The 123,300-nt window shown below is 47.5% G+C and overlaps 3 protein-coding genes across 5 annotated transcripts; all 3 read left to right on the top strand.

The window, feature by feature from the left end:
• Nucleotides 1-58,824: 58,824 nt before the first annotated feature.
• GPR157 (G protein-coupled receptor 157) lies at nt 58,825-71,915 on the top strand. Of its 2 annotated transcripts, XM_028740740.2 has the most exons (5): nt 58,865-59,893; nt 66,206-66,419; nt 68,391-68,585; nt 69,589-69,872; nt 71,037-71,915. In XM_028740740.2, the coding sequence occupies exons 1-4, from the start codon at nt 59,517-59,519 to the stop codon at nt 69,808-69,810; spliced, it is 1,008 nt and encodes a 335-aa protein (XP_028596573.2). In that variant the 5' UTR covers nt 58,865-59,516; the 3' UTR covers nt 69,811-69,872; nt 71,037-71,915. The 2 variants fall into 2 exon arrangements, with proteins under 2 accessions (XP_028596574.2, XP_028596573.2); XM_028740741.2 differs by lacking the exon at nt 68,391-68,585 and having other exon boundaries at nt 58,825-59,893.
• Nucleotides 71,916-71,940: 25 nt separating this feature from the next.
• On the top strand, nt 71,941-90,230 carry LOC114602480 (solute carrier family 2, facilitated glucose transporter member 5-like). The gene is made up of 13 exons (XM_028740742.2): nt 71,941-72,199; nt 74,135-74,211; nt 75,893-75,988; nt 77,231-77,391; nt 79,055-79,179; nt 81,414-81,566; nt 82,157-82,282; nt 83,402-83,589; nt 84,477-84,587; nt 85,816-85,917; nt 87,793-87,868; nt 88,472-88,599; nt 90,053-90,230. Exons 2-13 carry the CDS (start codon nt 74,170-74,172, stop codon nt 90,227-90,229), a joined length of 1,485 nt encoding a protein of 494 aa, XP_028596575.2. The 5' UTR covers nt 71,941-72,199; nt 74,135-74,169; the 3' UTR covers nt 90,230.
• A 479-nt stretch (nt 90,231-90,709) lies between these two features.
• On the top strand, nt 90,710-116,432 carry LOC114602481 (solute carrier family 2, facilitated glucose transporter member 5-like). 2 transcript variants are annotated; one of them, XM_077931382.1, is made up of 13 exons: nt 90,710-90,804; nt 95,406-95,476; nt 97,284-97,382; nt 100,138-100,298; nt 101,557-101,681; nt 103,980-104,132; nt 106,079-106,204; nt 108,469-108,656; nt 108,999-109,109; nt 110,329-110,430; nt 112,495-112,570; nt 114,258-114,385; nt 115,603-116,432. In XM_077931382.1, exons 2-13 carry the CDS (start codon nt 95,441-95,443, stop codon nt 115,774-115,776), a joined length of 1,479 nt encoding a protein of 492 aa, XP_077787508.1. In that variant the 5' UTR covers nt 90,710-90,804; nt 95,406-95,440; the 3' UTR covers nt 115,777-116,432. The 2 variants fall into 2 exon arrangements, with proteins under 2 accessions (XP_077787508.1, XP_028596577.1); XM_028740744.2 differs by lacking the exon at nt 90,710-90,804 and adding an exon at nt 93,935-94,322.
• The last annotated feature ends 6,868 nt before the right edge of the window (nt 116,433-123,300 follow it).

The raw sequence follows: 123,300 nt of genomic DNA, 5'->3' as shown, positions 1-123,300 counted from the left end.
AAGTTAAGAAACATGCCTAACTTAGGCTCATTCATTCTTTTATTTCATTTTCTTTTTTGGGGTGGTGGTGGTAGTGAAGGCTTTTCTTTTTTAAAAAAATCATACAAACAGAGAGAACAGTTTTAACAGCAGATGAAAATTAAAAGGCAAAAACCAAAACCAAAAAACAGGCATGCAGAATAAGCACAGTTGCATGTGGGTTAAAATAACGAAGTCCATGTAAAGAACATTAGTGTTAACTGATGATCAAAAGCTTCTTCTTCTTCTTCTTCTTCTTCTTCTTCTTCTTCTTCTTATCATCATCATCATTATCATTTCATTTATTAAATTTGTATACCACCCTTCATCCGAAGATCACAGGGCAGTTCGCAACACCATTCATTTCAATGGGTCTACTCTGAGTAAAATAATGGCTGGCTGCAACCCTGGATGCCACGAAGCATCCACTCTCCATATTGATCTGTGCAGGGTTTAAATCCCTTGCAGCTTTCACAGCTTAATGAGATGGACTCCTTTCCATCCCAACCTTTCTTCTCTGTCTCTCTCTCTTTGGAAAAGACAAGGACATTGCACCTGCAATGTCTACCCTGTCTAGTGGAGTGGAGGAGCCAGCCGGCCTGGAACACTCTGCAGCCGGCCGCCAGTTGCTGCAGTGGAGCTGCAATGCTCACACGCACAGCATGTCCGGAGGACACATACCCGATGAGTTAGGAACTGCTGCAGTTACAGAAAGCTTGGGGAACTGCAGAGGTAGGTAGGAAGGAGGGGGTGTGGGCAGAGCTCCCCTGGCGCTCTCGATTCCTGATCCTAAGTGAGGGGGGTTTAAATGCTGCTATAATCTCCCCTGCCCCATCTGGCTTCATTCTGCCTACCCTCACCCCAGCAAGAAGGCCTTAGATATACAAATCATTGCTACCAGCGGGACTGCAAATCAAACTTAGTGCATGCCGCCAAATAATTAAGCTGAAAGTCGTCACACTCCATGCACGAATCTGTTTTGGGTTGCGGCAGAGCTTGGAGAGGTTGGTTTGGAAGGTGAATTTTCCTGCATCTCCTAAATATTTCTAAATAATAATAAAACTGCTTAGAATAATTATAATGAAATAATGCATCGTAACCACAAACCTCCCTCTGCAACCCCCCTGCATTTGTGGCAGGCCTTAAAATTAGTCATAGGAATCAGAATCGAGCACGGCTGGATCAGGCCAATGGCCCATCTAGTCCAGCATCCCATTCCTACAGTGGCCAGCCAGAGGCCCGTGGGAAATTCGCAAGCAGGGTTTGACCATGAGAACACTCTCCTGTCCCGTGGCTTCCAGCAGCTGGTATGCAGAATCATTGCTTCCTTCAATCATCAAGGCAGGTCATAGCTATCATGTCTAGTACAGTGGTACCTCGGGTTACAGACACTTCAGGTTACAGACTTTGCTAACCCAGAAATAGTACCTCGGGTACTATTTGCTTTGCTTCAGGATGAGAACAGAAATCGTGCTCTGGCAGCGTGGCAGCAGCAGGAGGCCCCATTAGCTAAAGTGGTACCTCAGGTTAAGAACAGTTTCAGGTTAAGAACGGACCTCTGGAACAAATTAAGTTTTTAACCCGAGGTACCACTGTAGTAGCCATAGGTGGGGAATGGCCTGGCTTGCTCCCATGTTTTTAAGGGCCTGGTCCGCAAACAGCAGGTGAAGAGTGTGGGTTTAGCTGGCTCTCCCTCACCCCAAACTCTTTTTATTTTTTACGAACAAAATAATTGGAGGTTTTTTAACCAGTAGAGACTCATTTGAATGGGCGAAAGTGCTAGGTAGCCAAAGAGGAGGAGGAAGGAAGGAAAGAAATGTCCATGGGGCATAGGGAGCTGCTGAATACTGAGTGAGACCATTGGTCTATATAGCTCAGCATTGTCCTGGCACAAACTGCCAGCAGCTCTCCAGGATTTCAGGTTGAGGGCAATTCCCAGCCACACCTGGAGGTGCTGGAGATTGGATTTGGGGCAGTGGGGCTTTCTGCATGCTAGGCAGCTGCTCTGCCCCATGGCTGTTGGCACTCCTACCGTATCTCTGTTTTACGGCCCCATTTCATCATTTGAATGTTGCATTTTTGTAGAATACCATTCTGAGATTTTTAAAATATTAAGTGGCTTAGAAATGCTTTTAAGTAGATCAATGTGTATATGAACTACTGCTGACACTTAATTTTATTCTACTCTGTTGACTTTTGGGGCACTGCTTTTAAATACACATTATGTATTTGGGATGTTGCCGTGGGCAAAGCCCTGTGAAAGCAGGAAAGATGGGTTATAAATGTTCCAAATTATTATTTGCTTCTCTGCACGCACAAAAGGTGTCCGTCAGGCGTAAAGGGTGGCTGGGTAGTAATCCTAACTTGCAGTCAAACTGTGATTAATTTGGAGGTGTAGCTAATGTTGATCCTACTCCAAGGAGGCCCACTAAAATTGATAGGCTGAAGTTACCCATGAACCCATTCTGAGCAGGACTAACTTAGTAGAACTGCTGCATTAATTGACATGGGCAACTCAGCTCCATGAGTTCCAGTGGGCCTCCTCTGAGTAGGACTTAGTTGGAGACAATTGTTTGTGTTTTAGATGGGGACCACTAATGTACAGGACTGGGGTTGGTCTAGATGACCACTGAGGTCCCTTCCAACTCTAAAATGATAGGATTCTAAGTTTTGCAGAGTAACACAAGCAGACAGGAGTGTGTGCGAGCACACACAACGTTCCCATGCCCCAAGAACCTTCCTGCGACAACTATCCATCAAAAAGATGTTCAGAATAGCTATGATGCATTCATTGACTAACAACACTCTCTGGCTTCCACATTTGCAGAAAACTGATGGAGGCAGAATGCTGCCTCTGACGTGGGGGTGGCTTTTGCCTTTCCATAGGAAGATGCAATCTTGCAAAGTAAGTGATTTAATATATTTAATGTCCTCCCCATTGACACCCCCCCCCTTTTCTTGTCTCCTGTCCCTGCTTAAACAGCTTCTCTGAGCTTCCCTGGATGTTATCCGTGCAAGGACTCCTTCCCAGGTCCTGCCTCCTGAGCAGAAGCTTGTAACTTTTTAACAAGCATCATTCCACCGAGAGGAAGGCAGAGCTGCAGATCACAGGTCCGGGAGAAGGCAGGTAATGTGTGTGTGTGTGAAGCAAGAGTGTTTGATAACCTGACTCTGATGCAGCATCAATTTATTTGAATCTATTTTTATTTTAAAATTATATTTCTGTAATATGCCCATGGTCTCCAGCCCAGGTATGAAAACAGTTCCGTTGATTTGCAGAAATGACTCGGTTTCGGGGACCCGCCTTCCTACCCGACTCCCATGGAGAAGATTCCCAGCTGTTCCTTCAACTTTTGATTTGGAGCCGGTTGGAATTATCCTAGGGGATCCATAGAAAGAACAGCTGAATTATATCCCCGTTTCCCTAAAATCACCCTCCGGGTTTCAATATTATTTCTGATTTAAGTTGCTGTGGGTGTGGGGTGGGGATTGCATGTGTCTGCATGAGGTTAGGGGTGATTTGATGCTTATAATTTTTTTAATTTTAATTTTTTTTTTGCATGTGAAAGAAACCCAGGTCTTCCCTGGGAAGTTGCTTGCGGCATATCCATTGCATTTTTCCCTCCCCCTCCCCCTTCTTTATTCTGATGCAGTCTCGCTGCAGTGGGAACTCTGGGGGGAGGAAGGAAAAAACTGCAGAGCTTTTCTCTCTCCCCCTTCCCTTCCCTGCTGCAGAAAGAGTATGCATCAGAGGGCATCCTCTTGCAGCAGAAAGCATTTAGCAAGAGAAGCAGCAGCAGCAGCAGCAGCAGCAGGAGGAGGGATGGTCTTCCAAGAATAATCTCTGCCTTGAATTTCATTGCTTCGCCCTTCCTCCTGCATTAGCGTGTCTCTGCTGAAATGCTTGAGAGCAGCCTATAACATTGCAGGTTGTGGGTTAGTGGAAAAAGGCCCCAACACTCCTTCAAATTATCTGTAGTTGGGTGGTTTAGGGCATCTTTCACTCTCTCTCTCTCTCTCTCACACACACACACACACATGCCTTCTGTTCAACTCTCTAAACTTGGGAATGGATCCATTACAGAATGGGGCACAGCTCTGCTCAGCTGTCTGGTCTCAGATATTAAACAGGGTTATCTTTCGGGGTTAATTTAGCAGGAAAAGCTACAGTGTTTGGGACTTTATTATGAGCGGGGTAGGAGAACCAAGGGGAAAGTAATTCTGGTTTATAAAATTATTGATAGTGTGGCATCACTTGGGAATGTATCTATTATTATTATTATTATTGATAATAGTAATAATTGCATTTTTATCTCACCTTTACCTCCAAGGAGCTCAAAGTGGCATTCATTGTTTCCCCCTCCTCATTTAATTACCGCAACAACCCTGCGAGGTAGGCAAGGCTGAGAGGCAGTGACTGACCCAAGGTCACCCAGTGAGCTTCATGTCTGTGGGGATTCGAACTCGTGTCTCCCAGGTGCTTGTCGGACACTCTAACCACTACACCATGCCGGCTCTCATTGTAATGGCTCTCATTACAGATTCCTGAGTTTAATTCTGCTCAGCTGTTGAATCACATAAATTAGCCAGGATTATCCCCCAGGGTTATTTTAACTGGAAAGGCTGCTGTGTTTTGTTTTGTTGTTTTTAGTTGGGGGGCAGATAACTTAGCAGGGGTTGATTGAGGTTTATAAAACCCTGCCTTTGGACTTCCTGGAACCATCTGATTGGCCACAGTCAGGATTCTCATAGAATCCTAGAATTGTGGAGTTGGAAGGGATTGTGAGGGTCATCTAGTCCAACCCCCTGCAATGCAGGAATCTTTTGCCCAACATGGGGCTTGAACCCACGACCCTGATGTTAAGAGTCTCATGCTCTATCAAGTAGGGAGCAGCAGGCTGGGTGAGATGGACCCATGGCTTGATGCAGCTGGACTCTTTCTTATGTTTAGCCACAACAGGTTCTGGGTGGCAGGCCATTGCTGAGAAATTCAAAGTTTCGTGCCTGCTCTAACTTCTCTTCCTCTTTCCTTGTGCCCCTTCTGCACAGATTAATGCATGCTTGGAAACTAATTCATTTTAGTTTTTGTTAATTCAGTTATATTTGAGGGAGGGGAGACAGTCTCCAGTGACCCTTGAAGGTCCAGCCACTTTCCATTTTCCAATTTCCACTTTCCACTGACCCGACTGCAGCGCTGGGTTTAGGGTAGTGTGGGTGGTTCCCCTCCACAGGGCGCTGAGCTGAGGGGGCAAATAGCAATAATAATAATAATAATAATAATAATAATAATAATAATAATAATAATAATACCACCTATATTTATGTCGATGCATTGCTCTGGGTGCCATATTACCAAAGCCCACCCCGCCTGATTGCTTTCAGAACAAGGAACCTGTAATTAAGAAGGCAGCAGATTCAGGCACCAGAGGAAATTGTTGTCAAAGTGAAGCTGGAGTGATTTCTCCCAAAATACAGAGAATACTAAAGAAGGATTGTGTGCTGATGGCAGAGCAGAAAGTCCTAGATTCAACCCCCAGCATCTCCAGGTAGGGCTGGGATAAATACCACTGCCTAAAACTCCAGAGAACAGCTGCCGGTCAGTGTAGACAATACTGGCATACACGGACCAATGGTCTGACTTGGTATAAGACAGGTTTCCTGTGTCCTTGTGGCACTGGCATAGGTGATGTAAACTTTCTCTTCCAAATTCTTGCAGGTGTGTTTTTATCCCTTGATCAATGCAGAGGCTGCACCCCTGCTTGCTGCACTTACCAACCTCCATCATGCCATTCTCCCTGCGTTCACCCACTCCCATGCCATGTTGTGGAACCTGCCCTCTCTTTTGCTCCCTTGTCCCACCCAGTCCAGGATTGTGATGACAAATCCTCCACTGGGGCCTGCTTTCTGACTTCATACAAATCCTTCAGTTGGGGGCTGTGCGATGAAAGCCTTACGTTTTTTATGTACATAGGAGCACATGTGTGTGTGTGTACTTTGGCCATTTTGTGTTAGGAGCTGCTTTAGACCAGGTCAGACTGCTCGTCCATCGAGCCCAGTAATGTCTGCTCTGACTGGCAGCAGCTCTCTAGAGTCCTAGGGTATGTTCGCATTTGCGGCTTAAAACACAGCAAGGTCATTTTGCACAGTGTTCTTCACATCACACAGGGGATGGGGATGGCTTAACCCAACGCGCATGAACTTTTTGGTTCCCCACCCCCGGCCACCTTTCTCTGGGAATTCCTATTCCTGAAGCTGTCATCTGAGCAGGCCTACTCATTTGCGCATGCGCAACAGCTGTTGGAATATGTTCACATTACCACTTACTCCACATCCAGCTTTCTAGTCAACTTTTAATTTATTTTTTTAAATTGCATTTATATCCCACCTTTTTCTCCAGGTGAGCTCAAGGTGAAGTAAATGGCTCTCCCTTTCCTCGTTTAATTCCCACAACAACCCTGTGAGGCAGGTTAGGCTGAGAGGCAGTGACTGGCCCAAAGTCACCCAGTGAGTTTCATGGCTGAGTGGGGATTCGGACCCTGGTCTCCCAGGTTCTAATCCAACACTCTAACCGTTACACCACACTAGCTCTGTTTTTTTAAAAAATTAAAAAATGCACAACGCCTTACCACATATGCATCCCCTCAACTGCTTCTACAGTGGTACCTCAGGTTACATACACTTCAGGTTACAGACTCCGCTAACCCAGATATAGTACCTCGGGTTAAGAACTTTGCTTCAGGATGAGAACAGAAATCGCGCAGTAGCGGTGCGGCGGCAGCGGGAGGCCCCATTAGATAAAGTGGTGCTTCAGGTTAAGAACAGTTTCAGGCTTTTTTTTACAGTCTAGTGGTGTATAATAAACAAGTAAACAAACAAACAAACAAACAAACAAACAAACAAACAAACAAACAAACAGGATTGATATGGATTGATACAAATTGAGTCAATGGGTCCCTTGGATGGTGCTGGACTCTCCTTCACTGAAGGTTTTTAAGCAGAGGTTGGATGGCCATCTGTCATGGATGCTTGAGTTGAGATTCTTGCATTGCAGGGGGTTGGACTGGATGACCTTCAGGTCCCTCGTGGTCTATGATTCTATGATATGGATTGCCTTGAGTACATGCAGCTTCCAAAAGTAGCAGCAGTGGGAGCGCACTGGATGCAGAGCAAGCAGAAATGCGAACAGATACTCAAAGAATCTTCCCCATTACCTGCGCTGTAACCTTTTTAATTAGAGATGCTGAAGGATTGATCCTGGGGCCTTCTGTATGCAGAGCAGGTGTTCTCCCACTGAGCCACAGTCCGTTCCCTGTTCCTTTGGCTTTCTAGGAATACAAATGCATGGAGGAAGGTTGTACAGGGATGTGCTTCAGCAACTGTGACTTTCATTCCAGTGCAATAGAAACCAAATTACCTGTGCTGCGTACAGTTACAGAGAATATATGTATGACTAGCTAACGCAGCCTGGGCAGCAATTTTATTTTTTAAAAAAATAGAAATGGTGGCAAGCTCATTTGCCTGCATCGTCCCACTCTCCTATTGCTGGCAAATGGAATCATTTCCCTGCCGTTTTCCAAATCATTGCCTCTCTTTTCTGGCCTGATCACATGCATTGAAAGCTGCCTTTCAGGATTGTCTACCTCAGAGGTGGAGCTTTTCTAGCCTCTGGGCAATCCTTTGAGGGCCATGTGTCAGTGGTGGGCAGGGCCAGAGGGAAAAGTGGGTGGAGCAAGGTGTGTGAAACACCTGAGATGAGGGCAAAAACATCTGAGATGTGAATAAGGGCCTGGGGAGAGCTATGAGGGGCAGATAGAGAAGCCAGGAGGGCCACATTTAAACCCTGGCCTGGGCCTGAGATTCTGCCCTCCATGTCTCCAGGATTTCAGACAGTCTTTTCCCAGCCTGCCCTGGAGATGCCAGGGATTGAACTTGGGGCCTTCTGCATGCAGAGCAGATGCTCTGCCACTGAGCTACAGCCATTCGCTTAAGATTCAGGAACAGAGGAAGCTGCCTTATACAGAGTCAGAATTTCAGATGGGGAGTTTTCCCCATGAGGTTCCTGTCTCCCTACATTCCCCTCCCAGAGCTGGTTTAGCAGTCAGTCCCTCCTTCCCAGGAAACTCTGGGAACTGCAGCTCTGTCAAGGGAATAGGGGTTCCCCTACAACTCTCGGCAATCTTAACAAACTATAACTCCCAGGATTCCTTGGGGGAAGCAGTGACTGCGTAAAGCAGCACCCCAGTGCTTTCAATGGACATGGCCTCAGTCGCATTCAGAGCAGGCCTCTTGAAATGGATGGACCTCTGCCGGCCATGCCCATTCATCTCAATGGGTTTTTGCACTGAGCAGTGCTGACGCTGGAGACCTCCTGAGGAATCCGCTGCTCCCTTAATCCTGGAGAGAGCAGAACTCCCTTCATTTTTTTGCTGCGGTTCCACGGCATCCCCTGCAATAAACGTCTCGGCTCGTGAATCAATCCCGCCCCTGCCCTCCCCCCCGCCCACTTAGAGAGGGATTGCCCGTCACGCCACCATTGCCTTGCTCGGCCACTTCATTTATTTCTGAGTTTATTGATTCTCTCCCCTTCATAACTCAACGTGTGGCACGTTCCCCTGGCTCCGCTACCCAGCACTGCAGCAAACGTGCATTTTTGTAAATCATTCGCTCTCCCCCTCCCAGCCCATCTCTGCAAGGCGTGGGCACCTGGTCGGCAAAGGAGGGCAGTAGGTGCAACAAAGAGGGAGCCTTCTTGACTAATTGTGAGCCGTTTGGCTTGGGAAGCTTAGCTTTAGAGCATATTCCTTGCATGCAGAAGCCCCAGGTTCAATCCAGTGTCTCCAGGCAAGGTTAGGAAAGACTGTATCCGTGGAGAGCTGCTGCCAGTAGGGCTGGGCGATATAGCGTCCAAAACCAGTTTGAAGTTCACATTGCGAATCACAGTGTGTGTAATGGCTAGGCGATATCTGGTTTTCAACATCATGATAACCCACCAGCTAAACACTGCAATGTTATCGCCAGCTAAATCTCACAATATCACCAGCTAAACATTGCAATCTACCACAATGTCTGAAATAAGGATGGAACTATACAGAGGTGAACAGGACAACTGCTACTATTTAGGGGTCTAAAACAAATAAATGACAATACAGTGGTGCCTCGCAAGACGAAAATAATCCGTTCCGCGAGTCTCTTCGTCTAGCGGTTTTTTCGTCTTGCGAAGCAACCCTATTAGCGGCTTAGCGGATTAGCGGCTATTAAAGGCTTAGCGGCTTAGCGGCTAAAAGGCATTTAGCAGTTTAGCGGCTTAGAAAAAGGGGGGGGGGAGCGGAAAAAAATCGCAACACTCGCAAGACGTTTTTGTCTTGCGAAGCAAGCCCATAGGGAAATTCGTCTTGCGAAGCAGCTCAAAAACGGAAAACCCTTTCGTCTAGCGGGTTTTCCGTCTTGCGAGGCATTCGTCTTGCGGAGCACCACTGTATTATCAATAATCAAACACTCAGTTTCATCACCAGGCAAGGCAAAATGCATCCCAACAGAACTTTTGGGTTTGGGTTTGGCTACCAAATGGTGGTATTCAGGACAATCTAAAGTACGTCAATGAGTGATAGTGAATACAAATAATCTGAGACTGCCAGCAGACCTCCTAGGAGGTAGAAGCAGCAGTGGCAGAAACAGCTTGCCATGACTGTCATATGTGTCAGCAGTAGCGGCGACAACCTGCAAGGCCTTGTGGTGGCGGCACAATCAGTGGTAGCCTGCGAGTCATTGTGACGGTGATGGGAGGAGGCAGCAGTAACAGCAGCAGCCTGCAAGTCCTTGTGGCGGCGGAACAAGCAGTGGCGGCCCTCGAGGCCTTGCGGTGGTGATAGAGAGATGGGAATACCAGTAGCAGTGGCGGCCTGCAATAGGAGGCAGCGGCAGTAACAGTGGCAGCCTGCGAGTACTTGCAACAGTCACCGGAGATGGTGGCTATTGAATAGTGGAAATGATGGACGAAGGACACAGCTCTGTTGGATTCACAGCTCTTTATTACAGCAGTTAGAACTGCTCCTGGAATCAGACTGACTGCAGCCTAGCTGGCTGCTTTATATAAATACTAAGTAACTTGTAACAGTAACAACTCACAACTAGCTAACCAATCAGTGAGCGACTGTTTTCAATCCTTCATTGGCATACTGGTGGCCCTGAGTGAGAACTGCAACTAATCTTAATACATAACACTCCTCCCCACCTAGAAGAGGTATTAGGCTCCCCCAATCCTTAATTGTTGCAACCATATACCATATACGCTAGCCACGGATTTGATTAGAATTACAAGTACTTCATACTGCGTAATCTTTCAGGTAGGCTGGACGTATACGGGTTCGGGTAGAACGCCGAGGTATCACTGGAGGGGAAGCCAAGCTGTTTGGGCCCGATGACACGCTCCCCCCCGGGATGCAAGTGTATGGCTCTGTTCGGAGGCTTCTATGTCGGCTTCTGCGGTGGAGGCTCCAGACTGCAGCTGTACCATAGGCTCCGGTAAGGTTTCAGGTACAGATGGGCTGTACGCTGGAGTTTCGTCCCCAGCCTCGCTTGGTTGAACTTCAGCGGTACTTGGCAGCTAGTTTGCCTCTGCCTGGGCTGCCGGAGGCACTGTCCCCGCATCCCAATCCCCAGCCCGGCAGTGCAGTTGGTCAATGATCCAGTGTCATATCTGTCCACAGACCAAAGCCACCTGATATGACTTTGGCCCTGTAACCCCAATCACCACAGTTGGCACCCAGGGAACCTCCCCCGCATAGTTCTGGGCAAATACTTTCTCTCCTGGAATGAAGACACGTGGCACGCTAGCACAGCCTGAGGAATCTTTCACTGCGAAATCTGGGTGCAGTTGGTCAAGAGTAGATCGTGGGTGGCGGCCCATCAAAAGTTCGGCCAGGCTCCGGCCAGTTGTTGTGCACTGTGTGATGTGTTGTACGAACAGGTACTCGGCTACCCGTTCGTGCCAGTCCCCCTGTCCCATATGTGCCAATGCTTCTTTAGCCAAGCAAACCATTCACTCTGCCTGACCGTTGCTGGCTGGATGAAATGGGGCTGTCAGAGCGTGGCGGATGCCCCGGCCAAGGAGGTAGCGCTCAAATGTGCCCGGCGTGAATTGGGCTCCATTGTCCGATACGAGAATGTATGGCAACCCATGTGTGGCCAAAAGCCTCGGCAGCACTCGGATAACGGCTTCTGAGGTGGTTGAGGACATTAAAACCACCTCCAACCATTTAGAATATGCGTCCACTACCACCATAAAAGTGTGTCCGTGGAAAGGCCCCGCTAAATCGATATGCAGCCTTGACCAGGGTGCCTTGGGGGTCTCCCATGAGTTCCCACGATGCACAGGTGGATCAGGTCTTGACTCCTGGCATGCCTGGCACAATTTGACCCAGGCTGCAATGGCCTTGTCCATGTCCGGCCACCAAACAAAACTGTGTGCCAATGCCTTCATGCGCACAATTCCCGGGTGCCCTACATGGAGCGCATGAAGGACGCGCTGACAACGCTTGGTTGGAATGATGACCTGGTCTCCCCATAGGAGACACCCCCGGTGAGCTGAGAGCTCGTGCTGCTGTTGAGTGAAAGGCTGGAACTCCGGATCAGTTGGCAGCCCCCTCCACACCCAGTTAAGAACGCGGGTGATGGTGTGATCCTTGAAAAATGGTGAGCGACATCAGCTGCTGACAGAGGAAATGCAGGCAGTTCCTAAATCAGTAGTACTGCTGACGAAGGCGCCGGATCTTCGACCAGCGTCGACAAAGGCCAGCGGTTAAGTGCATCGGCATGCCCTGACAACTTGCCTGGTCAGTATAGGAGCCGATAGTTATAAGCCGTGAGGAAAACAGTCCAGCGTAGCATTCGTAGCAATAAAATCGGAGGGATCGGGCGGTCACCAGCCAGGATACCCAGAAGAGGTTTGTGGTCTGTGACGAGGTTGAAAACTCTGCCATAGAGGTATTCGTGAAAACGCTTAACTCCTGCCACGAGTGCCTGCGCCTCCTTGTCAAGTTGACTATAGTTCCTTTCTGTTGACAACAAGGTTCTCGAAAAGTACGCGATGGGAGCCTCTCTGACATCAGGGAAAACATGGCTGAGAATGGCCCCGACACTGAAAGCTGAAGCGTCGCAGACTAGGACAAGAGGACGCTCCTTGTTGTACTAGACGAGGACAGAGTCTGACGTTAATAGTGTCTTTACAGCCACAAAGGCGGCGACTTCCTGGGGGCCCCATGACCACAACTCCTTTTTGTCCAGCAGTCGATGGAGGGGCTCAGCGACGGTCGCTTTGTGTGGCAGGAACATGTTATAGAAGTCCAATAGACTTAAAAAGGCCTGCAAGTCCTTCTTGTTTTGTGGTTTGGGAGCCTGTTGTATAGCTTTGATCTTTGCTTCTGTGGGTTGAATACCGGAGCTGTCAACCAGGTATCGCAGGAACTCGACTTGTGGTAGAGCGATCTGGCATTTTCTCCTCTTTACTTTGAGACCTGCTTCTTGGAACCTTGTCAGGACAGCCTGCAGCCGATCAAAAAGCTGTTGTGTTGTTCCTGCTGAGACGAGCACGTCATCGAAGTAAGGTACGATGCCAGGCAGACCCTGTAGGAGCCGCCCCATTAAGCTATGGAAAATTCCCGGTGCCACGCTGACTCCAAACTGCAGCCGACAACAACGGAAAGCCCCATGGTACGTGATGATCATCTGTGCCTTGGCAGTGGTGTCATCTACCGGCAGCTGCTGGTATGCCTGAGCAAGGTTGAGTTTCGCAAAAACCTTGCCCTCTCCTAGTGAGTGTAGTAAGTGTCGGACGACAGGGACAGGGTACGCGTGCTGTTGGAGCTCCTTGTCTATCGTGCACTTATAGTCAGCACAGATGCGCACTGACCCGTCAGGCTTGATGGACGTCATGATGGGAGTCTCCCACTGAGTTTTGTCTATGGGTTCCAGGACCCCCTGTGCGAACAGCTTGTCTAGTTGTTCATCCACCTTAGGCTTGAGCGCAAATGGTACGCGTCGAGGCTTGACTCTGATGTGTGTGATTAGCGGATCGAGGTTAAAGGATATGGGCGACCCCACATACTGTCCCAAGGTTCCATCAAACACTTCCAAAAACTCTGTGATGATGGTGGCCATTTCTGACTAGGAAACGCTGTGGATGCCTGTAACTTCCAACCCTAGGGATGCAAACCAGTCCAGTCCCAGCAGGCTGGGCCGATTTCCATCGACCACGACTAACTTCAGCGGTCCCAAAAAGTCCTTGAAGAACGTCACTTTGAACTTGCCCACACCTACAACCGGAATGTTATTTCCCTGATAATCCCTCAAATGCAGGTAGGTGGAGTCCAGTTGTTTCTCAGATAATTTGGGAACCAACCTTTTGATGGTACTCCAAGAGACGATGGACATGGCAGAGCCTGTGACAACTTCCATGTCGCATGGTTTGCCCTCAATAGTCACAGTGACATAAATTTTCCGGTGTTCAGACCCGTTAGCCCGGCCAACTGTCAGCTTGGCCGAGCAATGACAGTTGGTGAGGGCGTGGCAGTCCTTGTTAGCATACTTTGCCAACTCCTTCTTTTTCCCTCTTGCTGGTAGCGTAACTGCTGGAGTAGACGAGCGTCAAACCCTCGCAATATGACCCTTACGCGAACAACGCCGACAGATGGCGTCCTTGAAACCGCATTTGGACCGAGGGTGATTGCCACTGCAACCCACAGTCTGATTGGTCCATCGTTCGCCGTTTGACCTTTCCACGTTCCTGCTTGATGCGGCAAACATCATCCTCTTCATCTGAGCAGCCCTCAGATTTGCTGATCTCTCCATGGTGGAGAGGTTGGTATGCAGGTTTCCTGAGGGCCGATAAGAATTCACTGGTTGTCTCCCCCTCAGTTTGGATTCGATGATGGAACACGTGACGGGCAGCAATTCTGGACACCTTGGGTGCATAGTGTCCCTTGAGTTTCTCAGTCAGTGTATCCCAAGGTGCAGCCTACACCGCAAGAGCCCTAGCCATCTTGAAAACTTCTCTCCGATTGTCCGTCAAATCGGTGAAAGCATTTGCCTCAAGGTAGCATTCGAACCGAGCGATATAAGACTGCCAGGACTCAGTTTCTGGCGAATACAGGGGTAGAGGCAGTAGTGATGCCATGTTTTCCCGGTGCTGGTTGAATGGTGAGGGATGGACGCTAGCCTCGGCAATATCTCAGCTCTTGAGTGTTCAGCTCAGCAGTTCAGCTCTGGCTGTGTCTTGTTTCATCCAATCCCATCTTCGTTGCCAGTGTTGAATAGTGGAAATGATGGACGAAGGACACAGCTCTGTTGGATTCACAGCTCTTTATTACAGCAGTTAGAACTGCTCCTCGAATCAGACTGCAGCCTAGCTGGCTACTTTATATAATACTAAGTAACTTGTAACAGTAACAACTCACAACTAGCTAACCAATCAGTGAGCGACAGTTTTCAATCCTTCATTTGCATACTGGTGGCCCTGAGTGAGAATTGCAACTAATCTTAATACATAACAGTGGCAGTTGTAACGGCGACAGAAAGTGGTGACGGTAGTGGCGGCAGCCTGCAAGGCCTCGAGGCAGTGACAGGCAGTGGTGGCGGCCTGCGAGGCATCGTGGCGGTGGCAGGAGATGGCGGCAGTAGCTGTGGCAGCCTGTGGGGCCTCCCAGAGGTGACACAGAGTGATGGCAGCAATGGCACTCTGCAAGCCTTTGCGGTGGCGACGGGATGTGGCGGCAGTAATGGCAGACTATGAAGCCTCGTGGCGGTGATAGAGAGTGAAAACAGTAGTGGCAGTGGCTTGCAAGGACTCGCGGCAGTGCTGGGAGGTGGTGGCATTAGCGACAGCAGCCTGCGAGGCCTCTCAGCAGAGGCCTGCAGCGACTTGCAGCAATGACAGGAGGTGACAGCAGTAGCCGGATCCTGCGAGGCCTTTTGGCGGCGACAGGAAATGGCAGCAATAGCAGTGGTAGCCTGCAAGGCCTCGTGGCAACACAAGCAATGGGGTTTGCAAGGCCTCATCATGGTGGCAATAAGTGGCAGCGGCCAGCAAGTCCTCCTGATGGTAGTTGGTAGTGGTGACAGAAGTTGCGGCAGCCTCCCTCAGCAAAGCCTTCAGGCCACCTCTGCTTCTGTCACCATCTCCTGCCGCCACTGCAAGACCTTGCTAGGCCACCAGTACTGCTGCCACCATGACAAGGCCTCGCAGGCTGCCTTTGCTTCTGCCGCCTAGCAGGCCTGCTGGTAGTCTGGCAGTCCCAGATTATTTGAATTCACTATGACTCATCGCTGTACTTTGGATTGGCCTGAATACCACCATTTGGTAGCCAAGCTCCAAACCAAAAGTCTCATTTGGATACATTTTGGCTTGCCTGCAGCTTAAAGTGACCATGAGGTGATTGATGATATCATTTATCAGTTCAAACATGATGTCGATTTCCCCCCCTTGTATCTCTAATATTTCCTCTGACGTAACAATTGGCACATATGCCCTTCTGGGCATTCTTTCTAGTCTTGGAGGTGCTGGTGGAGCCTGTGGAGAACAGGCCGGTTTTGAAGGGGGATTGGGTCTGTGTAGACATTTTTTCTAGATCCGCCTTGCTCCCGATTCTGCTCCCCATTACATAAATGTTTGGCAGTTGGGGGAACCTTGAAGGAGATATTTGATGTCTTGATTGTTGTTCCTTTTAATTTTTTCCCTGTCTTTTCATCTTCATGCAGGGGAGACTGGGGCAAAGGGGAGGCCTGCCGGCCTGCCAAGCACCCAGGGTGACGCTGAGCTGCTCCTTGTGTCATGCGCGGGTAAAACGGGGTTGCAGCGCTGCCATTGTCCCGCTCGCTCCACTTTTGGGGGCAGCAGAGGCTTTTCAGAGGGGGATTGGGTCCCGAAGGGGGTGCACAGGACAGGCAGCGGCCTTGGCAGGCCTCCTTGGCAGCCCGGAAAGTCGGCCTATGTGAAGAAAATTCATTTATCAGTTTTAGACCCTTAAGTAGTAGCAGTTGCCAGGACATTGTCCTGTTTGCCTCTCTGTAGTTCCTTATTTCAGATATGTGATATATTGATGTATTGTGATTTTTAGCTGGTGATATATCATGATATTGAAAACCAGTTATCGCCCAGCCCTAATATAGAGTTGGAAGGAAACTGGAGGGTCATCTAGTCCACCCCCTGTAATGTTGTTGTTGTTGTTGTTGTTGTAGATCGGAGGCTGACAACTTCTAGCCTGTGGGCTTAATCAGGCAACTGTCAAACCTGGGCTGCAGGTAGAAGGGGGCATAATAGGGCTCTGGATCCAGTTCCCCACCTCTGTTGTGCAACTTCATTATTATTATTTCAAAAAGGTTTGTCACATGAGTCGTGCAGGATGTTTATGTTAGCCAGATTTAATATGTTTCCCTCGATTATAGTGAGAGGAAGATATTTAGCTCTCCCAGAATCAGAGCGTCTCTGCAAATGTAGTAAATAGGAACCTGATACTTTGGAGCATATTTTCTTTTCTTGTGATTTTGGCATTTATGCCAGAAGACAATTATTAGAGGCCTTACAACTAAATAGGCTGCCTTCTACGTTACCAACGGTTCAGAAGCTGCTTTCGGACAGTAATGATCAAATTCCTTTAATAGTGGCCGAATTTTTGAGTGCTGGCCATGTAGAAAGGCTGGGCCGTTATAAAGAGATTTAGTGGTTGTATTGTATTATTTATGCAAATTGATTTTCTCTGGAGTTAAAGATCTGACTGGGACAAACCTTGTTATGTTGAGCTTGTATTTTGCATAATTTTTATACTGTGTCTGTTTGATAATGTGTGGTTTGCTATGCCTAATAAAGGATATTTGATTTGATTATTATTATTTTAAAAAATAAGTTGCTCCAAGCATTGCTCTTGCAACTGGAGGAAGTGTTTCCAAACTATATCAGAAAAGAAAGGGACAAGAAGTGGATTACTGAGCAATCTCAAAGGAGTTTACAAAAACAAAACAAAACTGTCAGTAATAAAAGAGTTAAAAAGTACTGTTTAAAACATTTAAAAAATAAGATTCCGATGGCACAAAAAAGAATACAGTGAAGGTGTCTGTCTACCTGATTTCATAGGCAGGGAGTGCTGTGAGTGCTGCCACACTAAAAGACCAATTTCTTACAAATGCAGAATGGGTATTATGGTAAGGTAATCTTGCAGGTAAACTGGTCCATGCCAAGTCTGTTGCAGCAAACAACTAATTTAAAGAAATTCAGAGGCACAAGCATTTTCATGAGTAAGCTGTCTTTTTACGAAACAGAATACGTCGGGCTGAGGTGGGGAGAAAATCACATTATTTAAGTGCTGGTGTTGCAGTCCAGGTGTTTAAACACCTGGAATTCTACCCCCCCACGCTGCTGTCAACACCCCCAGATAACAGCAACCCAAAACCTCTTTCTGTTGGAGGTTGCCCATTACCGCTGCTCCAAAGCTTTCTCCTGTTCGTGCTGCAGCCGTTGGTGCGGTGCTTTAAAGTGCTTTTAAATCCTGTTTCTTTCCCCCCCAGTTTCTTCCAGCTGACTGCATCTCTGCAGAATCCAGAGTAACTATAGGAGTGGGGTGATTGGGAGATGATGTATACAAGGGGGAGATGCTGACTATTTAAGATTTGGGGAGTGGGGGCCGCCATGTGAATTTTTTTGGAGGTAGGAATACAGCCCAGAGTCTGTGCATAGATGGTGTTCATTTTCACAGTTATTTCACTTTCTTTTACCAAAATATTTTGGTAAATATTTTTTTATTTCATTTTATAATGCAGAGAGAACGGTCACAATGAAAGATAAAAAATAAAATATGAGAAGCAAAACACTGAAACAGGCACGTAGAATAAGTACAGTTGCACGCGGGTTAAAACAGCAAATTCCAAGTAAAGAATATTAGCATCATCTGATTATCAAGTATAGTTGCAGACTTTGGCTATTTCATTTCTAGAACGATGTCTGTGCTAATTGTTTGGAAGGGGAGAAACCCTGCCAAAGAGTCTTGTGACACCTTAAAAAGACTAACAATTAAAAAACAAAAAAGACTAGCTAAAAAAGGCTGACTATTTAGCTGGCCCTGCCTGTGGCGTTTCACCAGCCAACCCACCTCTGCAAAGAGCTTAATGGTTTTTAGCTCTATTCCCAGGTGCCCTGGCAAATTCTGCCTCCACCCACCCACTTTGCGAAACTGCATGAGGCTGCGTGATGGAGCAATAGCATTCCGGTGCCAACGGCTGCACAGTTGCGAGGGCTGATGATTTGGCATGTTGTATGGAGTGGGAAAAGCAAGCAGGACGTTCTGCAATAACTGAATGGAATTTCCATGTGCCCATGACCCCTCTCTCGTCATGCAAGACGATCGGCTTCATTCAGTGGGTGGCAGGTTCAGGTGGCGCTTCCTCGCACTTGTGGAACTCCCTGCTACGAGATTGTGGCAGCTTGCTTGAGCAACCTTGAAGGTGAAAAGAGGCTGAAATAAATTTATGAGGGACTAACAACTTGTACCTTGACTGGCCTGAGCTTCGTGGCCAAGTGGGGATTTGAACCCTGGTCCTCCTTGGTCTGGTTCTGGCACTCTACCTACTGCACCAGTAATGTGGAGGAGAGAAGGTTCTGGAATGCCCTTAATGGGGATCCAACCTCTTTCTCCTTCCCCCTGCCCCACCTAGTGATAACCCTGACTTACCAGCCTCTGATGTGGGCTTTGGACATGAGAGTCTCCTGTTGGCGTCTAAACGCACCTTGGGTTTGCCAAGGAGGATGCTCAAGCGTCCTCTCCTGAGACTATTCTGATGTGCCAAGTCTGCGCTGTAACGTTTGGCAGTACAGCCTGCTAGAAGAAGAGGAAACCACCTGGTGCACATGTGTGTGTGTATATATTGATAAAGGTGATAGAGGATAGAAAACATGGTGAGATCATTCGAGGCTTGAAAGCAGCAGTGGGTTGGTAGGGTGCAAGGCAGGGAGCCTAACAGTAGGTGGCGCCAGAGGCAATGACAGGCTGAGCCAGCTGATTCTAGTTTTGCCTCCATGATGAGTTCTACAAGGGGCAACACTGAAACTGAGGAGGAGGAAGTGGACAGCTAGGGCCTGGGCCACCCCCTAGACTGCTTGTAAATAAGAAGTCACACATAGATTAGTGGGGCAGTGTCTCCATCCGCCCAGGCAGCCTCTGCAGCCCGAATGACTATAGCAGGGGTCAGCAACCTTTCTCAGCCATGGGCTGGTCCACTGTCCCTCAGACCATGTGGTGGACCGGACTATATTTTTTTGGGGGGGGGAAATGAACGAATTCCTATGCCCCACAAATAACCCAGAGATGCATTTTAAACAAAAGCACACATTCTACTCATGTAAAAACTCCAGGCAGGCCCCACAAATAACCCAGAGGTGCATTTTAAATAAAAGGGCACATTCTACTCATGTAAAAACACACTGATTCCCAGACTGTCCACGGGTCGGATTGAGAAGGCGATTGGGCCACATCTGGCCCCCGGGCCTTAGGTTGCCTGCTCCTGGACTATAGGCTAAAATTGGTCCAGAGCAGTGAGAGGAGGCTTTTACCAGCACTATGTGTGTGTGTGTGGACATTGAGATTCAAAGTGTGAGCTGGAACTCTGTCTCCTGAGCCGAAACCTCAGCTCCATCACAAGGAGGCCACTGGGCAGCTCTAGGCAAGTCCACAAGCCTCAACTTTCTCTGTTTTGCAAGGGGCAAGCAAAAGAAAGTGCATTGTTAAACTGTGGAACTCCCTTGTGCAGGAGACAGCGATGGCCACCAACTTGCACCATCTCCCATGGGACAGCCCTTTACTACAGACAATGTACACATCATACAATTAAAGCCCATGAGCTTCCTCCAATGAATTCTGGGGGTTGTAGTTAACCCCCTGCAGATCAACAACGCCTAGCACTCTTAAACTACAGTTCCCAGAATTCCTTGGGTGGGTGCATACTGTGTAAATGCATGTTGTGGGTGCACAGCCAATGTCATTCCCCAGCCTCAGTTGCCCCGCTTTGTAAAATGGGCATAAAGAGAGAGCTGCTTCACAGGCTATTTGTAAAGAGGAGAAAATGTTGCAGTTGCCAATCGCTGCTATGTTGACAGCACCTTTCATCTGCATCCTGAAACATAACTATTTTGAGTGGATGCTTTTTATTTATTTTTTAAAAAGAGCAAAATCCAATATGTGTCAACTGCAACCATTTTTCATGCCTGGGGGCCTGCTGGCTTCTCAACTCTGTGCGAAAGGGAAAGGGGTAACTGTATTCAAGGTCGGCTGATGGTGTATGAATATCCGAAAGACTCCTGTGGTGTTTGTACAGTTTTACAATTACTGGCAAGCTAATCTCCCCTTGCTTCTCCCTTTTTTCTATTTCGAGGGCTTGGCTGGGAGCCCAGTGTGATCAGAGTTTTTGCGGAAATCAAGGGCCGGAATAAAATGATGCAACCGTGGAGGTTTCCATGGGCAGCGAGCTGGCTTTGGTTTGCAAAACACACATCCTCGTGCAGCACAGGATGTGGGAGACCAGGAAGTTCGCTGAGCAAATAATTTGTCCTTAACCCCACTGGTTTACAGACTGAGTGCCGGGGACTCCTGTGGTTCCTCCGAATAGGGCTGGCGGCAGGGGTCAGAATCATTGGGCATCCGCCAGTGCCCACGCCCTTGGAGGGGGCGGCCTTGGCTGAACCTCAGAACATCCTGGCTCTGCTGCTGCTTAACCTTGCTATCACTGCCTGTTTACCTGGCCTTTCGTTGGAGTCACTGTTGCAGCACAATGGTTAAAACACTGATCTATGAACTGGGAAGTTCCAGGTTTGATTGTTTTCTGTCTCTTTAGCCAAGCCATTCTCTGCACCACCATTGGCTCTCACTACTTGCTCCCCAACACAATCTGTAGTATGGAGAATAACAATATTGAATTCCCTGATGGGCTAATTTCATTAGTCTGTTTATGGCTGGCCCACCATGTACTTGAGGGTTCTGTTCTGGGGCTCCGTACGCAAAGGCAAAATTTTGCAAAGTCAGGAACCGCTATCCTGAGAGGTGGAGGTTTGCATACTGGCCTCCAAGAAGGACACACAAGGACTTTGTAAGTTCCCAAGACCCTCTTGCAACTTTCCCAGAGCTGGGTGCACAGGTAAGGAAAAAATACAGTGGTACCTCGGGGTTACATACGCTTCAGGTTACAGATTCTGCTACCCTAGAAATAGTACCTTGGGTTAAGAATTTTGCTTCAGGTTGAGAACAGAAATCGTGCTCCGGCGGCGCGGCAGCAGCAAGAGGCCCCATTAACTAAAGTGGTGCTTCAGGTTAAGAACAGTTTCAGGTTAAGAATGGACCTCTGGAATGAATTAAGTACAGTGGTACCTCAGGTCAAGTATTTAGCTGGCTTCGAAAGAAGATTGGGCAAATTTGTGGAAGGCAATGCTTGCTAGCTGCAACGGTTGCATTCTGCCTCCATTTGCCATAGACAGCAATGCTTCTGAATACCAGTTGATGGAAGCTGCAGGAGAGGAGAGGGCTCTTGTGCTCAGATCCTGCTAGCGGGCCTCGTATTGAAGCATCTGGGTGGCCATTACGAGAACAGGATGCTGAGTTAGATGGGCCTTTGGCCTGATAAAACGGGGGAGAAGCTTGTAGGGATGGCATCATGGTGGAGACTTCCATTCCGCTCACATTTGAATGCGTACCTTTCCTGAGCCAATTTCCCAAACTGAGGTGCCGCTCTTCTTCGAAATGCATGCTTCTCTGAAGTTTGCAATGAAATTCTCTGGCCAAAATAAAATAAGTGTGGATCCAGAGGAAAATGTACACAAAGTGTGTATATTAGCAGGGGGGAAGTAGCATACAATACACATTGCATTAGGGGTACTTGCTTGCAAAAGAACGTGTGTATTTGTGTGCAGATTGTGTGCAGGCTTTTAATTTTTTTTCAAAGGGATGCAGAAATGAGGCAAACTGGATTTGAGATGGGAAAAAGGGGGAACTGAGAGAAAATGTCAGATTTGTTCATCTTTAGTAAGTCAGAAGAGCCATGAAGCAGGGTCAGTCCAGTGGCCCATCTAGTCTAGCACCCTGTTCTCACAGTGGCCACCCAGCTGCCCCAATGAAAAACCTACAAGCAATGATATCAGGTTTTTGGATGCATGCCTAGACCTGCAATTCAACTCATTGAAGGTGTCTTGGCAAGGATTCTGTAATCCAATGTCTACACTTCTTTAAGACTTCACTGTGGCTTGGGGTGCATGCTACCCCAGGTATGGTGTGTGACTTTAAGCCACTCCTTTAACAGATGGGATGTGTATGGTTATTTCAACCAAACTGTGTGCTTTTTCAAGGATGTGCTTTGGACATTGTCCAGGAGGGGGAGCTGTCTGCTCACCAGGTGTGGAAAACACCTTTCTGTGCAGATTGGAGAGGGTCCTCTATCCTTAAGAACTTCATCACCTGCAGGGAAGCTTTCATTCCCCCTAAGCATGGTGGAGAAATGCAGGAGCCCATGTTTGTTCTGCTCAGAGGAGACCCCCTTGAAATTCATGGACACAACAAACTTAGATCCATTTATTTCAAGGGGGTCTACTCTGAATGCAACTTAGTTGGATAAAACTCTTTTTTATGTGTACCGAAACGCTAAGCAAACCAAAACACAGCTATGCACTTCTTGTTGCAGTTCTCCAACTCCAAAAATATGTGCAAAAATGCATATATTAGAGGAAAGCATGCCTTAAAATGCATATAATCATGCAGATTAATACAGAAATATGCATTATGTTAGGGGAATTCTGGACTTCTGCATGCAATGCCTATGGAACTCACTGCCACAGGAGACAGTGATGAACACCAACTTGGATGGCTTTAAAAGGGGACTGGACAAATTCATAGAGGAGAAGGCTAGCAACTGCTACTAGCTATGATGACTGTGCTCTGCCTTCAAGGCTTCTGAATACCAGTTATTGGAAACCACAGTGGGTGGGAGTGCTTGGGTTCTGCTTACTTATGGAATTCCCACTGGGGTATCAGGTTAGCCCTGTGAGAACCGGATGCTGGACTAGATGGGGCATTGGTCTGATCCAGCCAGCTCTTTTTATGTTCTTATCCTCAGATGTATTCTGACCTCTCTATTTAATACAGATTTACTCTTTCTGGAGAATATTCTGTAAGTTGTTTTTTTTTAAAAAAAAAAAACTGCTACCAAAGACCAGTTTACAATATCAAGCCCCCACCTCAGCTGGAGTTAGACCTGGCCTCCTTTAGTTACTTCCGGGCTGAATATCTGCACTGACCTCTATGTGGGGTTGCTGCCGCCTTTGAAAACAGCCTGCAAAAAAAGCACCAACTAGTTCAAAACCAGGCAGCCAGACTTTTATCAGGTGCTGAAGAACTGGAGCACATAATTGCTCCAGCCTCGTTCCAGCTGCATCGGTTATCCTTATCCGTTTGTTTGTGGGTTCAATTTAAAGTGCTGGCCATTGATTGATTGATTGATTGATTGATCCTATCTTCTTTCCCCACCCTCCGCCACCCAAGGAGCTGAAGGTGCTTCTTCCCTTCCTCATTTGATGCCCACAACAAGTACATCCATTGGCTTGGATTTAATGTAGTGCTAATTAACTTGTTTTAAAAGGCAATTAGACGAATTCATGGAGAAGGCTATCAACCCAAGTGGGAGAGCTCACTTGGTGGAGCATGAGACTCTTAATCTCAGGGTTGTGTTTGTGAGCCCCACTTTGGGCAAAAGATTCCTGCATTTCTTGTGTTCCCTTCCAACTCTAGAATTCTGTGATGGGCTAACAGCCACAGTGACTATTTTGCACTTCTGCTGTTAGAGGCATTATCCTTCCGACTAGGGCCAGTGTGGTGCAGTGGTTAGAGTGTTGGACTAGGACCTGGGAGACCAGGGTCTGAATCCCCATTCAGCCATGAAGCTCACTGGGTGTGAACATGGGCCAGTCACTGCCTCTCAGCTTAACCGACCTCGCAGGGTTGTTGTGGATATTAAATGAGGATGAGGGAGAGCCTTGTACACCACCCCTGAGATCCTAGGGGTGAGAAAGGTGGAAGAAAAATGCAAAAAAATAACCAGTAAAATAATAAAAGCCAGTAGGTGGGAATTTCAAGTGGGCAGAATGTTATTGGGCTCCTTTCCAGCTTGCAGACTTCCTACAGGCAACTGGGTGGCCACTCTGAGAATAGGATGCTGGTTGGAGTGTGCTGCTGATAATGCCAAGGTTGCAGGTTCGATCCCCGTATGGGACAGCTGCATAGTTCTGCATTGCAGGGGGTTGGACTAGATGATCCTGAGATTCCCTTCCAATACTATAATTCTATGACAAGGTGAGCTGTTGGCCTGATCCAGCAGGGCTCTTCTTCTGTTTGTACAAGGATTAACACTTAAGCAATGGAACATCCCCCCTCTTCCTGCACCACACAACCAGTAAGTGTGTTCTGGGGGGGGGTTCTCCCATCTCTCTAGAGCAGATTTGGGGAGGATTGCGGAGTGGGTGGGCAGGCGGGCAGAAAGAGTTCTGTTGCACAGAACAGACAAAAGAAAGGACTTCTTCATTCAGTGCATAGTTAAACTACGGAACTCACTTCCACAGGAGGCAGTTATGGCCACCAACCTAGATGACTTTAAAGGAGGACTAAACAAATGAATGGGGGAGAGGACTGTCAAGGGCTACTAGTCATAATGGCTATGCTCTGCCTACATCGTTGGAGGAGGCACTGCTTCTGAATACCGGTTGCTTGAAACCACAGGAGGGGAGAATGCACTGAGGCTCAAATCCTGCTTGCGTGCTTCCCTTTGGGGCATCTGGTCAGCCACTGTGAGAACAGGATGTTGGACTAGATGGGCCATTGGCCGGATCCAGCAGGACTCTTCCTACACTCTTAATCAGGTCATGACCATTAACTTCAGCGGGTCTGCTCTGAGTAGGACTAGCAGCGGATACAACCGAGTTACGACAATCAGGTTCTCCCAGAGGAAATTTGGACCCGAGTTCATATTGTTTTGGTTTGCAAGGGGTTAGGTGGGGTGGGCTTAGCAGCCGAGTGAAAAACAAGGCTCAGTCATGGACAGCTCATCTCGTCGCGGCTTCCCCTTCCTAACCACAACCACCTTCCTTCCTCGCTCTCCCGTGGCCTGAGTAGCCTCTGAGTAACCAGTGAGCACACTCTTGAACGCTGATCAAGGCCGTATGGTTCCGGTGACTCACAGAGGATGGGAAACGGGGCTTCGGAAACCCTTTTGTTACACGGACCTCTTCCGCCCAAAGTGGGGCCGTCAACATCCATCTACAGATGGCAAGTCCCAGATGCCTCTCTTCACCCCCCTCCCCTTCCCCTTCTCTCGGCGGCGTTGCCACAACACTGCTCAAAATGGCAGCATATCAGAGCGTGATGCGGCTCTTAATTACTTGATAGAAATGGCAAAGAATGTGAAAGGGTGTCATTGCATATTCACACCTTCTTTGCAAGCAAAATGTCCCCCATTCAACCCCTGGCATCTCCAGGTAGGGCTGGAAGAGACATTCCCTCCCCCCAAAAAACCTCCCTGACTGAGCCCACAGAGAGCTGCTGCCAGTCAGTGTAGACAGCACCCAGCTTGACAGAGCAGCTGTTTGGCTCAGTGTAAAGTAGATTCCTATGTTCTTAGAACACAAGCCCTAATGCCTCTCCTGGCTGGTAGGTGTTTTTGCTGGCTAGTAGCCACATGCCTGTAAATGCTGGTCATGCTGACACAAGCATTTGCTAGCCGACAAGACCCATTTAGGACAAGGGCCGTAGCTCAGTGGTAGAGCATCTGCTTTGCATGCAGAAGGTCCCAGTTTCAATCCTGGCACCTGCCAGTCAGTGTAAGCAGTGCTGAGCTGGATGGACCAATAGTCTGATTTCCTATGTTCCTGTTTCAGGGACTGGCACCATTGTGGGACAGATATCCCAGGGTTTCTGCACTGTATGTCTCTTTTGTAAGGATTCCTGCTATGTGACTAGCATATGCATCCCATAAAATTGAGGCCCTGGACCAGCTAAAATTAGTCATGTCCAAGTCCCATTGAAAGAAGAAGTAGCTTGAGTTGCTTTAGGGGCACATGAATCCCACCTAACATTAGTTGGAATGCAGCCTTAACAATCTACTTCATATTTATTGTTTTGATTCATACAGAGTTTTATGCAGATTTTACTCAGTTTACTGAGCAAATCTATGCGTGTGTCTGTTCATATGCAAGACCCACTGAGTTCAATAGGAGTAGGGATGGTGGGCAATTGAATTAAGTTTGAACCCTACCTAATTCAGACTTTTCACCGCAATACACGAACTGAAACCCAGCCGCCCTTTGAAATTTGCCCTTCTCCAAACTTTGCAATGCAGTTCTGTAGCCAAGCAATTTGTACAAAAATGCAGATACTGAGATATAAGTGTACATAAGGGATATAGTATTCATATGTGAAAAATAGCATGCAGAAATTAAGGAAATCTGCTGGGGGGGGAGAATATATTAGGCAAAATTGCATATAGGAAATGTATGCATTAGGAGGAAATTTATGGCAGAATGCTGAAATATGGCAGACAATTTAAGAGTGGAAAAATGAGAAACTGAAATGGACAGATTTCATAGAGTCATAGAATTGTAGAGTTCTAAAGGGACCCCAAGGGCCATCTAGTCCAACCACCTGCAATGCAGGAATTTGCCCATCCCTACTCCCAAGTAAGCACATATAGGATTGCAACTGCAAAGAGCCAATTGAAACCCATGCAATGAACCAAATGCTGTTTGTTCAATGGTATGACTGGCCTTGTTCCCACCCTATTGCGATGCAATCTTTCCCTGGAGAATTCTGCAGTCAGGAACCCTTTTTCTAATGGTTATTATTATTATTATTACTTTAAAAGTTGCCCTATGGAGACTCTGTCCTTAATGTCTAGCCTAAACTATTCCTTCCCTTTTGCCACTGAGGCTCTTGGCTGTTTATCGTCCTGCCTCCTTCTGAGGCTGTGGATAAATCCCTTCCTTCATTTAGCCTTTTACCTCTGTGTTATTTATAGAACTTCTGATCATCTCTGTCTGCTCCCTCACTCGCTCCCACAGTCTTTGCATTGCCAGAATGCATCTCAGTGTCCCTGGCTGTGTTTCCCAGGTCTTATGACTGCAGTTACCTGGAGCGTGTCTCTACGTGTGTCTGTCTTAAAAGTCTTTCTAGGCCTTTTCAGCTTCTTGTTTTGTGCATTTGGCTGTTGATCTGTGTCGGCTGTATGCAGAACCTCAGGCACGCAGGCTGAATGTGGCCCTCAGGACCTTTCCACCTGGCCCCTGGCACTTCTAGTCATGGCACACTGCTCATTGGCTTTTAGAACTACTTTGTGACTTGTGCTAAATCAACAGGACTTCACTTAGTCATGACTGGTTTTCATTTCAACGAAAGATGAGCACAACTACCGTAGCTTAGTTGGATTCATAGAATAATAGAATTGTAGAGTTGGAAGGGACTCCGAGGAGAAGTATGCAGCTGTCACATACGGGTATCGAACCTGCAGCCTCAACATTATCAGCACCATGCTCTAACCAACTGAGCTATCCAGGTTAACAATATGCCATGAGTATTGACTGACAATTGCACAATCTATTTAGGGCTGCAATGCTTGGTTAATCCTCCAAATTCATCGAGGATAAGGCTATCAGTGGCTACTAGTCATAATGGCTATTCAAGCTAGGAATGATGGGAATTGTAGTTCAAAAGCAGCTGGAGACCCAGGTTTGGGAAATCCTAGGTTTGATTAACCCATTAAATAGCTTTTGATTTAAAATGATGCCCTTGATTAAACATATAGCAGGTTGGTTGTTGCTCTGCAAACTTATGGATAGTGGAGACCATCTTAAAAGATGCATTTCCACTGTACCCCCAACAAAGACAGAATGCCTTTTTCAACACATCTTCGAAGAGGCTTTTCCCTACTCAGATGGTAACGCCTCGTCAAAGCTGATGCCTATTGCAATGTGGGTAACCACCTCTGGGAAGAAAGACATGATGTTTTTGTGCTCTTCAGAATGATTGTTTTGTTCATCGGCTGAGATATGCAGTTGCGTTCAATTAATTAACCAAATTAAAGCCCACCCAATTAAGATTTCTTCAATTGGGTTGCAGCCCTGATTCCAATATTGCGTTGGTTTTGGGAACACCTTCTGTTTTAATAAATTTAAAATGTGGTTCTTACGTGTAAATCATGATCTGCCTCTTTAGAATGCAGATGACATCAGTGTCGTTTTAAATTGCTTCAATGTGTTTTCAGAAAACGCACTTTGGTTCCAGGCTCACTCCTCAAATCATTATAAACATCCTGTATAAACATCAAGTTTCTAGTCCTTAGTCTTTATTCAAAGCTCTTCCCTTTTCTGCACTTAACGCTGACTGACCCCTCTTTCTGAGAGAGCCACTTCCGGCCTGCCCAGGAGGTGGGGTTGCGGGCTTCACGCCCACCCCCGTGTGAGCGGGGGCTGGTTTCAGCCCCCACGAGAACAGGGGAATCCCGGCCGCGTCTGCCCCCCAGCCAGCCAATCGGCTAGCTGGGGGGCATGGCCTGCCCTATTTAGGGCCGGCGCAGAGGGGGCTCGCCCTCTTTTTGCCGGCTAGCCCCCACCCTCCCTCCCTTTAGGTAGGCTTTAGGTAGGTCTCTGACTTTGCTATGGACTTCGGTCTGTCGCTGCAAGGGGCATGGTAGGAATTTTTCCCAATTGGCAATTTACAGCCTTTTGTTTTTTCGCCTACCTCGTAGCAACTCATCACAACTCTTCGGCATTGGCGGTAGGCATTGGTAAGAAGGGGTTTAGAGGATGTGTGTGGGGGAGGAACGCCATCACCTCCCCCCAGTGAGCGAAGGGTGGTCCGTTAAAGGACTCCGGGGGGCGTGGCCCTGTCCGAAGCCTATGGAGGTGTGGGCCAAAGGCACGCCCCCGAGTGGTGACCCGGGAGAGCTCCTAGTCAACGTGCCTCGGCAGGAGACTCCCCTGATATAGTGTTAACCCTTCCCCGTGTCTCCAGCAAATGGGCTGGAGCCGGATAGTCGATAGGACCAGTGCCTAAGCCAATGCCTCTCATTCCTGAATTCAATAAAGTTGTGGCCTAATTCGCCCATTTAACCTTAAATTATGGTGTCTCGTGTCTTTATTTATCCTGGTGGGGGGCGGGAACTCGCCACGCAATGTTCCCTCTAAGAGTAATAGTCCTGATTCTGGGTAAGCTTTCTGTTTATATGGAATGCATGTAGCCTTGCAATGTAGCGCAGATGCATTTTGCTTGTGACACCCTCGCCCCCATCAGAGATTACTCAGATTGCTTATCAGAGCTATTTGTGTGGGTTTCATTAATCCCTCTGTTATTTTACTTTTGTGGCATCTCTCTGTCTCTGGAGACAAAAGAGGAGTTCGCCTTTGGGGGTGAAGTCAAAGTGCTGGAAGTTTGCAGCGCTTGCTATGGCAGTAGAGACTGATAGTGGAGAGACATTTTGTTTCAGCTGGGGCAGCTGAAGGCATTGGGTTGAATGCAGCACGTATAGGAACATAGGAAGCTGCCTTATACTGACTCCATCTAGCTCAATATAGTTAACACTGACTGGCAGAGGCTCTCCAGGATGGGCTTGGAGATGCCATTGCGGGGGTTGAAGCTGGGACCACTCGCATGCAAAGCAGTTTGCTATGGCCAGTCACTTCTGCTCTTGCTGATTTCAGTAACCAGAATGAAATGGGTTTAGTCTTAAAGTCTATTATTATTATTATTATTATTATTATTATTATTATTATTAGTTGCCCACCCTTCATCATAAGGCCCCAGGGCGGGTAACAGCAACTTTAAGTTCAATATTAAAACAGTTTAAAACAAGTTACAGTTCTAGGCTTAGGGTGTGTACTGAAAATGTTATCTCAGGTGTCAAGGGCCTGAGGTGGTGTCTTTAGCATGTGATGGAAATGATCCAATGAAGGTGCTGGATGCACTCCTGTGGGGAGGAAATTTCACAGCTTCTGGTTTGCCAATAACAGTGCCCACTCCTGGACTCCCCCCCCCAAACTTCTGGGGTGGTGGAACTACCACGAGAGCCCCTTCTGCCAATAGGAAAACCCGAGAGGGTCTGTAAGGAATGAGGCGGTCTTTCAGATATTGGGGACCCAAGTTGTTTAGGGCTTTAAACACTAACATGATAACCTTCCATCAAACTGGCATCCCCTGCATCTGTTTTAAAACAGGGGTTCTATTAGTTTTAAACTGAACCCCGGGCAGTAATCTGGTTGCTGCGTTTTGGGGATTAGGATTGCTTGGCTCTGGAAATAGGTGATCTGGAGACAGATGTTCCAGGTAGATCACTCTACTTCTAAACAGCATGGGTTGTCTCCAATGTTAGAGTCGACCCGTTGAAATGAATGCACAGGGCGAAACTTAGGTCTGTGAATTTCAGTGGGTCTATTATGAGCAAAACCTAGTTGGCTGCAACTAGGAATAGAGGAAGAATTAGATTTTGTTGGCATTTGAAGGAGAAATCCCCCAGTTTGCACGTCTCAAATCGAAACAGCTATCTGTTGAAATTCGTCCTCCTGTGAATTTTGTGATGATTCCATTCTCCAACCTAGCAGTATGTACAAAAATGCATCTGTGGGCGGTTGTTGGGCATGTAAATGCCTACATTACTGAAAATGACACAGACATCCTTTGAAAGTCACACTTCTCTGAATTTTGCAATGCGGTTCTTGAGGCAAGTAATGTGTACAAAAATGCATTATATTAGGGTAAGTGGCTTGCAAAAATGTGTATATTATCAAAACTGCATACAAAGATATGCATCAGCCCTAAAATGCTGATGAATTTTCATGCAGATTTTTTTATATAAAACCCCCCCAATAATTCACAGTTTGCTGTGGAAATGCGGGGACCTGAATTTAAGACTGGAAGAATGAGATGCTTAGAGGACAGATTCTTCCATTCCCTAGGCCTAGATCAAGCCCCAACGCCTCTTTTTCCTCCTCCTCCTTGAAGAAATAGAGAAGCAGTCTGGGGAAAAATTCAATCCATTGGCCCGAACTTAGTAGTATTAAGCATGGGCGTTATTGTCATGAGGTGGCTGAGACCCTGGAGTCACTGGCCCCTTCCTTCCTTTTCGAAACTTAATTTTATATATTAAGGCGGGGGGACGGGACACCTTTGCATATAGTTTATTATATGCACAATGCAAACTGCAGTCGTGGTGAAACCCTGGTCACCCACATCTTAATTTCCCCGAGGCATCTACACAAAGAAATTAGCATATGAAATGTCTTGGGTCCTGAGTCTTAGCAAAACCTCCAGCATTGTCTGTGTGTGTGTCTTTAAAGTCCTAAAGGCTCTTTTGGGAGAAAGGGTGAGATTTTAATGATAATAAATAACAATGGTGATAATGAATAATAATGGTGGTGATGAAATTGGCTGGTTTAGCATCATTTTTTGCAATCACTTTTGCTGTTGATTCAATGCATTAAAACATTCCTAAATAGTAGCGTGTAACTGATTGACAAATACACGATCTCAAACAGACGGTTTTGCATTTACACATCATTAAGACGAATGACTTTGCACCTCTAATTGTTTCAAAAGGAATTTGTTCAATTGATAGTTATTTGCACACACCTGCCTGTTACTAAATATCCCCCAATAAAGAGGATGGGTCTCATGAATCCTGTGTTCTACTTATTCCAGTGGGTGATGGATCTCTGGCCCAGGGTCCAGGTGTGACTCTTTGGGCTCCTCTGTCTGTCCCTCAGAAGCCCCCCCAGGCAACAGCCCTAACTGATTTTGCTTTGCGTCTTCCTTGAGTGCTTTTGCCTCACTGGAAATGTGTCCTTGAATTCTGCCGTTTGCTTCCTTGGGTGGAGGATAGAGAGGAGTGTGTGAGTGTGTGCAGAAACTAGCCTGCGGTACAAAGGTAAAATTTATATCCATTGCTCCACCCACTTTTGGCTCCACCCCCACTGGCATGTGGCCCCTGGGAGGTTGCCCAGAAAGGAACATGGCCCCCCCAGCTGAAAAAGGTTTCCTCATCTCCGACTTATTCCAAGGTAGAACAAACAAGCTCTGCTTTTCAAGGAACCTGCCGCCTTTCGCAATGACTTCTCCCTCAAACCTGGGGCCAGGCGGTTACCAGCTCTGAATGGGGTGGTTTCCTGGTGGCCAAACTGATGCCCCTAAAGGGTAGCCCACAAGCAGGACCTGAGCGTGGGGTGTAACTCTCCCCACTCGTGATTTCCAGCAACTGACAGCTTAATGCAGTGCATAAGCTTGCCCTCCCATATGTTCTCTCCTCACAACAACCCTTGGAGGTAGACCACAGCTGGCCCAAGGTCACTGGATGTTCTTCGTGGCCTAAGGAGGATTTGAACCCAGGCCTTCCCTGTCTCAGTGTGACACTTTAACCATTACATCGCAACTCACTTACATTCAGGCTGCTCTCCGTGGTGGTCTTTTTCCCAGATCTCGGTCCAGAAGCTACATAGGAGCTTTCTGGGCACCAGGTGTGCAAAAGCACAAGAACCAAAGTCTAACAAAATCAGTGCTGGTGGCCCAGTCCTCGTTTTGTAAGACTGGGTGAAAAAACCTTTGCATTTATAGGCCCCAATTTTCCTTTGCTTGCTCTCTCTGAATGGGGACCCTTAAAAAAAACCACAGGGTGCACATTTAACTAGCAATGCAGTCTGCAGGTAGCCAGGTATTCTGGAATTCAAGATCCCACCTCTCAACGGGACTCTGTTGTAGACGTTTCCTTTTTTTAACCGTGGTGATACTTCTCAGGCTGTGGACATACCATTCATTTAAAGCACATTTCCCCCGACTTCCCAAAGAATCCCAGGAATAGACATTTACCCCTCACAGATCTACAGTTCCCAGCACGCTTAACAAATGACAGCTCCCAGGGTTCTTTGAGAGGAGGAAGAGATGTGCTTTAAATGTATGGTGTAAAAAATGGGGCTAACGCTGGCCAGCTTTGCAGGGCCGTTGTGCGGCTGCATGGGACTAACAGAAGCCTTCCTTAAGCCACCACAGTACAGTAGTTCTTTACAGGACAGAGTTGAATAAAGCAGCTTTCATGCGCAGTTTGAGGCCACTAAAAAGGTGTGCAATCAGCTGGGAATGTCTCCTTTGCGTGGCCTGCTTGGGATATGCTCACGGTGTGTGTGTGTGTGTGATTGCACTGGAGCACTGCAGTGTTCTTTCCTTTGCACGTCCTCCTCCGTCCCGGCGCGAGGCCATGCCATGCGCAGGTGATGCGCGTGCAACCGAGACAGCCGTTCAAACTGTGGTCCCAGGGAGCATCCCCGCACACTTAACAAATATCTCTCCTCTGCTAGAATGAGAGAGAAGAAGAACAAGGAAAGGAGGGGGGGTTGTCCAGATGACCTTGCTGATGCTCTCATGCGCCCTTGAGCCTGCGACCGCCAATCACACTCCTTTTAATTAATTAATTTCCCCCACCTCACCTCCCCCACTGCCTTTATTCCCATGCCTGCCTTTGGGGCTTCTCGGAGAGGGTGCCTTCCCCTTTAAGAGTCTCCTGAACATGCTGATATGCAGAACTCCTGCAGCTCTGTGTTGCGGCACTGTGGGGGGAAGTCTGCTGAGCTGAGCAGTTTGCTCTGCCAGAGATCCCGAACAATGTCATTGTGTGCGAGAGGGAGAAGAAGAAGACACTGCAGTCAACTTTCAAGCCAGCTAAGCTGGCTAGCTGACTTCTCTCCATCCATCCATCTATCCATCCAAGGCTCGCCTCTCCTTTGGACGCTTGGACAGCAAGGTAAGTGACCTTTCTCTCCCTTTCTCTCTTTTAAATTCTACCTTTCTCCAGGTGTTAAGAAATAAAAATGAGGTAGCAAAGGTGATCTGTATCACCCTCTCTTTCTCTAAAAGAGGAGGAAATGCAAATCTTTGTGTCTCCTTTGACTTCGGGTTCCATCCTCAGTCTCTGAAAGCTGGGGGAGTCTCATCTTGCCCCTCTGCATGGAACTCTTTTGGACCCACTTTGAAAAGCCGAAATCCTTTGGGATTTTAAAGTCGGTCCTTACAGCTCAGCACCTGGATTTCTGCAAGTGCTGTAGCTTAAGTGGCTTGTGGATTGAACTAATTATATTTTACTTCTCTTCCCCATCTCTGTCCTGCCCCATTTGAGTTTTGAATTTAAATTTCATTAGGCAGGCTAATGAATATATATTTACAGATTCAGTATGTGTGTGTGTGTGTGTGTGTGTGTGTGTGTGTATTTAGTGAGCTTGGGATGGACTGGAATTAGCTGAAGGCTGCAAAGCCCTATTGCATACTTACATGGGAGTAACTTGCATCAAAGTGTGTGGGACTTACTCCTGGGTAAAATTTATGATCTAGAAGAGAGTCGATATTGTCATCCTCACTACTTCTGGAAAATAGTCACTGGAACATATCTGACTAAGTCCTACTCAGAGTAGCCCAATTGAAACTTAATGTCCATAAGTTCATCATGCGTCCAGTCATTTCGTTGAGCTTGCTCTTGAGTAGAATTAATGTGGGAGATGACCCACTAGGTGTAAATGGAATTTCCATTTTCTAAATTATTTTTGAGTTACGGTTTAGAAGGGGCTATCTTGTTTCAAAGTGCTACCTGGATTCTGCATTTAAATTTTGTGGGTTTTACACACACACACACACACACACACACACACACACACACACTCCCCTCTGGCAAGCGATGTCGGCTCATCTTCTGGAGTTTGATTACTGCAGGGAAAAATTAGTGTCAGGATAAGTTACGATGACACTCAGGACTCCATTAGCTTTTGAGATTTATGGCTGGTTAAAAGCTCATTGGGTGACACTGCTTTTCGTTTTTGTTTTCAAGACTTCCAGGAAAATAATTTTCGGTCCTCTCTCCACAGAGCCAGATGGGAGGCTCGTTCCTACAGCTCTCAAAAAATACCTCAGACAGGACCAGTCTCTTTATTGCATCACTCCATGTTTTAGTCTCAAATTCTCTGTTGCCGTGCACATAGTCAGGAGGGTACAAATTTATGGTTGCCTGCAGTAGAGGCCTTTTTAGGACACAAGTCTACAGCTGGAGGTCCCTGTGACCAAGAGGGCTAGAAACTTGAATAGGCTTTCATTTCTTTCTTTCTTTCTTTCTTTCTTTCTTTCTTTCTTTCTTTCTTTCTTTCTTTCTTTCTTTCTTTCTTGGGAGCCTCATGGCTTTCCATGCAGAGGAAAAAAATTATCAGTGAGTTGAGAGAATTGGCAGGTGTTCCGGTTTCAAGAGTTTGGCTCTACGGGAGAGGTCTGCTCAAAGCTGTGCTTTCAGGCCATACTACTAGGAAGCAAAACCCACTGAACTCAATGGCCCCTTATTTCTGGGTTCAACATTTTTCCGTGCAGAAACCTAGTTAATATTGATGGGCTATCAGCGCACTTAACGTGCGTGCACCGATTGCAATTTTGCCGCAGTTCTAAAAAGTATTGAGTTGTCTCCAGCGCTGGCCCTACTCAGAGTAGACCCATTGAAATTACACCACACACCAACTTGGATCCATTAATTTTAGTGGGCTCGCTCTAAGTAGGACTTAGTTGGATACCATCCTTGGATAGGGATCCCAATTACTTAAGCAGACCTTGGTCAGGGACTTTGTGTGTGTGTGTATATAAAAATCTGGAATAATGGGCTTTCATTAACAATGCTTCTGAATCTGAGCATCACCCAGAGACCGAAACTGAAGGAAATAGGTAGCAGAAAGAAGGCAGGCAGGCATATCTTGAATCTTTTATTCATGTGCATTGCAGTGGGTCCCCCCCCCCTTCTTCTTTAGGTTTAGCAAGAGTGATGGGCACCAGCTTGAAAGCATGATTTTTGTATTGCCGTTTGGAGCAAGTTTTAGGGAGAGGAGAAGAGGCAGGAGGGAGATGGTAGTGTTTGTAGTAAAGTTGGGGGGGGGGGTATCAGTAACAGAAGCAGATGGACTAGCTAGCTTACATGAGTTGAACGTGGCCGTCTAGGCTCGTGGTTTGTGATGTCATCGCTGCAGTATTCTGTCTTTGCATGCCGATTTGGCTTTTCCAAATCACTCAAGTGTCTATGCCATGGGTGACTGCGAAAATGCGAAAATGCTTATGTGGCTGTGAGGAAGGCCTCTTCTACTCATCGTCAAACACTCTTCAAGCCACGTGTGGCGGGGCAGACAGAATGGACGAGGAGCATGGCTGGATCAGGCCAAAGTTTTTCCAACTGTGGAGCAGCCTCTAAGAAGTAGGCCATGAAGAGAACGGATTTCTTCTTCAAAGGTACACTGCCATGGGAGATGGAGGTTCTATCTAAAAGCCATGGAGCTGTTGCCCACAAAAGCATCCTGCAGCAGAGTTCCACAGACTGTTTTCCAAAAGAACATCTGCTGTGAATTGTCGACCAATCAGCTTAACTGGATGAGCCCCTAGTAGTATTATTGAAAAAATTCTCTCTATTCAGAATTGTATTAACTTCTATCATGTTCTCTGTTTAGGACGCCACCCAGCCAAAAAAAGTATATTGTTTAGGTGCAATCTCAGCGCACTTCTCTATTCATGCGCTTCAGCCACAGTCAAAAGTGCGCATTTGCCCAGGATAAGTGTAATCACCCCGTTTTCTGAATCTCACGCCTTCATGCTCAAAGGATCCCACAGATGAGTGCAGCACTGCTCAAGGGCCTGTGTAACTCCAAACTTGCACAGTTAGGTGGCTAACAACTATTTTACTGTATTCGTTCTCGAGAAGCTGCGCTGCACAAACGTATTTTTTTAAAAATGATCAAATGCTTCCAAAGAAAGTGCTTCCCCTTTGGGAATCGACAGTGCTTGAAATGCACATCCTATTCCAAGTTAACTGTCTATATGCGTTAGGATTTTTGCTTTTTATTTACTACCCTTAAAACCGCAACAAGTTTTTGAAAGTCATCGTCAGCATCATTATTTATGGCTTGCATCCATTTCCGTTATATACTCAGAGTAAGCTCACTGAAATCAATGAGCTTACTCATTAAAGCCATATCCATTAAAGGCAACAAGCCTACTTTTGAGTAGGGCCAGCACTGGATGCAACATGTTATGGTTAGACTATATTGTGCTTTCAAAGCATCTTCCATACATTCCATCAACAGGCATCCATGCACACAGTTGGTCTTCTACGTGTGCCGCCAATGCAGACATCAATGTGCATTGACAGCTCATTCCCACATGTACCAAAATACTTGGCCAAGCTCGGATGAACCAATTGAAGAGTTTTCTGATGGGCATTGCCATGTACTTATCCCTCCCTGCCTCCAGAGCAACCGGTAGCCGTGTGCTACTAATTTGCCCAGGGCTAGATCTGCCCTCGGACCATTTTATCAGCAATCCTTACAACAACCCTGCAAGGTAGTATTTTTCACTTATCTTCAATCTTCAAAAGGTGTGTGTATTTCAGAAGGTCACTGAGAATGAGAGAAGGTCGCTGTCCTGAAAAGTTTCTAGATTCAGGTAGGTAGCCGTGTTGGTCTGACGTAGTCAAAATAAATTAATAAATTGTCCAGTGGCGCCTTAAAGGTAAAGGGACCCCTGACCACTAGGTCCAGTCATGGACGACTCTGGGGTTGCGGCGCTCATCTCGCTTTATTGGCCGAGGGAGCCAGCGTACAGCTTCCTGGTTATGTGGCCAGCATGACTAAGCCACTTCTGGCGAACCAGAGCAGCGCATGGAAACGCCGTTTACCTTCCCTCATCTAATCCCCACAACAGCCCTGTGAGGTAGGCTAGGCTGAGAGACAGTGACTGGCCAAAGTGAGCTTCATGGCTAATAGGAAGATTTGAGCCCCGGTTTCCCAGGTCCTCGTCTGACACTCTAACCTGAAGATCAAGACTTGTATCCTCTGCCTCCTTTCCCCTCTGATGAAGAATGCTGTGTGAACTCAAAGCTTGCATGCTCCCACACTGCTGGTAGAAAGATAAGCTGAGTGAAAGTTTCACTGCTATGACGGCTGCTTGCTTCCTTGCAAACTGTCTGGGGAGGGAAGTCTTAGAAAATGATTCTGCCTGGGCTTGCCTGGACTTGTTCAGCCACTTCACACTTCAAGATACCCAGTTGCAGATACCAACCTCAGAAGCCCCATCCTGGTGCACCAACGTTTTGAAAACTCTCCAGAGTTTCCCTTTCACTTCCAAGTATGCTAACTTTCCGAGTCTGTGCAGGTAGGATGTATATATTTTGCAAAATTCATGATCTGCAATGCACATTTGTTGTGTGTGTGTGTACTAACTCAGTACAGGAATATAGTGGAATAAGTACAATGCATTCATCAAATAATGTTTGGCTTCTGGAATGGGGGGTGGGGGTGGGAGCAGTTAGAGAAAAGGCTAGGAAGCTCTCTGCACATGTACATAGGATATTATAAATTATCCTATGTATATTATACCTGGTGTATATTATACCTGGTGCGAGAGGTCAGCCAGGCTGCAAAAATGCCAGGGCGCAGAGGAGTTGACTAAACTACAGGAGCTGCTGTCGTGGGGAGGGGGCAGTGCCGTGAAGCCCTCCTCCCAACAGTGTGGCACTATTTAACACGTGACACCCTTGTGAAAACATCTGCAGTGGCTGCCCATCTGCTACCAAGCCAGTTTCAAGGTCTCTGCATTGATTGAAAAAGCAGCTTAGGTCCAGGGTACTGCGAGGGTCACCTGAACCCTTATATCCCAGCTCAATCATTCAGATCATCTGCAGCGGGGCTTGTTGGTGAGGTTCATTTGGCGGCGGCATCAAACTGAGCCTTTGATGTCATCTTCCCAGCCCCGTGGAATGCTCTGCCTTCTGTCCCAGCTCTGAAAAGTTTTCTGTTCCTTCAGGCTTATGCAGGGAAGGAAGAATGCATCTTTCCACAACAGGTGATTTCAACTTTTAAAATATGGTTTTTTTAATTGTTATAAGCCGTACAGTGGTACCTCGGGTTAAGTACTTAATTCGTTCCGGAGGTCTGTACTTAACCTGAAACTGTTCTTAACCTGAAGCACCACTTTAGCTAATGTGGCCTTCCTGCTGCTGCCACGCCGCCGGAGCACGATTTCTGTTCTCAACCTGAAGCAAAGTTCTTAACCTGAAGCACTATTTCTGGGTTAGCGGGTCTGTAACCTGAAGCATATGTAACCTAAAGCGTATGTAATCCAAAGTACCACTGTATTTTGTTTCTGTTTATGAATGGCAGAATATATTCTTGCCATTTGCTCTAATTTTATTTTGTTTACAAATAACGTTCAATGTTACTGTTTTAAATGGAGAATCCTGGGACCTGTAGTTTGTTCAGGGTGCTGGGAACTGTAGCTCTTGTGAGGTCAGCACTCTTTACGCCCGGCTGTTCCCAGCATTCTCCATGACTGTTAATGTGGTATAATAGCTCGCTAAATGTACGGTGCGGATGTGGCCTAAGTTTTCCTCATAGTTAACTAGTTGAAATTGAGGGACTTAAGTTAGTTATGCCCATCAACTTCAGTGGGACTACTCTGAGCAGGACTGGTATTGGCTACAACCCTACATGTGCTGCCTCTGAGCTGTAGTCCCCACCCCCCAATTTAGCTGGCCCTGAGGATTTATTGAAATGCATAAAAAAGCCAAAACACTGGTTTTCAGACAGTATCATTAAAGGAGGGAGGGGGCGTTTCAGGAAATCATCTTATCACAGTGGTGGCAGAAGTTTTGAAATAATCTTTGGCAACTGGGTAATTATGTGCCCTTTACTGATGGTCTTACATTTATGGATGGGTTTTCTATAGATTGGGATGGGCGAGCCTCTCAGTATCAGTTTCTCATTATTCCAAATGTAAGTTAAAGGATGCATTTTTGCATCAGCTATTCCTCCCCCTTAAGTCCTCGTGAAAATTTGCCACCGTTCCCTTTACATACATATTTTGTGTGTGCGATTTTGCCTAAAAGATGCATTCCTCCCGAATGATTCCCCCAATATATGCATTTGTTGTTGTTGGAGAACCACACTGCAAAAATCAACAAAACGTGAATGGGGAAGGGTGGCTTCATTGCAATTCACACATTGTTTAGGTCAGGTAAAGGTAAAGGGACCCCTGACCATTAGGTCCAGTCGTGACCGACTCTGGGGTTGTGGCGCTCATCTCGCTTTGTTGGCCGAGGGAGCCAGCGTACAGCTTCCGGGTCATGTGGCCAGCATGACTAAGCTGCTTCTGGCGAACCAGAGCAGTGCACGGAAACGCCGTTTACCTTCCCTATTTATCTACTTGCACTTTGACGTGCTTTCGAACTGCTAGGTTGGCAGGAGCAGGGACTGAGCAACAGGAGCTCACCCCGTCGCGGGGATTCGAACCACCGACCTTCTGATCGGCAAGTCCTAGGCTCTGTGGTTTAACCCACAGCGCCACCCGCGTCCCTATTGTTTAGGTCATTTTGCATTAAAATTGTGAACTGCACTGAATTGCTCCTGTGTCTCTATATATAGAAGGGAGATTTGATAAATAAAACCTGACTATTTTTTTTAAGCCACACAGATTGAGATCAACGTTTGTCCTGAATTCAAAGGAACTACGTAAAGTGAAGCAATGTCTTGATATATATATATATATGTGTGTGTGTGTATATATATAGACAGTGTATTCCTACACAAAGTCCCATTGAGCTCAGTGAGACTTGCTCCTAGGTAAGTGTCTATGGGATTGCAACCCAAAGCCCCATCTGCACTATGCATTTAAAGCAGTATTATACCACTTTTTAAACCCCCAAAGAATCCTGGGAGTTGTGGTTTGTTAAGGGTGCTACGAATTGTTAGGAGGACCCAATTCCTCTTAACAGACCTACAATTCCCAGAGCTTTGATTGGCTGAAAAAAACCCCCCTGATTAATTAGGTGGCAGACACATTTTTTCAAAAACGCATATGTGAAATTTAATACAGGTATGTACAAACGCTGCAGATGACAAGCATCGTTTTAGAAGAGGTATTCCCTTCTGTGTGGAATAGAATTGGCGACAGGGAGATGAGAATGCCTCTTCTGACATGGTCCTGGCGACAACACTTTGCTGCAGCGTTCTGAAATAACCTTGGAAGTGGTCAGGTCATCTGAATACTGATGATGATGAGATGTGGCAAAATCACCTGCTTTCTCTGGGTGACTAGAAGGAGAGCCAGAGCAGGCACTCGCACAGAGAGGCAACGGGAAGCCCCTTTAGTTGGGTGGCCTCACACAGAAGCCTGAAATGTTAGTTCATGTCTCACAACGTACTCATGCAAACTTGCCCTAGCACAAGGTTTAAGAATGACTAAGCTAGTTAGGTAGCCCTTACCTTTTTGAGAGAGTTGCATAATTACTGTGGCTTTTATAGGCCCTTGTCAAACTGGGTCGTTCAGCCTGCTGTTTGTTCCCGGGGCCTGTGACTCAGAACTGAAGCTGTGTGTGTTTTAAGGGTGTGTGAGTTGCCCTTTGCTCGATCCCGTCTCTTAGCCTCTGTCCTCCTTCCCCACACCCTGCCCTTCGCTGTGAATACAAGTCAACCCACATGGTTAAGCCAGTGCAAGGATTACAGCTCTTAAAAAAACAGGGGCAGGGCCTGAGTGACAGATGGGTGGCTATTACAGCCAAGAAGTTTTGATCTCTTTCAGATGCCTTTCTTTCCTTCCCCCTTGTCTTTCGTTGAGGGAGTGTATATTTGCCCACTGGTTAGTTTTGGGTTAGTATTTTTCCCTTGTTTCAACAAAAGGCTCACAAAAAGTGAGCAGAGGTTGGATGGCCATCTATCTTGGATGCTTTAGTTGAGATTCCTGCATTGCAGGGGGTTGGACTAGATGACCCTTGGGGTCCCTTCCAGATCTACCATTCTGTGATTCTGTCATTCTAAGGTGATTTATAGAATTAAAGGGTTGTGTCTGAATAGGTTGCGCTCAGGGTAGACCCAACTTGCACCAAAGCCAGAATGGGGACTCGCGCAGAGATGCAGTGGGCAGCCTCACCTAGAGTGATTTATTCAGAGTAGACCCATTGAAATTAATGGACCTAAGTTGGTCATGGTCATTAACCTCACATTGTCTACTCTGAGTAGGTCTAGCACTGGAGACAACCCAATGATCGTGAATAAACTGGGCCTGTTCATTTCAGTGGGTCTTCTCTGAGAAAAACTTAGTTGGATACAACCCCCTAAGGTAGGCATGTTCAATAACTTCAGTGGGTCTTCTCTTCTCTGAATTGGACCAGCTTTGGATACAACCAACTAATGAACTCAAGTTAGTAATGTGCATTCACTTCAGTGGCCCTACACAGAGTTGGACATTAGACACACACCTTTTTAAAAACATAACACAGCAGGTGCTGTAACCTTCCAACTGTTTGATTTCACCCCCAAAGGTTCATTCCTCCATTGTCTCCTGTGATAGACGGATGCCAACCAATAATAATCTTAAAATAATAATTAACCAATAATAATCTTAAAATAAAATAATAATTTTAGGGAGCCAGTGTAGTGTAATGGTTACAGTATCGGTCTAAGAGCTGGGAGACCAGCAGGTTCTGGTGGGTGATGTTGGGCCAGCCACTGCCTCTCAGCCTAACCTACCTCCCAGGGCTGTTGTGAGGATAAAATGGAATGGGGGAAGAACTCTATACGCCACCTTGAGCTCCTTGGGGGAAAGGTGGGGTGTAAACATTTAAAAACAAACCAGAAACTAAATGATATAAAAATAGCACTTGGAAGAGAGTCATAAGGACTAGCAACTTGGGTTTGTTTTTGTTTTTTAAAACTGAGATTCCCCGGAAGTGAGATTCAACACTTGGTTGCACTTATCAGGCTCTTGCTCTGAGCCCTGGACTGGGTATCTCAGTTCTTGGAATGTCCCAAGATAGGCAGGTCCAAGGGGGAGAGAGAGAGATCATAAGAATGGGCTGGAAGGGCAACCATGGAGGGCAAAGGGGTGAAGCGTCACTCTGTTTTGCTGCAAAACTTTCTGCATTCAGCCTTATGGATGACTCATTCAGAAACTCTTTCTCTTTCTCTCCGTTTCCTTTTCCCCCTCTGGTTTTGCTTTTCAGAACGCCAAAGCCTGGCCAAGACATCTCACGTTTCCTCCTTCGACTCTCCCTCGTCCATCCAGGTGCAGGGATGGCAATGGGCAGGTGAGGTCAGTGGGTCAATGAAACTTGGGAGTTCCCTGTCCTCGCACAAGGAAGCGTGGCTTTTTGGAACAATGTGTGAGTGTGTCTCTGTGTATTTCAACACTAGGTTAAAGTGCTGACTGTGGGGCGGGGGGGCTCCACCCTTCGGCGGGGAGGAGACTGGCTCCTTCTGCTGCCCAGCTGATATCCTCAGCAGTCGTCCTGTTGACGACCGAACAGGATGCTAGTCCTGAAGACCTTCGTGGAACAGGTAAATTGACTACTTTTCTGTTTCTTTCAACCTTACGTCTTCTTACACCACATCTGGGCAGCTTTAATTCTATGGTGGGGGGAAAACTGTGTCCTATTCCAACACTGGAAGCTGCCTTCTAGCTTGGCTTTACCTACACTGACTGGCAGCAGCTCTCCAGGAGCCTCTTCCAGCCCTACATGGAGATGCCAGGGATTGAACCCAAGACTTTCTGCTGCTCTGCCTTCACTTAAGACGCAGGAGCATTGGAATCTGTCTTATACTGAGCCAGACACATTGGTCCATCAAGCTCAGTATTGTCTACACTGGCTGGAAGCAGTTCTCCAGGGTTTCAGGCAGGAGCCTCTCCCAGCCCTACCGGGAGATACCAGGATTTGAACTTGGGACTTCCTGCATGCAAAGCAGATGCTCGGCCACTGAGCTATGGTATTTCCTGTAAACGTAACGTAAGATTCTGGTCCTCATGATTCAAAATTAAAGGCTGATTTAAATAAGAACAAAGGAAGCTGCCTTGTGCCGAGTCAAGACCATTGGTCCAGATATCTCAGTACTGTCTGCACTGACTGGCAACAGCTTCCCTGAGGTTTCAGGCAGGGCCTATATTCTCAGCCTTACTGGGAGATGCTGGGGCTTGAACCTGGGAACTTCTGCGTGCAAGGCAGATGCTCTGTAAAAATATTCTAGTCCTCCTGTTTCTAAATAGAGAGCTGAGTTTCCATTATGGGATGGCATGATGGTTTTGCCCTAGGGCAAGGTGGGATCAGATGTTGGCAGGGGCATTTTCCCCCTTTCCTATGCTCAGCAGCCTTGCCCCCAAACCCTGCCCCAGAGAGCCCTTGCATGTTTCTTTTCAAAGCCCCAGATTGGCGTTTTCCTGCCAGCCTTCTGCACCAGCCGAGTTCCCCCTTTTCCTGCTGGCGTGGTTGCTCGCCTGCATCAAGACGAATCCTGTGAGTCTCCAATGATTCATGGGTGCACCCTCTGTAACCCCACTGTGCTTTCTTCCAGAGCGCTCTGTTTGGGGAGAAACAGGGTGGAGCTGGGAAATGCAACCCTATGACAGTCTAATGAGTGAGGGCAGGAGCGTGAACGTGGCTTGGTGGCATCATGGAATCATAGAACTGCAGAGTTAGGAGGGATCCCAAAAGGTCATCTAGTCCAACCACCTGCAATAGAGGGCACTTCCTAGAGCAGCCTTCGCCAGCCTCGTGACCTCCAGACATTTTGGACTACAGCTCCCATGAGCCTCTGCCAGCACAGCCGACGGGAGCTGGAGGGCACCAGGTTGGCGAAGGGCTGCTCTGCAATCACGCCTAAGTGCGGACGTCTCCCACTGTCTTGTAGATCTGTGCTTTCCCATGCAAAATGCAAGTTTCTAGGCCTTAATATCAAAATGGCTGTCCTTTACAGCGGCAGAGCATCCGCATTTTGTGCAAAAGCTTGGCACGCGGGTAAGGTACAGGGACATGGGTGGTGCTGTGGGTTAAACTACAGAGCCTAGGACCTGCCGATCAGAAGGTCAGCGGTTCAAATCCCCGCGACGGGGTGAGCTCCCATTGCTCGGTCCCAGCTCCTGCCAACCTAGCAGTTCGAAAGCACGTCAAAGTGCAAGTAGATAAATAGGTACCGCTCCGGCGGGAAGGTAAACGGCGTTTCCGTGCGCTGCTCTGGTTCGCCAGAAGCGGCTTAGTCCTGCTGGCCACATGACCTGGAAGCTGTACGCCAGCTCCCTTGGCCAGTAAAGCGAGATGAGCGCCACAACCCCAGAGTCGGCCACGACTGGACTTAATGGTCAAGGGTCCCTTTACCTTTACCTTTAAGGTTGGCAGCAGGCCCAGGTAGGATTGGAAATGACCCCTGCCTGAAAATCCTGGAGGGCTGCTGCTAGTCAGAGTAGGCAATGCTTACTAGGTGGACTGATGGTTTGACTCGGAAGAAGGCAACTTCCTGTGCTCCTTGACATTAGGGCAGACTGCACTAACCTGGCGCCCTTCAGATGTTTTGGACTACAACTCCCAGCTGAAGAACACCAGGTTGGTAAAGTCTTACATCTTTTTTTGCTTCGCTTTGAAGGTCAAAATATTGGCTGGGGCAGAGGGAGAAATCTAGGTATAGTAAGCATTTTGACATGAGCCCTACCTAATTTGCACATCTTGAAAACATTTTCAAACTGAAATGCAGCTGTCCTTCGAAACTTATGCCTTCCCAAATTTTGGGATGCGGTTTTCTGAACAAACCGTACAAAAATGCATATATTGGTGCGTGGAAACATGCAGAGTAGTGAAAATAATGTACAAAAATGCATTATAATAGAGGAAATTGCTGGCAGAAATTTGTATATTTGGAGAAACGTGCTTTAAAATGGGGATGGATTTTTAGCCGTTTCTAATTATTTAATACTGTATTTTATTTGGTTTAGACTCAATGAAGTAAACCAAAATTTCCATATACTTACACTATTACAACAGGTTGAAAGCAGCATAAAGTTGAACAATATAATTAAACTTATTCCAAAAATCCCACCCATTTTTCCAAAAACCTACTAGGTTGATTTATGTGTGTTCTTTTCTAATAGGTTAACTTGACTTAATCTTTGTTGCTATAGATCTGACTTTTCCAAGCAATTTGCATACAGTGGGAGATATACTTTAGTTTTACATTTTGTTAACCGAAGTGTGACGAACTGAACGCAAGATTGGAAAAATGAGAAACTGAGATGAATGGAAATTGACTGACTGGTCTACACCTAAGCTTGACCCAGAATCCTTTTTGTTGGTGCAAGGGATTCTGGGATGTACATAGCTCAGGTGGGACCAGCCATGACCCATTGAAGATCAATGGACTCATGGGTCAGCTCTGAGAATGACTAATGTGGAATACCATCCAAACTAAAGAATTGACAACCGACTTCCCTTTTAATAGGATTCTATTGATTAGTTTCCGTAAAATATTTATAACTTGCCCTTCATCAGTGCAGATGCAGAACACAGAATAGCCAGCCAAATAATAAAAATGACAATAATCTGTATTATAAAACAAACCACGAAACTGAAAGCAAAACAGGAGGGATAAAAACAATATCAAAACAGCTTATCGAGAGAGCGTACCTGAGCTTAACTTTTTATTTATTTACTTAGGTGACTTAGAGCCCGCCCTTCAGTCAAATCAATATAAGATTGGAAAGCAACATAAGAATATATACAATACATAATAACATGAAACAATCTGGGGTGGGGAATCAAACCAAAGTAGGAGGCGTTTGGCTACCTTAAGAGAGGAAATATGGGGAGATTAGGGGATTCCCTCCTGAAAAGGGCCATGTGGGTTGGGACTGATGGGAGTTGGAGTCCCACAAGATCTTGATGGCCACAGGTTCCCCAACCCTAATGGTAGAGCCGGCCTGGCTGGAGAGAGAAGGAATATCCTAAGGACAGTAGAAGAGCAGAACAAACTACAGTTCCCAGGATTCTTTGTGGGGTGTGAGCTTTAAACGTATGGTGTGTATACAGCCTGTATCAAGCCGTATTAAGCCTGTAACATAGCTAAGTCAAAAGGATGCCCTTGGCCGAGGCCCTGCCAAAATCTAGGTGCTGGTTGTGGGATCAAGCTTATAGTCCTCTTTGAGCAAACCTTTCCCCCCCTCTTCTTCTTTTCTTCCCAGGGCTTTTAATCTCAAGAAAGAAGGTGAGGTGGAGAGGCTGGTATCCTTCTCTGTGTCTGCCTCACCGGCCAGCTCTCTGTGAGTGCTTCTCTGGCAGTGTCTTAGCTGGTTGTTGTGTGCAATGATGGAGGAAGCAATCAGCAAGAATACTGCTGCAGAAGTGCTACACACTTTCATGCCTGCTGAGCGTTTCCTCCTGCAGAGCCAAAGCGAAAGGACTCGGAAACGGGATGGGCCTCTGTTCATCCCACACCTACTCTGGACGGCTTCTAGGAAACAGACGGACTTCAGAAACTACAGAAAGCACCCAGGTTCAGGGAGAGGAGGGTAAGGTAGGGTTGTCAGAAGCAGCCCCAGACACTGAGGTTTTAGGACCCAAACCTGAGACCTAGGGGCTTCCCTCCTGGCAGTCATGGGAGGTGGGGGTTAATTGGGAGAGGGAAACAGAGGAGGGCAGACCCCACCCCGAGTTTCTGTGCTATAATTCGAGGCCAACTCCTGCCGAGCTGAAGCTTGCAAGCTGCATGTGCACTCTTCTGAATAATTTTGTTAGTGCAATTTTGTCGTTTTAATTTTCTAATTAAAGGCACTCTTGCCCACCTGGAGATTCAAGCCCTCTGACTGCCACCTGGAGGGGGCCAGGCAAGCCTAGACACTTCACATCTGGAGGTCTGACAACCCTAGCAGAGGGGGATCATAGAATCATAGAATTTTGCCCAACGTGGGGCTTGGACACACGACCTTGAGATTTAGAGTCCCATGCTCTGCCAACTGAGCTGTGTTGAGACTGGCTGGTTTCTCTGCCATTAGACTTTATTGCCATGCTTCAGCTGCTCATTCGGAAGTAGCACAGGAGCCCTGCTTGGAAAAAAGTTGGCAGCCTTCTACAGGATCTAAGGACAGGAGAGGCTTTGGGCATGTAGGTGGGGTTAACATTCAACATAGGGACTTCGGAAGCTGCCTTATACCAAGTCAGACCATTGATCTATCTAGCTCAGTACTGCCAACACTGACTGGCAGCAGCTCTCCAGAATTTCCAGCAGTGGGCCTTTGCTCATCGCTCCCTAGAAGTGTCCTGGATAAAACCTGGGATCTTCTGCATGCAAGGCAGGTGCCCTGCCACTGAGTTATGATCCCTCCTCAATAGGGTGGCCACCTTTTCTTTTGTCCCACCTCCTGTGCCTTTTAACAGCAACCTGAACACAAAGAAATTAAGCTAGGGGAACCCTTGCCCACCACTTCTGTTTGTGTCAGTAAAAAAAAAAAGTTACCAAGCTTCAGCATATCAATCAAGCTGATACTAAATGCACAAGAGCAGAGCTGGGGGGTGGGGTGGAGTTGGCAACCAAAGCCATGCTTCTAGGTGAGAGGAAACTAGTTCTACTCAGAGCAAACCCATTAAAATTAATGGAGATAACTAACTTAGGGCCATTAATTTCAGAAGGTGATTAGCACTTAATTGGATACAACACTACAATTTTGACAGGTTAAGCTTTTGCAGTTTTGTGGTGTGTGTGTTATATATTTACTGTTTGGGGTGTAACTCGCTAGAAAGCAGCAATAGCCTAATCAAGCGGCGAAACTGATTGACTGAACTAATTAAAAGCTTCATAGTAGCAGTGGGTCAATACCAGCAATATCTTGAGCATATTTAAAGAAGATAAGAGAGAGTCTCTCTCGACTAAACTTCGGAAGCGAATCATGGGGAGCTGCAACGAGAAATGGTATAACCAGTAAGAACTCAAAATGGGGCCATCCGATATCTCTCTCCCCCCTCCACAAAGGCCAGTTAATGGTGTGTTCTCCATTGATACCAAGTTGCAGCATTATGGACTTTTTGGTTTGGAGAAAAGGTGACATGATAGAAGTTTATAAAAATTATGCCTGGCATGGAGAAAGTGAATACAGAAAAGTTCCTCTCCTTCTTTCATAACACCAGAACTCACAGACATCCAGTGAACGTTGAAATATTCAGGACAGATAAAAGAAAGGACTTCTTCATGCAGTGCAAAGTTAATCTGTGGAACTCACTCCCACAGGAGCCAGTGAAGGCCATCCAACTAAAAGAGGGCTGGACAACTTCACCCTGGAGGCTACATCGCTTCTGACAAACAGTGACATGTTCTCTGTTGAGGCCAAGAATTTGTGGGAGAGCTCACCTGGTACAGCATGAGACTTTTAATCATAGGGTTGTGGGTTCAAGCCCCACATTTGGCAAAAGATTCCTGCATTGCAGGGGGTTGGACTAGATGACCTCTGAGGTCCCTTCCAACTCTACAATTCTATGAAATTGATTACCCTCCTGGGAAATCACAGCATACAAGGACTTATAAAGGAACCCTAACCATAAGAACATAGGAAGAGTGTGTTGGATCAGGCCAATGGCCCACCTAGCCCAGTATCCTGTTCTCACATTGGCCAACCAGGTGCCTGTGGGAAACACGCGAGCAGGATTCAAGCACAAGAGCGCTCTCTCTCCTCTCCAGTGGTTTCCAGCAAGTGGTATTCAGAAGCCTTGCTGCCTCTTAACTGCAGAGACAGAGCACAGCCATCCTGGTTAGAAGCCAGCTATTGATAGCTCTCTCCTCCAGGAATTTGTCCAGTACAATAATCCTGCAAAGCTGAGCCCATGCATCAAAAATTGCCCTCAGGGCTTAGTCATCTGCAAAAGGCAGCTCCGGTGAGTGCTTGACTAGGGTTTTTCCAGGAATCTTAAGTGTCTAGCCAAAATTGCAATGTGTGGTTGCAGCAGAGTTGGTGCACAAGAATATGTTGACAAGTGTGTCCTCAGTACAAGAATGTTTTCAGGGAGCAAAGGATTGGCTGTGTCTAATGGGCAAGGAGAGGGGGGAGGGAAATACCCAAATCCCTGAGAGTTCAGCAGCCACCCCCCACAGACTTTCAACAAGTATAATGAGGTCTAGAAACTTGCTTTGTTGTTGATGATGTTTTAAAAAAGGAAACAGAATTACAGGGAGCTGTAAGGTAAAGGGACCCCTGACCATTAGGTCAAGTCACGGACAACTCTGGGGTTGCGGCGCTCATCTCGCTTTATTGGCCAAGGGAGCTGGCGTATAGCTTCCAGGTCATGTGGCCAGCATGACTAAGCCGCTTCTGGTGAACCAGAGCAGCGCACAGAAACACTGTTTACTTTCCCACCACAGTGGTACCTATTTATCTACTTGCACTTCGTGCTTTCGAACTGCTAGGTTGGCAGGAGCAGGGACCGAGCAACGGGAGCTCACCCCGTAACGGGGATTCGAACCGCTGACCTTCTGATCGGCAAGGCCTAGGCTCTGTGGTTTAACCCACAGCGCCACCCGCGTTCCTGCAGGCAGCTGTACCCTGTGCCAAATACCACATTTTGCAGGTTTTCTGATATACCTATGAATAGGAGCAAGCCATGCCTAACACAGGTGGAGGCAAAAGACAGCAGAGGTCACATCCGCACCATACATTGAAAGCACATGGGCGTCCCCCAAGGAATCCTGGGAATGGTCATTTACCCCTCACTGAGCAACAATTCCCAGCACCCATCACAAACTACTGCTCCCACAATTCTTTGTGGGAGGCCATGTACATTAAATGTGTGGCTGTGACCAAAGTCTTGGCTTAATAAGACTGATCTCTGCTGCTGTATTGCTGTTCCACTTTCTTTTTATAAGTCAGAAGAGTTATACTTTGGGGAGGGAGTGTAGCAATATTTTCAACAGATGCAGAAACCCATCTGTGGTAAAAGAAGTGTTGGGAACCTCAAGCCTGTGGATTATACCCCTCCAGCTCTCTCTATCAGGCTTTCAGGACTCATCCTAAATCAGGGGTCAGCAGCCTAAGGCCCATGGGCCACAAGCGGCCCATGGGGGTCATTTAACTTGCCCATGGACCCCCGCCGCCCGCTCGGACGGCTCCCGTGCGCAGAGCAGAGTGGGGACCGCCTTCTGTGATGCTGGCCAGATTCCCATTGGCTGCAGGAAGCTCTTGCAGCCAATAGGAAGCTGTGCACGCCTCCTCCGCGCTGGAAATAGTGTTTGCGCATGTGCGCATGCACTCCAGCCCACTGCAGCGTCTGCAGTACCATGAACTGGCCCAAGCCACAAAAACTTTGCTGGCCCCTGTCCTAAATCATGCCCCCCCCCCCACGCCTCTACAGGCCACACCTGATCTGCACCTGATCTCCTTTGCCTGGATGTTTTAAACCTCTGTTGCACAGATGGGCCATATGGCTCCTGTACAAATCTAAGTCTCATGTATTGCCCTACGCACAGCTTGACTTGGACCACACCCACTCCTGAAATGTGGCCCCTTGAAGCTTACCCATGAAAGAATGTGGTCCACTGAAAAAGGCCCCCTACCCCTGCACTAAAAGTTGGGCTTTAGAAGTTGCTTATGTATGATCCCAAAGTGAAATTTTATTTAATAAAATACAATAAAAACAAAGTACATGCTTCTCTTCTTGCCTTTGCTACCTTGGATGCTTAAGCTGAAAGACCTAGGGACGGGTGGGTGAGAAATATGATCCAGTCCACATTTAAAAGGCGAACCCACCTAATTTGCCGTTTCCAAAGCAACCTGCGACCTGAGAAACAGCCCTCCTTCAAAATTCACACTTTTTCGTGTCTATAAAAACTCAGGGTGCATAAAAATGCATATGTTTGAAAAACGTACAAAGATGCGTTATTATTTCATTAAGATTCCAGGGCAGGTTATAACATTAAAACACAATATTAACAATGGTTTAAAACAACTTCTGGTTGCAGATATTGGGGAAAATGTGCATACTGGGCAAATTTACATCTTAAGAATGCGTATCTTGGGAGAAATTTGCTTTGAAGAGTTTTCATGAGGACTTAAAAAAACACACACAACACAGACTGATATAGAAATGTGGAGAATTGAAGACTGAGGAAATGAGACGCCTAGAGGAACCAAAACAGACAGATCTGCCAGTCTCTAGACACACGGGTGACACTTGTTTGTCACCCTTGTGTGCTCTTTCTCGAAGTCATTTCACTCCTGCACTTCCCAACACTTGGGCTCGAAGCCTGAGAGATCTTGACTAGCCAAGATTAAAAAGCAAGAATGCTTCACATATCTCCACGACAAGAGAGTCCTTCTACATTCCACCGAGAGTAAATCCACCGGACTGAAAGTAATGCTGGCGCCAGCCTGAGGGTGAGACTGGTTTTATTTTCTTTTTTTTAGGGGCTCATTCTAAACCTGTAAACTCTGTTTCTGCCTGTCCACTCTACAATCCCAGTGCTGTGTTTCCAACAGAGGACAGTCGGGTGCTGATGCCGAACTCATGAGCTAAACACATGAATGTACTCGTTTTAACCCATTGTTTTCCCTCACCCCATGTCTGGTTTTCACTGTTATACTGGTCCTGTGCATGGAGGTTCACTTCTACTTATCTATCTATCTATCTATCTAGACGATTTCTCTTCCACTTGATTGTCTAAAGACTTTCTCAAAGCAGTTAACAAAATTTGCTGTATCATTCAAAAACATTATCATTCAAAATTATATATTCCTTTTCAACGCATCTGGGTCTTGAAGCTGCTTAAAACAATTGCGCCAAACAACATTTTATAGCCTAAATTAAAACATCAAAGAATAAAATGCCGGAACAGCATTCGTGGTGCAAAGAAGCCTCCTGAAATAAATAACCTGGCAGCTGAAACTCAGCAAAGTTAGTGCCTTCCTGAGTTCTAGTGGGAGGGAGTTCCACAGAGATGGGCCCCCTACATTGAAGACACGTCTCCTCATTGACATGAGGTGTGCTTCTCAACTAGTGGACCACTAGTGCTCCCCGAGATGATCACAGTGATCAGTCTGGGATGTCTGAGGCAAGGTATACATGAAGGCAGTATGGAGCTGGTCCAAAAGGACAAATGGGGCAGGGCCCCACCAAGGCAGTAAGCCCACAGCAAGCCCTGCCTTCTTACAACCAGCCCAGGGGGCGGCAATGCCTGCTGCCTCCCTCCTCACTCGCAGGGAGGAGGACAGACACAATGCTCAATGCACAATCAGCTCTGCCTCTCATGGGCTCTGCCGCCACCTACTGTTGGGCTCCCTGACTTCCATCCCACCAGACCCAATAGGCCCCAGTTCATATGGCAGCCTTATGGTCTAAGGCAGTGTTTCCCAACCTTTTTTGGGCAAAGGCACACTTGTTTCATGAAAAAAATCTTGAGGCACACCACCATTACAGCCCCGTGACGTCAGCGCGCAGCGTCACGCCGGGAGGGACGCACGAAAGTGTAAGTTTCAATTTTTTCCCCTCCCCCTTGCCTTCCTTCTGTGCCAACCGCCAAAAAGCCAAGAAAAAAGCCAAGACTTTAGGGCAGCAGGTCGACACGGAAGAAGCTCCTACCTAAGGACAGGTGCGACGGCCGTGTCCTCTTCTGCCACACTTGGCAGCCCTGCCTCACGGTCGTGACTCCCATCGCCGCCCCCTCATGCGAGTGGACCTGCCCAGAGTGGTGGGCCGGGGGAGGCTCGCTCTCTGTGGGGATGTGGCCCGCACGCGCGGCCCCGCTTCCTCCTGCCCAGGGCTGAGCTCCTTACCCGCGATCTCGGTCTCGCGCACGCGGATCCCACTTATTCTGAAGCTCGCACCACTAGCCGGGGCTCTCACACCGTGCCAGGGCGAGGCGGCGCGGCCCACTGACGTCATCGCGGCTCGCCGCCGCCCTCGACTTCCCTGTTCCCTCCCCTCCCTCGGGTCGCCGTGGTTACCGAGGACTGCAAGCTGCTCGGGCGAGCGTGGGGCATTAAGTGGGAGAAGGAAAATTAAAATTAAAACTCGCCTGAAGGCCGCCTCTCCGGATACAGTGGTGCCTCGCAAGACGAAATTAATTCGTTCCGCAAGTCTCTTCGTCTTGCGAGTTTTTCGTCTTGCGATGCACGGTTTCCCATAGGAATGCATTGAAAATCAATTAATGCGTTCCTAGGGAAACCGCCTTCAGACCAGGTCCGGGGACAGTCTGTCCCCCGACCTCTTCTGAAGGCTGGGGGGGGGCAAGGGCTTTTCTTCCCACCCCCAGCATTTTAAAAAACCCTGGGACAGCGGAGTACTTCTCCGCTGTCCGGGGCAATCTTAAAATGCTGGCGGGCGGCATTTTAAAATCGCCCGGGACAGCGGAGGACTTCTTCGCTGTCCGGCGCGATTTAAAAGCCCCTGGGAAGGCAGGCAGGGGGGACAAAGATTTTCGCCCCCCGCCCGCCTTCAGAAGAGGTCCTGGACCTCTTCTGAAGGTGGGCGGGGGCGAAAGTCTTTGCTCCCCCCTGCCTGCCTTCCCGGGAGAGCGGAGAAAGGCAGCGCATTTATCCGCTGTCCTGTATGGCTTTTGAAGGTCCTTGACCTCTTCTGAAGGCGGGCGGGGGCGAAAGTCTTTGCTCCCCCCTGCCTCCCTTCCCGGGAGAGCAGAGAAAGGCAGCGCGTTTCTCAGCTGTCCCGGACGGCTTTTGAAGGCAGGCTTTTGAAAGCCGTCCGGGACAGCGGAGAAACGCAGCGCGCCATTCCCGTTGTCCCCCGACTTGGCTAGAAGGCTGGCGGGGGGAAGAAGCCTGCTCCTCCCGCCAGCCCCGCAAACTCAGGGGACAGCGGGAGAGGCGCAGCGCGCCATCCCGCTGTCCCCCGACTTGGCTGGAAGGCTGGCGGAGGGGGAAGACTGCCCCTCCCCGTCGCCAGCCCCGCAAACTCGGGGGACAGCGGGAGAGGCGCAGCGCGCCATCCCGCTGTCCCCCGACTTGGCTGGAAGGCTGGCGGGGGGAGAAGCCTGCTCCTCCCTGTCGCCAGCCCCGCAAACTCGGGGGACAGCGGGAGAGGCGCAGCACGCCCTTGCCGCTGTCCCCCGACTTGGCTAGAAGGCTGGCGGGGGGAGAAGCCTGCTCCTCCCCATCGCCAGCCCTGCAAACTCGGGGGACAGCGGGAGAGGCGCAGCGCACCATCCCGCTGTCTCCCGACATGGTTTGGAGGCTGGCGGAGGGCTTCCTCCTCCCCCAGCCCTGCAAGCTCCCAGAGCGATGCCAAAGCTGCGCGCAGCTTCGGCATGGCTCTGGGTCCCGTTCTGGGGGAGGGGGAAGCTCGGGCTTCCCCCGCCCCAGCCCCACGCCTGGCGGTGGGGGAATAATTTTTTCCCCTTTATTTCCCCCCCCCCCCCGCCAATTTTTCCCGCGGCACACCAGGCAACGTCTGGCGGCACACTAGTGTGCCGCGGAACACCGGTTGGGAAACACTGGTCTAAGGCAGAGGTTTTCAACCTTTTCGAGTCCATGGCTCCCTTGACCAACTACATTCTTTCTGTGGCACCCCTGTGGGGCTCAGGAGCCCAGTTATGTCACCCCTTGCCTGCGGAGCTGGCAGCCTCTCACCCTTTTTTGGACACCCTCCCTTGTGGAGTGTTCCCTCAGCCTCCTATCCTCTCCCCTCTCCTTGGGAGTCCTCTGGGCAGCTGCTGCTGCCATCTGAGTAAAGTCCCTGCCCTGCCCCAAAGAGAGGTGCCTCCCAGAGTTATCATTCACCTGCGGAGCTTATAGCCAGGGCTGCTGCATCGAACAGCTGTGCAAGCCTTGGGGAAGCAGAAATGTGAGAGGGCATCAGAGGAGGGAGGGAACAAAAGAGGTTCAGAAGCCAGTGTTGCCCATGTTGCACACTGGTTGAAAACCACTGGTCTAAGGATTACAGTGGTACCTCGGGTTACATACGCTTCAGGTTACAGACCCCGCTAACCCAGAAATAGTACCTCGGGTTAAGAACTTTGCTTCAGGATGAGAACAGAAATCGTGCTCTGGCAGCGCAGCGGCAGCAGGAGGCCCCATTAACTAAAGTGGTGCTTCAGGTTAAGAACAGTTTCAGGTTAAGAACGGACCTCTGGAACGAATTAAGTACTTAACCCAAGGTACCATTGTATTCAGGTCTGCCCTCATTCTTGATCTTCCCTGGTGCTGCTCTTTTGTCTTTTGTGCTGTTTTGAAAGGAAAAAAACCCCTGTATTTAAATTGCATTCCTCTTGTACAAACCCTTTGAAAATAGAAAATATGCATTTTCAGTTCATTCATTGGTAAAAAATGCATTGCACACATTTTTTACGTGAGATGCATATTTTTGTAATGCACCGAAACTGACTTCCAAAAATCCTGAGGGGTGAGTAATCTCCATGGGAATTGCATTCTGACCTACAGGCAATGTAGACACTGATTCTGGCCCCCTGCAAAAAAAAAATTCCTACAAATAGTGGACTGAAGAAATTACTCCCCATTCGTAATTTATAGTAACCTGTTCTGTAAAAACCCAGCAGGTAAGCTGTCTAAAGGTATAAAATTAAGCATATACAGTGATACCTCGGGTTAAGTACTTAATTCGTTCCGGAGGTCCGTTCTTAACCTGAAACTGTTCTTAACCTGAAGCACCACTTTAGCTAATGGGGCCTCCTGCCGCCGGAGCACGATTTCTGTTCTCATCCTGAAGCAAAGTTCTTAACCCGAGGTAATATTTCTGGGTTAGCGGAGTCTATAACCTGAAGCGTATGTAACCTGAAGTGTATGTAACCTGAGGTACCACTGTATCTGCAGATCAAGCTGCTGTTAAAGGTAGAGCAACAGAGGTTGATTGAAAAGTTGGCAACCGTACTCCCAAAGATAACTCTCTCACTTTAAAAAAAAAAAAGATTGAGGAAAATAATTCTCCTACTGCTTGATATCTGACTTACCTAAGTGTTCTGACTGTCTGGAAAGAAATGTGTCTTGGAGCCAATGGGACTGATCAGATTAAATGTCAGGGACAGGATAGCAGGCAAGGCAAACATTTCTCATTGTGGAAGGGTGTCAAAGGACGCACCAGCCAGGAAGTTAGATGATAACTTTGTTATCTCTTAAGCAATGGTAGAAACTCCTGATTCCACCCAATTACGACTAAATTCAGTGCCACCAAGCAACTAGATCAGCAGTGGGGAATGTCAGACTCAAAGTGCAGCCCTTCAGACCTTTCTGACCATAGGACTCACTTCCCTGGGCCCTTTTTTGCACCCCCCCTTTTTTTTGCATCTTTTTTGCACCTGTTTGCCCTTTTTTGCACCTTCCTCAACTGCCTTTTCAACACTGGCTCCGGCCTGGTGGAACACTCTGCCTTATGAGACCAGGGCCCTGCAGGATCTGATTTCTTTCCGCAGGGCCTATAAGACAGAGTTGTTCCGCCTGGCCTTTGGCTTGGAGCCAATTTGATTCCCACCCCCTCTTTCTTTTTCCTTTCTCCTCCTGTGATGAGGCTGCATTTTAATGTTTCAATATTTTAATGTTGTATTTTAATCTTGTTTTTAAGTTGTATTCATTCAACTTGTTTTCATTATTGCTTGTTAGCCGCCCTGAGCCCGGCCTTGGCTGGGGAGGGCAGGGTATAAATAAAAATTATTATTATTATTATTACAAACCCCCAAATCTGAAACCTGTGCCAAAGTTTTGTAGGATTTGGTAGCAACCCCCCCCCCCCGTGCGTTTTGTATGTCCCCCCAAACTGAGTAACTGATATTCAAATTGGGGTCCTAGGTATCCCCCCCAAAAAAACCAAAATTTGGGAGTTCATAGTTAATGAAGCTCTCCCACTATCCCTCTTTCTGGCCTGAGGGGAGGACAGAGAGTGGTGTGTAAATGTGTGTGGAGACAGACTATTTTGCAAAGGTATTTTTGCCTCTAGCCAAAAAGTCTGCCCTCCCCCATCATCATTGCCTTGTGGCCCCCAGAAGCTCACACAGAATAGAATGCGGCCCTAGGGAGGGAAAGGTTCCCCACAATGGGACTGCAGCATAAAAACTATCCACACATCTCACTCCCCCTTTTGTTTGAAGAAACTAAAACAAATCAATACTGATTAGATTTTAGTTCGGGTAATCTGTCAACTTATCTCTAAATGAGGGGTGGGGAACAACCAACATGCAGTCCGGATGCATCTTGCCGATAACATCTTACCTCCTCCACGCCTTGCTCCTCCCGATGAAAAGAATTCATCTGCTAAAAGGCTACTTTCGATCCGAATTGTGACACAGAGGTGGCAGTTTTTCAGGGGAGGGCGTCGCAGCTGGGGAGGGAAGAGTTAAGTTCTTGCAATGTCCAGGGAAGTTATTAGGATTCCACTGTAAGTATCTGTCCTGGTTGGGATCTCAATTATCCCAGGAACTCACTAAATTGCCTTAAATAGACTACTCTCTATCTGCTCCCCGCCACTCCATACTACAATCTGGAGAGAAATTAAATGCACAAAAAAGCCCTGCTGGCTCAGGCGAATGGCCCATATTTTCCAGAATTCTGTTTTCACACTGGAGAATCAAATGCTTGTAAGAAGCATGCAGGCAGGAACCTTTGCACAACAGTAACACTGGCCTTCCTTACAGGTTTGTTGTAAGGTTCAGCATACTATAATGACGATCACTCTGGCACATGTTTGCATCCTGAGAGCTTGATCTGGGACAATGCTGACATCTAGAGGTCGAAGTGGAGAATGCATGCTCTGAAATACAGCCGAGACAATGCGCGAGTCAGTACCCTTGATTTCCACTGAGGCTTACTCCGGCGGAAGCAGGTACAATAGGATTGCAGCCTGGGATAACCCGTAGATATTATTAGAACAACGAAATAATAAATAATTAATCCAACGAATAATAAAACAGACAGTGAAATTAAGTAAATAATGACTGTATTTATACAAACAAATTAAGAAAACATATAACATAGTCCACATGGTAAAGATAAGACGGTGCTGGTGCTGCAGTCTTAGAGGAGGGCGCTCTGTGCATGCTCAGAAACTCAGCTTCTGGGGGGGGGGGGAAGGGGCTGGGCCACTTCAAGAGGGAGGCATCTGCCGGCACAGCCGACTCCATCCAGTCCGCTGACTACGGCGCTCCGAAGCAAGGCAGGGACGCGAAAGGAGGAGCCAGCCAGCAGCCCCCGGCCTGGGTGGGAGGGGACGCGGCGTCGAGGCCTCCGCCCGGGGCTTGAAGAGCGGCAGGGCGGGACGTAGCCGAGACCCGGAGCCGGAGCCTGCTCTGCCTCCTGCCTCTGGGCGCCTCAGCCGGAGTCCGCAGCCGGCTCCTCCCTCCGCGCTTTGTTTCCCTTTCCTTTGAACTCCCGAGGCGCTCCCGGGCTCTCCCCCGCGTTCTTCTCCTTTCACTTTCCCGGGTCCCTCTCACTCGCTCTCGCTCTCTTTCCGCCTTCCCTGCAAAGACAGCCCTCCCCTCCTCACTTTCCTTAACTTTCTCCCTCCGTTGCGCCCCTTCCTTCCTCGCCTCCCACTGCGCGTCCTTCCTTTCTCTTAACTCCTTCCCTTTCCTGCCCTGATTTGCCCTGCTGAGATCCCCCCCCACCGCCCCACTGCGACCCCTTGCCTCTGCGGCCAGGCCAGCCTCTCCTTCCGCCATGCCCCACGGCGCTCTGCAGACGGAGCTGTACCCCTTCGAGAGGGTGACGGTGCTGGTCTCGTGCGCCCTCTCCTTCCTCGGGTCTAGCCTCTTGGTGGGCACCCACGCGCTGTGGCCCGAGCTGCGGACGCGGCCCCGGCAGCTCCTGCTCTACCTCTCCTTGGCCGACCTCCTCTCGGCCGCCTCTTACTTCTACGGGGCCCTGAAGGACTTCGGCTCGTCCACGTGGGAATGCGTGGCCCAGGGCGCCGTGTCCACCTTCTCCAACACCAGCTCCTTCTTCTGGACGATGGCCATTGCCTTGTACCTCTACATCAGCATCGTGCAGGGATCGCCGACGGGGACCAGCCTCCTCTGCTTCTTCCACGTGGTGAGGTTCGTGGTCTTCCCCGTCTCTCCATCTTCCATGTCCTCGGGGACTCCCCTTACGGGCCACTGCAAAACAAAACAAAAAAAGGAAGGAAAACATGGGTTTTCCTGGAAGTTTTGAATTGAGGAAACTTCCTGGGGAATTTCCCCAGGAAACTTTCTGGTGCGAATTAAGGAAGCTTGTTTTAGGGGACCTTCCCCCGGGGTGAAGCAAATAAATTTGGGAGCCAAATGCATGATCTAATCTGGCATAGTTTATCTTCCGTGTATTTAGTAAACTACTCCCCTTGCCTAATAATTGTAATTGCAAACCAATTCATTGATAGGAACAACATTTTTGCAGAAAAATACAGCACAGGGGACTTTCCCACCCCAACACATCGCTGCCCAGTCCTGGTGTCCAAAGGAGAAATATGCAAGCTTCTCTGGGCAGAAACTCGCCTCTTTATGTAGCTCCTGGGGTGTCCCTCCACAGTGTGGTGTAGTGGTTAGAGTGACAGACTTGGACTTTGGGGGAATCATAGAATTGTAGAGTTGGAAGGGGCCCCTTGGATCATCTCATCCAACCCCCTTCAATGCAGGAATTTTTGTAAGGGGATCAAACCTACAAACTTAGCATTGTCAGCACCATGCTCTAACCAGATGAGACCAGGGTTCAAATCCTTGCTCAGCCATGAAGCTCACTGGGCCAGTCGCTCGCTCTCAGGCTGCTTGGCTTCAGCTGGTAGACCTTAAGGTTCTTGCTAAAATAAGAAAAAAGCAGTTTCCACAACCACAAGCCTGTAGTCTGCTCCCCTCTAGCACTCTCCATCGCCCTTCACATACTGAGATGGACCAATGGTTCATTCAGCTCAGTGTTGTTTACACTGACTGGCAGCAGCTCTCCAGGGTTCCAGGCAGAGATTCTCAGCCTTACCTGGAGATGCTGTGGATTGAACCTGGGACCTTACGCTGAGCTAGGATCCATCCCTTCCCCCTACTCTCTTATCTTACCTGCTGATGGAACTTAGATTGTCAGTTCCTTGAAACAGGGTGGGGTGAGAATGCGATCAATAGGTGACCTAACAAGAGAGCTTGGGAGGGATCAGCGAAAGAAACAGCAGCTTTAATTCACTTGCTGGGGCTTCCCTGCCTCCCTCTGTGAGCCGATTTGCCAAGTCGAAGAAAAGCCTTTATTATGCCATGTGAGATGGGCAGTGGTCACATGCCAGCCTCCAAGCTGCGAGGAGTGACCACAGTGACCCTTTGACGCTTAGGCCTGCCAGCTGTTCAGCCTGAAGTCATCTAGTTCAGCAAGGGGGTATTTGTTTAATAGGTTACTTATCTTCTTTTTATTCGCCGCCACCCCCCCGTACGTTTTCAATTAATTTAATGCCAACTTTGTTAACCTGGTACCCTCCAGATGTTTTGGATTATGACGGCCCTGATGGGAGCTGCAGTCTTAAACATCTGGAGGGCGGCAGATTGGTGAAGGCTGGTTTCATCCATTTCAGCAGCCGCCCGCTCACCATAGGCGATGGGATTCCACAGAGGCACAAAAATACAGCAGACAGAGAGCGCTTCCCTGCTCTCTGAGCCCCCAGCGAGCTAGTAAAACATTTTGCGGGCTAGTAATTTTTGTGGGCTTATTTACAAGGCTGCTTTTTTTTGTATAGATCCAGCTTCCCCTTTATTGGGGCGGTGGAGCTGGGACTTCTCAAGGCAGCTTACAATGCAAAACCTTAAAATGAAATAATAAGCAATTAATCGAATAAACAGTGCTGCACTAAAACTGAGCTTAAAACCGCAGCACAGGATATTATCCGAGGAGAGATGCACAAACCATTTCTGTTAGATGAAGAATCACGGAAGCAAGGTGGACTTAGCCTGGTTGCTAGAGCTGCAGTCTCATGCCCATTTACTTGGAGAGAGGATGTAGCTCTGGTGGAGCACCTGCTTTGCATGCAGAAGGTTCCAGGTTCAATCCCCGGCATCTTCAAGTAAGGAGTCAAAAAGGGGACCTTTTTTCAGCCCAAGGGTTGCGCTGCCTTATGCGTGATCTTCTAGGGGGCCCATACAAGTGGTAGGTGGGGTCAGCGGCAAAAGTGGGTGAAGTCACGACTGCGGCTCCTCCCGTTGCACAATACAGTGGTACCTCGGGCTACATACGCTTCAGGTTACACACTCCACTAACCCAGAAATAGTGCTTCAGGTTAAGAACTTTGCTTCAGGATAAGAACAGAAATCGGGCTCCTGCAGCACGGCAGCAGCAGGAGGCCCCATTAGCTAAAGTGGTGCTTCAGGTTAAGAACGGACCTCTGGAACGAATTAAGTACTTAACCTGAGGTACCACTGTACAGGTTTCTTCGCATAGCCCTCTCTCTACTCCTCCTAGCAAGCAAGATGGATTTTCATGATTCTTAGGCTGGATGGATCAAAGGTCTGGCTATGGAAGCATTGTGTGCTCAGTCGTTCTCCCGGATCTCAGGAGGAAAACCTGTTCTGCGCTTGTCCTGGCAAAGATTTGAACTCTGCCCATCCTAGTGCTGACATGCCGTTTGGCATGTTTGTCTCCTCTCTCTCTGTCTCCTTGAGAACTTGGCCATCATGAGCACAGAGCTTGGGTGTGGCTTGAGATTACCTTTGCTTGTCTCCCAGGATAGCTTCTGTTCTCCTAGGTAGGTGAGGCCTGTCAATTGGAGTAAGAAGCTTCTCTTTCCTGTCCAAACCACACGCTTTCACCTGACCTATATCTGGAGGTAGCAGTACACTGGCAGTAAGTTTTTGCAAAGTTCGATAGCATTCTGGGTGGCTCAGATTTTGTCTTTGGGACCGCAGTTCAAAATAGCAAGCTCCACACTCAAGTTTGCCCTCTGCACATGCTTTTTGCGCTTTACGGTCGAGATCCATCAGTAGGAACCTATAACAAGCTTAACAGGTTGTTACACTGGCGTTTGGCCCAGCCAGACTCCATACATACCAATCATTTGAAGCACAATTCCCCACCCAAAGACTTCTGGGAATATGATAGCCTGTGTGGTGTGGTGGTTAGAGTGTCGGATTAGAGCCCAGGAGATGAGGGTTAGAATCCCTACTCCGCCATGAATTAAACTCAGGAATCTGTCATGAGAGCCATTACAATGAGAGCCAGCATGGTGTAGTGATTAGTGTCAGACAAGTACCTGGGAGACACGGGTTCGAATCCCCACTGACATGAAGCTCACTGGGTGATTTTGAGCCAGTCATTGCCTCTCAGCCTTGCCTACCTCGCCAGGTTGTTGTTGGGATTAAAGGAGGGGGTGGAGAACCATGTCCACCACCTTGAGCGCCTTGGAGGAAAAGGTGGGCTATAAAGTCTGGTGTGTCTCTGGGAGGTGCATTGCTCCTGTTGTGGCCGCTGGGTGCTGAGCAGAACAGCAGTCCCAGAACAGTGACTCATGCAGAAACACAACAGGTAGACTCCTTGGAGATGAGGTTTCCTTAATATGGAACATTTGGGGAGGAGGCGAAAGGTGAAAACAGGGTTTTTGGCATGACAAGCTCTTTGGAGGAAAAAAAAAAGGGGGGGGGAATATGAGCCAATGCAATGTAGTGTTGCTGCCCCACTCTTGTATCTGGGGCAGGGGTTGCCTTTGTCTGTTGGAAACTCTCAAAGTGCTTGGGTGCACTTGGGTGTCAGTATTGGAGCTCCTTGCCCATCGATGATGTTTCTCAAGTGCGTAAGAGGCTTTTTTGTTTTGAAACTCTTTAGGACTGGCAGTGAGATTTGGAATGAAAGACTAGACAGGCTGGTCACCTGTAAAGGGACATCAACAAGCAGTCAGCCTCTTAGCTTGTGACTAGGGCATATTTATAGATCACTGGATGGAGAAAGGGGAGGCCTTTCAGAAAGCCAGCTGATTCTTAGGCAGCCAGGCACAACTTATATTCATTATTTATTTGCATAGTCATGACCCACACTTTCATAACATATGCCAAAGGTGGCTTATGTGACTGAAATGCTTTTATCTGTGTATTAATTCGTGTAAGCGACTTTGAGTCCCAAGTCGGGGGGGGGGGAGGCAGGATATAATAAATACACTGCTTGCTTGTAAAAATACAAAAAAATAGAATCATCACCAAGAAAAATTAAGAACAATAGTTTAAGACTTTTGAAAAGTTAACTCGCATCAACTTTCTAAACATCTAGGTAGGCTTTAGCAGGTGCTGAAAACAGTACATTGATGGTGCCTGCCTGATACCAATAATATAATAAAATCAGTCAGTATCTGTAAAATGTAAATTTAAAAACATGGATAAGACTGCAATTGGTCAAAGAGAAAAACTCATACTGTAAACACCTGTCTAAAAAGTAGAGTTTTACAAAGTCATCCCAAGAGAAGGCAGGGGTGGTTGCTGCCAAACCTCAAGCAGCAGGGAGTTCCACAGGGCAGGGCCTGCCACATGAAAGACTCAGTCCCTGGAGAAGTTCAACCTAATCTCACAGGTGTGTAAGGAACCACCAGAAATGCCCCTTCAGAGGACATACCAGTGATCAAGGTGGAGTATAAGGGATCAGGGGGTCCTTAAGTTACTTTGGAGGCAAGGCATTTAAGGCTTTCTGAATTGACGCAACAGCCTTAATCTTGATAGCAAATCAGGAGTGTTTGAGCATCTTGGGAACATTGAGTGGAAAGTGATAGTATTATCCACCTAGGTTGTTTGTCTGGGAATTGGCCACCTCACAGTCACTTGATTTGGCTGCTGGGACGTGGGTGGTGCTGTGGGTTAAACCACAGAGCCTAGGACTTGCCGATCAGAAGATCGGCGGTTCGAATCCCTGCGACGGGGTGAGCTCCCGTTGCTCAGTCCCTGCTCCTGCCAACCTAGCAGTTCAAAAGCACGTCAAAGTGCAAGTAGATAAATAGGTACCACTCCGGCGGGAAGGTAAACGGCGTTTCCGTGCGCTGCTCTGGTTCGCCAGAAGCGGCTTAGTCATGCTGGCCACATGACCCGGAAGCTGTACGCCGGCTCCCTCGGCCAATAAAGAGAGATGAGCGCCGCAACCCCAGAGTCGGCCACGACTGGACCTAATGGTCAGGGGTCCCTTTACCTTTACCTAGCATGCATTACAGATGTAAACCAGTCTTGCAATCTGTTTAACAGTTTTGATGTCAGACCAAGGTGTGGTAGGAACTGCAGGTTACAAACAAAGGAAGCTGAAACCCCAGAGAGCTGTTGCCAGTCAGTATCAACAATACTGAGCTAACTTAGTGGCTGGGGCAACCCATTCAGATGGGCAGAGTTGTTATGGCTATGGTTAGTCTAGTATACGGCAGATTCTATGTCTTAAGAAAAAGGCTGCAGCTTGGTGTTAGAGCATCTGCTTTGCATGCAGAAGGTCCCAGGTTCCATTGCCAGCATCTCCAATGAAACCCTGGAGTGTTGCTGCCAGTCAGTGCAGACAATGCTGAGCCAGATAGACCAGTGGTACAACTTAGTATAAGGCAGCTTCCTCCGACTTAAGGGAAGGGCTTTAGCTCAGTGGTAGAGCAGCTGCCTTGCATGCAGAAGGTTCTGGGTTTGGTTCCAGGCAGGGCTGGGAGATACCCCTGTGCTGCTGCTAGTCAGTGTAGACACTACTGAGCTAGATGGAACCTAAACGTGCAGCGTTAGCCAACAGATTTAGAATAGACCACACACACACTTCTTTCCCATGCTTTGGGATCAAATGCCTTCTCATCAGTTGGTCAGTCACATCTTGGGTCGTCTTGCTGAAGTCAATGTTTGCGTCTCGCTAAGGTTGCAGCATAACGCCTTTGCACAATTGAGCAAACAGGCTTGTCCTCTCATAAACTCTGTTCTAGTTCTGGGATGGGAGGGCAGAATATCCGGATGATAAGGAAAGGGGAGGCAGGAAATTAAGAGGCGATTTCCTTAACCCTTGAGAGTGATTTCTGGAGGTGCAGGCGCTAAGGATTGTGTCTGCTTAGAGCACCACCTGGAATGGGTATCTCCACCGCCCAGACTGGTTCCCTGAGATCTTCTGCAGGCAGCTCAGGTTGTGGCTTGTCATCTCTAAAGATTTGGAGGGTGAAGGCCGTGGCACCTGGTGCTCCCTGAGAGTGGTAGGGCAGAGGACAAGGGTGCCTGTTGGACAGGGGAGTCTTCCCACTTGCTTTCTTTGCAATGAGGAGAAATTGATTTGAATATGAACCTTCCTAATTCGGGCTCCATGGATTGCTGTGCAAATGGACACGTGGCTATCCTTCAAAATCGAGTCACTATCCATGAATTTTTCGACACAGTTCCTGAACTGGAACCAAAACATGCCTAACTATTCCCCCTCTCTGCCTGCAGCTGGGGAGTGCCGCTCGTCATCACCGTGTTGGCCGTGATTCTGAAGAAGATCGGTTACGACGCCTCCGATGTCTCTGTGGGCTGGTGCTGGATCGACATTGAGGCGGAGGATCGGATCCTGTGGATGCTCCTCGCAGGGAAGCTGTGGGAGATCCTGGCCTACGTGACTCTTCCGGTCTTCTATATCCTCATAAAGAAGCACATCAACCGAGCGGTAGGTATTTCTTTTTTTTCCAGGTAGGGGAAGACTAATTGTCTAGGGTGAGCATGAATTTCCTCTTGGATTCAGGGATGCAAGTGGCCATTTGGGGCCCAAGGGCTGTGCTTTCTTGTCATCATCATTGCCACATCCAGCAGGGATGTTGACACAAAATTGGAGACCTCAGGGGCACCGTGTGGGGAGTCAGGGATGGGTCAGGGCTTGGAACTGATTGCAGGAGGAGCTTTGCGCCTGGGACTGGACTAGAACTCCCAGAGCAACATCCCAGACCAACAGGGCCTATAGGTCCAGAATCTGGACCCCTCACATTCTCCTGAAAAGCCAGGTGCCTCCCAACATTCATTTCATTTCGTTTATTAGGCTTATAGGGGAGCAGAACTGAAGCACATGACTTCACCTGTAGATGCAGTCTTTTCCGCTGCGTGGTGTCATCACAGTCCCCAAACCTATGAAAATAGTTTTGCAGTTAGAATGCCCATGTTGTTATGCTCAGTTTGCAATAAGTGTCTGTCCCCTGTTGGTGGGTGTGTTTTGTTTCTTTCTTTCTGGCTTTTCCTGGTGGTGGAGAGTAATTTTCTGGCAACAGAAATAACTCCAGATTCTTATGCCATTCCATCTTCCTCTGCAGGGGGCCGGACAGCTGCCCTAGTCGTCTGGCTAAAAACAAGTCACGATTTGTGTGTTGGAACAGGTGTTGGCAGCAGGACGGTCCTGTAACCGGATCTGACCCAGGCTGCCGCATTCCACGCTGGACGTTCCAAGCCAGCATCTTTCCCTTTGCTTATCTGTATTTGAGCACGAATGACGCCACCTTAGATATTCCTGAGCCACCTCCAAAGCTGCTGGGGGTGTGTGTTCCCCACTAAGTCCTACTCAGATCTGACCCATTGACATTAAGGGACCTAAGAGAGCCAGGGGGGTGTAGTGGTTAGAGAGTTTGGCTAGGACCTGGGAGAGCAGGGTTTGAATCCCCATTCGGCCACAAAGCTCACTGGGTGACCCTGGGCCAGTCACTGCCTCTCAGCCGAACCTATCTTGCTGGGTTGTTGTGAGAATGAAATGGGGAGAACCATGTATGCTGCTTGAGCTCCTTGGACGAAAGGAGGGAGACAGCACAAGGAAGGAAGGAAGGAAGGAAGGAAGGAAGGAAGGAAGGAAGGAAGGAAGGAAGGAGACGTTTGGTGGGTCAGTAAGCAGGTCTCTAGCTGGCGCTATACATAGGTGCAAGAGTGTCCCTCGTTCAGAGTTTTACCTCTTCCACTAACTCCAGTCAAGCAATCAGTCAATCAGTTATAGCAACCCTTAAGCAGGCCACAGTTTCTCTTTTTTTTTTATAGAATATTTATTAAAGTTTTCCATTTTATACAAACAAAAAGAAAAAATGTAAAAATAAAAAAAAATAAAAAACACATACATTTCACAACTTATTTTCAATAACATATTTCCCTGACTTCCTCATACCTCCCCTTCTTGTTTTCTAGTTCAAATTATTTGTCCAGCAAATCCTTATCTCCTAGCATTACAGCTAACTAACACCTTATTTTCTATTCAACATAAAGCGAGATGAGCGCTGCTCTGGTTTGCCAGAAGCGGTTTAGTCATGCTGGCCACATGACCCGGAAGCTGTACGCCGGCTCCCTTGGCCAATAAAGTGAGATGAGCGCCGCAACCCCAGAGTCGGCCACGACTGGACCTAACGGTCGGGGGTCCCTTTACCTTTACTTACGCGCTCTTCTTGCACGCCCCTCTCTCTATCCAAGCGAACAAGAGGCACGACCAGAGTTCAACAGCACATCCCTGAATCGGGGTTGGTGAGGTGTGGTGAGGGCTTGGCAGGGAGACTCGGGGGGCCGCAGTAAGCCTCTGGACTTTGAGGTTCCCCACCCTTGAGACAGATGCTAAGTTGATCCTGCCCCCACCCACGCTTTCCCCTCGCTCCTCATGGTGGTCTTCCCTTTCCCAAAGCATGCTGCGCTGTCAGAGTATCGCCCTATCCTGTCGAGGACTCCGGCTTTACAACTGAGGACTTCCGTAGCGGATAAGAAGCTGATCCTGATCCCAGTGATATTCATTTTTCTCCGAATCTGGAGCACCATCCGATTCGTCTTGACACTATGCAGCTCCCCTGCAGTTCAGAACCCGCTGCTGGTGGTACTTCACGTGAGTAACTTAGCTCTAAGGCAGGTGGGAGGTCCTGGAATCTGGTCACTTCATCCTAGAGGTTCCCAAAAGGTCTATCAGGCAGACTTTCACTTATTTATTTTTATTGTGACATTAAAACTTTTCTTCCAAGGACCTCAAGGCAATGTTTGCGGTTCTTCCCCTGCAGTGCCTAATTCTATCCTCACAACAACCCTGTGAGGTGGGTCGGGCTGAGAGGTTATTTAGTAGCCAAAGGGCTCCTGTTCAGTTTCAGGGCTGAGTGAGAATCATCATCATCATCATCATATTTATACCTCACCCATTTGGCTGGGTTTCCCTAGCCGCTCTGGGCAGCTCCCCACAGAATATTAAAAATATTAAAAATGTGATAAAACATCAAACATTAAAAACTTCCCTAAACAGGTCTGCCTTCAGGTGTCTTCTAAAATTCAGATAGTTGTTTATTTCCTTGACATCTGAAGGGAGGGCGTTCTACAGGGTAGGTGCCACCACCGAGAAGGTCCTTTGCCTGGTTCCCTGTAGCTTCACTTCTCGCAGTGAGGGAACTGCTAGAAGGCCCTCGGCGCTTCACCATCTACCTGTTGGCCACGCCTGGTGTAAACCATTTTGAGGTTGTATTTTTACAGTCAAGCTTTAACAAGGTTTTAATAACAAAAACTCATTTTACACTAAATATATCAACAAGCATGACCCAACCCATCTCCCAGGGTTACTGAGAGAGCTAGGTGCTGCTCATTATATACTATACCCAATTGCTGACACAGCTTAATTAACGCAACTTAGCAGCACCTGCTATGCTGTTTCATAGCTGTAAAACTGGGTCTTGATATTTGCTCTGGCCCTTAAAGACATACACATCTTGTGAAACAATAATGATCCTTCACATTTAAAGAGACCATTCAACATTTTGAGGTTGTATTTTTACAGGCAAGCGGTGTATACAATTTATGAAATGAAGGCTGAGCTTTTTCATGAGCCGCCCGCTTCTCTCCTTCCCCAGGGCATCGGTAACACATTCCAAGGTGGCGCCAACTGCATTATGTTCGTCCTTTGCACACGGGTCGTCCGGAACAAGCTTCTTTCCTCCCTGTGCTGCTGGAGATCTAGTAGCCCAGAGCATTCCCTGGCGAGCCCAGAGAGCCGCTCCCAGGGCCCTGATTCGGCCACCAAGGACTGGGGGGATGCGCAAGAAGGCGACCGAGCGAGAGCAGAATTCTCCTGAGCCTCAAAGGAACGCCCCTGTTTCAATGGAAGACGGGGCCTTGCTCGGTCAGGATTTTATCTGTGAGTGTTTTCAGCTTTTGAGGGCTTCTGGCAAAGATTTGGGGCTGCCCCCAACTCGAAGCGGACCCACTGAAATGAATGTACCTCAGTTAGCCGTGCTCATTTGTGGCAATGAGTCTACTCTTGAGTCAAACCTACAACCCTTGGCCAGGTATTTCACAGCCAAAATAAGGAATCAAGGCTGCCTCCACGCTGGGAGTTTACTGTGGACTAGCCGCGCTTCGTTCACTCACATTTTGTGCAGCGTCTGCACAGTGTCGTGAACAAAACGTATCCTGTTTCCCTTGTTCACCCCCCCCCCCAACCTGCAACAGAAACCCGACTTTTAAAAAATGCAGCGGAATTTCCCCTGATGCAGAATGCAGATGGCTCTGCTATTCTGGCCAATTACATTGCTGGAGCCGTTTTCGAGGTTGTGCCCTCTAGCCACTTCCTTCTCTATGGTCTGCCGCTCCTCCTTAGGAATTGATCCCTAGCATCTCCAGGGTGGCTGAGAATGTCCCCTGCCTGAAGGCTCTGTAGAAGGTGTCTTCCTTCCTATGCCCCTCAGGGGAGGTGGAAATGGAAGGGATGTTTCTGAGCCATAGCTGTCAACCGTCCCTTATTTGGCGGGAAACTCCCTTATCCCAGCGCTGTGTCCCGCTACTGTCCCGTATTGATGATGTCCCTTAAATTTCCCGGGTTTCAAAGGAAGCAACTCCTCTCCCTCCCTTCCTACCGGCCAGGGAGGAGGGAGGCTCCAACTGTGTTGCTTGGCTATGTTGCTCACCCAATAAGGAGTCTAAGAACGACTGGGGGGTGGAGCTTGTATGCCTTGTGCCGATCAAATTGGCCGTGCTGCCTGGGGACTCGCCTTTGCTCAGCGCTTCCCAGCGGAAAGGTGACGGTGGTTTTCCTTGTTGCATCCCCTTTGCCGGGTTGCTGCGCCGTGGGAACCACCGCTTGAGGCTTCGTTTGGCTGCTGGCTGGGCATTCTGCCTTTGGCTCGGAGGGGCTCAGAAGTTGAACATACCTGTGCTTGGAAAATCCCTTATTTGGGCTGCTGATCCCTTATTTTCGAGGCTGCTGGTCCCTTATTTTCAAATCTGTAAGTTGACAGCTATGTTCTGAGCACAACTAGCTGCTCTCTCACTGACTCTTTCGTTTGTTTTGCTTTCTGGGCAGGTAACAGAAATGCCTCCAAGTGCCTACAGAGGGAGCTACTTGCCTGAGAAAAAAGTAGCCAAAGTTTTCACGGGTCTGCGGTGAGGGGGCTCTCATGATGAACGTGCCCCTTTCTGGAATCCAGTTCCTCAGCTGACTTTTCACTTCTCTCCCTCTCTTTTTTTATTGTGAGGGTGTTGCAAAGATACTTCCCAGCTTCCACTTTTAATTCTCCTCCTCTAAGGCTTGTTTTAGTGCTGTAGTTTTCTTTTAAGAGACTTGGGGAATTCTCAAAGCTTTAGCAAGGGCTTCTTTTCAGGATCAGGCAGGGAGGAAGGCGAGGGAGAAAGCCTTGTAAGGGATTTGACTGTTGCGAATTCACCCCAAAGAGGGGAAGTGCTCCAGATTTTAGGTTTTGCATGATTGGTTGACTTACAGCGGCTGGTGCGTCCCAAGCACCCTCCAGGTGTTTCCGACTGACTACAACTCTCATCGGCCCAAACCAGCATGCCAGAACATTGGGTCTCCACGCGGAGAGGTGGGTTTTTCTTTCAGAGTGTGCTCGCTTCAGAAATTTCCTACAGGACGAAAGAAGAGAGGAAGAGTCTGCGATTCGCTGTGGAGCTTTCCTGTGCAAATAGATATAACCTATGAGACTCCCTGGACTTGTATCTTTCCAGAGGACTGTGGACTGAACACTGTTTAAAAAGATCATGTTTCCTGTTGGAATTGTCATAATTATGCACTGGAGTTTTGTGTGTGGTTTTTTTTAATTATTATTATTTTTTATAAAACAAGTAGACAAAGACTAACTTTGAGCTGCTACCTTAAGTTTTCTGGTTTTTCTTTCTTTTTTAAAGAAATGAATAAATAAAGTAGATTCCATTTTGGTGAACAACCTTTAAGAACTACGAATCCTTTATTTTTTATTTTATGATGGGTCATTGGCCTCATGCTGCAGGTTATAGCAGTTCTGTTTTGCTGGCAACAATTCTGATATGCTCCTACATTGGCCACCTTTATTGGGCCTTCCAACTGTCAACAGCTGCTTTCCCCGGAATCTTCCAGCTTCCTTCCTCTGATTGGCTCTTGCCATACCGTCTGCCTTTTGATGTCCTCCTTTCAGGGGAAAACAGAGCTTGGCTGATTTCCCCCTGCTCTCCTTGCCAGGGCAAAAAGCTGCGGTAAGTTTCTGTGCCTCTGCAGGAATGCACCGGGTGTGTGGGATGGCTCCCTATGGAGGGGCTTCACCTCTGGTTAAGAGCGGTGGACTCGTAATCTGGTGAACCAGCTTCGCTTCCCCGCTCCTCCACATGCAGCTGCTGGGTGACCTTGGGCTAGTCACACTTCTCTGAAGTCTCTCAGCCCCACTCACCTCACAGAGTGTTTGTTGTGGGGGAGGAAGGGAAAGGAGAATGTTAGCCACTTTGAGACTCCTTCGGTTAGTGATAAAGCGGGATATCAAATCCAAACTCTTCTTCTACCCACTTCTGGGACTCTTGATCCAATCGACCGCCCTGGGAGAAAACAGCCAAAGTTCCAGCTTTCGACTTTGCTTCAATCTGGGAGTGGGGGAATCCAGGTGTTGTGGGACTACAACAACTACCGTCTCTGCCAGCGGCTGGGATGGATGGGAATTGGGAGCCCAACAATGTTTGGAGGTTCCCTCGTCACCATTTAATCTGTCTTACTAACAGCCAGAGCAGCCACTCATGCAGAGACATGTCAGGGAGTCTCCTTTTCGAATAGTGCTCCTGTGGGCTTTTCAGATATTGCTGGACTACAAATCCCACCATCCCTGATCCCCAATCAGTCTTAATAAAAGTGTTTGGGGGATTGTAGATCTGGGAGGTCTCCTAACAACTCTCAGCACCCTTACCACACTGCAGCACACAGGACAACAAATTATTTTTTGGAATTGTTGATTTCAGAAAACTTTTTTAAAATGGTTTTTATTAAAGACTTTCTTGTGTCACAAAACAAATAAACAGGGAAAAGCATGTCTGTGCCCCCACTACCAATTCATAGAGTCCTTTTCACAGTTCTTTTATATGTAGTGGGAGACACTTTTGTTGTAGACATCTTGCAGTTGGGGGGGGGGGGAAAGAGAAGGGGGGGGAGAGATGGGGTTTTTGTTCTAATAATAATAATAATAATAATAATAATAATAATAATAATAATATAATTTATTATTTATACCCCAGCCACTCTGGGCGGCTCCCAACAGAATATAATAATAAAAAAGCGACAAAACATCAAACATTAAAAACTTCCCTAAACAGGGCTGCCTAAAAGTCAGATAGTTGTTTGTTTCCTTGACATCTGATGGGAGGGTGTTTCACAGGGCACCACTACCGAGAAGGCCCTGTGCCTGGTTCCCTGTAATCTCGCAGTGAGGGAACTGCCAGAAGGCCCTTGGAGCTGGACCTCAGTGTCCGAGCTGAATGATGGGGATGGAGATGCTCCTTCAGGTATACTGGGCCGAGATTGTTTTGTTCTTTTGTTGTGTTGCATAGTGTGTAGGGATTTGTGTCAGCATCACACAGGTATATGCTTTGTTACAAAGAAGCTGCACTGCAATCATGAACGCAAAGCAACCAAGCTCTGGAGCCCTTAATCTCTTGCAATGTCAATAAAAACAAACAAACAACAAACAGTGTAAAGAAACCATTGCGAAAATACACGGTTGCATGTAAAAATGTTACATTAATACAAAGTTACCAATATATAGAAATCAATTTCTGTTCATTTTGCTTCCAACACACCCTCCCTCTCAGACTCTGGGTTTTCACCCCAGGGTCCAAACAAACTCTGCTCACCCACAAAAGCCTCACAACCAAAAGAGTTCCTGGAAACAGCAACTGTCACCTTAGTCTCTCATTGAGCAGGCCCAAGGTGGATGTTACCTCCCTAGGCTGCTACAGCTGTGTCCCATTCAGCTGCCCTCTCCACACTCAGTTCCAGGTACAACAGGTTTGTTGATTTCCCCAGGGGGTCCAGAGGATGGGGAAAGTGCCCCCTTCCACTCACAGCTCTTTCTTCACCCTCTGTCCTCTCCTCCTCTGACTCCTCTAGTTGATACCATCTCAGAACGCCCAAATTCTTCTTTCTCCCTACAGCTCCCTGCCTATTTTTCACCCATACCCAAGGAACTATGGAAACTTCGAATACCTCAATTCCCAAATGCAAGAAAAAGGTGAGTCAGATGCATCCTGGCTCCCCCTGGTGAGATTCAAATCAAAATCAGCCACAATGGTTTGAAGTTCTAAAGCTGGGCAAAGCAAATGGGTACTACAACTCCCCACTGTCCCTCCTCATTGGCCATGCTGGCTGGGACTGATGCGAGGTCGAGTCCAGCAACAATTGAAGGCCGCCATCTTAGCCAGTGTGGTACAGTGGTGAGGGTGTCCAATGAAGACCTGGGAGACTAAGGTTCAAATCTCCACTTGGCCATGAAGTGAAGAAGAAGGAAGAAGAAGGAAGAAGAAGAAGCCACCTGAGCAGCCACTCATGCAGAGATACAGCAGGCAGCCTCCTACCTTGATGGTGTCCCAGCTCCCAGGCACATTTAGTCCAGGGATGGGCAGCCTGTGGATTTCCATATGTTGTTGGACTACAATTCCCCTCCTCCCTGACCATTGGCCAGGCTGTTTTGGGGCAGATGGAAGTTGAATCCAACCAAATCTGGAGAGCTGGGGGCAAAGTTTGTTTCTGCCTTTGCTGTTGCCTCTGCTTCCTTGCAGTTTGATTTATCCGTAGTAGTAGTAGTAGTAGTAGTAGTACAGTGGTACCTCTGGTTATGAACTTAATTCATTCTGGAGGTCCATTCTTAACCTGAAACCATTCTTAACCTGAGGTACCACTTTAGCTAATGGGGCCTCCTGCTGCCACCGCGCCGCCAGCACGCGATTTCTGTTCTCATCCTGAGGTAAAGTTCTTAACCTGAGGTACTATTTCTGGGTTAGCGGAGTCTGTAACCAGAAGTGTTTGTAACCTGAGGTGTTTGTAAGGTACCACTGTAATTAATTAGTTACTGCCCATCTAACTTGACGGCCACTCTGGGTGGCTTCAAACAAATTAAAAAGTGAGACATCAAACATTCAAAACTTTTCTATAAAGGACAGCCTTCAGAAGTCTTCTAAAAGTCAGATAGTTGTTTGTTTCCTTGACATCTGATGGGAGGCATGACTACCTAGAAGGCCCTCTGTCCGGTTCCATTGTAACTTCACTTTTCTCAGTGAGTGAACGGCCAGAAGGCCCTCGGAGCTGGACCTCAGTGTTCAGGCTGAATGATGGGGGTGGAGACTCTCCTTCAGGTATGCAGGGCCAAAGGCATTCAGGGCTTTAAAGGTCAGCACCAACCCTTTGAATTGCGCTCAGAAACGTTTCCCAAGAAGGAGAGGGTTCTTCACCGATAGAGGAGGTGCTGGAGTCACCCCAATGGCTTGTGAAGTTGTGCTCGGGGTTTCTGGTGCTGTGGGATGTACCACTCACCTGAAACACCCCCCCACAGGTCCTACTATTGCGGGCAAATTGCTGCCCCGGACTGTAGGTCCTGCTCACTGAATCAAGAGAACCGTGCCTGCAATTTTTGCCTCCTAATGTGGCCTGGGAATTGTGGCAGACCACATTTGGCCACTGGCTGAGAGAGGCAGTGACTGGCCCAAGTTCACCCCAGTAAACGTCATGGTTGAGCAGGGGATTCAAACCCTGGTATCCCAAGACTAGACCGATACGCTAACCACTACACCACACTCTCTCTGGAGTGTCTGGCCATGCTTCGTTTTATGGGTAGGGCTGGGTTTTCACTAGAAGGTGTCTCTAATGCACCTGCACAGTGTACAACCAGCAACACTGTCTACTGCTCTTTCCTATAGGAACTGACACCTGGACTTCTAATTGCTACAGTGATTCCCTCCCTTGGATCCTTGCAACTGGGATACATCTACTGGGTTGTCCTCAACCCAGAGACGGTAAGCCAGCCCTATTGTATGTGGGACTACTTAGAATCCTAGAACTGTAAGAGTTGGAAGGGAACTCCAAGAGTCATCTAGACCAACCCCCTGCAATGCAGGAATCTACATAGGGCAGGGGTGGGTCAATGCATTCGCTTGGAAAAGACGTAGCTCAGCAGCGGAGCATCTGCTTTGCATGCAGGAGTCTCCTGGTTCAAAACCCGTAACATCCCCGAGCAGGGCTGGGAAACATCAGAATCTGAAACCTCAAAGAGCAGCTGCCAGTCAGTGCAGACACTACTAGGCTGGATGGGGGGGAATGCTTCTACTGGTTCTACCAGGGACTTAGGTGGTGTCATGGGTTGTTTGGACACAGGGGATTGGTGGAGGGCACCAACTGGGGAGCCCCCAATGGAAGAAAGTGGTGGGGTGACAAAGAATGGTCAGAAGCAGAAGACTGGGGAAAGGAGGTGTCAAGCTGAAGAGGTAGCAGGGTTGAGTGAGCAGGGGGAGTCTGTGGGCCATAGCTCAGTTTTAGAGGGCAAATGTTGCATGTGGGGTGGTCTCAGGGGCAACCCAAAGCATTTCTAGTTACTGTTTTTGCTGAGGGCAGCAAAGAGCTCTACTTGGGAAACTGCTGCCATTCAGAGTACAGTGGTACCTTGGTTCTCAAACTTAATCCGTTCTGGAAGTCCGTTCCAAAACCAAGGCGCACTTTCCCATAGAAAGTAATGCAAAATGGATTAATCGGTTCCAGACTTTTAAAAACAACCCCTAAAACAGCAATTTGACATGAATTTTACTATCTCATGAGACCATTGACCCATTAAATGAAAGCAATAAACAATGTACTGCAACCACACAATCAATCAATCAATCAATCAATCAATCAGTAGCTGAACTGGGTTCCACACAGTCACAGAAACAAAACAAAAAGAGCCGCAAAAACAAAAACGCAAAATAAATAGCAAAAACAGACAGACCTCAGCGTAACACTCAAAATGGAAGCGTGGCACTCAAATCGGAAGCGTAACACTCAAAACAGAGCATGTTTGGCTTCTGAAAAAAGTTTGCAAACTGGAACGCTTACTTCCGGGTTTGCAGTGTTTGGGTTCCAAGTTGTTTGAGTACCAAGGCGTTTGAGAACCAGGGTACCACTGTAGGTGATACTGCGCTGGATGGTATAAGTTAGTTTCCTGGGTCTCAGATCCTGTGTGCTCCTCCCACTCTCTTTCATCTGATGTCTCTCTTCCATCTTAGGTCTCACATATAAATTCCAACATAACGGAAGAGACTGAAAGGATGGACATCAGAATCGAAGAGGCTCAGACTGGCTGGATGGCCTTTAACGCTATGGTCTTCCCAATTGGAGGCATCATTGGGTCGCTGATGCTCGGCACCTTGGTGGATAGCTGCGGCAGGTACAGAGATAATAGGGGGATGGAGAACAGTAGGCACAGCAAGAGGTGTTGGGGGTGGGGAATATGACTATTGCTGACCCATACCCCCCACTGATCTCTAGTTAAGCTACGTGTTGGGTCATTGCCTTAGAAACATAGGAAAACACAACACAAAGGAATACAGATAAATAAAGCAATGCAGCTCACATGACTCTGTATGCAATTATATAGAACTTATATAAAAGACAACATGTAAAAATAAGACATTTATATTCCACCAAGCATCCATTTCTTTAAATATAGCCTTTACATAATACACGGGTGGCACTGTGGGTTAAACCACAGAGCCTATGACTTGCCAGTCAGAAGGTCAGCGGTTCGAATCCCCGCGACGGGGTGAGCTCCCGTTGCTCGGTCCCTGCTCCTTCCTCCCTAGCAGTTCGAAAGCATGTCAAAGTGCAAGTAGATAAATAGGTACCACTCTGGCGGGAAAGTAAACGGCGTTTCCGTGCACTTCTCTGGTTCACCAGAAGCGGCTTAGTCATAGCTGTACGCCGGCTCCATCAGCCAATAAAGCGAGATGAGCGCCGCAACCCCAGAGTCGCCTGCGACTGGACCTAATGGTCAGGGGTCCCTTTACCTTTACATAATATATACCATACCAAAACCATGCTCAATATGGGACAACTCAAAACCAAATTTCTGTCCAAATGTTCCTTCATTCAATACAGAGAAAAGAATCTCTGCATATATACTTGTTGCTAAAGGATAATTTGCAGACAGGATAGAGTCATAGAACTGTAGAGCTGGAAGGGACCCCAAGAGTTATCTAGTCCAGCCTCCTGTAATACGGGAATCTACATAGAGCAGGGATAGGTCAATGCATTTGCTTGGGAAAGTTGTAGCTCAGCAGCAGAGCATCCGCTTTGCAAGCAGGAGTCTCCTGCTCTCGATCATCGCTCAAACTGCAGTCGTAGTGCCCCAGCTGTGTGAAATCCCATGTGGAACTCAGAAGACAACAAAACCACTGAGTGAAAGAATCTCTGCTTCAAATGTCTTTCTGTGGTCGGCCTGGAATGGAGTGATATGACGTCAAAGCCCCTGCTTAAGGAGATAAGTCGGCTGCACACACTTGCTCATTCTATAAGGGCAGATGGCACATGGTGGAATACACATGTTTTATTTTTTACGTTTTGTCTTTGGGAAGTTCTATCTAATTGCTTAGAAACGTAGGGAACAGCCTCAGGCTGTTTCAGACTGTTGGTTCATCTGAATCAGTAGACCAGTGGTCAGCAAACTTTTTCAGAAGGGGGCCAGTCCACTGTCCCTCAGGCCTTGTAGGGGGCCAGAGTATATTAATAAAAAATAAAAAATGAACAAATTCCTATGCCCCACAAATAACCCAAAGATGCATTTTAAATAAAAGCATACATTCTACCCATGTAAAAACACTCTGATTCCCGGACCGTCAGCAGGCCGGATTTAGAAGGCGATTGGGCTGGATCCGGCCCCCGGGCCTTAGTTTGCCTACCCATGCAGTAGCCAATCAGTATTGTCTCTACACTGACTGGAAGCAGCAAGTCAGGGCCTTGTGGCAACTCCGCAGCTGCCCTCCCTCCTCTCCTCTTCTCGTTGTTCGGGGCCTGCTCATCTTCTCCTCATCCCCTTTTTGCTGACTTTTCAGGAGACGGTCCTTGATGCTCAATAATGCTACGGCCGCCGTTGCCTGTGGATTAATGGGTGCTTCGAGTGCACGGAAATTCTACGACTTTGGCATTTTTGCTCGCTTCCTCGTTGGGCTATCTTCAGGTGAGAAAAAAGCGTTCCACATGCAGTCTTTGAATTGCCTTTTAACAAAACCAAGCCAAACAAAAGCAGAAAGCTGCCTTGAACCCGTGTCTGTGGTTTGACTCTTTGACTCCTGAACCCAGATGCCTAGGCTGCTTATCAGCATTAAAAAGTTAGGGAGCCGTGCACAGTGTAATCCTACTCAGAGTAGACCCACTGAAAATAATAGGCGTGACTAACTTAGGGCTGAGTTGGGTCCCATTTGCAATGTACGTTTAAAGCAGTATCATACCACTTTAAATACTTCTCCAATAGGGGATTCTGTTTCAACTTTTAAACGCCCGCTGAGAATTTTTCTATTCCGCCAGACTTAGGCAGGCAATTAAGAATATATCTTTCCATAATAGTTAGTTGACGGTCTCAGATTTTAAAGTTTTTAGGTGTTGTTGTTATACAGTACGATTGCATCTTGCGCAGGGGTGATGTTCTGGGAGTGACACATATGCACAAAAACGCATATATTCAAACCACCCCCTTGGCACCAGCCCCATGCAGCCATCCCTACTTTCCAAGCAGGGCAAAGAGCTTTTGAGCTCCCCGCCTTGCTTACTGGTCTCTCTCTTGGGCTCTGGGATGCTGTCATCAGATCTCGTGGGACCGGTTCCCACAAAATCTTGCAAGGGCACCCCAGAGCCTGGTAAACAAGATGGAGAGCTGAAAAGCTCTTTCTGCACTGGGATAATCTGGTGCAAAAGGAGCTTTAAAGCTTTCCTGGGAGCTGTGTTGAGGGCGGTCTGCTCCCACCTCCTTTCCTCCTTTTCTAATAATAATAATAATAATAATAATAATAATAATAATAATAATAAATTATTATTATTATTATTATTATTATTATTATTACTCCTCTGGGCAGATTCCAACAGAATGTTAAAAACACGATAAAACATCAAACATTAAAAACTTCCCTAAACAGGGCTGCCTTCAGATGCCTTCTAAAAGTCAGGTAGTTGTTTATTTCTTTGACATCTGATGGGAGGGCATTCCACAGGGCGGGTGACACTACCGAGAAGCCTCTTTGCCTGGTTCCCTGTGGGATATTTTTTTTCCCATTTGTCCCTCTAGCTCTGACCAGTGCACTTCTCATTTTCTTGCTGTGCATCATTTTTATGGTTGACCACAAATTTGACATGAGCCAACAGTGTGACGCGGCAGCTAAAAAAGCCAATGCAATTCTGGGCTGCATCAATAGGAGTATAGCATCTAGATCAAGGGAAGTAATAGTGCCACTGTATTCTGCTCTGGTCAGACCTCACCTGGAGTACTGTGTCCAGTTCTGGGCACCACAGTTCAAGAAGGACACTGACAAACTGGAACGTGTCCAGAGGAGGGCAACCAAAATGGTCAAAGGCCTGGAAACGATGCCTTATGAGGAACGGCTAAGGGAGCTGGGCATGTTTAGCCTGGAGAAGAGGAGGTTAAGGGGTGATATGATAGCCATGTTCAAATATATAAAAGGATGTCACATAGAGGAGGGAGAAAGGTTGTTTTCTGCTGCTCCAGAGAAGCGGACACGGAGCAATGGATCCAAACTACAAGAAAGAAGATTCCACCTAAACATTAGGAAGAACTTCCTGACAGTAAGAGCTGTTTGACAGTGGAATTTGCTGCCAAGGAGTGTGGTGGAGTCTCCTTCTTTGGAGGTCTTTAAGCAGAGGCTTGACAACCATATGCCAGGAGTGCTCTGATGGTGTTTCCTGCTTGGCAGGGGGTTGGACTCGATGGCCCTTGTGGTCTCTTCCAACTCTATGATTCTATGATTCTATGATTTATTTCATTTCCCCCACTGTTTTGCGCTCCTAAAAAAAAATGGTGATCAAGTGATAGAGGTGCAAAATTTGTGTGTGTTCCCGCTCGTTTGTGATGGCTCCAATCACAACTTTATTTTCTGTGGGAACTTTATTTTCAGGTAGGAACATGCAGTCCCAGCGAAATAGAAAATGTGGCAAAGAGGTATGGACTTAAGAGAAAGTGTGGCTGGGCCCTGAGTTCAAGTGGTGGGAGGCAGAACGGCTGGGACCAGCAAAGTTCTACTCACAGCAAACCCACTGAAATTAACAGAGTTAGTTGTGTGCACTAGTCTGTCCAGAGCAGGATTAATAGTGGTTGCAGCCCTATGCCACAAATGATGAAGTAACGCCATGGATGAGGTCCCTCTGCCAGTTGTGCCTGTGACCCTTTGATTCTCATTTAACCAGGCTTGTTTTCCACTATGATCCCCTTATATGTTGGAGAGCTCGCCCCCGTAAGCATGAGGGGGGCCTTCACGATGATGTCCATACTGTTCTTCACCGTGGGTCTCCTCTTGGCTCAGGCCATCAGCAGTCCCAACATCCTTGGGAACAAGAAACGTAAGTTGGAGAAGAGGGCGGGGTCAGGGATGTGGGGGTGGCGCTGTGGACTAAACCACTGAGCCTCTTGGACTTGCCAATCAGAAGGTCGGCTGTTCGAATCCGTGCGACGGGGTGAGCTCCCGTTGCTCTGTCCCAGCTCCTGCCAACCTGGCAGTTCGAAAGTATGCCAGTGCAAGTAGATAAATAGGTACCACTGTGACGGGAAGGTAAACGGCATTTCCGTGCGCTCTGGTTTTCGTCACGGTGTTCTGCTGCGCCAGAAGCGGTTTAGTCATGCTGGCCACATGACCCAGAAAGCTGTGGACAAACGGCGATAGCCCTTTCCTCCACCAGTTTGTCCCATCCTCTTTTAAAGCCATCTAAGTTGGTGGCCACCCTGGCCTCTTGTGGGAGTGAGTTCCACAGTTCAGCTCTTCCTGTGGTCAGCCCCTTCTTTTCTCTGTCCTGCGTTCAGTTTTGCAGGATGTGTCTTGGTCCTAGCGTTAGGAGAGGGGGAGAAAAGTACTCCCCTCTCAACTGCCTCCACTCCATGCTTCACTTTGTAAATGTACCTTGTCACGACTTATTCACTTGTCTCGTTTTCTTAGATCTGCCAGTGATGCTGGGCCTGACCGGGATAGTTGCTTTCTTCAACATCCCACTCCTGCTCCTGTGCCCTGAAAGTCCTCGCTACCTGTTTATTCAGATGAAGAACGAAGCAAAAGCGAGGAAAGGTAGGCTTGCCTTGTAGCTTTATGTTATGTACTGAAGTTCTCACCCTGGCCAGCAGGGGGATACTGTAGATAGTTTTCACTCAGGTCCACATATGCAAATAAGGGATTGAAAGTGACGCTCAGTGATTGGATAGTTACAGAAAATGGTTACTGTTGCGTTCTAGTGGAGCTCTATATAAGCAGGCTGGCTGAACCCTTCAGTTCAGTTCTGTTCTGGCCTGTGAATAAACAAGAGCTGTTTGAAGAATCGCTGTGTCGTCTGATATGTTCACCCACAACTTAACTCTTTGTATGCAGAAGGCCCCCGGGCCCAATCCCTGGTGTCTCCAGGTAAGGCTGCGAGGAGGTGGGAAGTGATATCGGGATTGACTGGGAGGCATTTGCCCCTCCCGCCTGTCAAAGTTTGCTTGGGCTGTGACCGATGTCAGACCCTCCAAGTGTCCCTATGTTCCAGTCCCGGGATTACAGAAGCAGTCCCAGTTTCTGATTTGATCCTGGAATGTCCCACTTTCCCATAGGATGTTCCTATTTATCGTCAGATAAATATTGGAGGATATGTTAGGGTGGCCCCTATTTTCATCGGAGAAATGTTGGAGGATTATGGAGTCACGCAACCCTCGAGCGAAGGAGATAAGTAACTATACAACCTTTAGAGACATCTGAAGGCAAATTTATTATGTTTTTATCTATGTTGGAAGTCTCCCAGAGCGGCTGAGTTCAACATACATAATAAAAGTACAGTGGTACCTCAGGTTAAGTACTTAATTCGTTCCGGAGGTCCGTACTTAACCTGAAACTGTTCTTAACCTGAAGCACCACTTTAGCTAATGGGGCCTCCTGCTGCCGCCGCACCGCTGGAGCACGATTTCTGTTCTCATCCTGAAGCAAAGTTCTTAACCTGAAGCACTATTTCTGGGTTAGCGGAGTCAGTAACCTGAAGCGTATTTAACCTGAAGCGTATGTAACCTGAGGTACCACTGTATTATGGAAAAGAATGTCTCTATTTTCATTGGAGAAATGTTGGAGGGTATGTGATGTTTACGCTCTAATCTGGACTGTGCGTAGTGCTTGAATGCTCTTTCTTCCTCAGATTCTCTCTCTCTCTCTCTCTCCACCCAGCCTTGAAAATGCTCAGGAACAAGGTTGACATGGAAAATGAGATTGAGGAGCTCCGAAAGGAGGAGAAGTATGAGATACAAGAAAAGGACATGACGATACTTTCGCTTCTGAAAAGCCATAGTCTCCGTCGCCAAGTCATCACCATCGCCATCTTGTTGGGGGGCCAGCAATTTTCTGGCATAATTGGGGTGAGGAAGCCAACGTTCCAGGTGGCTCAGAAGCTGTGGGAGAAGGGATGAGGAACCTTTCTCTGCCAGGAGGGGGCATGTTCCTGTCCCAGAAAGTGCCTGAGGGTCACATGATGTTGGTGAAACTCTTTGGCTCCTGTAATAATGGGGGGGGGGGCTGGCTATTTTTTTCAACTGGTGAATGAAGGAAAGAAAGGGCTAAGGAAAGGAAGACCAGACGGTCTACAATCAGCATTCAGAGGCTGTAACACCAGGTTGCTGATTCATGTGTGCGCACACACAAATACACACACACACAGACACACACACACACACACACACACCCCAGACAAGGAATTCCAGAACATTCTCCCAGGTGAAGCAGGTGGGGAACTGAATCCAGCTGGAGGAGCAATTTTGACACCCCCAGCTCTCACAGGCCAAGTTTGACAGGGTGGGGGCAATTGCCTCATGTCACGTGTGGCAACCCTGTGTTGCTGTTTTTAGCCAGGCATTTTAACTGAATTCTGGTTTTGTCGTTTTAACTGATTTTTATTTTGTTGCCATGTACACCTCTGAGGGAAGGATAAAATTAAATGTGGGTGTATTGCCTAGAATAGAATGCATAAATAAATATCCTCCTTCATTGGAGGCATTGAAACAGAGCATGAATGGCCACTTGCCATGGGTTTGTTAGCCGCGATTCCTTCGTTGCAGGAGATGACCCTTGGGCCAATTCTTTGGCTCTATAATTCTAAAATACCTTAAAGGCAACTCTCATCAGCGAAGGGTTGTTTGTGGTGGTTTCTATTTTATTTCATTTTGCTTTTTCCTCTTTCCTGAAAATTCCTGGTAGCCAGCACCTTCTTCCGCAGCTGATGTCTTTGTTTGCTGTGATCTGCTTGCAGGGCTACTTCTACGCAGAGAAAATCTACAGGTCGCTTCTAAGCAAAGAGAGCCATATCTTTTATATGAATTTGTCTGTGACGTGTTGGCTCTTGTTTATAGCCTCCATAACGGTGAGCCATCCCCTCTCTCCTTCCCTTTCAAATCTCCAAACTCAATCCCAGAGAGACCTGCATTTGGCCTATAGTTTTCCCACCCTACCAATTAAAGAGAGGAAAGTTACATGATGTTGGCCATTTATCTATTCACTCTGGCTTGTTGGCAAGGAAGGTTTAGATAAGGCCACATCAAAGCAACTTTTCTTTACGTTCCTCCATAACTTTCCTTATTGCAAAAAGTTGGATTTTTTGGGGAATATTTTTTTTTGGGGGGGGGAGCAGTTTTGTTGCGCAAGACACCCAATCAATTGTTTAAAAAACTTTTAACTCTTTATATTTTTATATTCCTTGTAAGCCGCTTAGCTTTCCTACAGTCAAGCAGTATGTAATTTTTCTTAAATAAACTACAGTGGTACCTTGGGTTACATACGCTTCAGGTTACACACTCCGCTAACCCAGAAATAGTGCTTCAGGTTAAGAACTTTGCTTCAGGATGAGAACAGAAATCGTGCTCTGGCGGCGCGGCAGCAGCAGGAGGCCCCATTAGCTAAAGGTTAAGAACAGTTTCAGGTTAAGAACGGACCTCCGGAACAAATTAAGTACTTAACCTGAGGTACCATTGTATAAACACTTGTAAGAAATCGATCTCGTAGCATGGCAGCACCTATGCTATTGACATCAGGCAGATAGATATCTTTGCTGTTTTCTTTTCAGTACCTGCTTAAAACAAAATTGGTTTAGGCCACAGTTAGTTTTGTTTTATTACTTTTTCTCCTGTTGGTTTTAATAATATTTTGGATTAATTTTTTTTAATACATGTTTTTATTGATAATTTTTCATATTTCCTGCGAACTAAGAGGCTTCATGACAATCAAGTAGGATATAATTGTTGTTAAATAAATACACACATGTATTTGTATGCATTTAGGAAGTTTGTCTTGAGGAAGACTGCCCAGTTCCTTACTTGGTTTGCTGGCCGACAGCAGCTATTTGCAGGCAGAAACCGTGAAGGGAGGGAGTGGGGAGATCTTGGATTTAAAATGTTCCCATAGGAAATAATGGAAATTGTCAGCTCGTTATGTGAACACTAGCCTAACAAACGATTTCCTGGGAACGCCTTATGTCCGGTAAGCGGGACCTGCATGTAAAATCAATAAATCAGCTGGAGCTCTGCAACCTGAAGCTGTTGGCTGTGATCAGAGGCTTCCTTTCTCTCTCACCCCCCTGCCTTTATATTCCCTAGATGTCTGTCATTGACTCTGTGGGGCGGAGGTTTCTTCTACTTCTGGGATTTCTGATCTGTAGTGTTTCCTGCGTCTTGCTAACCTTGACCCTCGAACTTCAGGTGAGTAAATAGCGACCGGCAGAATGCAGAGCTGAATGTCGCTCATTAAAATTAGCTATTCTGCTTTGTTTAGGCCATTATTATAATTCTATATAATAATTTATAATAATAATACAGTGGTACCTCAGGCGGCAGCGGGAGGTCCCATTAGCTAAAGTGGTGCTTCAGGTTAAGAATAGTTCAGGTTAAGTATGGACCTCCGGAACAAATTAAGTACTTAACCCGAGGTACCACTGTAATAATAATAATAATAATAATAGGCATTCTAACCTGGCCTTCACCATAAACAACTCAGGTCCTCAATACCTGAGGAACCTCCTCCTTCCCAGAATCCTCTTGGATTCTGAGATTTCGGAAGCGGGCACTCTTGGTAGTTCTCCACCCACAGAGGGTGGCGGTAGCGGCGGCCGAGGAGAGAACTTTCTCTACTGTGGCCCCTAAGTTATGGAACTCCCCACAGAAGTGTGTCTGTTACCTTCCTTATAAAGCTTCTGGCAACTGCTGAAGACATACCCCTTTGCCTTCGCTTTAGACCCTTGTGTGTATTTTTAGGACGCAGCTAATTTTTTGAGATTGCAAGCTGTTTTAAACTGTTTTTAATATTGTGTTTTAACCTGCCCTGGGACCTTAGGGTAATAAATCAATCAATGACAACAACCCCACGATTCTTGAAAGAGATGTTTCTAACCGAAACTGTTTATAGATTATTATTATTTTTAAATTAACCTCTTAACAACTTTTATGACTGTTTTTAGAGTGCTTTGTGAGAATCAGTCCTACTAGAAAAACCGGCACACATACGGAGGTCAAAAAAGTAAGGGCAGATTTTGTTCCATTTGGCATGATTTTATTTTCCATGTCAAAAACGTAGAACATATCCACTCTCCCAGCTAGAAATGCTGTGGATAATACAGTAAAATGGGAATACATGCTGCTTCTTCTTCTTTGGCGATCACTTACAGCCAAATAAGATTGTCCTCCATGAACACGGTTTTAACAGAGCGTCTGTAAGTGACTGTGGAGGCCAGTTCTGGGTCCGCACGTCCTTCCACAAGTGGGGACATAGGTTTCCGGGTGGGCAGTAAGGTTTGCTGGAAATACAGCTGGTCCCCCTAGAAAATAAGAGATATCGATGTTGATCACATTTTTACTTTTATAAACTTGTTATATAATTCCTGTTATACCCTATGTGTGGACTGTGTTACTGATGTCTCTGGCCCCTCTCTTTATCTCTCCTTTGAGATTTCATGCCTGTTTTCCATGATGATTTTGTACTAAGCTTGATTTTATTTTCATTATTGCATTTATATGCCACCTTTTTTCTCCAGATGGGGTACCTGCTTCTCTCCCCCCCCCAATAGACTAGGCTTGAGAGGCAGTGACTTCGTCCATGTTCACCCAGCAAGCTTCATGGTTGATTGGGGGATTTGAACCCTGGTCTCCCAGGTCCCCAGGATGACACTCTAACCACTAAACCACACTGGCGCTCTGATTTGGCATTTTAATAAAATCTTGGCTGTGTTGGCTGCCCTGGGATCCTCCAAGAGGAAGGGCAGGATATAAATTCAATAAATAATAAGTTTCCAGGGCAGGCTCCAGCTATGGATGCGGGAGAAGACTCCATTCAGTTTGCTTTCAAGGAGAAATCTAACTAATCTGTGCTTTCCATAGCAATTCGCAAATGGAGGCAAAATTCACCCTGCTCTGGCTATTGCAAAGGAGTTCAAGGAATGTACTCAGAGACATGTATATGGGGGAGTTATGTGTGTGTACAAAGATGCCTATATCGTCCAAGTCAAAGGGTGTGGTGATTCCCCACCCCTGCCTCAAAACGAGAGGCAACCTCGCTCATGCACAACTCTCTTTCTCCAACAGCCCATGCAGCCATGGATGATTTACTTGAGCTCCGTTTTAGTCATTGCCATGCTCACTGGATACATGTTTGGGCCAGGTAAGGGCTCAGGCGACACACAAAACTTATTTGAGGTGGGTGAAGAACACGGGCCTTTTCTGTGGCGGCTCCCCATTTGTGGAATGCTCTCCCTGTGGAGACTCACCTGGCGCCTTTGTTACATATCTTTAGGTGCCAAGCAAAAACGTTTCCCTTCGACCAGGCCTTTGGCTCATTAAACAACCTATGGCCTTTTAAATGTGTTTTTTTGGGGGGGTGGGGAGGGGAGTTATCGGTTTGTTTTTGTTTTATCGTGTGTTTTGCATTCTCGTGTTGTATTTTTGTGTTGTGACCTCTGGATGAAGGGCGATATGCAAATTTAATTAATTAAGATGGAAAAGACATAGATCCAGCACTGGAAGGGATCTCCAAATATCTGGAGGGCCCTATCTGTACTGTATGTTGAAAGAAGTTTTGTATCACTTTAAACGGTCATGGCTCCCCCCCCCAAAGAATTCTGGGAACTGTGGAGTGGTTAGGAGACCCCCTGTTCCCTTCGCAGAGCCACAATTCCCAGAGTTCCCTGGGAAGAGGGTGTGACTGTTAAATCACTCTGGGAGGAGGGAGCCAAATTCAACACCCAGCTTCCTTCTGTCCTCCCAGCTATAATCACCTACGTGGTCACTCTCGAGATCTTCCTTCAGTCATCGCGGGCCACAGCCTTCACGCTGGGCGGCATAGTGAACTGGATCACCCGCTGTTTTGCCGTGGGGATCTTCCTTAAGCTAGAGGTGAGTGGTTCTGCCAGGTCCCTTTTAGCGGGAAATAAATAAATAAAACGGCAGTAAAGATCGCATTTCGTCGAGCCACAAACGGTATCTAGATATTTCCCGCAAACACAACAGCTCCGCCCCAGCGGTAGGAAAGGACGTGGGAATGCTGGGAGAATGCAGGGAACCAGTTTGCACCTGTTGCTGTTTAAAAGAGCTCAGCTCCAGCTTGTGAGCAGCTTCTGGTTCAGTTGCTCCCCAGAGCACAGCCTTCATGTTTGCAGATGGCTGGAACCTGGTCCCACCTTGGCTTTTGCCCGGCTCGAACCTCACCTCGCCCTATACCCCACAGGGCAGGACAACAAGCCCCTGCAATTGGTAGGCCAGGCGAAGTTCCTGAACTGAGGGCTGTGGCCGTTCCGCTTTTGCGTGCTTGACAAAACGACCTTTCCTGGAGGTCCTGGATCGGCATCCAGACGCCGTGCAGGCGTCATTAAATGGAAACCGGACCCTGGAAGGACAGGATCCCTATGGGTGGGCTTTTCCAAAGTCCCGGTGTCAGGTCCACGTGTCTGTTCTGGGTGGGGTGGCACCCCCGTGAAAGCGGAGGTCAGCAGCCTTTCCCATCCCGAGGGCCACATTTCATTCTGGGGGCCACATGAGATGGGCAGGGCCAGCGGCACAAGGAGGGTGTGTTGAGCAACTGTGCTGGTCCCAAGGGCTAACCGTGCGGTGAAGTCTGAGTCCAGTCCGAGGTCGAGGGTGCAGTATGGAGGCTGCCCATCGAAGCTGGTGGGGTCCAAGGCAGGGAGTCAGGTGAGGTCAGGAACTCTGGCAGAAGAGCAGGACAGGGTTCAGGCAGGAACAGGCTACCAACAATGTTGCTCCCACAACCCGGGACTGGGCTGGCTGGCTTTTATCTGCCCTGAGGCATAGGGCAGCTCCGGTCCACAGGTGACTCACCTCTCCTGGCCTGGAGGCGAGCATTCCTCCTGCGGGAACTTAGTTCCCTCCGCCTCTCTGCCCTGAGCCTCTGCAGCTCAGGAGAGGCTGGAGGATTACCGGACCCAGAGGCAATCTCAGCTTCCTCTGACAGGGCTGAGAGTAGAGCAGCTGCAGGCAATGGGTTCTCCATCATCTCAGGAGCAGACTCAGCTGGTGCCTGCACCTGAGGATCCAGCACAGGTGAGGACCCTTCAGGCTCAAGCCCCAGTCCCGGCTCAGCTGGTTCTGGAGGCGGGGACTCCTGTGCAGGCTGGGATTCCTCAAGTTCAGCCTTCGAGTCTGAATCCCAGGCCGTCACAGCAACACATGCAGATTTCCTCTTTGCACGCTCGGTTACAACTCACAAACTGTGGCGGAAATGCCCAGAGCTGAAATGGAGACTGGGAAAACGAGGAGCCCGCCGGGACACATTGGTCAACCCCTGCTTACCTCCCCCTGTTCCCTCCCTCTTTTGTCTTTCCAACTCCAGCCGCTCACTGGGCCTTACAGCCTCCTGATCCTTTGGCCTCTCTGCATGGTGACCTTTATTTATATTTCCGCGATGGTTCCAGAAACCAGAGGCATGACCTTTCTTGAAATCCGCCAGTCCATGGATCTCCAAGCCAAGGAGGATAAGGAACGGATAGATAGAAACCCAAAAATTTAGCAACTCAGAAGGCATCGATGCTGTGCTTAATTGTTATTTTTTAAGATACAACGGTCCAAAGAGATCCCCTTCATGCTGTCCTTCAGTCACCTCAGCTCTGTTAACACGTACGGCCATTTTCCTTTCAGTCCAGAAGAGCAACCCAAGCTGTTTCCCCCTTCCCTGTGTGCACTTTTCTATTGTTCTACCACAAATGTTGTTTCTTTATTAAATTACGAAGGGCGAGCACAATCAGTCCAGAGCCAAATGTGTGAAATGACTCTCGAGCCCACAAAATCACAACCGCCGGTAATGGGGCCTGCACTGTGGTCGGTTTCCTTCGATTCACCACACCCGTTGTGCTGTTTGAGACCGCTTTATTTGGCCAGAACAGCCGCGGCCTCTGGGGAACCCCCAAAAGTGGAGTCCCCAGGCCTATAAATCACACAGAGGCATTTGCACACACACACAGAAATCAAGTCACGTTCACAAGCAGAGATTGCAGTTAGATAACCAGGCAAGGGCCTTATCAGGAGAGCAAGGGTAACATCACAGGCAGGCGTTTGAGGAAGAAGAAGGCTGCAGATTCATCTATGGTAAGGTTACCAGATTTTTTTCAAAGAATCCAGGGACACTTTAAAAAAAGAGAAAAAAGGTTATTTTTTTTAAAGTTATTATTATTTTTTTAAAAGAAGTAATATCTTCTCTTCTGTGGTCTCCTCTGTCACACGGCCTTCCTCTGGGCCCCAGCCTGCTCTCTTGGAGCACTAGCCGCTGTAGAGTAGGCTCGGGCCGGGCCTGGGCTTGGCCACGTGTCCTTGCCCTCCCAATGGTCTCCTGCCTTTCTTCCTCAGTAGCAGTAGCGGTGTGGCAAGTTTGGGGCTCCCCTCTTTTTTCTCCTTCCTCTTTCTCTTCCTTCTCCTTCTCCTCTCCTCCTCCTCCCTGCATCAGCTTCGGGGTTTTCTTGGCGCTGCTGGGCAAGTCGGCCAAGTGGCCGGGCTCTCTCTCTCCTGGCTCGATTTGGGTCACGGGCGGGGGGGGGGCGTCAGTGGTTCCCCCAGTTGATGCGCTGGGCGTCCCCTGTTTCCCCCTCGGCAGTGGCAGTGGCAGCAGCAGTCTCAGCAGCCCAGAGCCAGCCTGGTAGCACAGTTGGCTCTGGCTGGCTTCAGGAACTGCTCACTGCCATGGCGCCCGCCATTTTGCCTCACCGGAAGTCCCCATATGATGTGTCTTGTGCCGTTGAACCAATCACACAACATTCATTCCCTACTAATAAATCTACAACACTTAAAATACAAATCCGGGGACATTAAATGAAATCCGGGGACATTCAGGGGATGGATTTTGTCCAGGGACAGATTTGTAAATCGGGGGGGGGGGGGCTGTCCCCGGGAAACGGGGATGTCTGGTAACCATAATCTATCGGCGCCTGCAAATTCCTTTGCACTTCTCCATGGACATCAGCCTGGATAGCTCAGTTGGTTAGAGCATAGTGCTGTTAATGCCAAGGTTGCAGGATCGATCCCCATATGGGACAGCTGCATATTGGTTGGACTAGATCAGGGCTTCCCAAACTTGGGTCTCTAGCTGTTTTGGGACTACAGATCCCACCATCCTTAGGTAGCAGGACCAGTGGTCAGGGATGATGGGAAGTGTAGTCCCAAAACAGTTGGAGACCCAAGTTTGGGAAACACTGAACTAGATGATCCTTGTGGTCCCGTCCAACTCTACAGTTCTATGATCTCGGATCTTTTACAACATCTCACCCTCCTCCTCTTACTGTCTATGTATCTTCAGTGTGTTATGTCACTATGTTTTCCAACACAGCATGGTGGGTCAGAGCTGCCTGCCTGTCTCTGGCATTGTTGTGGGTTGCCTGGACAGCGGTGGGCATGGGGCTGTGGCAACGCAGTGAGTGGGAGTACCGGATTGGTTCCACCAGTGCTCCCAGCATCTCCAGCACCCCACTGGTTCGTCATATTGACAAGACGGCTGGAACTCAATAAAAATCTTGTACATACCCACTCGTCTCTGGTAACAAAGGTTCGACTCCAGGTGACCAAACCTGATCCAATATAGATAAGATTCCTTCTCTATTCCCACCCCCATTCTTTGGGTGAACTAGATACCTTAAAATGTTTAGCATTTATGGGCAGGCTTGCTAGTTAAAAGGTTTGTGTGATCACCTTCACCTTTTAGTGATTTGCAAGTGATTTTACTGATTTTATTGATTTGCAAGGCTGGAGTTGCACCATGGGAACAAGTGCCATTGAAATTTGGTCTGTAGGAGATCTGGGTTCAAAGTTAGGGCATCAAAAGCCTGGGTAGCAGAGAAGAACAAAAGGTAGTCCCGGGTTCAAATCCCAATTGAAATCTAGATTTGCCAAGTATAGCCACACACCCCTCAGCCTATGTTCCTGATTGCTGAGGTGGACATTGACCGCAGTAGTGGCAGCCCAGTTACAGTGAGGGTGGGGCACTGTCCCAACAATTTCAGTCTGCGCTCAGCTAGCCCCCACCTGCCTGATTTCTTGCTTGCTACTTGAGGGTTATTGGCACCAATAGCGTAGTGGTAAACTGAGAAGTGCAGGACCCCTTCTTAATTGTCACAGCCTCGCCCCTTCTAAGATTATACAACTTCCTAATATTATACTGTGCAGTAATTTTATAGTTGCACAATAATAATAATAATAATAATAATAATAATAATAATAATAATAATAATAATAATGGATGCATTGCAACAATCAATTCAGATCTTTGTGTCTTGCCATTCAGCTGCATACATTGTTATCTGCGCTCGCACATGGGCAAACGATGCGTCAGTTCAGATCTTTGTCTTCTGCTTTTCAGCTAGATCTACCACTTTCTGTACACAGAAATGGGCAAACGATTTGGAGCGCTCCGATGCCTTCTTTCCGGAGTGACTTCAGTTTTGTTTTCCTTGAGGTTCCATTGTGCATAACAGCACTTGGAATGCACTGTTCTCTTGGAACCAAAGCGCCTTGTGTTTTGAGTGCTCCTAAATGCTCAGCTTTGGCGCATGCAGAGCTCCAGAGTGACCCTAGGAGCCAATCTTCAGTGGCCAACTCAACTCTCTTCACTCAGATTGCCTCCAAAGATCACAAAGGGAGAGAAGAATTCTTTTCAATGGCTAGCAGGCTTCTGTGTCATGCTGATTGGGCAGCTGTAGGACTCTGGAGGGAAGGCCCCTGCTGCAGAAATAGTAAAGGGTCTTGACCCTCCACAGTCCCAGACCACTACATTTGTGGGTGGCCCTGCCTGTCAGCTCCTTGTAGAATTCAGCAGCAAGGAGGAGGAGGAAAGTGGGGACAACTCTAGAATTGGTTGGCTCTACCTTTCTTTGGGACGCAGGTGGTGCTGTGGTTTAAACCACAGAGACTAGGACTTGCTAATCAGAAAGTCGGCGGTTCAAATCCCCACGACAGGGTGAGCTCCCGTTGCTCCGTCCCTGCTCCTGCCCACCTAGCAGTTCGAAAGCATGTCAAAGTGCAAGTAGATAAATAGGTACCACTGCAGCGGGAAGGTAAATGGCATTTCCATGCGCTGCTCTGGTTCGCCAGAAGCGGCTTAGTCATGCTGGCCACATGACCCGGAAGCTGTATGCCGGCTCCCTTGGCCAATAAAGCAAGATGAGTGCCGCAACCCCAGAGTCTGTCATGACTGGACCTAATGGTCAGGGGTCCCTTTACCTTTACCTTACCTTTCATTGGCTCTGACTCCAGTTACCATTTGGGCTCCCTGCCTTCCATTCCACCTTCCAACACTGTCTGACCACGTGGTAAGGCTCTCAGATGTAGCTGGAATCTGTTGTGCACAGAGCTCTCTGTCCAGGGTGCCACTGAAGCCTTCAACCGTCCTTTTGTACCACTGGGGGCCATTACTCGGAACAGCACTGTTCTATCCCCGCCTCCTTCCTGCCGTGATTGGTTCTCACCTCCACTGCCAACTGCCAACAGCTGCCCATGGAACTTCCTGGCGCCGTTCTCCTGACTGAATCTCGCAATGGTGTTTGGTTTCCTGGCGCCTGTTTTCAAGGGAAAATAGGGACTGGCTGACATCATTCTCTACTCACCTGTACAGAAAAGCTGTGGTCAGTCTGGATCCTCTCTGCCTATTTATCCCCGAATGTCCCTGTGGGAATTACAGTGGTACCTCGGGTTACATATGCTTCAGGTTACATATGCTTCAGGTTACAGACTCCGCTAACCCAGAAATAGTACCTCGGGTTAAGAACTTTGCTTCAGGATGAGAACAGAAATCGTGCTCTGGCGACACGGCAGCAGCGGGAGGCCCCATTAGCTAAAGTGGTGCTTCAGGTTAAGAACAGTTTCAGGTTAAGAACGGACCTCCGGAACAAATTAAGTACTTAACCCGAGGTACCACTGTACTCTCCATCGGTTTCATAGGAACGTAAGAAGATGCCTTACACAGAATCAGACCAATGGTCCATTTAGCTCCAGGTTTCAGGCAGGTGACATTCCCCGCCCTACAAGGCTATGCCCTGGGATTCAACCTGCAACCTTCTGTAAGCAAATCCCTTAAGACAGGGTTGGAACAGCTCAGCCCCCTGGGCCAAATCTGGCCCTCCAAGTCTCTGGCCTCTGTATCTGGCTGCGATTTTCAGCGTCTGAACAGATGTGATTTTCGGCACCGCAGAAGCGAGTCCCCGCGCCACACTGCGCCAGTTTTGTGCAGCACGTGGGGACTCGCCAGGCAGGCGGCTCAGTTCAGGGGTGGCTCGCAGGCCGGTTAAATGGCCCCCGTGGGCCACTTTTGGCCCATGGGCCTTAGGTTGCCTACCCCTGCTCTTGTGTATTACACTTTTTATTGTGATGTATTCAATATTTTTTAAAAATCAAACTCTTGTTATGGAAATTGCCAGGGTGGATTTGTTTTATGCTTCTTCACTCATTTCAGATCAGAATGCATCCAGTTCTTCCAGAGTGGCTAAATATTGTATTTACTGCAGCATATAAAACATGCCTGGGACTGATTTTATTTATTTATTATTTATTTTTTATAGTTTTGTTTTCTATGCCTGGCATTCTAAATCACAGAACAGTTATTAGTAATTTTATTGCTGTACCCTTCTGTTTGGTTTGGCATTGTTTTATACATTTGCACAGTTTCTTTTCTGAATATTGCTCATCGACTGTTAATTCCTTTTCCACAGGTGGGCCCTGGTTTCTGAGCCCTGCTTCAGAGAGAATGAAAAGCGAAGAGGAAGACAAACCCACTGAAAGGGTGAGTTGGGAGAGTGCTCTATCCAGCTGCATTTATAATCATTGGCCATCTAAAGTAGGGTTGCCATACATCCGGGATTCCAATGACAGAATCAGCATCCGGGTGTGGGTGTGTGTTGGGTAATCAGCAAAATGTCTGGGTTTTTGAAACTTTCCCAAACCTCAACAACTTTTTGTGTCTGGATTTGTATTTCTTGAAATATGGCAACTATACCTAAAGCAGAGAAGGGGAACATCTGCCAGACTCTAGATGATGATGATGATGATGATGATGATGAATACCCTGCAAATATGATTCAGTTGCTGCAGCCACTCTGGGCGGCTTCCAACACATATAAAAAACCATAACAAAACATCAAATGTTAAAAACCTCCTGATACAAGGCTGCCTTTAGATGTTGTTGGACTCCATCAGCCCCAATTGGTGTGGCAAGAAATTATGGGAGCTGGCGTTCAGTAATATCTAAAAGGCCACATGGTACCCAGCCCTGATCAATCTGATGTACAACTGTTTTCCAGGATGGCGATGACATGTAAGCCTATAATAATGTTGCAGGCTTGAGGGGCTCAGTCTGGGGTCCCTTGCAGGCCTGTGATTCTATGTATCTACTGAGGCTTAGAAATTGAGTTGCCATATGTCAGGGACCGTGCTGAGGAGGGCTGCACAGAGGAGGAATGGTGGGAGCCTTCCCCTCCCCCTCCCCCTGATCCGGATCCTGAAACTTCCCAGGAGCAGGAGGACAGTATAGATTTGGAATAGTGGTTTGCAGATGGACATGGTTCAGAAGGCAGAAGCTGGGAAATGGGGAACAGCTAGGACATGGGTAGGCAACCTAAGGCCCGGGAATCGCCTTCTCAATCCGGCCCGCGGACGGTCTGGGAATCAGCGTGTAGAATGTGTCCTTTTATTTCAAATGCATCTCTGGGTTATTTGTGGGGCATAGGAATTTGTTCATATTTTTTTTAAAAAACATAGTCCGGCCCCCCACAAGGTCTGAGGGACAGTGGACTGGCCCCCTGCTGAAAAAGTTTGCTGACCCCTGAGCTAGGAGAGGAAACACTGGAAGAGAGAGGGTTAACAGATTCACTGTCTCTGGAAAGCATTCATCTGCTCAGCCCAAGGTCAAGAAGAGCTGATGAGGTGGCAGCACAGAAACCACAGTGGTTATGAGATCAGGTTACAAGACACAGAAGTAACGTGGATGACTAGGGATGAAGTGGGTGGAACCCTTAACTGGGAGCACCGCCATGCCTAGGACAGGGATTCTTTGTTCTCTCGCTGTGATCATTAAAGTTTCTAACTGGTAAGAATACTCATTTCCTTGGTTCTACTTATCTACTGCCAAGGAGGTGGGGGGAGGAAGCCGATTCCCTGAAGCCTGAGACCATATTTCAAAAAGCAAAAATCCAGACATAAAAGTTGTAGAGTTTTTTGCGGTGTTTTTTGGCAAAGTTGTGGAGCTTTCTTTGCAAAATCTCAAAACAAAAAATGATGTTTTTGAGCTATTTTTAAGGAAATTCACCAAAAACAACACTTCCGACATGGGTTGCCATATGTCCGGATTTTCCCAGACTTTTCTGCATTTTTCCGCCTGGCCGCAGTTACAGATGGCCGAATCCCAGCTATGTCTGGGAAATTCTGGATGTATGGCAACCCTAAATTCTAGCAAGATCGAATTTTCATTATCATCGAGACCTGCAAGGCCTCTTTTTCAAGCAAATGTGTCATGCATCAGAATCTAACAAATATTTATGGAGGTTGGACCCCGTATGCTAAAATTCATGGTTTCTTCTGCTCTGTTCCAATAGAAACTGACAAGCATCCTGGTGCTAGCTGCAATGACTGCTGGTTTTGGATCGTCTTTCCAATATGGCTACAACGTCTTTGTGATCAACTACGCAGCAGAGGTATGGTCTGTTATTATTTGTTCAGAGCATTCGCACGCTATTCTTAATATATGTAGGGTTTGGTGTCAGCATTGCTTGTGCAGGTTCTTTGCTGTTCACTTGTGTTCCTTTGATGGTGAGAGAGGTTGGGGTTGGCCTAGGGTGTGGTTGTTCATTTGTGGTTGGCTGTGGTGGTCTTTGTTTTCATGTGTGAGTGGGGTGGGTGGGTGTTTTGGATCAGGTTAGCCATACTGATTTGTATGCTGTTGGTGGATTTTTGTCATTGTCTTGTTGGGCTGTGTGTGTGATAAAGGGGAGCCATACTGGGGTGAAGGCATCATCTTCTATTTGTCTCCATGTCAGTTTCAGTTTATTGGTTAGTTTTTCTAGTAAGGCTGTTTCCCATACTATTTGGCACCAATTCTTCAATGGGAGTTCATCTAATGACCAGCAGGCACAGCAGTGGTGTAGCATGGGCTGCCAGTGTCCGGGGCCATGTGGGAAAGGGAGGGAGGGAAATGGCATGCACATTCAACTGCCTAACGGCATAGCTGTCAACCGTCCCTTATTTGGCGGGAAAGTCCCTTATCCCAGTGCTGTGTCCTGCTGCTGTCCCTTATTGATGATGTCCCTTAAATTTCCAGGGTTTCAAAGGAAGCAGCTCCTCTCCCTCCCTCCCTGCCGGCCAGGGAGGAGGGAGGCTCCAACTGTGCTGCTTGGCTGCATTGCTCACCCAATAAGGAGTCTACGAACGACTAGGGGGTGGAGCTTGCATGCCTTGTGCCGATCAAATCGGCTGCGTTGCCTGGGTACTCACCTTTGCTCAGTGCTTCCCAGCAGAGAGGTGACGGTGGTTTTCCTTGCTGCATCCCCTTTGCCGGGTTGCTGCGCTGTGGGAACCACCGCTTGAGGCTTTGTTTGGCTGCTGGCTGGGCTTTCTGCCTTTGGTTTGGAGGGGCTCAGAAGTTGAACATACCTGTGCTTGGAAAATCCCTTATTTGGGCTGCTGATCCCTTATTTTCGAGGCTGCTGGTCCCTTAATTTCAAATCTGTAAGTTGACAGCTATGGCTAACGGTGTCTGCATCAACCAGGAGATTGCAGTCACTGAGATAAGAAAAGAAGAATCGTTTCTCTGGGGAGGTCACTTCCTGGTTCGCATGGAGAAGCGACAGAAGCACACAGCTGTATTGAGGCAGCACCAGCTGTCAAAATTTTGCGACCCTAACAATTTTGCGCCCAGGGCAACCACCCCTGTGCCCCACTATGCTGTGGCACAGTTCAGGGGCAAGAGGATGGAGCTGAGCTTTGGGGCAAAGCTGATGGAGCGAACTCAGCTTCCCATCTCTCCCACTGGTGGAATGGCTGAGGGAGAGGAGGCACAACAGCCTTGCAGTGTGGGCAACTCCTGTATGCCTGAAGGAGCGTCTCCACCCCCATCGTTCAGCCCGGACACTGAGATCCAGCGCCGAGGGCCTTCTGGCGGTTCCCTCATTGCGAGAAGTGAGGTTACAGGGAACCAGACAGAGGGCCTTCTCGGTAGTGGCACCCGCCCTGTGGAACACCCTCCCTTCAGATGTGAAGCAGCTATCCTATCTTTAAAAGACATCTGAAGGCAGCCCTGTTCAGGGAAGTTTTTAATATTTAACGCTGTATTGTTTTTAACACTTGATTGGGAGCCGCCCAGAGTGACTGGGGAAACTCAGCCAGATGGGCGGGGTATAAATAATAAATTATTATAATTATTGCAGGGGGTCAGTGAAAATGTTCTACCTTTCCCTATTTAGCACAGACATTTCTGGTATTTGTTCTGTCATTTGCAGAAGATGGGGGGGGGGGAGGAATGGGACCTTGGACCACTTGCACACAATAAGTTTAATAAGAAGCAGAGAGGCAGAAGGTTCAGGTGAGTAACACGGTCCATCGATATGCTAATCCACACCTAAACATGTTTTCTCCCTTCATGGTGGAAAGATCCGCACTATATATTTACTGCACATTTAAAGAACATGAGTTCCCCCAAAGAATTTTGGGAACTGTTGTTCTCCCCTTTTGCAGAGCTACAGTTTCCAGAACCCTTAACCAACTACAGTGGTACGTCGGTTAAGTACTTAATTCGTTCCGGAGGTCCATTCATAATCTAAAACTGTTCTTAAACTGAAGCACCACTTTAGCTAATGGGGCCTCCTGCTGCTGCCGTGCCGCCAGAGCATGATTTCTGTTCTCATCCTGAAGCAAATAGTACCCTTAACCCGGGGTACTATTTCTGGGTTAGCGGAGTCTGTAACCTGAAGCGTATGTAACCCGAGGTAAAGGTAAAGGGACCCCTGACCATTAGGTCCAGTCATGGCCGACTCTGGGGTTGCGGCGCTCATCTCGCTTTATTGGCCGAGGGAGCCGGCATACAGCTTCCGGGTCATGTGGCCAGCATGACAAAGCCACTTCTGGCGAACCAGAGCAGCGCATAGGAACACTGTTTACCTTCCTGCCGGAGCAGTACCTATTTATCCACTTGCACTTTGACGTGCTTTCGAACTGCTAGGTGGGTACCACTGTACAGTTCCAAGGATGCTTTGGGGAAAGCCATGTCCTTCAAACGGGGGTTGAGAGAGTGTGCGTTTGCAAACAAGGATGTTGAACGAGAACCACAAACACGGTAGTCAAGGCTGCCTTGCCCCTCCTGGTCAGATCTGCATGGCCCCCAAACCATGGTTTACTGTGGCTTAATGTGCAGGAAGAAGACCCTGATGCTGACTGCTGCACACTCTTCTCTCCTAGTTCATTAAAAGCTTTTACAACGAGACCTACCGATGGAGGAATCACATCAGCATAGACCACAGCTTGCTCCTATTCCAGTGGGGTCTGACGGTTTCATTCTTCCCAGTCGGAGGCATGGTTGGGTCTCTTTTGGTGGCTCGTCTGGCAGATAATTGTGGCAGGTACAGTGATAACTCAACCCTGGAGATGGAGGTTAATTGGGAGAGAAAAGGAAGGCACGAAGTAGGGCAGATACCCCACCATGAGAATCTGTGCAAAAAACTGAAGTGTGCAAGCGACACACATAGTCTTCTTAGTCTCTCTATTTTGCTTGCTTTCTTGCCACCTGGAGATTCAAACTTTCCCTCTACTACCTGGAGGGGAACGGGCTAACCTGGAGCTCTGGCAATCCTAGTGAATGACCTTCTTATCCCAGGGCCTATGAAAGCACTATGGGGAGGGTGTTGGAGGGGAAAGGCTGTGTGGCTTCTCCTGATCCAAATCTCCCTTTTACAGGAAAAGAATCTACATCAAAGCATAGGAAGCTGTCTTATGCTCAATGAGGCCATTGGCCTACCTAGTATTGCCAACACTGACTGGCAGCAGCTCTGCAGGCTTTCAAACAGGGGAGATTCCTAGCCCTACCTGGAGACACCAGGGATTGAACCTGGGATCTTCTGTTTGCAAAGCAGGTGCTCATACTGCTGAGCTATTACCCCTCCTTTAAGACAAATGGTCCACCTAGCTCAGTATTGTCTACACTGACTGGCAGCAGCTCCCCAGCTCAGCGTGGTTTAGGCCAGTGTTCTTTGACCTTGGGTCCCCCAAAATCGTTGCACTACAACTCCCATCATTCCCAAACCAGTTTAATCAATGGTCAGTGATGGTGGGTGCAGCAGTTCAGCAACACCTAAAGTCAAAGAAGAAGAGTTTGAAGAAGAGTTTGGATTTGATATCCCGCTTTATCACTACCCGAAGGAGTCTCAAAGCGGCTAACAATCTCCTTTTCCCTTTCTCCCTCACAACAAACCCTCTGTGAGGTGGGTGGGGCTGAGAGACTTCAAAGAAGTGTGACTGGCCCAAGGTCACCCAGCAGCTGCATGTCGAGGAGCGGAGACGCGAACCCGGTTCACCTGATTACAAATCTACCGCTCTTAACCACTACACCACACTGGCTCAGAATACTGACCTACACTGACTGGCAGCAGCACTCTGAGGGAATCAGAACAGGGGTGTTCCTAGCCCTATGTGGAGATGCTAGGGAGCAAACCTGCCTGGCCTTTCCAACAATTAACGAAACCAGGACAAAGTACCAGTAATTGAATAGTAGCAGCAGTAACAGTAGCATAGCAGTTGCAATTTCCTCTGCCTGATACTTTCCCATCTGCTTTTATACATCCATCAGTATCCACCCTGCCCTTTTCCCCCTTGCCTTTTCAGAAAACGTACTTTGCAGGTGAATAATATTTTGGCCATAATCTCTGCTGTCCTCATGGGCTGCTCCAGAGCAGTGCACTCCTTTGAGTTCATCATCTTTTCACGTTTGGTTATTGGAATATGTGCAGGTGAGTCGGAGACAGGAGGTGTTGTTTAAATATATATGCTGGGCATGCACGTGCTTTGACCTGGGCCTCTCCAGACATCCTGTATATTGTGCATTCACAATTATTGTGATCGTGATGGTATTGGGGTGGTATTGGCTTGTTTACTGTTTCACGCCTGCAAATGTTTTGGGGGTGGCTGCTTTGCTTCCTACAGACAGCGGTACAGTGGTGCCTCGCAAGGCGAAATTAATTCGTTCCGCAAGTTTTTTCTTCTTGCGAGTTTTTCGTCTTGCGAAGCACGGTTTCCCATAGGAATGCATTGAAAATCAATTAATGCGTTCCTAGGGAAACCGCTTGCCAGGCTGGCGGTGCGGAGAAGGGCTTTTCTCCCCACCGCAAGCCTTCAGGACAGGTACAGGAACAGAGGGGAAGGCGCGCAGCGCTTTCCCTCTGTTCCCGGGGCTTGCGTGGGAGGAGGGTTTTTCCTCCCCACCGCCAACATTCAGAACAGCATTCTGAATGTTGGCGGTGGGAAGGAAAACCCTCCTCCCACCCCAAGTCTTCAGGAAAGCCATCCGAAGCCGGGCGGCGGGAGAAGGTGTCCCCGCCCTCCGCCTGCGCTTCCCCACTGTCCCGGAGATTTTCCTATGGGCTTTCGTCTTGCTATAGAGTCCTTTGTAGGTTCTCCATCGGTCAGAGAAAATAACAGAGGCCAACCAGAGAATATTGAGAAGCAAAGCAGCTCGTAAGCCTGATCTTTATTGAACTGTTGCAACTGGGTGCCCCCTTCACACGCAGGAGGAGGACCCAGAACCCAGGTGTGCCAGCCCTTATATAGACATTTAAAATTGCCCGCCCTGGAGTCCAAGACCACCCCCAGAAACATCATACATACATCACAGAAGGGGTGTAGCCCAAGACCACCCCCCTAGACACATCATACCTACATCACACAAGGGGCGGTCTGCAACAGAAATCTGAGTGCGTTGTTTATCTCTTCTGACAGATTACCTGTTAATGCTCATTTGATTGGATGCTCTGGGGAGCCTGGCCAGTCTTTTGTGATGACAAATACTTAGTTCCTGAGCCAGGTCACAGGCTCACCCTATTCATACACAAATATACCCTTAAGACAGGCTTTGTGAATGAAAAGACAATGAGAAGAGTTTTCCATTTTCCTTTGACCTCGCAGAGAAAACATTTGGTCAGTCTGGGAGCCAAAATGGCTCCAGGGCTGCCCTCCTGTGCTGCCTCAGACATGTGGCCCATACATTTATGTACATGTTTGCCTGGCACATCCATGAACATTTATTATATATATAGAAGACCTTACATTTTTTTATTTCAATCGGGATCTGGACTAAGACACCAACTGCAGAGCTGGGCCAGATGGGGAAATCCTGGGCTGGCTTATGTAAACCAGAGTACAACAGAGGCCATTAACAAGACAATGGAACTCCCCTCTCGCCCCTAGGTGTGAACAGAGACTGGGGATTTGGAAGGTTGCCAGGGTAACTGCTCTGGGGGAGGGCAAGGGGTTTTCTGGGAGGAAGAAGGGGCAAAAAAAGCTGAGATCTGTCTTGGAGAGGGAGGCGAAAAGTTCACAGCTGTGGGCCATGTTGTAAGATCTGGACTTCCTCCATGCAGACAGAAGGTGTAAATAGGTGAGTGAACCATATTTCTTGAAGCATGACAGTCTCCGCCGCATCTTCTGTTCTCCAAAGGGACACAGACTTGGGACCCCATGGGCTCTTGCCACCACTTGGCAGAGGGAGGGGCAGGCACCCAGCTTTTTAAACAGTCTGCTCTGAGTAGGATTTTGCATTGTCTGTGAAATATACTCGGAGTCGAGTGTGGATTTCATGCTCTTTACTCAGCTCATAGTAGTGAGGAATGAATGTTTCCCCAAAATATCTGCTTTATATACATTATTTACACAATGGGCCGCACGTGATTGGCTAATTCCGGGATTCTCCCGTGGGCCAATCAGGTTGTGGATTCACTTCCACCTGGAGCTGGATTGGGTGGCTCCTGCGGACCAATCATACTGCTGCATTGTTCTAGGACCAACCAGACTGCTGCATTCTGAATCCTATTGTTCTAGGACCAATCAGACTGCTGCATTTTGGATCCTATTGTTCTAGGACCAATCAGACTGCTGCATTCTGAATCCTATTGTTCTAGGACCAATCAGACAGCTGCCTTTTGGATCCTATTCAACTCAGTACATAACAGTCTGCCAGCCCAGAAATACGTTCAGATGCTTCTGCGCGTAGCCTATGCACATTCAATTGCCTCCCCCCCCCCCCTTGTCAACAGGGATCTCCTACAGCGTGGTTCCCATGTACCTCACAGAGATTGCCCCCGAAAACCTGCGAGGAGCCATAGCCATAACCGGCCATTTCTTTATCATCTTTGGTAGCCTGATGGCTCGCATATTTGGGCTTGACAAACTCCTAGGGACCCAAGAAGGTAAGTCTGAGAGATGCCCCCTTTGGCCTCTTGACACAGAGGTGGCTCACATTGCTTCAAGGGTCAACCCTCTAGCCACGCCCACTTCTACACTCTGGCCACGCCCACAAAGTTTGAATGTGAGCGTGGCCGGCCCATTTAATTTTTTAAACCCACCCACTCACGCACACCTGGTATCCTGTCCAGACATGTAGTTCTTGACATGTGGTTTAACAACCAATCTGTCTCTATAGGGAACTCTGGGAACAGTAGCTCTGTGAGGGGGAATAGGGGCAACTCTCAGCCCCTTTTGCAAACTACAGCTCCCAGAAGTCTTTGGGGGGAGAAGCCATGAGGGTTTAAAGTGGTATCATAGCACTTTAAATGTATGGTGTGAATTTGGATCCTGTGTGCAACATGGTGTTATATGAAAAAACTGCTCCTTTTTCCTTATGTGGTATTCCCATATAGAGTCCTTAAGTGGGTTCCCTATTGGTAGGAGAAAGTAACAGAGGCCAACCAGAGTATATTGAGAAGCAAAGCGCCTAGTAAGCCTGATCTTTATTCAAGGAACTGTTGCAACCAGGTCCCCACTCACCACACACAGGAGGGAGGAGAACCCTGAACAATGGTGCGCAAGCCCTTATGTAGACTTTTGAAATTGCCCACCCTGTATGCCAAGACCACCCCCCTAAAACATCATACATACATCACAGAAGGAGGCGGTCTACAGCAGAAATCCTGCCTGCCAGGATACCTAATAATGGCCACTGATTGCATTACCTGGGCAGCCTGGGCATTCTTTTGTGGTGGTTAATACTTTAGTTCCTCAATCCAGGACACAGGCTCACCCTATTCATACACAAATACGTCCTTAAGACAGGATTTGTAAGCAAAAGACAATGGGAAGGCTTTCCCCATTTGCCTCCCTGACTGCAGAGGAATACAGTGGTGCCTCGCAAGACGAAAAGATTCCGTTCCACGATTCTCTTCGTCTAGCGGTTTTTTCGTCTTGCGAAGCAAGCCCATTGACAGCTTAGCGGATTAGCGCTACAGCAGTCTAGCGGCTTTTCACGATCAGCTGTTAAGCGGCTTATCAGCGGAACAGCTGATAAGCGGCTTAGCGTCTTAGGAAAAGGGGGGGAAAGCGGAAAAAAAACCGCGGGGACTCGCAATATTTTTTCGTCTTGCGAAGCAACCCCATAGGGAAATTCGTTTTGCGAAGCGCCTCCAAAACGGAAAACCCTTTCGTCTAGCGGGTTTTCCGTCTTGCGAGGCGTTCATCTTGCGGGGCACCACTGTATTTAAGGTCATTGGGAGAGTCAAAATGGCTTCAGGATTGCTCTCCCATACTATTTCAAACACATGGTTAATATATTTAGATATGTGTGCATTTATGAATATTTATTCTATACAGTGGTACCTCGGGTTACATACGCTTCAGGATACATACGCTTCAGGTTACAGACTCCGCTAACTCAGAAATATTACCTCGGGTTAAGAACTTTGCTTCAGGATGAGAACAGAAATCGTGCTCCGGCGGTGCGGCGGCAGCAGGAGGCCCCATTAGCTAAAGTGGTGCTTCAGGTTAAGAACAGTTTCAGGTTAAGAACGGACCTCCAGAACGAATTAAGTACTTAACCCGAGGTACCACTGTATTTGAGACCTTAAAATTCTTATAACAGTGGTCTTCAGGTTTATGCCTTGCTCCTAGAATGCTTGGTTTATATTGTTTGGTTATTCCTATCCAGTCATTGTTTGCTTTTTCTTTGTTATTGTTTATAACTAAAACAGACCAAAAATTATTTTTTTAAAAAAGAAATTCACATTGAGGTGGCGGAACGGGGTGGGGGTGACAACACGCGCAACAACACACACCTTGGCGGGGGCCAGATACTGTCTCTGCTCTATGGATTAGCCACCTAGTTATGCTATCACATTTCATGTCTCTTACCATCTGTGTGCAGGTTGGCCGTTCCTACTGAGCCTCACTGGGGTTCCGGCATTATTTCAGCTCATCTTCCTGCCCTTCTTCCCCGAAAGTCCTCGGTACCTCCTGATCCAGAGGCATGACGAAGAAGCAGCCAGAGAAGGTAGAACTGAATGGGAAAATGTGGATGTGGTTATTATCATCAGTCTTCATGCCCCAAACCTTTAAGCCCAGGGTTGTACGCCACTAATTAGAGTAGACCCACCGAAGTGAGTGAGCACCAAAAGCGCTGCTGTTTTCACTTTCTGTGCGAGGTGGCCTAATAAGAGCCTGCTGGATCAGGCCAATGACCCATCTAGTTCACCATCCTGTTCTCACAGTGGCCAATGAGAAGGAACAAGCAGAAGATATAGAAGCATGATTAGTTGTGCCAACAGGGTAAAGAACAGCTTCTATCCATGGGCTGTTAGGCTACTGAATGAAAAGATAACAACAGGGCAACTGACTTTCGGGTTTGGTGGGTGTGCGTCAGTAAACGAGGGAAATTAAGACTAAGAGAGCTCAGTGGGGGGTGCTCGTGTAATCTCACTGTATACAAGTTGTACAAGTGACGATAAAGTATTTCAATTTCTTTTTTTAAATTTTTATTATTAAAATAATTCAACATTAATACACACATATTGCGAATATACAAGCATACAAACATACATTTCATACAATCCTTAAAAATGTTCAAACGTACCTACACTCAATCCCACAGATAATTCCCTTTCCCATCACCACCCACCACCCCTCACCCCACCTTTGTGTTAGACTTCCAATCTACTCAATTGCAATTTCTTTCCACTTCTATTACTTTCTTTCACACACCTTTAACCTAATTTCATGCTCCTTTTTCTATTATACATTGTTATCCGTCTTATTTAGTATTTCAGTATTTAAAACAGAACTTGTTTATTCTAATAGGAGTTCTGATTTTTCAATATGGTCTCGAAAGAGAAGATAGAAAGGCACTGGAAGGTGTTTAAAGGATACTTGCAAAACCATATCAATTTCAGTTTCAATTCCAGACCTGAGCATGAGCCCCTTCCCCTCCTGTGGTTTCCCGCAACTGAGATTCAGAGGCATTCCTGCCGCCTCCAACCGTGGAGGCAGAACACAACCATCAAAACTAGTAGCAGTTGATACTATAGCCTTCCTCTCCATCAACTTGCCCAATTCTCTTTTAAAGCCATCCAAGTTGGTGGCCGTCGCTGCCTCCTGCAGGAGAGACTTTGGTAGTGCACTGAAGTCGTTTCTTTTGTCTGTTCTGAATCTTTCAACATTTAGCTTCCTAGGATGTCGGTGAATTCTAGGGGGGGGGGGGGGGAGAAGCTTCTCTCCACCCACTTTCTCCATGCCACGCGTAGTTGTAGCACAAGGGAATTTGCAGGGTGCCTTCCGGTCTCCTGCAATTTTGCAAGAGGGATTCCTGTGCATCCTTGAACAGTTTTGCACATTGAAAGTGATTTTAAAATGCTATTTTGCCCTAGGACAACAAATCTCCTCCTCCTTTTTAAAAAAAAAAAATCGACTTTTGGTAGTTTGGAAAGTGATGGAGGAAAGCATGGAATGAATGAATGGTTAAAGGGAAATTGTAAAAACAACCCAAAAGCAAACCAGAGAATGCTCCTTGTCATATAGCAAAAGTAAAGGGACCCCTGACCATTACTTCCAGTCGTGACCGACTCTGGGGTTGCAGCGCTCATCTCGCTTTATTGGTCGAGGGAGCCGGCGTACAGCTTCTGGGTCATGTGGCCAGCATGACTAAGCCACTTCTGGTGAACCAGAGCAGCGCACGGAAACACCGTTTATCTTCCCGCCGGAGCGGTACCTATTTATCTACTTGCACTTTGACGTGCTTTTGAACTGCTAGGTTGGCAGGAGCAGGGACCAAGCAACGGGAGCTCACCCCATTGAGGGGATTCGAACCGCCAACCTTCCGATCGGCAAGTCCTAGGCTCTGTGGTTTAACCCACAGCGCCACCCACGTCCCCCTTATCATATAACCACCCCGTAAAGATATCTGAAAGAATGTTAAATATAGACTGATTGTATGCTGTAGTCTAATCTCTGCATAAACTGGCTATGTTCTCTTTAGGCTCAGTGTTGAACTCAGCAGGGGGGAGGAGGAAGATGGGGACAAATCTAGAACTCATTGGTTTTACTCACCATTGGCTCTAGCGCCTCCAGCCGTTCGCTCTGGCGCCCCCTACTGTTGGCCTCCCTGACCTCTGCCATATCAGTTCCAGCGGGCACCAGCCTCCACTGCTGGAAGAGGCAGTGTGTACAGACTGGGGGTGGGGGGCGCTAAGAACCTTCCAAATGCTGCTGAGCCGACATGGGTGGTCTGTGGCACTAGTAAGCCAGTCGTCTCCTTCCACACAGCCTTGGTGAAGCTAAGGGGCTGCGACAATGTGGAGGATGAAATTGAAGAGCTCCACGAGGAGGACCTTTCTGAGGAATTGGAAAAGGATATGGACATCTTTACGATGTATCACATCGATGACATATGGAACCACCTCGTCTCTGCCGTCGTCTTGATGGGCGGGCAGCAGCTCACTGGCATTAACGCGGTAGGGCAATCTCCCCGAGGAGAACGGGCCTTTTCGGTGGTGGCTCCTGCGTGTGGGATGCTTTCCGCAGGGAAGCCTGCCTGGTGCCCTCGCTGGCTGATTTGAGGTGCCAGGCAAAAATGTTTTCAGCCAGGCGTTTGGCCTTTAGCCTGGAGAACTGTAGATATTGTGGCCTCCTCTAGTGGGTGGGATATTGAGCAGTGAAAAATCCCCCTCCTCACTGGCTCTCTGTGGAGAACCGAAATTAAGACTGAAAAAACGATAGAAACTGAAATGGACAGATTTGTCTGTATCCTGATAGGGGGTCATCATTCAGCTAAGAATGTCTGTTTCTCCTTTCAGGCCAGCTATTATATGGAGATACTCTACATGTCTATGGGGTTAGAAAAGAAAATTGTCGGGTATATCAGCATAACGATATACATTTTACTTATGTTCATAACTCTCCTGGTGGTAAGATTCTCTCCCATTTCTACATCAACACCGACGTGATGAGCTCCAGTTGTTGTGGCCTACAACTCCATAATCCCTAATCATTGGTCACACAGGCTGGGGCTGATGGGAATTGTAGTCCAAAAATGTCTAGAAGGCATCACGTTCGTCTCCCCTGATATGAATGTTTAGCTCCTCCTTGTAATGCTTCTACCCTTGGCCTACTCCAAAGGCCAGCACTTTTATAGTGTGTGTCTGTGTTAAGCTGGCTGAGTTGTTCCAGTTTCCTACAGACAAACTACAAGTCCAGGTTCAGATGGCATGCAAAGACAAACCATGGCTTAGCTCACAGAGGAGGGGCAAAATGGCTGCCATTGCCTCTCCAGAGATCTGGGTGAAATCTAGACACAAAAAACGCTGTGGAAATGCTTTTGAACAAAGTTTTGAAAAATTTATTGGATTTGCCATAGCTCACCATCGCCATCTAGTGTCACATTTGTATAATGCACTTTACAACCCACTTTAAACGTTTTATTTGCAGCTGTATAGCTGTGTGCCTGGTTTGGCTTAGGGTTAAGTAAAAACAGAGCTTCCACCTCTGGGCCCATCCAGGCTGTTGCTAATTTCAGGTGGGATTCAGATGGGCTCAATCCCCAGTTGCATCTCCAGGTAGGGATGGGAATGTACTCTGCCAGAAACTCTGGAGAGCTGCTGCCAGCCAGTGTAGTCAATACTGAGTTCGATTGGCTAATGGGCTTCACTCAATATAAGATAGTTTTTTATATTCCTACGTCTGTAGGGCTATAGTTCAATGGTAGAGCATCTGCTTTGCAGGCAGAAGGTCCTAGGTTCAATCCCCAGTATCTCAAGGCTAGGGAAGACACCCTGGCTGAAACCCTGCAAAACTACTGCCAGTCAGTGTAGACATTGCTGAGCTAGAGGGATGCAATGGTCTGACTTGGCACAAGGGAGCTTCTTAGGTTCCTAATCACATACTAACCAATGAGCGGCGAGAGCTGATTGGGAGGTTTAGCGCAACAAACCCTCTTCCCCAAAATCCAGGAAGCAACAAGGAAATGCACTGGAATTATCTAATCTCCCTGTAAGGTAATGAATATGGCCACCCATTAAATAGCTGACATCTCCCTGCAAATAAATCAGAATGTATGCTCAATAGGCAGGCCATCTTGAAGCACCCTTCCTCTCTCTTTCTAACTTCCCTGTTTTTTGTATCCGTTAGATCCGTTTTGCTGATTCTTCGGGGCACAGAAATCTCCTACTCAGTGGCTTGGGGATCTGTAGCATTACCTGTGTCCTCTTAGCCATGGCGATTGAATTACAGGTCTGTATTGCAAGTCCGCAAACTCATGATGTCTGACGCTAAGCACCCACCAACGCGGTGCCCTCAGTTCTTGGGACAATGGTAATAATAATTTATCTGTTGCATTTCTTAGTGTTTTTTGTTTGCAGAAAGTAAAGTCCCCAAGGGACTTGCAATGTAAGACAAAAATAAAAACCAACATAAAACTGAAATAAAATAAAAGCTAAAAGCATTCTTATGCATGAAACAAAGGAGGCCACAATATCCCAAACTGCCCGAGCCTGGCTGAAAAGAAACATTTTTGCCTGGTGCCCCCAAGTAGTTAGTGATGGTGAACCTCCCTGGGAAGAGAGCATTTCATAAGCAGGTGCCACCACTGAAAAGACCGTTCTCCTGTTGCCACTCTATGGAGATGGCACATGGAGAAGAGCATCAAATGATGAATGATGCTGATTTTGTGTAGTGGATGCTGCTGTAATGGAAATTATGGGTTGCAGTCAACTGAATCCTACTCAGAGGGAACCCATTATAATTATGTGGTGTGGTGGTCAGCTGGTGTGGTGCAGTGATTAGATCAGGGGTCAGCAAACTTTTTCAGCAGGGGGCTGGTCCACTGGTCCTCAGACCTTGTGGGGGGCCGGACTATTTTTTTTTTTTGGGGGGGGGAATGAACAAATTCCTATGCCCCACAAATAACCCAGAGATGCATTTTAAATAAAAGCACACATTCTACTCATGTAAAAACACCAGGCATGCCCCACAAATAACCCAGAGATGCATTTAAAATAGAAGGACACATTCTACTCATGTAAAAACACGCTGATTCCTGGACCATCCGCGGGCTGGATTTAGAAGGTGATTGGGCCGGATCTGGCCCCTGGGCCTTAGTTTGCCTACCCATGGATTAGATTGTTGGATTGGGGTGTGAGGAGAACTGGGTTCGAATCCCCACTTGGGTCACAAAGCTCACTGGGTGTGACCTTGAGGCCAGCCCCTGCCTCTCCGCCTAACCTACCTCACAGGGTTATTGTGGGAGAGGGAGAATCATGTGTGTGCCACCGGCACATCCTCAGAGGAAAAGGTGGGATAGAAATGCAATAGATAATTAAATAATAAATGAAGAAATCCATTAACTTCAGTGCTGCATACCAGCCGAGATGAGCTAAAGTCCATTAACTTCAGCGAGTCTGCTCTGAGTTGGACTGGCATTGGATAAAACCCTATAATTTTATTGTTCATTTATTTCTACAATCACGGAACATGAACATTTACACATTGACAAAATGGTAGCTCTGTGGGGGAAGCTCAGGAATTTCTGGCACCAAACTGCAGTTCCAAGAATTGCTTGCAGGAGGTGATGACAATTGAACTGGTATAAAACTGAGAAATTTTGCAGGACAGAGCAGATGGGCTGTTAATTAAACCATGTTGTTGTTTTATTGTTGTTTTGATTTCCTTCCTCCCAAAGGAGCCCAGGGTAGCACATGCAGCAATGATAATTTTTTTAAAAAAAAACACACAACTCAAAGCAATTTTAAAACACTCTAAAACCAGTTAAAAACCTTTTTATGTATAAAAAAACAGTTAAAAACACTCTTAGCTGGTGATCATAGGGTTGCCAAGAGCAGTGTCTTTCAGCCATTAAATGCATAAATAAATAAATAAATAAATAAATAAATAAATAAATAAATGCCTAGGTTAAACAAGAGTGTTATTAAATTCCTGAAAGTAAGTAATGAAGGGAGAGGGTGAGAGATGCACCACACCAGGGAGGACATTCCACAGGCAAGGAGCCACCACTGAAAAGGCCCTGTTATGTTTCAATGCCAGCTGGGCAGTCCCCAGTGGCACCACCACCAACAGGGTGCTGATCACCTGCTGATCGTAGGGTCTGAGATGGTCTGAGGTGCTAGGGAGAAGAAAGCACCACTGAGTTCAATGGAGCTTATGCCCAAGCATAGGAACACAGTCACGGTCCTATTAAATAGGGTTTTCTGGTGATAATGATTGCAGTAGTGGAGTATCTATGTCATTTGCAACCACAGCACTGTCTCTGCCTGAACTGTGAGTCCCTTTCTCCAACAGAAGACCATCTGGTGGATGTCATATGTCAGCTCATCTTTCGTTACCTTCTTCCTCATTGGACAGTCCATCGGGCCAGGTAAGCTCTCTGATGAAGATGATTTATGAGACTTGTCCATGTCTTGTTACACTGAGCTCTCCAGTACAGTGGTACCTTGGTTTACGAACTTAATCTGTTCCAGAAGTCCATTCTTAAACCAAAGTTTCTTAAACCAAGGCGTGCTTTCCCATAGCACCAGGGGACACAATTTACACTCAACAGGAAGTGGAACAAACCAAAACACCTACTTCCGGGTTTGCAGCATTCTTAATCCAAGTTGTTCATAAACTAAGCTGTTCTTAAACCAAGGTACCACTGTACTGACATAGTTGGATGAAGACACACTCAGTCCGTTAAAATAGACTTCCGGGGTGGCGCCATCGGCAATGGCGGACTCCCTCTGACTTGGAGGGACCAGCTCCGCATGAAACGGGTCCTTTCCGCTGCGGCGAAGCGGGGACCCTTCTGGAAATCACAGGCGGATGAAGCCTGTGACCGTGGGACTCGGCGGGCACCCTTAGCGCCCCCCCAACCCACAAAGGAACCCACTAACGGGCTCCGAAGCGACGAGGGGGAAGTGGCGCGGTGCTGTGAGTCAATTGCTTTTTCTGCGGAGCGAAGCCACATAGCCGTTGCCGGAGAGCGCTGCCTTTTTCCTGGGACAATTTGGCATCTAAAATAACCACCTGTGAGTACTGAAACATTGAACATTTGGACTTTAATAAAGAATTGGCGAAATAGAAAGGAATTTGGACTTAAAATTTACCCTAATTTGGTACTGAAACGGGAAGGTCTAAACAGGAAGTCAGCCTTCCGTTTCCTTGTAGCCAGAACAAAGCAAAGACAACGTAAACTAGAGCTTTGAAAATCACTTTCAAAGGATTGGCTTTCATCATTTAAAAATTGCTGAACCCCCCTTCGGTAGCAGGAGAAGAAGGGGGATCTTTTTTGGGCTGTTTAAACCTGCAGAAGTGAGTTTAAAACAAAGTAATTTTCCACCGTCCTGATCCTGGAGCGGGGTGTCAGAATTGACGTTTGAAGCTCATTGACCAGAAACAAATGTCTCTGACAGATAGTTAAGAGAAGAGAAACATAGTGATTCCATTGTTTCCTTTCGCATTTTAAAAGAACAAATATGGACAAAATATCTTTAAAAAGAAACTTTGTTGCTATTGTTATCAAAAGAGAGAACAACTAGAAGCTTTCCCCCTAGAGGGGGACTGTGAAATTGTAACTAATTCCTGGGAGCTTGCAGCTGCCTCAGATAACAACCGTGGGAAAGGATTTGTGACCTTGCAGGACAATGTCTTCAGAAGCACTGTTGGGTGCTCTCTGCAAAATAAATGCCCTATTGGATCAGTTAAGCCAGAAGACGGATTTAATGACTAATGCGGCCGGAACCTTTGAACAGGTAGTGGCAGCTCCCATAATTCTCTGGAGCAAGCCACGACCGTTCAAAGTGACATCGTAGCATTTTAAATATATGGCCAGGATGTTCAGGGCTCCTTGAGGAAGCACAAGAGATGAGTAGCATAGATAAACTTCCCTGTTTAGGGAAGTTTTTAATGACTGATGTTTTAATGTACCGGTACTTTTAATATTTTGTTAGAAGCCGACCCGAGTGGCTGGGGAAACCCAGCCAGATGGGCGGGGTATAAATAAAAAAATATTGTTATATTATTATTAGCGAAAATGAAAATGGGGCATTCTCTCTCTCCTGGCCCAGATCCGGTTCCAGTGGTGATTGTAGCAGAGCTGTTCCTTCAGTCATCCCGGTCCACTGCCTTCGTGGCTGGGGGCTGTGTTCACTGGTTCTGCAAATTCGTTATCGGAGTCGTGTTCCTTCAGATGGAGGTAAGTGGCTTTGGCTAATACATCTTAGAGGAGTCCCAAGTTATCAAGCCTGAGCTTCCACAGACTCCACCTGCCATGAGGCACCATTGGCAGCGGCAGCAGCAATGTTCTACGCTTATGATAACACTTTATTCTCCTTCTAATTGTGCTGTTTTAAATGTGCATTTGATACTTGACTTCCTTTAGCAATGTTTTCTTTTGAAATGTTTAAGATAATGGTTTTTTGTGTGTTGACCTTGCTGCGTTAAATGTGCATTCTGTAGCTGGCCTCCTTTGCAATTAAGATAAAGGTTTCCAAAATTTCTCAAATTAGATAATTACATAACGACTATGTTTCATAGATTGGCTTCCCTCCCTCCCACCTACCCACCCACCCCTCCCTATGTTTTTATTCAAACCCTTTTCTGCTGCGTTATATAATAAACTCTTCTCTATTACAAAAAAAAAAAAAAAAAAAAATCCTTCTAGTACAATTATTTTATTGTTTTTCGTCCACTGCTCATATCTCAAATCCTGCCTGCAATTTCATTTGGCTATAATGCTTTTTCAAATAGCCCCCAAAAGGCCTTCACTCATCTATTAAAAAGTTTGTCATTTCGATCTCTTGGTTTAGCTGTCAGCTTTGCCATTTCTGCATAGTCTGTCACTTTCAGAAGCCATTCCTCCTTCAGAGACTGGTTTTCTGAAGCACCTGCCCCCTCCATTAAACCTTGCTTTAGCTGTGTTGAACAAGGGTGTTAAGTTGTGGGTGAGCCATATCAGACGACACAGCGATTCTTCAGACAGCTCTTGTTTATTCACATGCCAGAACAGAACTGAACTGAAGGGTTCAGCCAGCCTGCTTATATAGAGCTCCACTAGAATTCAACAATAACCATTTTCTGTAACTATCCAATCACTGAACGTCACTTTCAATCCCTTATTTGCATATGTGGACCTGAGTGAAAACTATCTACAGTATCCCCCTGCTGGCCCAGGGTGAGAACTTCAGTACATAACAAAGGGTGCTTCAGAGAGCAGTTTGCCAAACCGCTCTGAGAAGTGCCTCCGATCTCTGCCCCGTTAAACAGCTTGCATGGGCTGCCTGCTTGCTCGCTTGCCTGCCATTATGCTGGAGTTGGTGTGGCTGCTACTATCTGTAGCTTGATGACGTTCTCTTACACACATTCCATTTCGTGCTCTTTCTCTCTATCCTTTTCTCTCTTTTCTCTCTCCAGATACACATTGAGCCTTACAGTTTTCTCCTCTTTTGGCCTCTCTGCGTAGCCATCTTAATTTATGCCTTCAAGCAGATCCCAGAAACCAGCGGCCAGAACTTCCTGGATATCAGGAGGACCGAGGCAATCCGAATGACCAGGACCCTCCTGCTCATGCAAATCTCAGAGGACTAGAAACTTGGGAGACAGTCCATGCAGCGATTTGGAGATATTCTGTTCGGTTGGCCCATTGGTGATCGCAGCAGTTTCCCTTCTGGTCTGACTGAACAGCCTGGACTTTATTCCTTCTTTTTCCTACACTGGACTCCGACTGCCACCACCTCTCACTATTGGCTTATGTACCTACCTGAAGGGTCATAGGCTACCCATCCGTGCTTTAATCAGTCTTAATAAAAGCTGGATCAGCCACTCATGCAGAGACACAGCAGGGAACTTCATTTCTGGATGATGCGTCCAGCTCTCAGGCACCTATAATCCACATATGGGGGACCAGATGTCTCCAGATGTTGCTGAACTGTGACTCCCATCACTACTGGCCATGGTGGCTGGGGCTTATGGGGGTTGGACTCCCACATCAGGAGTCCCCCATCCCTCCCACAACATCACGAGTTCCCCATCCCTCCTCTAACAGATCTAGAGTTATGCCCAATGGCCATCCTACTCAGAGTAGACCCATTGAAACTAATGAACTTGGCTTCCTCGATATCTTTTTTAAAAAGAAAAAACTGTCTAACAGGCTATTTTTCTATTGGTGCTTATTGCTCAGCCTTCATTATCATTATTACATTTTTGTTGATAATAACACATGCTGTATAAACTGAAGTATAATAATAATAAATCCACGTGTGATGTATATCCCTGTTTCCAGGAAGTCTCTGTGTTTCTTTTCATAGAATCATAGAATTGTAGAGTTGGAAGGGACCCTGAGGATCATCCAGTCCAACCCCACGCAATGCAGGAATATGCAGCTGTCGCAGACAGGGATCAAACTCGCAACCTTGGTGTTATCAGCACCACACGCTAACCAAGTGAGCTATCCAGGCTCTAACAACCACAACATTACAATCCTGCCTGTTTCTCCAAGGAGCTGAAGGCAGCATCCATGGTTCTCTCCTCCATTTTGCCCTCACGACAACCCTGTGAAGTAGGTTAGGCTGGGAGATGGTCCTAAGGCCATCCCAATGAGCTCTCAGATACTCTTTGCTGTGAGAAGCCACACTGACGCCTTTGCCTCAAAGGCCTGAGGTAAAAGTGTCCCTAAGGTTTCTTAAACTCAGTCATCAGGCCTGTGGAGGAGATGCCATGGAGGCGACAGGTGGATTCCAACGAGATGGGGGCAGCAAAGATGGAGGTGGAGTTAGATGGCCCAGGAGAAGGCCTGTGTGAGGTGAGGGAGGCGGAATTGGGGCGTCAGGGAATGTTGGAGTGTGCGGAAGTGACCAGGGACCAAAAGGCGCTGGATTCTGGGGAAGGTTCCGGTGGGTTGTCAGTGAGCTTGCCAATCAGAAGGTTGGCGGTTCGAATCCCCGCAACAGAGTGAGCTCCTGTTGCTCTGTCCCAGCTCCCGCCAACCTAGCAGTTCGAAAGCACACCAGTGCAAGTAGATAAATAGGCATTGCTGTGGTGGGATGGTAAACGGAGTTTCCATATGCTCTGGTTTCCGTCACGGTGTTATGTTGCGCCAGAAGCGGTTTAGTCATGCTGGCCACATGACTCGGAGAGCTGTCTGTGGACAAACGCCCGCTCCCTTGGCCTGAAAGTGAGATGAGCGCCGCAACCCCATAGTCGCCTTTGACTGGGATTAACCGTCCAGGGGTCCTTTACCTTTTTACCTTGCTAACAGCAACCTGCTAGATCAGGCCAATGGCCCCTCTAGTTCAGCATCCTGTTCCCCAAAATTCCTTTGAGAAACCGGAAAGTAGGACCCGGGCGCAAGAGCACCCTTCTGTGGCATCACAGCCTCCAACTATGGAAGGACAGTACAACCATCTTGGCTAGTAGGCATTGATAGCCTTGTCGTCCATGAATTTGTCTAGACCAGGGGTCTGCAACCCGTGGCTCTGGAGCCACATGTGGCTCTTTTACACCTTTGCTGCGGCTCCGGGGAGGATACTAGCGAGGGGAGGAGGCGCATTGTGCGCCACGACACTCCCCACTGTGGCGGGCGCTGTACTGGCTGTGACGTCGCATGGGGGCGGTGCGTGCATTAGTCACGCACCGTCCCAACGTCACCTTCCTGCCCGCCCGCTACATTGTAAGGGGCGTGTACGCTGGTCACTGCATTGAAAGGGGACATGTACGCTGGTCACTGTTTTGAAGGGGAGTGAAGAACACACACACACAAAAAAGGTAACTTGTTAATTTAACGTTTATTTCTATGAGGAGGAGTAATTCTGAGGGGTCAAACAAAGAAATAATAAAGAAGTGACAAAAAAGTTATTTTTATAATGACGAGTTTTGCGGCTCCCAGTTTTTTTTTTTCTTCGGAAACGGGTCCAAGTGGCTCTTTTTGTCTTAAAGGTTGCAGACCCCTGGTCTAGACCTCTTATAAAGCCATCCAGTTTTGTGGCCATCACTGCCTTTAGTGGGAGGGAGTTCCACAGGTTAACTGCACACTGCATGAAGCAGTCCTTTCTTTTCTCTGTTCTGAATCTTCCAACACTCAGCTTCGTTGGGTGGACCTGGGTTCTAGTGTTATGTGAGGGGGGGGGGAGAAAACCTTTTCTATATCCTCTTTCTCCATAGCACAATGCGTAATTCTATACATCTCTTGTAAAGGTCACCTCTTTTTTTATTCTCTAAAGTAACAAACCCACAAATGTAATGTTTCCTCCCATAGGTGCTACACGAATGCTGAACACTTGAAAGCCCCATACTAATTATTATATTACCCTTTAAAATCCTCTGGGATTTAATGTGAACTTGGGAAATTCTAGCAAAAGAAGAGGAGCCCCAGGCAATGAAAGCAGCGCCGTTCCATCCCTACCGGGATGAACTTCTTATATCTTCAACCATCATGTAAAGTAGATCAATATATTTAATATTGTATTTAATTTTTGTGGGGCGAAGGTCATGTTGTTGTTGTTGTTGTTGTTGTTGTTGTTGTTGTTGTTGTATAAATATTTCAAGCTCCTGATTTGCAATTTGGAGGGGAGGAGGTGCTAAACTGAGAGTGTGTGACTTTCCTAAGGCCATTTAGTGTGCTTGTGTTAAAGGTGGTTTTAAGTAAGGATTTGCTGATGGTCCCTTAGCCTGGTTTCTTCCAGAGAGGATACACAATCCTGTTAATACTCTGCAGGCAACCTCTGAGCAGCTATGCTACACCAGCTGTATTACTCAGGTTGCAAATCATTCAGATCTGATACGCTCCGACATGGGCGTCCTTTATTGGGCCTTCCAACTGTCAACAGCTTCCCCTGGAATGTTCCAGCCACCATCCCCTGATTGGCTCTTGCAACGCCGTGAACCTTCCGAATGACTTGTTTCTATGGGAAATAGAGCCTGGCTGCCTGTTCTGCCATTCACCAGTTCCGAAAGCTTGGGCTAGTCTGCATGTCCTTTGCCTCTCCGTCCCCTACCCAGCCTAAGAAGGAAGGATGACTGCTAACAACCTAGAACTGGAGAACCAGTTGGATGTTCCAGATGCTGGACTCGAACCCTCGACTGCCAGCCTGACCGAGGATAAGGTATGATGGGAGATGTACACCAATGAGATATTCAGTGGGGCAAGGTTATCTCTGCACATAAATTCAACAGGGAGGGCTGGGAAAGATGTACTGTAAGTGACATCCCATAAGAAGAGTCCGCTGGATCGGGTCAAAGGCCCATCTAGTCCAGCATCCTGTTCTTGCCATAGCCAACCAGTTGCCCCAATGGGAAGCCCACAAGCAGGACCTGAGTGCAGCAGCAACTCACCCTACTTGTGGTTCCCAGGCACTCCCAGGCATACTGCCTCCAACAGAGGTGATAGAACATAGCCATTGTGGTTAGTAGCCATTGTTAAACTCCGGAATTCAATGTCACAAGCTGTACAATGGCCACCAACTTGGATGCTTTACACTCCGGTGGCAAATTGATGGGGGATAAGGCTATCCGTGGTTTTTTGGCCTTGATGGTGTCCAGGTATTGTCAGGGACTGGACTGAGGAGGAATGGTAGGGGCCGACCTCCCTTCTCCTGAACCTTCCCAAGAACAGGAGGACAGTATAGATTTAGAACAGTGGTTTGCAGAAGGCCATAGTTCAGAGGCTGCAGAAGGGAAATATTGGGAGAAGAACAGCAGGAAGAAGAAGCGCTGGGGGAGAAACAGCTGACAGACTCAGTGTCTTTGGAAAGCCTTCCTGAGCCCCCCTCTTCCAGGACTAGGCGGGCATTGAGAGTAGTAGAACAGAAAACTCAGAGGCAGAAAGCTCAGTTCAGCCATCGCAGGGATGACGGAGGGGGTTGGACTTTACTCTGAGCGACGCCATTATTTAATACAGACTGCATTCCTTCCTCTCTCTCTCTCTCTCTGTGAATACTGAATAAATTACGTGGTAAGAACTCTTCTTGTTTATATGCTTTTTGGCTGCCACCGGGGTAGGGATCGGATTCCTTTAATTTATTTTAACCAGTGTGTATTTCTTACTCTGTATCTTATAACTGAACTTTTAAAATGTTGTAAGCTACTTTGAATCCCTACTTGGGAGAAAGGCAGGGTATAATATATTTATACCTTATAATATTTTACCTTATAATATATTAAATAATGGTAACAACATTTGTTTGTTTGTTTGTTTGTTTGTTTGTTTGTTTGTTTGTTTGTTTATATGCCAACCAACCACCACTCTGGGTGGCTTCCAACAACTTAAAACACAATATGACTTCATACATTAAAAACTTCCCTGAACAGGGCTGCCTTCAGATGTCTTCTAGAAGTTTGGTAGTTGTTTATTTCCTTGACATCTGACAGGAGGGCGTTCCACAGGTCGGGCACAACTACCAAGAAGGCAACAACAGCAACAGAAGGCTAATGCTATGTTCTAAAGTAATTTGCAGCAGTCGATAACTTTTACCTTTTCCCCAGGTAAGCCAGTCATCTGATACTCAGCATCAAGTATCCACGGCAAGCATTTCAACAAGGAGAAGAAAGTCCGTAGGATCCCGCAAATGGGTAAGTTCAGAGGGTTTGTTCACCCAGGGAGGTTTTGTTAAACAAACTGATGTCTGTTTGTTTCCAGAATGCAAACAGGTCTGGCAGGAAATCCCATCAAATGTATTTATTTTATTTATTGGGGGCGGGGCGGGAATGTGTTAATGCGAAAACACTTTTAAGACTAAATGGGTTACATAGTAAAATGCAGTTAAAATGAGCAAAATGTTTCAAACCAAATATGCATAACTAAATCCTTTTGTCTGGGTCAGGCTGCTGTCTAAAATGATATAGCGAGGGTGCTTGCCTCATACAATATTATTGCTAAAACAAAGGAGAATAATTGAGGAAATCAAGTAGCAGAGCAGGGTGTAAGAGGACAAAATGCTTCCGGGTCTCTTTCACTGAGACCAGCAGGACATTTTTCAAATACAGTCATACCTCGGTTCCCGAACGCCTTGGGAGTTGAATGTTCTGGCTCCCGAACGATTGAAAACTGGAAGTGGGTGTTCCAGTTTCCGAACATTCTTTTGGAAGCCAAATGTCCGATGGGGCTTCTGCGGCTTCTGATTGGCTGCAGGAGCTTCATGCAGCCAATCAGAAGCCGCACTTTGGTTTCCGAACATTTCGGAAGTCGAACGGACTTCCGGGAACGGATTCCGTTCGACTTCCAAGGTGCATATATAAGTGACTCCCGACTTTTGCAGCGGTTGCATTCCGGTGCCCCATTCACATAACTGAAAATCGCGTAAGTGGGGAGCACCTTCCAAGCACCCTTTAAATGCCCTCTCGGACACTCTCTATCCAATCCAAATTTAAAAAAAATACTGTACCACAATATATCCACAATTAGAATTGGAGCTCTGGGCATAGCTGTCAACCGTCCCTTATTTGGCGGGAAACTCCCTTATCCCAGCACCATTTCCCGCTGCTGTCCCTTATTGATGATGTCCCTTAAATTTCCTGGGTTTCAAAGGAAGCAACTCCTCTCCCTCCCTCCCTGCCAGCCAGCCAGGGAGGAGGGAGGCTCCAACTGTGTTGCTTGGCTGCGTTGCTCACCCAATAAGGAGTCTAAGAACAACTGGGGGGTGGAGCTTGCATGCCTTGTGCCGATCAAATCGGCCGCGTTGCCTGGGGACTCGCCTTTGCTCAGCACTTCCCAGCGGAGAGGTGACGGTGGGTTTCCTTGCTGCATCCCCTTTGCCGGGTTGCTGCGCTGTGGGAACCACCACTTGAGGCTTCGTTTGGCTGCTGGCTGGGCTTTCTGCCTTTGACTTGGAGGGGCTCAGTAGTTGAACATACCTGTGCTTGGAAAATCCCTTATTTTGGCTGCTGATCCCTTATTTTCGAGGCTGCTGGTCCCTTATTTTCAAATCTGTAAGTTGAGAGCTATGGCTCTGGGGCTGGCTGGATGCTGGAGGATGTGTGGAGAAGCAGCTGCTGCTGGGCTGCCACATGTATCAGCTGTTGGGCGGGGAGGCTGAGCAGCGTAAACAAAGTCCTGCTACATCTCCAGTCTTTTCTCCACCCTCACTGAAGTCCCCTTCAGGCTCTGGGAAGGGTCTCCTTGCAACTCTCCAGCTCTCTCACTCCATTTCCTGGTATGAATTAAATTACTTAATTATTTTCCAGAGCTGCACAAGTAAGGAGCCCCCCCCCCCCCGTATTCTTTTCCCTGTACGCTTTCTCTACACCACACGTAAATATCATAGGGCACCCGTGTTGGAACCTGGTGACATTTATTTGTAAGAAGTCCTCTTCCAATCTTCAAGCAGAGTGTTCATAAAAGCTTGCAATGTCAGCATTTAATAATGCTTTCTGGAATATTATAATAGGCAGTGCCTTTTTTTCAAGGGATACTCAAGGCACCTCTTTTTGTTGTTGTTGTTACAGTAAGTGCCACACTTTTTAACAACTTCATGGCAAGTACCGGCACCTATTTTTCTAGGGGGAAAGCACTGGTAATTGGTGGTTTAAAGATTTAAAGGTACTAAAGGTAAAGGTACCCCTGCCTGTACGGGCCAGTCTTGACAGACTCTAGGGTTGTGCGCCCATCTCACTCAAGAGGCCGGGGGCCAGCGCTGTCCGGAGACACTTCTGGGTCACGTGGCCAGCGTGACATCGCTGCTCTGGCGAGCCAGAGCCGCACATGGAAACGCTGTTTACCTTCCCGCTAGTAAGCGGTCCCTATTTATCTACTTGCACACGGAGGTGCTTTCGAACTGCTAGGTTGGCAGGCGCTGGGACCGAGCAACGGGAGCACACCCCGCTGCGGGGATTCAAACCGCCGACCTTTCGATCGGCAAGCCCTAGGCGCTGAGGCTTTTACCCACAGCGCCACCCGCGTCCCCTTTAAAGGTACTACTGGGTGCAAACTGCCCATGGATCCTCTAATCCATCAGAAACACCAGAAATTAATGGCAAAAATGTAAGAACATAAGAACCTCCTGAATCAAGCCGATGACACATCTAGTCCTATATTCTTTAATTAATTCTAATTATTAGTTTGCTTAAAGTACTTATTAATGTCTGTAAATTAGAACAAGAAAGGGATTTTTTTTTTTTTTG

Source organism: Podarcis muralis, chromosome 7, assembly GCF_964188315.1.
Source record: "Podarcis muralis chromosome 7, rPodMur119.hap1.1, whole genome shotgun sequence".
Classification (NCBI taxonomy): Eukaryota; Metazoa; Chordata; class Lepidosauria; order Squamata; family Lacertidae; genus Podarcis; species Podarcis muralis.
Note: the sequence above shows the minus strand (reverse complement) of the source record. Positions and strands in the feature narration are given on the sequence as shown.

Bases quoted from the DNA above. Each gene is read 5' to 3' on its own strand.
- GPR157 (XM_028740740.2), top strand. From the start codon at position 59,517: ATGCCCCACGGCGCTCTGCAGACGGAGCTGTACCCCTTCGAGAGGGTG. The intron at 59,894-66,205 runs GTTCGTGGTCTT...CTCTGCCTGCAG, and splicing joins TGCTTCTTCCACGTGGTGAG to CTGGGGAGTGCCGCTCGTCA. The intron at 66,420-68,390 runs GTAGGTATTTCT...CCTTTCCCAAAG, and splicing joins AGAAGCACATCAACCGAGCG to CATGCTGCGCTGTCAGAGTA.
- LOC114602480 (XM_028740742.2), top strand. From the start codon at position 74,170: ATGGAAACTTCGAATACCTCAATTCCCAAATGCAAGAAAAAG. The intron at 74,212-75,892 runs GTGAGTCAGATG...TCTTTCCTATAG, and splicing joins TTCCCAAATGCAAGAAAAAG to GAACTGACACCTGGACTTCT. The intron at 75,989-77,230 runs GTAAGCCAGCCC...CTTCCATCTTAG, and splicing joins TTGTCCTCAACCCAGAGACG to GTCTCACATATAAATTCCAA.
- LOC114602481 (XM_077931382.1), top strand. From the start codon at position 95,441: ATGAAAAGCGAAGAGGAAGACAAACCCACTGAAAGG. The intron at 110,431-112,494 runs GTCTGTATTGCA...TTTCTCCAACAG, and splicing joins CCATGGCGATTGAATTACAG to AAGACCATCTGGTGGATGTC. The intron at 114,386-115,602 runs GTAAGTGGCTTT...TTCTCTCTCCAG, and splicing joins TCGTGTTCCTTCAGATGGAG to ATACACATTGAGCCTTACAG.